This window comes from Ostrea edulis, chromosome 2, assembly GCF_947568905.1.
Source record: "Ostrea edulis chromosome 2, xbOstEdul1.1, whole genome shotgun sequence".
In the NCBI taxonomy this organism is placed as follows: Eukaryota; Metazoa; Mollusca; class Bivalvia; order Ostreida; family Ostreidae; genus Ostrea; species Ostrea edulis.
The window spans coordinates 105,998,688-106,142,866 of record NC_079165.1 but is presented as its reverse complement, the minus strand read 5'-3'; the positions used below and the strand labels follow the sequence as shown (position 1 = coordinate 106,142,866).

At 35.8% G+C, this 144,179-nt stretch overlaps 3 protein-coding genes and 1 long non-coding RNA gene across 20 annotated transcripts; 3 read left to right on the top strand and 1 right to left on the bottom strand.

Annotated features, from left to right (window-relative positions):
• Positions 1–3,379: 3,379 nt before the first annotated feature.
• Positions 3,380–17,231, top strand: LOC125680228 (sodium/mannose cotransporter SLC5A10-like). Its single transcript, XM_048919666.2, has 15 exons — positions 3,380–3,460; positions 3,556–3,627; positions 5,228–5,332; positions 5,470–5,529; positions 5,653–5,757; positions 7,823–7,928; positions 8,316–8,396; positions 9,084–9,364; positions 9,482–9,617; positions 9,709–9,816; positions 11,494–11,644; positions 11,855–12,023; positions 12,276–12,491; positions 16,705–16,780; positions 16,999–17,231. Exons 1-15 carry the CDS (start codon positions 3,380–3,382, stop codon positions 17,229–17,231), a joined length of 1,980 nt encoding a protein of 659 aa, XP_048775623.2.
• Positions 17,232–28,186: 10,955 nt separating this feature from the next.
• On the top strand, positions 28,187–87,550 carry LOC125682428 (nephrin-like). Its single transcript, XM_056155957.1, has 18 exons — positions 28,187–28,298; positions 38,687–38,779; positions 38,990–39,313; positions 45,668–45,973; positions 46,753–47,046; positions 51,066–51,380; positions 59,433–59,726; positions 69,506–69,778; positions 71,444–71,767; positions 71,934–72,224; positions 74,817–74,954; positions 77,701–77,719; positions 79,387–79,445; positions 80,181–80,202; positions 82,818–82,882; positions 84,195–84,213; positions 84,723–84,799; positions 86,902–87,550. The coding sequence occupies exons 1-18, from the start codon at positions 28,187–28,189 to the stop codon at positions 86,979–86,981; spliced, it is 3,105 nt and encodes a 1,034-aa protein (XP_056011932.1). The 3' UTR covers positions 86,982–87,550.
• A 6,824-nt stretch (positions 87,551–94,374) lies between these two features.
• On the bottom strand, positions 94,375–139,692 carry LOC125661423 (uncharacterized). 17 transcript variants are annotated; one of them, XM_056155950.1, is made up of 10 exons: positions 139,518–139,692; positions 138,785–138,925; positions 137,876–138,021; positions 128,096–128,227; positions 123,459–124,085; positions 117,440–117,481; positions 115,221–115,262; positions 113,662–113,703; positions 106,982–107,029; positions 94,375–100,883 (listed from the first exon to the last, which is right to left on the bottom strand). In XM_056155950.1, the coding sequence occupies exons 5-10, from the start codon at positions 124,072–124,074 to the stop codon at positions 94,693–94,695; spliced, it is 6,981 nt and encodes a 2,326-aa protein (XP_056011925.1). In that variant the 5' UTR covers positions 124,075–124,085; positions 128,096–128,227; positions 137,876–138,021; positions 138,785–138,925; positions 139,518–139,692; the 3' UTR covers positions 94,375–94,692. The 17 variants fall into 17 exon arrangements, with proteins under 17 accessions (XP_056011925.1, XP_056011917.1, XP_056011919.1 ...); XM_056155942.1 differs by lacking the exon at positions 137,876–138,021 and adding an exon at positions 124,281–124,416 and having other exon boundaries at positions 139,518–139,656; XM_056155944.1 differs by lacking the exon at positions 137,876–138,021 and adding an exon at positions 124,281–124,416 and having other exon boundaries at positions 128,096–128,195; positions 139,518–139,656.
• Positions 130,022–132,544, top strand: LOC125661460 (uncharacterized). Its single transcript, XR_008800388.1, has 4 exons — positions 130,022–130,218; positions 130,804–130,943; positions 131,123–131,233; positions 131,428–132,544. It is a non-coding gene; the product is annotated as an uncharacterized LOC125661460 (long non-coding RNA).
• Positions 139,693–144,179: the final 4,487 nt, after the last annotated feature.

The following is a 144,179-nucleotide window of genomic DNA, read 5'->3' as shown; positions in this document are numbered from 1 at the left end:
GAGGCTCCACTGTATACATGTCTGAAATACATGTATGAATGTGTTTAAAACTTAATTTTCGGCACTTTCTCTTACACGAGGCATCATTTACATTTGCATTGCTACGCGATTAAAATGACGATTTAAAGAGTGAAATGACGGAGAGAACAAAATAGTTCAGTATTATCAGTCAATAAAACCCATAGATCTATATGATTGAATGAATGAACAAACACAGACACTACACAGAGGAGCTCGCACCATTTCCCATTTCGGAGACCTACTTTTCATTAATAATAAAACGATTTCTGAATTCCTAACCATGCACTCAAGGTTTTCTTTTTACCAAACTTTACGCATGGATAATTAACAAAAATCAATTTAAACATAATGAAGCCGTTTTTGGACTTGGCAACATCAGCTGACATGGGCAATTAACAGAATAATGTCGTGCGTACCCGATATGCGCTCAATACAATAATTTTCCACATTTTTATGCACTTCAGAGATTTATCGTACACAAGGAAACAGCTTTGATAGCAAACTGACGCTTGAATTGTTTGCCTTCGCAGCTTAAATTCGCACTACACAACAGATGCGGATTCCGACGCCTACCGAACATTCTTATTGTGGTCCCCGTTATAGCTAAATATCGAACATGCTTATTGTGGTCCCTGTTATAACTAACTACCGAACATGCTTATTGCAGTCCCCGTTATAATTAACTACCGAACATGCTTATTGTGGTCCCTGTTATAACTAACTCTCGGACATGCTTATTGTGGTCCCCGTTATAACTAAGTAGGCTATTTATTTTGGAAGAGTTTTCCAAGACTCAGAGAAAACCGTGAGGTAAACAATTAAAGCTGTGGTCGGGAATCCAGCTGTTTATTCGGAAGAGGACGATTACATGTAGTCAAGGTGCTGGCTCCTAGAGTACCTAGTTCCGACTGGGGCCTCGGTCATTCGTTATGCAAACGACAGCGTCGGACCCCCACGATGTTTTTTGCCGTTAAAATAGACATACTATATTGATCAAGAGTCCCACGCACGTTTTCAGGTGCAGCGCATTCACAAGAAAATGGTTATCATAACAATCGGTAAAGAACAATTAAAAATGCAAATATTTGAGATAGGAATTTCATTTTTGAAATATACTTGAGAGTATGAGCTGCTATATGCCGACATGAAGTGTTGCCGTTGATAAGCTCCTGTATTTGGAATTTATTTCTTATTTTACTTCTGTCGGGGAATTCCCAGCCATTGTTAAGATTATCAAGATTCATACGCACTTCGTTCACATTCTTGACGAAATGGCCATTTCAATTGGTAAATTATATCGAAGGCAAAACACTGAAAATGTAGATACTGTAAAATGTCTTTGAAGTCACGAAAGATTGTTGGTGCAGGGGTTTGAACAGTCTCGTTTAAATTCAGCATTTCACAAATTCGACAGTCGATATAACAATATAGTTTGCCAATACAACCTATCGATGGGTCAAATGCTGTCTGACTTATTTCATACCAATTGTTAGGCTGTTATTGGCACACAGATTTTGACTACGGATAATTCCGTTTAACTGATCAAGATATAGGGCTCACGGCGGGTGTGACCGGTCGACAGGAGATGCTTACTCCTCCTAGGCACCTGATCCCACCTCTGGTGTGTCCAGGGGTCCGTGTTTGCTTTACTCTATTTTGTATTGCTTATAGGAGTTATGAGATTGATCACTGTTCGCTATCTTCACTTTTTATAGGAGTGATGAGATTGATCACTGTTCGCTATCTTCACTTTTTATACTCCTATATACATTATACATACATGGATCAAGCTTGCGAATGTTATATTTCGTTGAACATCTATTGAAGAATTTTTACTAATATGTTGACGGTGCTGCCATTAGAGCGAGCGCGAATCAGGATTTCTCCCATGGAAGTAATTAGGTTTTACCCCTTGAATTGTTTTTAGGAGTCCCGTCGAAACTAGGGACTCACATTTATCATTTTACAGGTACAACTGAATGTGCATGAAAATAAGCAAATCTTTTTATTTTCTATTAACCCCAGGGGTCGTGGGTTTGAACCCTTAAACCGCCTCGCTCTATTGACATTTGTGAGCGCCTGATGTACATGCACATACACCTAACTTTTACCGATGGAATTAAGATATCAGTTTAAAACATAACGGGGAAATCGCAGAATCAAGGCAGTGATTATTCTAATAATTTATTACTCGCTTTAAAACAGTAGCATTTATTATAAAATATAGATCAATGAAGCACGCTGTTTTTAAAGAAAATCCATGCATGAGCGATACCAAACTTCAGTTGCATTTGACTAGTTTATAAGGAATGATATAAATAAATAGTTTCTTTACCACGACATCTAATAAAATTTTACAGGAATTCCTACATACACACGTACAGCTGAAACACACAGCACTAATTATCAGTAACAAGCTATCGCATCCATAGATGTCGCTACCTTTCATGTCTATTTCTAATCTACTTCCTAAGATTAAATGTACACAAATTTCATGTAACATTTCATCAAAATATTCTAACAAAGAACTCGACAAATGGAATTGATTCCGGATGTGTGACATTGTAACTGTTGATTTGTGGGTTTTACCAGAAATTAATTTGTTAATTTTTTATTCACTCTCCTTGGAACTGCCGAGTGACAAAGTACTCGAAAAATAAAAACCTCGGAAACACGAATAAATAGGAAACGTACGTGTGATTTAGTATTAAAATCGCCGAGTAGTCGCCTGGGGAAAAACTGGAAACGTGTGTTACCCATCCAAGCTTACTCGCGTGATCAAGAAAGGTAACTCTACCACATCACTAGAAATTCTAGCTTTCTAGCGAGGCAGTATAAGTTCCCTATATATACCGATCGCTGAAGCGCGAGTTCTCTCTGAATGATTGACACCTCTTCCCAAACGGCATTCGCCGTGCCCGGACGAAACCATATCCATACAGAGCTCTGAAGGGACTCCACCTCAGCAGGCCCACCAAACATTAGAACTAATCCAGGTACTGATCACGATCGCCATTGCTTAACTTGCGTGATCAAGAAAGGAACTGTACCACATCACTAGAAGAGCTAGGTCACTAGCGAGACAGTTTAAGTTCCCTGCATTACGACCGCTACACGTGGAAAATACGAAACTGATTATACTATTTGTGAAACTTCTTGATACCAAAATAACGCAAACAAACTATTTATATACCCCGGTTTGATTTTTTTTAAAATAATGTAGAATAAATAAATAAATAAATATCATTACAATCCCGTAAACTAGTGTATTTTCCTCTTAGAATTTGCAGCAATATATGGTTTTTACTGGACTTCAAGGAACCTCCAACTGTAAGGAAATACAACCGAAGTTACCGCCATGAGAGCCGGTTTAGATAACTGGATCGACATCACCGTCTTGGTTTTGTACTTTGTGTTCGTCTTCGCTGTCGGGGTTCTGGTAATTCTATTATTTGAATATTTCATGAAATACAAATCCTGCATTGCGTATTAATTCAGAAAATTGCTTTAAATTTTGATTCTTCTATCTAAAAGTCCATCTGGAGAAGAGACCAGAAAACGACCAAAGGCTACTTTTTGGCGGGAAGATCCATGATTCCGTTCCCGGTAAGTTTTTGTTAACCTTTCACACAAAAAGCTAACCGATCGCAACATTCAGGTAGGGGTGTTGAGTACAAATGTATTTTGGATGAAGTCTATCACTATACCATTTGTTCCAGTATAACATTGTAAATAAAGAATTTACTCAAACTTAAGAGGTCCATGGACCACAATGCTTACCGACGTCGAACTGCCTTTACAGTTAAATAAAGAGTAATTGGTAATGCAACCCAGCATCACCATCAAATAACAAACTAGAATGTACACAGCAGGAAAAAAAATTCAGCATGTCAAATTAAAAGACTTTGAATTATTGTATAGCTACACGTAACTCGAAAGTAAATGAGAAAGTACACGTACAGTAAAGTACATATTTCATTTTCTTACCCGACCAAAAAGTGTATGAAATGTGAATATAACGAACAGTGATCAATCTCATAACTCCTATAAGCAATACAAAATAGAGAGTTGGGCAAACACGGACCCTTGGCTATACCAGAGGTGGGATCAGGTGCATAGAAGGAGTAAGCGTCTCCTGTCGACCGGTCATACCCGCCGTGAGCCGTATATCCTGATCAAGTAAACGGAGTTATCCGAAGTCAAAATCAGTGTGCCAAGAATGGCCTAACAATCGGTATGAAATAAATCAGACAGCATTTGACCCAATGATATGTTTTATTGGCAAACTATATTGTTATAACGACCATAGAATTTGCGAAATGTTGACTTTAAACGAGACTGTTGAAACATCTGCACCATCAACGTGTTTGTATGTGAAAAAGGGAATAAATCTAATTCACATTTTAAAGATGTTGTAGTTGTTTTGCAAAAAGTATGTACATGTAATTGAGTGACACCACGGTCAGTATATTCATTATCATCACTGGAATAAGATCTATACTTCATCTTTGTTCCAAAGTTTGAAATAGATCCAGTAGATCCGGGGGGGGGGGGGGGATGAAAACAATGTGATTACATGTACAGACAACAGACGGACGGGTTACAATCTTCAATCAGAAATGCTCACTTATGCCTTTGCTTAAGTTGAGCCAAAATGATAACGTAATTTGATAACGATGTTTTTTTGCCAGTGTAAAGAATTCCCTTTATCAGCAGTTCCGTCATTGCTGACTTCGCTGTGGCTGGAGCGGACTGTGAGCAGCAATGTATCAGGGAATTGCCATTCCTAAGGATGTGTTTAAAGTAGGGTCTACAGCTACCTTGCAAAATTCACGAAATGCTGGATACGTTTTGTCAAGATGTCTTAGCAAAATGGTTTTAACGGACGATTTTGTGCAAATATTTTTTTGTGAATTGTGCTTTTAGAAGCTTACTCTGGAAGAAAATCGGTTTGTTGAGTCATGTAAATGATCTGAGGAATTGTAATAATAATAATGATTATTATTATTATGAGATAATACGTTTGGTCAAGTCGCCTTTTCAACAAATTTTCTAATTCATATTATTAAGAAATATTTTGTCACACTATGCTTTATTTGTAAGAACAATGCAATGCATATCGGTTTTATTTTCTCATAACAAAGTAGTCCGTGCGCATTAAGACATGGTGAGATTAGGTGTGAGTGTTCGTTTTGTGTCTCTTTAGATTGGGGCATCTCTATTTGCCAGCAACATCGGGGCGGAACATTTTATTGGCCTGGCCGGAAGTGGGGCGTCAAGTGGGATCGCTGCAGTGACATTTGAATGGGGGGTATGTAAAGTTAAATATATACCAGCGTTTCAGAATGGCTAGCAAAGTACGAAAAGCAACGTTGTAAAATAATGAGAAGAAAACTGTCATTTTTTGAAATGTATTATTTCTAATGGCTTTGTTATGTTGTGATCCAGGCGGTATTTTGCTTGTTGATGCTGGGTTGGGCATTCCTTCCGGTTTACTTGACATCAGAGGTAAGCGATCTGCAAGATGAAGAAAACTCTATGGTAGTGTTAAAGCTATACTTATATTTCAAAATATCAATCTCCGCGTTTATCATGTTTCCATATAATGCTTCATATGTTGTAAAAATCCAGATTTACACGATCCCAGAATTTCTGAAGAGACGTTTTGGCGGGAAAAGATTAAGAATTTATCACAGCCTGATACTTCAACTGTCTTATGTTGTTACCAAGATATCGGTAAGTAAATAAGACTTCAACTGTCTTATATTGTTATCAAGATATCAGTAAGTAAATCGGACTTCAACTGTCTTATATTGTTACCAAGATATCAATAAGTAAATCAGACTTCAACTGTCTTATATTGTTATCAAGATATCAGTAAATCAGACTTCAACTGTCTTATATTGTTATCAAGATATAGGTAAGTAAATCAGACTTCAATTGTCTTATATTGTTATCAAGATATCGGTAAGTAAATAAGACTTCAACTGTCTTATATTGTTACCAAGATATCGGTAAGTAAATCAGACATCAACTGTTTTATATTGTTATCAAGATATCGGTAAGTAAATAAGACTTCAATTGTCTTATATTGTTATCAAGATATCGGTAAGTAAATAAGACTTCAACTGTCTTATATTGTTATCAAGATATCGGTAAGTAAATCAGACTTCAACTGTCTTATATTGTTATCAAGATATCAATAAGTAAATCAGACTTCAACTGTCTTATATTGTTATCAAGATATAGGTAAGTAAATCAGATTTCAACTGTCTTATATTGTTATCAAGATATCAGTAAATCAGACTTCAACTCTCTTATATTGTTATCAAGATATAGGTAAGTAAATCAGATTTCAACTGTCTTATATTGTTATCAAGATATCAGTAAATCAGAGTTCAACTGTCTTATATTGTTATCAAGATATCAGTAAATCAGAGTTCAACTGTCTTATATTGTTATCAAGATATCGGTAAATCAGAGTTCAACTGTCTTACATTGTTACTAAGATATCAGTAAATCATATTTCAACTGTCTTATATTGTTATCAAGATATCGGTAAAGAGATGCGCAATCTATTATCCTTTATCAAATAAGGGTTCATAATTCCAATGTTATTCATACAATTGTTCTGACTGGACAAAAATAAAGCTGAACAAGAGTTTATACATCAATAAACCCGAAAACGCGATGGATTCATACACGCCTGAAAACAAATAACATAGTGCGGGGAAACTATTCAAATTTTTGCAATTGTTAATAAAGTGAATGAATTGGAATTACAAGAATCAAACATTCTTTTTAAAGAATTTATCGATGTTTAAACTCCGGACATTTTACTCACAAACTTAACATAAAAGTGCTTCGCACTTTTATTCAGTTTGTGAGTAAAATGTCCGGAGTTTACACATCGATACATTCTTCAAAAAGAATGTTTAATCCTATATTATTAATATGCATGAACATTCTAGAAGGAGATATTCTGCAATTTAATCTTTTTCTTACATGTACACTTGACACATGCATCTTAAATTAGACACTTGGAAAAATACAACGTATAGGATATTTCAGTCTATAGACTCATTTATACAAAACACGAAAGTGGAATGTATTAAAATGAAGGTACCAATCCGACCTAGTTGATAATGCCAATCTGATCTTGTTGTTTAAGGAATTGACAGTACTGACGTTGTTATTATTGAATTGACAGTACCAATCTGACGTTGTACTGACAGTACTAATCTGACGTTGTTAATGAATTGACAGTACTAATCTGATGTTGTTAATGAATTGACAGTACTAATCTGACGTTGTTATTCAATTGACAGTACTAATCTGACGTTAATGAATTGACGTTGTACTGACAGTACTAATCTGACGTTGTTAATGAATTGACAGTACTAATCTGACGTTTTTATTGAATTGACAATACTAATCTGACGTCATTGAATTGACAGTACTAATCTGACGGTGTTGTTGAATTAACAATTCTAATCTGACGTTCTTAATGAATTGACAATACTAATCTGACGTTCTTAATGAATTGACAGTACTAATCTGACGTTGTTTATGAATTGACAGTACTAATCTGACGGTGTTGTTGAATTAACAATATTAATCTGACGTTGTTAATGAATTGACAGTACTAATCTGACGTTGTTAATGAATTGACAGTATTATTCTGACGTTGTCATTGAATTGACAGTACTAATCTGACGTTGTACTGACAGTACTATAATCTGACGTTGTACTGACAGTACTAATCTGACGTTGTATTGACAGTACTAATCTGACGTTGCAGGTTGACGTGTACGCTGGTGCTGTGTTTATACAACAGGCCGTGGGGTGGAACACCTATCTGTCTATCCTTATTTTACTGGCTGTTACTGCTCTTTACACTATCTTGGGTGAGATCGATAAGCTAAACAATTTGCCACATTTGAATTACTGTCATAATTCAATTGCAGAAGTTTTTTGTTTACACGATTATGATATCGCTTCTGCTTGTATTATCGTTTAAAAATCTTTTAGGCTTGCTTCGGATTTAAAAATCATTGCAATTTTGTATATAATGCACATTTGCGATGAGTGTTTAATTTCACTTGATATATATATATATATATATATATATATATATATGTGTGTGTGTGTGTGTGTGTGTGTGTGTGTGTGTGTGTGTAATTATTGCAAATATCACCCGAACTCAAAAGTATCTGTTAAAAGGAATTAGATAATATATTCGCTATGAGCATGGTTTACTGTATATATTTCTCTGACTATATGTTGCCTAACAGGCGGACTGGCTGCTGTGATATTTACAGACACATTGCAGACCATCATCATGGTTGTCGGAGCTACAGCTTTGTCCATAATGAGTAAGGCTAATTGTTTGATCAATATACCAAAGGACAATATACGACAATATACGAGAACAGTTATCTTTGGACCCCGTGAATTTTAAGTTTATCAATGCTTTAAAGAAAGGCAAAATTCTATTTCATTTCATAAACGACATCCGGCTTGAATGTTTCGGGGAAAATGTAAGTCGAAAGTCTAAGATTTTACTCAAATTTGACAGCTCAAATAAAGAAAATCTGAGTTTTTTTCCCGAGAAATCCAAGTCAAGTCCAGTATAGCTTCACATAGTGTTTCGCTAATATTGATAGTCACTGCGAATATCTAACAAAATTTGTTAATTTCAATTTGTCAATTTTACTCAAATCTTGTTGAGATAGTGCTTTTTGTAACAGATTTTATCTTAGAATATACAGAGTGAAACTTTGGACAAACAACCTTTTTCCTTTCACTTACGGATACTGGAAAGGTAAATCTATAGCATAAAGATCATCAAATCCAGCACTGATAGTTTATGGACGAAACACCGCGGGAAAATAGACATTTTATGTCAAAATACAGACAATTAGTAGAATTGACTTCATTATTCCGAATCCAGGTCATGTTCATAAAATTGGAATAAAAACTGAGTTACTGAAGCAAATTTGAGTGGTCAAAGAGAGTGTTTTTCGTATACTTCACTGAAAAAACAAGAATTTACTTTTTAGGTTTCATAAAAGTTGGTGGAATATCTGCATTATTTGAAAAGTATTTCGAGGCCATTCCTTCTACGGAGAGCAGCGTGTTGTTCATGCCTGTAAATCTGTCGTCATTAAACAACACGTATAACCTGACGGACGGTCTATTTTCTAACGTCAGTCAGCAGTGCGGATTGCCTCGTTCTGATGCATTCCACATATTCCGGGACCCAGTTAACTCAGATTTACCCTGGCCCGGCGTAATGATCCGGACTACTTTCATTGGCACTTGGTTTTGGTGCTGCGACCAGGTATTGCTGAAAAAAAAACTTTTGGTCATTTACTTTAATGTTATCTATTTCTATAGACTTACATATATTTGAAAATATTTCCTATACCCATGTTTTCTCTTATAATCATATTAACAGTTGATCGTTCAGAGAACCTTGGCTGCCAAAAATATAGCCCACGCCAGAGCATCCACCATATTTGCTTCATACCTGAAGTTTTTACCTATGTTTATTATCATTTTTCCGGGGATGATAAGCAGAGTATTATTTCCAGGTAGGGATAAATTACATTTTACCTACAGACCATTAAATGTATTTGGTAACAAGTTATCCTTATTGATATGTTGATCACGTATTTCATTCAGACGCCGTGGCATGCGTAGATCCTCAGATTTGCATGGAGGTGTGTGAAAACCCAGCTGGCTGTTCCAACATTGCCTATCCTAAGCTAATTCTAGACTTGGCTCCTACTGGTGAGTCCACTCGGTAGCTGAATGTTTGCTTGAGCTTTACTACATGGTAGGGATTTGTACATCGTCTGCGATTTCAAAGTCGGACTTTTAGGATTCCATATTGCTGTATTCTGTAATTGAAATTCCTCAGAGCCACTGGGTGAATTTCTATTAAGCATTCAAGTAATATTGGGTGATTTTCTTGGTAAGGTTCATGTCAATTCTCAAAGAGTAATAACATAGGATCAATTGGAAAAGGATGTTACAGGAGTTCAAAGTCAGCATTTTGCGAATTCTATTGTTGTTATAATGGTCTACCGTAGTTTGCAACAACAACCTGTTATTAGGTCGAATGTTGTTTAACGTATTTCATAGTAATTGTTAGGCCGTTCTTTTCATGTTGATTTTGACTAGGGATTACTCCTTTTACCTGATCAAAATGAATAAGTGAAAATAACGAACAACGATCAATGTCATTAATCTCACACCCACATCCCTCCACACACATATTAAGTGAAAGGTGAAGATAACGAACAGTGATCAATTTCATAACTCCTATAAACAATCCAAAATAGAGTTGGGCAAATACAGACCCCTTGACATACCAGCGGTGGGACCAAGTGCTTTGGAGGAATAAGCATCCCCTGTTGGCCAGTTACACTCGCCGTGAACCCTATATCTTAATTAGGTAAATGGTGTAATCCATAATCAAAATCAGTGTGCCAAGAACGACCTAACACGAGCCCTATATTTTGATCAGGTAAACGGTCATCCTGTAGTCAAAATAGGTATGTAATTGAAATTAAAACATCAGACAGCATTCGAGCCAGTGATAGCTTGTATTTGCAAATTTGACCATTGTAACGACAATAGAATTTGAGAAATGATGATATTAAACGAAACTGTTGAAAACCCTGTAACATCAACTTATTTGCCAGTAGTCTGCCTCGATTTAAAAATTCATCATACGTAGATAACGTTCTCGTGTATCGAATCAGTTCAGAAACATAAACACAATACAATGTATGCAGGTGTTAATGGAATGTTGTTATACAAATATGGAAAGTTGGCGATGGAGAAACTGAAGTAATCTCGTTTGTCATATATATCATATAGGAGTTATGAGATTGATCACTGTTCGTTATCTTCACCTTGCATATAGCTGTGTTGTTAGTTTACCGCTGGCATCTATGTTCAATGAAATACTAAAATATGAAGCAGATATTGAAGACTCTGTATTGTCTTATATTTCGAGTTCACTCGGATATATTGAATCCACATATGACTGAAAATAAGTATCCTTAATAGATAAAACGTCGTCGATATACCTAAATGTTGAAATGAAGGCAACAGCAAGATAGAAGCTTTTGAATAATTCTTCCTACTAAGAAATTAAAAATAGATCAGCTAATAATGGAACACAATTCGTGCCCATGGGTATTCCAACAGACCGTTTGTGAACATGAAATTTTATTAACCAATGCTTTATTTGTCAAATTATTCTTAAATACAAAATCACCATTATGTAATCAAGCCAAGTTTGATTTTCGATTCTGTTCACACCAAGAGCAGAGCGGCTCAGAAAAGTGTTGGGGTCTAAGGATATTTTGGTTCGAACTTGCAAAATATAACTGATCAAAAGCATGTATGTTGTCGTAGATAGAAAGAAAATATTAAAGGATGATATTGCGCTTTAAGGCATGCGCGGACTGATGATGGCAGTGATGATAGCTGCTTTGATGAGTTCTCTGACGTCGATCTTTAACAGCTCCGCCACTCTGTTTACTATGGATCTGTGGACACGCTTTAGAAATCAAGCCACAGAAAGGGAACTTCTCATTGTAGGAAAGTACGTCTGGTAAATTTTCTACAAGATGCATGTTCCTTGCATGTTCTTTGGTCATTTTCAAATCAAGTAAGCCAAAACATGTCAATGTATGTTGAATAAATTTGAAATAGGTAAGATACTTATATGGATCTTAAATCAATCTTTTTTTCACCCTCTTTTGTTACTAAAATAGAATCACGTGTTAACATGCTTGTTCCTTTTCGATTGTAGGATATTTGTTGTGGTCCTTGTGGGAGTCAGCGTTCTCTGGATTCCTTTAATTCAAGCAGCACAAGGGGGACAACTCTATTTTACAATACAAGCCCTAACAGGATACCTGGCCCCTCCGATTGGAGGGATTTTCCTGCTGTCTATATTTGTCCCTAGAGTCAACGAACAAGTATATACGATACAAACTAATGACACATACCTGTTATTTACGTCGAACCATGCGTGTTTTACTTATGAATATGTAGCTTAATCACAAGTGTTAAGTCCATTAAAATCATATCTCAATGTCGTAGAATAATGCGTTTTCCGAGATTAGATCATTGGTTGTTGGATGTACATATATTTAGAAAAATAGATGTATTCTTCTACAGAATTTGATAAACAAAAGTCCTACAAAACATGGGTAACATTTATCCTGCAGGGTGCGTTCTGGGGTATGCTGATTGGTCACGTGATAGGCGTTACACGGATGATCCTGGACTTTGTATACCCCTCACCTAGATGTGGAGAAGCAGACACTCGCCCTGGTGTGGTTGCCGATATCCATTTCACTTATTTCTCCGTCCTCCTGCTGGGTCTGTCCTGGGCAGTATGTCTCACCGTAAGTCTGCTAACCAAGGCGCCGCCAAGGAAAGCGGTAAGAGTACTTTTATAAACAGAAAGGCCTTCTCATTTTATCAATTTTGTTTTATATAACAATAGTAGAATAACCATTTTTGAGAATCAGCAATAGTATTTTACCGGAAGGCATAACCAACGCGCCTAAACAGAGAGCACTGATTTCAGTACGGTCAACAAAGGCATCACTAGATTGATGGAATGTACTAGTTAAGGCATCACTAGATTGATGGAGTGTACTAGTTAAGACATCACTAGATTGATGGAATGTACTAGTTAAGGCATCACTAGATTGATGGAGTTAAGAAATCACTAGATTGATGGAGTTAAGACATCACTAGATTGATGGAATGTACTAGTTAAGACATCACTAGATTGATGGAGTGTGCTAGTTAAGACATCACTAGATTGATGGAGTGTACTAGTTAAGACATCACTAGATTGATGGAGTTAAGGCATCACTAGATTGATGGAGTTAAGACATCACTAGATTGATGGAATGTACTAGTTAAGACATCACTAGATTGATGGAGTGTACTAGTTAAGGCATCACTAGATTGATGGAGTGCATTAGTTAAGACATCACTAGATTGATGGAATGTACTAGTTAAGACATCACTAGATTGATGTAGTGTACTAGTTAAGACATCACTAGATTGATGGAATGTAATAGTTAAGGCATCACTAGATTGATGGAATGTACTAGTTAAGATATCACTAGATTGATGGAATGTACTAGTTAAGACATCACTAGATTGATGGAATGTACTAGTTAAGACATCACTAGATTGATGGAGTGTACTAGTTAAGGCATCACTAGATTGATGGAGTGTACTAGTTAAGACATCACTAGATTGATGGAGTTAAGGCATCACTAGATTGATGTAGTGTACTAGTTAAGGCATCACTAGATTGATGGAGTGTACTAGTTAAGGCATCACTAGATTGATGGAATGTAATAGTTAAGGCATCACTAGATTGATGGAATGTAATAGTTAAGGCTTCACTAGATTGATGGAGTTAAGGCATCACTAGATTGATGGAGTTAAGGCATCACTAGATTGATGGAGTGTGCTAGTTAAGACATCACTAGATTGATGGAGTGTACTAGTTAAGGCATCACTAGATTGGTGGAGTTAAGGCATCACTAGATTGATGGAGTTAAGACATCACTACATTGATGGAGTGTGCTAGTTAAGACATCACTAGATTGATGGAGTTAAGGCATCACTAGATTGATGGAGTGTACTAGTTAAGCATCACTAGATTGATGGAGTTAAGACATCACTAGATTGATGGAGTGTACTAGTTAAGACATCACTAGATTGATGGAATGTAATAGTTAAGACATCACTAGATTGATGGAATGTAATAGTTAAGGCATCACTAGATTGATGGAGTTAAGGCATCACTAGATTGATGGAGTTAAGGCATCACTAGATTGATGGAGTGTGCTAGTTAAGACATCACTAGATTGATGGAGTGTACTAGTTAAGGCATCACTAGATTGGTGGAGTTAAGGCATCACTAGATTGATGGAGTTAAGACATCACTAGATTGATGGAGTGTGCTAGTTAAGGCATCACTAGATTGATGTAGTGTACTAGTTAAGGCATCACTAGATTGATGGAGTGTACTAGTTAAGACATCACTAGATTGATGGAGTTAAGACATCACTAGATTGATGGAATGTAATAGTTAAGACATCACTAGATTGATGGAATGTACTAGTTAAGACATCACTAGATTGATGGAGTGTACTAGTTAAGGCATCACTATATTGATGGAATGTAATAGTTAAGGCATCACTAGATTGATGGAATGTAATAGTTAAGACATCACTAGATTGATGGAGTTAAGGCATCACTAGATTGATGGAATGTACTAGTTAAGACATCACTAGATTGATGGAGTTAAGGCATCACTAGATTGATGGAGTGTACTAGTTAAGACATCACTAGATTGATGGAGTTAAGGCATCACTAGATTGATGGAATGTACTAGTTAAGACATCACTAGATTGATGGAGTTAAGGCATCACTAGATTGATGGAATGTACTAGTTAAGACATCACTAGATTGATGGAGTGTACTAGTTAAGACATCACTAGATTGATGGAGTTAAGGCATCACTAGATTGATGGAGTGTGCTAGTTAAGGCATCACTAGATTGATGGAGTTAAGACATCACTAGATTGATGGAGTTAAGACATCACTAGATTGATGGAGTTAAGGCATCACTAGATTGATGGAGTGTACTAGTTAAGACATCACTAGATTGATGGAGTGTACTAGTTAAGGCATCACTAGATTGATAAAGTGTACTAGTTAAGACATCACTAGATTGATGGAGTGTACTAGTAAAGACATCACTAGATTGATGGAGTTAAGGCATCATAAGATTGATGGAATGTACTAGTTAAGACATCACTAGATTGATGGAGTGTACTAGTTAAGACATCACTAGATTGATGGAGTTAAGGCATCACTAGATTGATGGAATGTACTAGTTAAGGCATCACTAGATTGATGGAGTGTACTAGTTAAGGCGTCACTAGATTGATGGAGTTAAGACATCACTAGATTGATGGAATGTACTAGTTAAGACATCACTAGATTGATGGAATTAAGACATCACTAGATCGATGGAGTGTACTAGTTAAGGCATCACTAGATTGATGTAGTGTACTAGTTAAGACATCACTAGATTGATGTAGTGTACTAGTTAAGACATCACTAGATTGATGTAGTGTACTAGTTAAGGCATCACTAGATTTATGTAGTGTACTAGTAAAGACATCACTAGATTGATGGAGTTAAGGCATCACTAGATTGATGGAGTGTACTAGTTAAGGCATCACTAGATTGATGGAGTTAAGGCATCACTAGATTGATGTAGTGTACTAGTTAAGGCATCACTAGATTTATGTAGTGTACTAGTAAAGACATCACTAGATTGATGGAGTTAAGGCATCACTAGATTTATGTAGTGTACTAGTAAAGACATCACTAGATTGATGGAGTTAAGGCATCACTAGATTGATGGAGTGTACTAGTTAAGGCATCACTAGATTGATGGAGTTAAGGCATCACTAGATTGATGTAGTGTACTAGTTAAGGCATCACTAGATTGATGGAGTTAAGGCATCACTAGATTGATGGAGTTAAGGCATCACTAGATTGATGGAGTGTGCTAGTTAAGACATCACTAGATTGATGGAGTGTACTAATTAAGGCATCACTAGATTGGTGGAGTTAAGGCATCACTAGATTGATGGAGTTAAGACATCACTAGATTGATGGGGTGTGCTAGTTAAGGCATCACTAGATTGATGTAGTGTACTAGTTAAGGCATCACTAGATTGATGTAGTGTACTAGTTAAGGCATCACTAGATTGATGGAGTGTACTAGTTAAGGCATCACTAGATTGGTGTAGTGTACTAGTTAAGACATCACTAGATTGATGTAGTGTACTAGTTAAGACATCACTAGATTGATGTAGTGTACTAGTTAAGGCATCACTAGATTGATGTAGTGTACTAGTTAAGGCATCACTAAATTGATGTAGTGTACTAGTTAAGATATCACTAGATTGATGGAGTGTACTAGTTAAGGCATCACTAGATTGGTGGAGTTAAGGCATCACTAGATTTATGGAGTTAAGGCATCACTAGATTGATGGAGTGTACTAGTTAAGACATCATTAGATTGATGGAATGTACTAGTTAAGACATCACTAGATTGATGGAGTGTACTAGTTAAGACATCACTAGATTGATGGAGTGTACTAGTAAAGAAAATAAATGATGAAACGGATCAAAATTAAGAGAAGGATGAATTGAAAAAGGCATTTAAACTTATCAACTGATTTGTTAGTGAGAAGATCTATATATAAGTTTTGAATTAAAATTTGAAAGAGTAATGATAGCATTGAAACAAGATCTCTTCAATAAATCATGATATCTGACGACTTTCGGATATGACCTTGAAAGTGGAGGTCACTTGTCATGGGAGACTTTGGCACAAGGAAGAACCTTACTGCTATGGCCGTATGGGTCATGAATAGGTCACAATTTGTGGCAATTCACATGATGGTGTCTCAACATAAGTGAAAAAATCTTGAATGGGACATTGAACATCTTACAAACAAAAACACATTTAGGATAAAAGCTCATAATTACAGAATGTGTTTCTTGTCCTGTCTATACATAATGCACCATGTTTATTTCTAGTTAAAAGGATTAACTGTTTGGACGACTGAAAAATTTGAAGCACCACCAAAGGAAGAGAGAAGCGTAATTACATCAGGTTTGTTTTACTTAAATGATACTCAAATTCGAAATTTAGAAGTTGAATTCAAATTCTCGAAAAACTATAAAGACACACATGCATATATATATATATAATATTTTATATATATATTGTATACTTAAAACCGAAGATAAATCTGGGTACTCATAACAGTCACAGAGTGAAATAATTCCTCTTCCAACATTGTTTTATCAGCATAAAATCATACTTTCTAGAAATGGTCAAACTCAACGACATTTCGGTAGAGGTAACATCCGAAGATGGTGAGAATGAATCCCTCAAAAACGAGAAATTTCGCACAAGTTGTTCCTCATTGGAGAATGAAGACGGACCCGGATTACGCTTCAGAAGAAAATTATATATGACAAGGAAGACAAATATCATCCTGAACATCAATGCCTTGATTCTGATTGCTGTTTTTGTGTTTCTTTACGTTTATTTTGCTTAGAATGATACCAGGGTTCCTAGTGTTAAGACAATTTACATTCATGTCTTATGACGTTGCATACTTTGACTGCGTTGTTCTTTTATTAAAATTTTCACGAAATTGATGAGCGCTGGTGTTGACAAAAAGTTGTAAACCTCAATCCGAGACATAATCATCAGTTCCAACTGCTGGACATGTGTGCTACATTTAAAAAATCAGTACGTTCTACTGTTTTCTCATTTTCTAATATTTGGCATAACATACCCGAAACGACTGAGTTAATTATGATACACAAAATACGTACAAAACAGATGCATTAGAGAGGTAAATGTCCAGAGTGGATCTCTAACAACACGATATAAATGTCCAATATTGGGAACTGATTACAGTATTTTTGATGGTTCATCTGAAACCTTCCTACAGTATTGTGATGTAGATATTCTATTGTATTATATAACGTGCAGATCTGGGATATTCTTGCTGGTTATGTCTTAGTAAAGTATGGAGATGTAGTCTATCTCCTAGAAAAGTGCTGCATAATATATATTAGGGTTGTTCTACATTATTTCATCTAAGAATGTCTTCAGCTGGGATCTCCCGGAGCATTGTCGAACAATCAATGCCGAGATTTCCCGCTGTTTTGTATGTAATATTACCTCTAGTGGGGTCTTCTAAAACAAATTCTAAACAGCTCTATTTTAGTATTTTGTTTAAGTTAACACAAATATTTACACCATTGTACTCCATGTGAACATTTAGCATTTATATTATTTTTTTCTAATAATTTACATTTTCATCAAATCACAAATCTTATTATTCTATCTAATTTTACGTTGAGTGAAAGACATTTATTGAATACAAAAACAGTTACACTTGTATGGGAATGGAAGTGTTTGTTCAGTATTTCGGTGCGAATATTACACAAATATGCCTCAGGTCATAAAAACTGTACCGTAGTTTATGGAAATGGAAATCCCGCCTAATAGACAACAACAGAGCAATGACAATGATGGAGTCTCAGTGCAGCGGTAAATAAACCAATCAACTCATTTACAAAGCGAAAGACAAGAACCCAGGATGTGAACGGATGCAAAAGTGACGTAATCTTTTATAATATGGCAGTTCTAGTAATCCGAAAGTACATAAAACTTAAACTTGGCATTTTTTCCAGCAATTAATGTCTCGCAATTCTATGCTTCCTGTATATTTGAAACCACACTATTTTCGTGTGGTGCACTCACAATGTGATATTATTCCAAATATACTGTGTGATTAGTTATGTATACTTTATATATTCATAAATTGTTTACATTATTTACAAAGAATTATTTGTGTGTATTTTAAAATCATATATTTCATTAAACTTTATTGCATTGTTTAGAAGTGTTATTGTCATTTGATCACCATGTACGGCATACCTAGACAATAATTATCGAACAAATTTATAATTTCATCAGATTGACTTTATCAGTAGTATAGCGTACATATGGGGGTGAATTACAATGGATCTATTGTGTGAAAGAACAATGGGGAGGACAATGGGGCATTATCCCCTAACAATAGAGGTGGGCAAGAATGGCCTCCTCATGACCTTGAGGAGAGAACGTCACCCTGACCTAGTTTAGAACCCCTCGTACAAAGGAAGAGGTGATGGTTGAGTTCAAGGACATCAATGGGCGGGTGGCAAAGAATGGGGGATTGAAAACTCAATACAAAAGACCGTTTTTATCGGGGGGGGGGGGGTATTCGTCTCCTTAGGGATTCCAGTGATGTGTATGTATAGATTACATTGTGAGGAATCCCAAAGGACCGTTTCGGATCCTTAATCGGCGTGTTTCCGTTCCCCGACCAGGTTTTTAGAGATAATTAGCGCACAGTACACCAAAGACGTGGGTCCCGATCTGGGACTTTCATAAAACCTTAACACAGGAGTGATCCCCTACATTGTCGGATCATACATATCGTAGTAAAATTCTTTATTTTTGTGTAAAAGTTTAATGAGTGAGATTATGGGTAACGGCGTATAGATTTAAATATCACCTGTAACATACAAAGAGATGTACACATCGACATTCAAAGAGCGGATAAAAATCTGTAGTAGTATACTAATGTGTTCATGGATCCCTGGGTATTAGCCATAGTGAACAAATCTTGACAATGAACTGACCTTCCAACAGCAGTGGTCTTCTCTACACAGGGATGGTAGAATTCACGTGTACATTTTATCAAATAGGAATTTAAAATCCGCTTCCAAATATATTGCTTGAATGTTTTGAATTTCACTTATATATATGTACATGCATATTAGTATCTCACAAGTAATCATGTCAAAAGCTTGTAAAAAGCAGAAACTAAACAGATTATGCAGAGATGACCTATGAGGATGATCAACTGGGGGTGGGTGTATATTTTGGATAAATAATTGGTTCTATACATGCATTTTATTTTTTCATTGGGTTGAAAGGGAGGGGGGTATGTACACAAGATTTATGTACACGTTATCCACACTAAATTAAGGTGATAGTGGTACTTACCAGTGCATTTGTGTATGCTAACTAGCTATATAGCCCTAATACGGGAACATGTCTACACTAGTACAGGTACACCGTATGGCCGTACACATGTGAATCCATGGGTATATGAAGGCCTACGAGTTGTGTTCACATTGTTTTCCTATTTAAGTAACAAGTTCATCTCTGATATTCAGAATATTGCGTAACTTGTGTATAAATGCAAACCATGAATTCTTCCGAGTAAAAAAAATAAATACTTTTGCTACATTTGTATGCATTCTTGAGTAAAGGAAATTCAGTAGACAAATTCTCTAATCTACACCAGCTTTTGATTAGCGACCTGATAATGTCGTAATGTAAGGGAAATCTTACCAACTTTGATAGTACTGATAGTACTGCAAAATTTGTACTTTTTTATGAACACCAAGTATTTACAAAATTTGAGGTGTATTCTCTCACATGGCAAGTTTTTAAAGTAGTCACCAATTTTTGAATTTTGAATTTTCACACTTAGAAAATCTTGTACTGAATATGTTACACCCCCCCCCCCCCAAATCTCTGCATTATACAAAATTGGTTTGATGGTGGAATCAAACACACGAATACTGGTTTTTATCCCTGTATTCAAACTAATAGTCAATTTTCAATTTGTAATAGGCTTTTAAAGTCTTTTTATACAGCTCTGATTTGGCTACATGGAAGCTTCCAGAGATGGCAAGGTGAACCCCAAGATAGTTGTAGCTAGATACACAATCAATGTTATTCTGAAATTAAAAAAATTAATATTGCGACCAGCTTTGTTAGTTTTTTTTTATATTGACTTTCAGACACCAATAATAACAATACTTTTCAAGATTAGTAAGTATTGCTTGTATACCCTTAGCTGACGATGATAAAATGACAATATCGTCCGCATACATTAAACAATTAACAGTTTGTGAGGCAACATCAATACATCTGTCTAAATATGTGGAAAATCATTTATGAATATATTAGATAGTGAGGGACTCAATTTATCCCCTTGACGAACACCTAAAGTAATTGGAAACGAATTTGTGAGATAATCTCCATTTTTCACACATGCTTGGCTATTCTTGTACATTTCACCTATGATACTGTAAAATCTGGAACCCACATCCATATGAAGTACATGTAATTTTAGCTTTAAAGTTGTGTGCATAACACTGTCGAAAGCTTTATGAAAATCAAATCAAATGTTTAGTGTTGCAATATTTGTCTATCAAACATTTTAACACAAATGAATGATCAGATGTTCGTGCAGCTTTAGTAAAACCCATTTGAGAATGATGAATTATCTTGGCACACTGATTTTGACTGCGGATAACTCCGTTTACCTGATCAGGATATGGGGCTCACGGCGGGTGTGACCGGTCAACAGGGGATGCTTACTCCTCCTAGGCACCTGATCCCACCTCTGGTGTGTCCAGGGGTCCGTGTTTGACCAACTATCTATTTTGTATTGCTTGTAAGAGTTATGAGATTGATCACTGTTCGTTATCTTCACCTTGCATTGTGATCATGGGGAAATTTGTCTAATCTACAATTCAAATGCTGATGATAGTTTACCAAGAGCACTAGTAATTATGATTCCTCTATAATTTGAAGGCTTGTTTGCATCATCAGTCTTAAAGATTGGAGCTATGTATCCATTGGTCCAGGTTCGAGGATAGATACCATGAGTGAAACACATATTAAAAAGTTTGTGTATACATGGAATCAAATATGATTGGCTATGTTTTAACATTTCGTTAGACATCAAGTACCTTTGCTTTTCCAGCTTTTAAACTAACTACTGCATCCACGATTTCTTTTTGGATTATATTGTAATCTAATTAATTAAAAATTACATCATTGTCCATGCCAGGCAAAATTCTCTCTATTTCTTGTACCCTAGATGTAAAGGAGTTCTCCCCAACAGAATGAAGATTACAAAAGTGATTAGCCAATGTTTCAGGATCTATGTTGACTAAAGGATTCTATTTTTTATCCTTCAGATCACTGAATAATTTCCAGTACTGTTTGGGCTGTTTACCTTCGAGTGCATCGATTTGATAAAGTGGAGTTTCGGAAATGTTTGCGTTTAATTTTTCTGAATTTATTGTATTCTCTAAGTAATCTGTAGTAACCACCCTTAACTATCGGATCCCTAGCAAATCTACTGTAAATATTGCCCTGCATAATCAATCGGTGTCGCATCTTATGTAGATTCGAGGCGAACCATTTTTTATTCACATTTTTTGCGCTTATGGCCTGGTTTATGTAGTGAGATGTTGGAAGCTGATATAATAATATCACTAAATTCTTCAGTTCTTTTTCTATGTCAACATATGTGAAGCCTAAATCATAATTATGAATAATATACTGTATTTTTTTTTAAACCTTGTCCGTATATCTTTTTTTAATTTTTGAACATCTCACGACCAAGCGGAGACTAGAACAACGTAGAACGACACCGACATTTATCCAATTATAAACAACAATGATATAAAAGTATACACAATATTTATTTACGAGTAAAACGCATGCATATAAAAACCACACAATCACCAGATATATACAACTGTATATAAACACAACTTTCTAGAAACAACTCTCTAGTCCCGTAGGGATCCGGGTTCAAATAAGTCGTCAGTACTCCTTGCTTGTCAGAAGAAACGACTAAATGGGACAGTCCTTCGATTGAGACTGCAAAAATGGAGGCCTCTGTCACAGCAGGTGTGGCACGATATCCCTTCCTGCTCAAAGGCCGAAATTGTCGAGCATATACCTAAATTTTGCAGCCATTCACCAGCAATGGTGATGTCTCCATAGGACTGAAATATTCTAGAGAGGGACATTAAACAATATAAAAATTAATCAATACATCTCTCTATAGAATATATACACTATCATCTTCCTCTTGTCAAACACGTTTACTCCAGACAAATATCCATATTTCATTGTCAACCAACAATCACCCTCCATGTCTCCTGATCCAGAAAAATATCCACAGTTTATTGTTTACTACCAAGTCATCTTACACGTAGTTCCACGTCTCCAGATCCAGACACATATCCATAGTTCATTGTCTACAACCAATTAGTTCCATGTCTTTTTATCAAGACAAATACCTATAGTTCATTGTCTTCCACCAAATCATATTCCACGTAGTTCCACGTCTGCTGATCCAGACAAGTCTCCATAGTTCCATGTCTACAATATCATTCTCTCACCAGAGGGCGCGTTACGCAAGCTTCTCATACACCTCTGTCAACGCTTGGAATCACGTGACAATAGAATCACATGATATAAACACATTCTCTCACCAGAGGGCGCGTTACGCAAGCTTCACACACACCTCTGTCAACGCTTGGAATCACGTGACAATATAATCACATGATATAAACAATCATTCTCGGTTTCCTTAGTTCAGGCAACAGGTGATACATCAGGCTCTTTTCATAGCCCACTGACACCTTAATAAGTACATATTTACCATTTAGCTGTTTGTCTCTTATTTTACAAGTTTTATCGTATTTTTACAGCCTTTCTTACTTTTGATTCCATGTTTACATTTAAATCTCCACCACGTGTATGTCCTACATTTATACGCATATTACAAAGTAGTTCCAAATTTATGATCAGAAAACGGCGAATTTAAACAATTTACAGTAAGCATCAATTTAATTGCACCTAAAACATATCATAATATGACTAAATAATTAGTCCAAAACATAAATGTTGGATAAATAGAAACTTTTACAAAATTTCTGTAAAAAGCCGTTGACAGAGTTGTAGTGCGAGGAGCGCACGGAACTCTGGGTAGAGAATGGACCAATATACTATGTTTGAGGCGTTATTTCTCTATTACGCAATTACCTCATTTGGACTCATGACGCGTGGCATATTCCACATTCTATGGTCGTTATAACGATCTAGTTAGTATATAGATATAGGTCCTAGAAGAAGTTGTTATTTTGTGCAATTTATTATTTTCCTTACACATCTATTTACAACGTACTTCGATCTTTGTTTCTATTTGTCGACGCTGGACCGTATTCATTCTGCGTGTTTACCTTGTGTATTTCTTTTATTGTTCCGACGACTGAGAAAAACCTTCAAATTAACATGGGACCTCCCATAAAAAACACGGACGGATTACGTGATGTACACAAATACTCTAGGCCTCTCTGGTGTATGCAATACACACGCCGCATTTCATTTCATGTCAGTTTTATTCAAATGATATAGTACAAAGTATTTAAGGTTTTTTCCTCTCACCTATATAAAAGACTTTTTTTTCATTCATATTCCATTCTTTATTGGGTATCATTATTAATCTAAAAATTTGAATTTTTTATTCAGTCTGAGGTTTCTTTCAACGTTGCGGAAACCATTAGGAATTATAGCCTACAGTTGCACAGAGTAAGACTTTCGCAAGGATTGAATTATGTATGGGTTAAGGTTTGCAGAAACTGGTTTTCATCTTTCTAATCGCAAGCTTCAACACTCTCGAATGAACTTCTAGAAACCTCCAGGAAGGAAACAAATTTTAAGTGGTTCAAAAATCTTACACAATCACGGTATCGGAGTGAGAAAACATCATCATATATTAGTTGTGACCATCACACATTAACAAATTAAACCGCATTACTAAATGAATTTGGTTAGAGATACTTGTTTAGATTTCACAGTAGTGTGTAAAATGTGCTTTAAATGTTTGTTTGTTTGTTGTTTTTTGTTGTTGTTTTTTTTTTTTTTTTTTTGTAATTCAGATTATATATGTTTACTAGCGGGAAAAAGAAACTGTACATTATTTAATATATGAAACAATAATGAAAAATAACAATGAACAAATTGTATTTTTTGTAATACTATTAACAAATGTATTCCTTACAACATTTCATAATCCATTAATGTTAACGTCGATTGATTGATTGATTGATTGTATCTTGCTTAACGTCTCGCTCGAGAATTTTTCACTCATATGGAGACGCATTTTGGCTATATTTAGTTCCAAAACTTCATAGTTATTTTGGATTTCAAACATTTCGGTTGAGCATCACTGAAGAGACATTATTTGTCGAAATGCGCATCTGGTGCATCAAAATTGGTACCGTATACGTTTTACATTATGACCCCTGGGTCGAGGCCTCTGCTGGTGGACTGTTAGTCTCCGAGGGTCTCTACAGCCCAGTAGCTTAGTACTAGCTTGAAAATACGGATGTATATTTAATTGCTGTTATAAAATTTAGAAATTCATTTCAAAATTAAGGATTATCTCCCTCGTGCATAGCTCTTATCCTTGGACGAATTTGGCTCCACTTTTTTGGCACGCTGTTTTTGGCTATATTTAGTTCCAAAACTTCATAGTTATTTCGGATTTCAAACATTTCGGTTGAGCATCACTGAAGAGACATTATTTGTCGAAATGCGCATCTTGTGCATCAAAATTGGTACCGTATACGTTTTACATCAAGACCGGTGAAGGGCTTCAAATTTAGGTCTATGCTCGGCGCTAATGGCCATTGAGCAGTGAGGGTTCTTTAGCGTGCTACACCTAATGTGACACGGGTCATCCGTTTTTAAGGTCATCTCCAAGGACCCGTGACATTCACACCTGATGCTGAGCGTCTGGCGATGGAACTGTCACTACCTGTTTTAACGACTTAGGTCTGTCGCGGCCGGGATTCGAACCCCGGCCTTCCGCATGCGGGGCGAACGCTCTAACCTCTCGGCCACCGCGGCGGTTTAATGTCAATTTCAGCACACTCGAAAGACACTGGTATTCGGACTTGAATTAACAAAGTTAATAACGCGTGTGACAATGTCATTGGCTGATTTGGTAAACGGCGTTGACGTCGTTCCATTTCATCCCAGACGTGCTCGATCGGCGATAAATCGGGAGAAACAGCTGGACAAGGCAAGACATCGACATTCTGTTGAACAACAAAGTCCCTGACTACATGTGCAACATGTGGCCTTGCGTTGTCTTGCTGCAGAGTGATGTGATTTTGCTGTCTCTGTATGAAGGGTATCACATGGCGCTGAATAATTTCGTCTCGATAGCGTACGCCGGTGAGATTTCCATTGACAATTTGTAGAATACGAGCGTCCTGGTACCGCTCCCCAACGCGACGATACACTCTACAACGGCCGTCACTGCTATCCAAATGAAATCTGGATTCAACAGTGAACAGAATATTGGCCCAGTCCTGTGTTCTGCATCGTAGATGTCGTCTGCACCACGCTAGTCTAGCGATACGATGACGTTGAAACAGTATTGGGCGCACCGCTGGACGTCTTGGTCTGATGTTGTGCTCGTGCAGACGATTACGCACAGTCCTTGGACTGTTTGGTCGAAGTCCAGGAATGCTACGAGCAGTCAAACTTGCTGTCTGGGAACGATTTATCAGGTGCACAAGTCTAATGTTGTTGTCCTGCCGACACGACGTCACACGAAGACGCCCAGAACGTGGTCGATCCCGAGTGTTACCAGATTGTTGGAAACGTCTCCATAATGACTGGATGGTGTTCCGATGAACTCCAAAGTGTCCTGCTACGATATTTTGTGCCATTCCAGCTTGAAGCATCCCAACAGCACGATTACGTTGGTTTTCGCTGAGTCGTGGCATGACAGAAGGGTAAATTTTGTCAAACCTAAAGTGCTTTCCTTAACGAATAGTGTCCAAACAAACCTTTTACACTTCTTACTCCAAACAGTATTGGCCAGTAAAACTCGTGCGTACGAACGCTTCAATAAACAATATGTGTTCACTAACCATGAAAAAGTCCGTGCATCTGAGTCGGGTACTATCCGATATTTTTAAAATAAAAAACATCACCTTTATCGATTGTTTAGATTTTATAAATATAAACAATAAATATAGAAAAAGTATACTAAATTTTATAATGCACAGTTTCTTTTTTCCGCTAGTATATATCATTTGATAACTTTTAAAGTGATGACTTAACGATGCTGATTGGATGAAAAATTCGTTTGATTTCGAAGTCAAAATAAAATTTCCTCCAGAGTTCATCTGTACTAAGCACACGGGGCTACTTTTCTCTGGAATGCGTCTTCCCAGTTCTAATTTTAGTGCTATTTATAGAACGGGAATTTCCACACAGCTTTGTAAACGAAATGTATTCGTTTGATGCTATCAAAAATATATGAATAAAATGCAAATTAATTTAAAGAAACAGCACACATAGGCCTAGTGATGACGTGGCAGAATAGTCAATTTAATGACATGGGACAATGACTGGTAGTAGGCGACATATTACACGAGTTCCCGGTATCATAGGCGTAGCTTGGGCTCGAATATTACCGAGGCAGGGGGTCTAGGGTGGGTGGGTGGGGTGTGGGGGGTGTGTGTCGGAGCCCCCCAGAAGCTATCGACATTTTAACAACGTAAAAGGTGTTGTTTTTTTTTTTTTTTTTACCGAGACAGCTGCCTCGGTTGCCTCAATGGAAGCTACGCCACTGGGTATGTATCGTCTGCTGTAAGTTCGATAACATGACGGAGCAAGCAGCGACTTTTGATCTGGGAGATATTATTGAAATTGAACTGCGTTATATGAGGCTCAGTCAACGAGTGCGTTTTAGATGAAGAGGTGTTGAGTGTTGTTTTTACTTGATATTGAAATGGAACCGAGTCGCATTCCACCGTTCCTACGATACAACCAATGTTCCTGGAATGCAATGCAGCATACATCCAGTCACCACTTGTTCTCTTCCTTTACATGTATATCTAAATCAGCTTTTAACCATTGTACCTTTAATTTAGCGTATAATACATTTAATTCTGCACAGTAACTCTACCTGACCTAAACGCAGAACCAGTTTTGGAGTGTCCGGGTAGAGCAGAGGTAGCGCTCTCGCTTCTCACCGCTGCGACCCAAGTTCGATTCCCGTAATCGGCAGTGGTTGTGAGAGAGTATGGCGGTCGCCCGCTTGAACACGTGGGTTTCCTCTGGGTACTCCGGTTTCCTCCCACATAAATGACCCCCTAGCGCAAACATCCGTTTATCAAAGGACCCCGTGGGAAATAAGCTTTTGAGTTTTCATGGGTTAGTCTTGGTATTTATGTATGTGTATGTATGTATGTACATAAGTATATACCGATTAAACATTTATTTGCTGTTGTTTTCATTGTTACATGTACGTATAGATATTCACACGTGCCATTTCAAAAACGTTTGATACATGCATGACGCGCATTAATAAAGTTTTCAGTCCAATTTTTCGTTTTATACATGCATCAAATAAGGAATTATAAATTTTATTTCTTAAATGCCAACCAGTGAATCTGCGATGTCTGCTGTAAGTAAGTTGTGTTTTATGTAATGTACAAAATCTATGAGGCTTGACGTCATGAATCGTTTTATTTCTCTGCGAATCGTCGTATGAACGAATGGCAAAAACGACTTTTAATGTCCATTGCATGTTACCGTATATGTATGAGAATACACCCGGAAGAAGATAAAAAAAGAATTTTTAAAAACAAAATGCACAGATTATCGTTGTGTAAATGTTTACTTTTACTTACTCCTGTTTTCTCGGGATGCTATGGTAAGTACAATGAATTATCATAGTCTGAAACCACGTTATATTTAACATACACATGTTCACGTGTATTGTGTGTTGTTTATGTGTTAAGACATGTAGTCTGACATTTAAATGATTGTTAGCCAGTTAGACTATTGGATTTAACTCATCTTACGTTTGTGAAAGTTTAAGATGTTCTCATTAGTTGAGAAGATTTGTATTTTTAAAAAAGCAAGATGAACAAATTGAAAGACTGAATACAAAATAGAAATAGATTTAAATTCCTGATCAAAAAAAGAAAAAAGAAAAAAAAAAGAACTTAAACATCAAATCAAGGGTTAAATAAGGCAAATATTTGCACCTTATGAATAGAACATTTCCACTAATAAAAGGGATCTTGTATTGAAGCCCGCTTTTCAAGAGTGAAATATAAAAGTGAGAGTGATTAAACACTGAAATTTATTCTCTACGAAATTTCAATAGAATATGTGTACGTATTTATTTCATTATTACAGTAAGGGGCCTCCGTGACCGAGTGGTTAGAGCATTGCGCTCAAAATCACACGGTCTTTCACCTCTGTCGGCGCGGGTTCGAATCCCGCTCGCGCCGGTAAGTGAGAAAGTTTCCCAGGTTGCTTTCGGAAGGTCGGTGGTCTCTTCCCAGGTACATTGTATCTGGGTTCTCTCTTCCACCAATAAAAACTGGGCGCCACCATATAACTGAAAAAATGTTGAGTGTGGCGGAAAACATTAAAACAATCCATCAATCATTATCACATTAAGTGACTGTTGGTTTGATATTGGTAGGTTGGTTAACTATCTACTCGCGTTTGACTGGATACAGAATTTTAATTGTCATAATATATGGTCCAAATTGAATAAATTTTATTGTATACATGTATTTGTTCTACAGGAGTAATTTCCTCCAGTGAATGTTCTATTCTTTTTTAAATCTTTAATCATAAATGTTCTATAATGTTTATATCTGGGCTTTGCGCTGGCCACTCCATCGTGTTGATACTTTGTACTATTGTCTTCCACGAATGATTTGGTAACCCTAGAACGATAAACAGGGGCATTATCGTCCTGGAAAATGTAGCTATTGTCAGGAAAGTCACTTTCTATTATGTTGTCTATAACTGCAGTGTACTCACATTTTCTGATGGTTAGCTGTTTCGCATAATTCGCTATATATACATCCTATTGATAATCAGGTAAGATATCTATTTTTTCTGACACATTGACAACTCAATGATGGTGATACGGTTGACTGTTATCATCATAATTAATTAGTATCATGCTCATTATGAAAATATGTTAATGAAATACAATACAAATGAAAAATCCCTTATGTTTTAATTATCTTTTTAAACAAGAGGCCCAGGGGCCTTATAGGTCACCTGAGTATCATGTAACAACCTTCCAATGTTTGAATTAGGTTTGTGTTTAAATATAAGAATTTTACTTTTGGATGGAAGAAACATTGAATAGCTATGTGGTCAGCCCCGCCTTTGCACCAGAACCCCTGACCCAGGGGCCATAAATTTCAGTTTTGAAAGAAGCATCCTTGATCATCATTATCATACTATTAGTTTGTCTACTTAATACCCAGCAGCAGAGGAGAAGATTTTCAAAGAAATAAAATGCATTTTCACTATATGATCAATAGGGCCCCACCCTAATACCAGAACCCCTGACCCAGGGGCCATGAATTTCACAATTTTGAAAGAGGCATCCTTGCTCATCATAACCATGCTATTGGTTTGTCTACTTAATACCCAAGGACAGAGAAGAAGATTTTCAAAGAAATAATGCATTTTCACTATATGACTTATAAAGCCCCACCCTAGCACCAGAACCCCTGATCCAGGGGCCATGAATTTCACAATTTTTAACAAGAGGTACTGTGAGCAATGATCACTAAGAATACCCCCCGCTTACCCCAATCTCCCAAAGGGTGTTGGTAATAGGTATAAACTACCTCTTTTCTGAGTGTTGCTACTTCGATGTCCAGTGCGCATGACCTTTGACCTTTTGACCCCAAATTCGATAGGGAACATCTTCATCCCATGGGTAGTCCATATGTATGATGTGGTGACTGTAGGTGGAAAGGATAACGCTTTAGAGCCCGGAAACCATATTGCTACTTCAATGTCCAGTGCGCATGACCTTTGACCTTTTGACCCCAAAATCGATAGGGATCATCTTCATCCCATGGGTAGTCCATATGTATGATATGGTGACTATAGGTGGAAAGGATAACGCTTTAGAGCCCGGAAACCATATTGCTACTTCAATGTCCAGTGCGCTTGACCTTTGACCTTTTGACCCCAAAATCGAAAGGGAACACCTTCATCCTATGGGTAGTCCATATAAATGATATGGTGACTGTAGGTGGAAAGGATAACACTTTAGAGCCCAGAAACCATATTGCTACTTCGATGTCCAGTGTGCTTGACCTTTGACCTTTTGACCCCAAAATTGATAGGGAACATCTTCATCCCATGGGTAGTCCATATATATGATATGGTGACGGTAGGTGGAAAGGATAATGCTTTAGAGCCCGGAAACCATTGCGTCTACAGACGGACGGACGGACAGACGGACAACCCGATTCCAGTATACCCCCCCCCCACAACTTGTTGCGGGGGGTATAAAGAGATAAAGAGGCATCCTTGCTCATCATTACCATGCTATTAGTTTGTCTACTTAATACCCAGAGACAGAGAAGAAAATTTTCAAAGAATTTCTACACTTTCACTATATGACCAATAGAGCCCCACCCTAACACAAGAACCCCTGCCCCAGGGGCCATGAATTTCACAATTTTGGTAGAGGGCTCAACACTCATTATAATTATGCCCACAGTTTGGCTTCTTGATGTCCAGGAGTAAAGAAGAAGATTTTTTAAAATTACACTCATTTTGATGGTTTTTGCCCCACCCCTCAGGCCCCAGGGGGGCAGGGTCCACGAATTTCACAATTTTTGTTCCCCTCCACCCACAGATGCTATATGCCAAAATTGGTTGAAATTAGTTCAGGGGTTTCAGAGAAGAAGCTGAAAATGTTCAAATGTTAACGCACGACGAACGACGACGGACAAAAACAGATAGCAATAGGTCACCTGAATGAATTCAGGTGACCTAAAAAAAATAGACATTAGATCCTAAGTCTCCATGATACATGTACCCCCCTCCCCCTCTTAATTTTCAGTCTTGCAGCACGTTAATTTAATTCACAAACCACTAAGCCTATTAAAATCATAATATATAATGCTATGAATTTCATAACATGTATATTGTGTTAGAACACATAAATCTAAAATGCTACTATGTAACGTGGATGTTAGTAAGAGAAATCAAGAAGTGTGTATTCTGAAAAGCAGCGTTTGCTGTCAATATCTTTTTCTCAATTAGTTCAGTTATTTCTTATAATATAAAAAGTAAGAAAGTTTTGTTGTTTGATAATTGCTTGGTTTGAAAGGAGAGAAAAAAATAAAGACGTTGCAGGTATCGACGTCACATTGCACAGTTTACATCGGATGGGTTATATTTCCCGCGTTTTTAACATACGCTTACAAAGCATGAATATACAAGTAATTTCAAATAGAAAGTAATAAAAACATCCCCAAAGCAACAGTACTATCATTCATGTAGAATAAATTCAATAATAAACATCAAAACATTTTCATAGTTTTAATATGAGTTGAAATAAATGCATGTAAGATGCATATCTATTGTAATTATCACCTGCAGCATTTATGTAAGGAGGGGGAGGGGGTAACTATAGTGATCATAACGCCATAGTAAACCTGAAAACCAATATTGATACTTTCAGGAAAAAACCATCCTAACATATGTCAAAACATATTTTAAAAAAAAATAATTGGTCATTTATTCCTCAGGGGGTGAAAATATATCTGCTTTGGTGAATAACTGCCTTCTAAAAATTGCGAAATTGCTCATAAGCAGCCCTGCTTCTACTTCATATGAAAACAAATGGACATATTAATACAAATTATATATCATTTAAGGCTTAACTTCAATTTGCTATCAAATTTGTATCCCTTACCCCTTTTGTATCATTTTTAAACATCACCTCAAATACCTGTACCATTTATTACGGAAAGTCAACAAGAGGGGTTACTATGACAACCGTAGCGTCAGAATTTCCTTGAAAACCATATATGATACTTTCATAATGAGTTACAGATACTGTCAACTACAAAATATGTAAAAATCAAAAAAATTCATAGATTCATTAATTTTCAATGACCCATGCAATCACTACCTTAATCACTTGTGATCTCTTTAATGATGTTAGTGATTGGTAGTGCTCATTCTGAAATGGAACTGAAGATTTGCTGATACAAATGTATTAATAAAAGAATTGGCTCCATGGCCTGACCTAGGTCGTGTTAAATCTAACTAGAGGAGGAGCTATTTTGCTAAAATTAAACTTAAATATACAGCACAACCAGCCGCGAGACATTTGACCTACTGTCTGAATTGAATTGTTGACCTTGACCTAGTGTCTGAATAAACCCAGTAGGTCTGTCGAAGTTTAGCTGGTTGCCCTGTAATCCTTCATAGACTGCTTAGCAGCTGGATTAACAAGAGTGATAAAGTTTGAATATTTATTAATTGTAATCAGAAACAGGATACATTTACATGTACGGTGGAAAGGGTCGAATGCAATTTTTGATGGGGAACTGGGGAGGCGGCCAGTGTGCCAGTTTGACTACCAAAGCAGGGGTAACACAGGGGACCCTATGCGGACATAGGTGCCCCAACCTGAACGGGTGACCACGTTCTAAGGGGGTAGAGATCTCTGCGCATCTCACCTGTCTCCTGTGTGCTACCTGGTTTAAAGAACAAGTGGACCCTCTTACATTTGTCCAACATGCACCAGCCTGTAGCATCCCCTCCCTTAGTACATGTAGGAGGTGGATGTGGCCCCAGCTATGAACTAGCTGAGAGCCCCACGAATTCAACTTTAGCAATCCATTCAAGAAATCACTATTTTCTATGAATATCCACTGACCCTTGATCTACTTAAGTGGTCATCTGGAGGGTACACTGTTTCAGTAGCAGGTGGGAGAAGAGCCGGTTTTGGCACAGAATTAGTGATCAACTACCCCAACGCACTTCCCAGTCCGCCAGAGACATTGGAACAATGTCCCCCACAACAAATTTGATAATTTGTTTCTTTTTAAAAATTTATTTATTTATCTATTTTTCCACCATGCATACTTGAGATTGGATGCACTTAATCTTGAAAACTTCATAAACCAGGGAGTAAAAGGAGAAATTTAAATGATGAAAGCCAGGAAGTGGAAACTATTGGGACTCTGAGGGAAATGTGTGGGGTTTTTTTCTTCATTTTTTCATTCATATTTTATTTCCCTCCGCAGAGGATCATGACATGACATATATAATTACAAAATTACTAATTGTGTAGAAGTACAATTAGGTACAAGAAAAATTATTAGGAAGTTATGAACATATATACATAGTGGAAAGGGAAAAAAGGTACATAAGAAAATCCCATTTATGTGTTCATGAAGAATAATGTTCTGTTGTACAGAGTTGTAGTGTTGTGCACAAGCCTATAATTCAGCATGCGGAAGAACACATTTGCTGAATTACATAGTTAAGTAAGAGTTTGCCGACCAAGTAGAATAAAAAAATAGATCGTCTTCTGTGAGAGCACATATCTCTGCTGTCAACCATATGTCGTAGAAATTCACGATGTTGTACCACCATTGATCTCGAATGCTGGCAGTGGCCAGGCAAGTGCAGGAGGCGTGAACAGATACATTCGTGAGGGTTTTTTGACACAATAAGCAAACTTGCATTACGTTGTGTTTCCGGATATTTGAGGTAAGTTTGCAAATAAATTTGCACAGGTTGATTTCGTAGCAATGTCTTAGCATTTTCCAAAGTGATAACGGTCTGTGATGTCGAAAATAAGTTGAAAGAGGGAGAAGTGAGGGTCACGGGATAAACGGATATGGCTTTGTAGTTTGTGCACTGGTGAGACAGAGTTCCTGACGATCTTCTTCCATACCGGTTTATCTTGTAACCAGCATTGCAAGTGTTCTGTAAGACCGTACGTTTCCATAATTTCTAGATTTTCAGGAATAAAACCAAATTGAGTCCGTGCTAAGTTATAGATGAATGAATAGAAGTGTGTCAAAGATATTTTGTAAGAGCAGCAGAATTCAAGCGACACAGTCTTCCGAAGAATAGTAGCTTTCTCACGTCGATCTCTGCTGCTATCGGTAGAACATCAAAAAACGATTCACAGATGTCAGATCTACATAATCTTGGAAGATTCAGTGCGTTCTTACAGACGAAGTGTTGAAAAGTATTTAGTTTCTGGAGATCAGAAGGGGATATGCAATTCCAGAGTTCACAGCCAAATAAAACGGAAGGCTGCATAACTGTTTTGTATAAGTGGGATATTGTATTTGGATTGAGAAACTGCGAGCCTAAGTCGGAAAGTGCAAAGTACGGTTTACGTCCCTTGTTGCATGCTTCTGTCATCCTTGTAGAAAGTCTACAATTATGATCATCAATTATGCCTAAATGACTATAATTTTCCTCATTAGGAATCAATAATTCGCCTAAAAACCATTGCTTCTTTCTATCTTTGCATTTTTTCGAACGAAATATTAACACACATGATTTGGCTGCATTAAATCTAAATCGCCATTTGTTTGAGTAAATAAAAGCAGTGTTCAAAAGAGACTGGAGACCTGCTGGAGATAAGCTGATACATGATATATCATCCGCCAAGGAGGGACAGTTACTGGGAACATTTAGTACACCAATCTTTCTACTACAACTCTCTAAATCATTTAAGAGATCATTCATCATTGATAAAAACAAGATACAAAAATGTAGATAATATACCTCCTTGTCGAACACCTTGATTGACAGGAAACCATTTTGACTGAGTTTGGTTAACCACAACAGAGTTTATTTACTTTGGTGGCAATTGTTAATTAATGTCCATATTTTGCCAGTAACACCAACATTATACAATTTAAACATAAGGCCTTGCCTCCAAACTGTGTCAAACGCTTACTAGAGTCTAAAAAACTTACATATACATTATTTCCTTGCTTTGTATAATGAAATATTGTTTCTTGGAAATTAAATGAGGCAGTAAGGCAGCTTAACGATTTTTGAAATCCTTGTTGTTGCTTGTTGGGGAAATATTCATTTGATATCAAAAATTCATATATGCGAGACAGAATAATTTTTTCAAAAATCAAAAAAAAGCAAGATAGTAACGCTACTGGTCTGTAACTGTCACACGTATTTTGGGGTTTTGAAAAACCTTTGTACAAGGACACTATCAATCCTTGTTTCCATTCTAGGGTATTTTACCACAAGACACAATTGTGTTATATATATTCTCGAGGCAGAGAACGAGAGAATTTCCTCCGTGTATGATGTGTTCATTAGTGATAGAGTCATGACCGGGAGCTTTGCGAAGCTTCAGACAGTTGATTATAGCATTTAGTTCTATTGTAGTAATGTCTCCTCCAGGGAAGTTTTGTATATCACTTTCACATGTTTCAGTTGTACGAATGATTTCAAATTCTATTTGAGATTTAAAGTCGTTCTTAAAGTTGTCATCTTCTAAAGGGATATATGTTTTCTCGTAATATTTCGCAAAAGTTTCTGCTACACTTTTGGGATTTGTGTGAATTGTCCCTTCATCATTGTGACAAGTTAGATAAATGAGGCATCCTGACGGAACAACTAAATCCTGAGAGCTTAAATTGTTACCTTCCCTACGCGGTGGGTGACGCGCACCCTCGTCCGTCACCCAGGCCCCCTGCAGACACGAGGAGAGAGCCTTTCTCTCTGTGTTCCCCCCTTCGTTCCCCCGCGCTCTCCTCGGGCGCGTTTCTCAACAACCAGGGAGATCGAACCCCCTTGCGCACTTTCAAGCAATGGTTACTATAACCAAGATTTAAATTGATACAATTCTGATAATCATTCTGAACTTGTAGATTACCCGAATTTCCTGCAATTTTCATGGGAATATCTAAAACTTTCAAGATTCCTGACTAAAAATTAGACTCGATTCTGAAGTTGACCATTTAAAATTGTGTAATCTCAAAGGTAATAATATTAACAACAAAGTAGTCTCAATTCAGGCGGACCGTAATCACTTGCCAGCCCTGTCAACAACTCCTATGTTGGAAAGCAAAAAATTGACAAATATCCCCAAACACCGATTTAGAAAGTATCTCCCAGTTCTCTTGGAGGGAAGTTAAATCCCATAACTAAAATCGATATACCCCTAAAGGATTCCTATTGATTCCGAAGATTTCCAGTATAAAATTGTAGAATAACTTTGATGTCTGAATTCCGTCAAAAAAAAAGATCTAATTACAAGCCCGAAAACTTCCTTAAAAATTAAGGTAATAAAAGCAGAATATGGCACAATTCTAAATTAATCAATTTCGACAATTCCTACGATTTAACAAAAAACTGTAAAGGATCAAACTATTTAGACCAGAAATTTCTAATAAATTCGCCAAACTAATCCAAACGTTCCAAAGCCATGCGAGAAATAATCCTAATTCAGCTAAGAATTAAAATTAAAAACTGGCTACTTGAGCCAAACTACAAAATTACCCAGCCCATCAACACTCCTAAGCCAAACCCCCCAAAGCACGCCTCCTCGAAGCAAGTCCTGAGCAGAAGAAAGCGAGCGTCTGAAGATCCCCCTGTTTTATACTGAAACATGACGTAAAGGTTAAATGTTGGAAAAGTTGGATAACAAAACATGACACTTTCTGACGTGGTTTCTTGACTTCTGGAAACATACAAACTCCAATAAAGCCTATTCAATGAATTGTGAAAAAAGTCAACGCCAAATACATTTGAGACAAAATCAGTCAATTATTTACATGGAAATAGAGTAGACAGTGATTGACTTAAAACTTAACCAAACAATAACTTTTTCTGATCAGGCTTGACATTCAGAATAAACACACGACGAACCGATTAACAGTCTACAAGTCCAAAATTAGTTTGAAATTGTCGGTGATTATCGGGGGAAAACTGCAACTAATGGAGAGTAATGATATGGATCTAGGGTCTTAAATCTGTTATGGAAGGTGCTAAAGATCCAAAGAACGACAAGCAAGGTGAAAAAATACTGCGACTCATATGCTGTGAGGCTGGTTCCAGCACAAACCTGAAACGTGTGAACGAAATAGCATATAGCGCTCCACGTCACGTACGTTATCGGAATCATCTGTAATCTACATAAAATGAAGGGAAAAAAGCAAATTGAAATAGCAAGTCAATAACACGTAATTACATAGGGACTGTCAATAATCGATAAGTACATGTATTGTGAAATTCAATAACTCTGCATACATTGACATACATTGTGAGGTCCTTGGTACATTGCAATTGTAATCATGATGTATGTAAAACCCATGAACCCCTGTGACCGTGAATTTAGCATTACACTGCATACCCTGGAACTTCAGAGCCCAACAATGCCTAGCAAGTAAACCTGACGAGATAACCATAGTGGTTGGCCACATTGCATCATATAAAGGCCGTTCTTGTCACACTGATTTTGACTACGGATGATCTTGTGAGCATTTCAAGAATTGAAAATTTTGTAGATCTATCCTTAATAATTCAGTTCAACTTAGATATCATAAAGAATTAATTAATCGACTAGCTAGAACAAATTAAATTCTTTTCCCAAAATTGTTCAAGAACATATTATAGAAATGTTGTGTTGGATATATTTAACATTCTGGTAGAATAGCTCTTTTATTTTAAATATTCAAGAAAAAGTCGTGAACTTTGGTGCCCTGGCTGTTTCAGTTCTAAAATTTTAAGAAAAAGTTGTGGTGCACTTCTGGCACACTGTGTGTCGCAAACGGCATTAGCTGCACACTTCTGGCAAACAACTCTGGCACACATTTTGGTAAGAGCGTTAGCCCTTTGAAATACATTAGTTACTGTTCATTAAAAACACACATCATAATTAACGAAGTTTAATTTTACTTCTTATAAAATGTAACTTGAAACAATAAACTAAAGCATACACATGTGCATTAAAGATGTTTATATGTACAGTGCATTGGCGGATCGTGCTGTTTCACGCGAGGGATGTAGATAATTTTGACTTTTTAAATCTCCAGAACTCAATTAATATCCTTCATGAGAAGCGAAGGTCGTAAAATTTGGAGCTAGTATCTGATTTGTAACAAATAAACAAATAAAGGGACTGTACAGAAAATGAAGATTAAATAAGCCTTAACTTTGATGAATTCACAACATGCACTAGTCTCGTTAGAGCATTGGTAGTTTCTTCTAGAGTACACTAATATTATATTGATTTTGTGTTCTATATCACAGCTATATCAGGAATGGATTACCAAAGATACAACTTCTCAAGTATCATATTAAATCTGATCTGGGTCTTGGTAACACAAAGCCAAAATATATATGGTAAGTGTAACGCAAGAACTTTGATGAAACTACAATCTTTGGTTGGAATGTTAAGGAATATGTAAATTTAATTCTATGTTTTATCTTTAGATTATAAAAATATCGAAGTGATATAATGTAGTCCTGTTATATCAGATCTAAAACAAACTTAAATCTCTTTTTCACTTCCTAACCTTAACTCGGCTTTCTCACGGTATGATTGTGTTGTAGGTTCCATAACTCTGACTGTCTCTCCGTCCAGTGATGTGGAATTGAATCAGACTGTGACATTACAGTGTTCCTTTGAGTCGAATCCAATCGCTGCATTATTTTACTCCAGTAGAAATCCAACATCCTCATTCTGTGCTCTGGAATCTTCAGGAGGAGTGTGTAAACAGTCTGTATGTTCCAGTAATTACATCACATCCTGTCCTGATGACACAACATACAGTGTCCAGTATCCCGTTCCTCAGAGCTGGAATGGAGCAACTGTTTTCTGTACAGGTTTATTAACAGGAAATGAAAGGAGTACTAACATCACTTTTTCTGTTACTGGTAAGTTTTATTTGATATCATAAAAACGGACGAAGAAAGATTGAAATCTTACCCTCCGGTAATGTAGAACAGATTATTTTCTTATCAAAACAATTATGTAAGTGAAAGTGTGATTGATCACTCGAGTTTCTTTGCATAAATACATTTAAAAGTGGCTTTCCTAATTGGCTTTTGTTCTCACAACCATTGGTTTATTTATTTTCTATTGAAGCTCATTTTATTTGTTCAAACCACATCAAATATGGTACACATGACACAATACATATTTTCATTAAATAAATCAAATAACATTAACAAAAATATAGATGTCGTATAAACAAAAACGTATGATGGTGAAAAGGAAAAAAAGGAGGTCAGACTATATCATAGATTTAAATAAATTTACAAAGTTTTGGTTTTAACATTGCTGGATGCCATACTTCATGGAATTTCATTACATTAGGTCTTATGCAGTATTCTCATGTACTATGTGGATGTATAATCTGTTCCTATGTAGGATAAAGCTCTGTACTACATGAGTTGCGTCAAGTGAAAAGGGACCTTCGGGACAATATTTTCAAAACTAGGTTTTTATTATTTTTTGAAAGCACACATCTTCCTGATTATTTTGATACCATATTATACATGTATGTAAAACGTATACGGTACCAATTTTGATGCACCAGATGCGCATTTCGACAAATTATGTCTCTTCAGCGATGCTCAACCGAAATGTTTGAAATCCGAAATAACAATGAAAATCGTCAACGATCTCTGATTAGTTACACTGTATATAGAACACAGAAGAGTGTACTATATGGTATACTAAACCACTCGCCAGTCTCTACTGATAGATGGTGATTTGTGGTAAAACATTTCAAAATGACACAGCTTAAGTTTTAGGTATTTTTCCCCATTATGCGTCTAGACCAATTTTGTTTTGAAAATTCATTGCACGTTTGGATAAACTGAAGTACCACTAAACAATATCTTGTTAAACTGATCCTTACAACTATATTCTGATGTATTTATTATACCACTTAAAAACAACGCTGGTACTTAATTTCTGCATTAAAACCAGGAAGTAAATAAAATAAGCTGAACCAAAAGTAAGCATGTCTTGAAAAATCCGCCAAATAACGCGACAGAGTATTCAAAAAAATATGTAAGAAATTGAAAAATTCGAAAATCTCCTATTAACTTCCACAGACCGTTTTCCCATACAGTTTCAAAAGCCTGCTTAAAATCTATAAATGCACAAACCAATTTGTTCTTTTTGTGACAGATATTGTAATACAAAAAATGATCTAATGTTAATTAATCTTTCCTGAACCCAGCTTGTTCTTCATAAATTCAGATAACTTTCTGATAGCAATTTTCAAAGTGACTATTCAAAATACATGTATAACTTTGCCCATGGAGCTTAGCAATGTAATTGGTTGGTAATTTACTTGTGATGTCGGAAATTTACAAGTTGTAGAGCGCATTCACTTAAAATTTCTGAAACACATTTTTCAGCTGAAAAGCTCTACGCCCTCATTTATGGTATATGGTGAAACAGGTCGTTTCCCAATCTATATTAATGTGTATAGCAGAATGATTTCACACTGGGCTACATTATTGCAAGGTTGTGACTTTAAAATTGTTAATGTACTTTATAAATTTTTGCATACACAATATCTTAACAGTACTGTTAAAAACCCCTGGTTTGAATGTATTCATCGAATTTTAAACATGTGTGGACTTTCAAATATATGGCACCAACAAGAGAACATAAATGGAAAATGGATAACAAATACTGTCAAATAAAGACTTAAGGATCAATTCATTCAAACATGGTCGAGCGATATGTTCAATTCATCTAAAGGTAAAATATACAGAACTTTTAAGTTAAGTAAAGCCGTTCTTGGCACACTGATTTGACTGCGGATAACTCCGTTTACCTGATCAGGATATGGGGCTCACGGCGGGTGTGACCGGTCAATAGGGAATGCTTACTCCTCCTAGGCACCTGATCCCACCTCTGGTGTGTCCAGGGGTCCGTGTTTGCCCAACTATCTATTTTGTATTGCTTGTAGGAGTTATGAGATTGATCACTGTTCGTTATCTTCACCTTTCACTTTGGACCAGAAAAATATTTAGAAAAATTGTCAAAAAAATCAGAACTATTTTTCTTAAATTTCGCACCACAAATCACCGCCTCCCTATAGAGACTGGTAGATGGATTGGTATTCCATATAATGAAAGATTTTGTGTTTTGTGTAACGAATCGAAAAATTGCAGACGAATTCCATTATATATTAGAATGCAATGCTTTGTCAAATATTAGAAAGGAATACCTACACAGTAGGTATTACACAAGACCTAATGTTAAAACATAAGAAACTCAACGAGTGTTGCGTGTTTTAAGAGAAATTATCTTAGAGATTATCACCATACTTTTTAAGCTTCATTTTGTATTCTATTTATCTTACATTCATAATTATTTCTTAAGTTTATATGTATTCTACTTCTTTTAATCTGTGTTTATTTTACTAATATCTGTCTGTATGTATGTTATATGCAGGACCATATTGAAAACTAGCGTTATCGCTAAATATGTAATCCTGGTTAAATAAAGGTCTTATTATTATTATTATTATAATGTTATAAATTTCATGAAATTATGTCAACCAGTAAGGTTAAAACACTTGAAAAACTCTGTATGTTTATCTAAAAAATCTATGAGTTAGTCTGTCATCCTTAATATATTTTGTAAATACTTTTTCAATACATGTATATATATTTGTACATACTCTGACCTTATTCTTACTCAAATGTATTTTTACTTAATGCACCTCATGTACCATGTATAATGTGGTTTGAGTGAATAAAATGAACTTGAACTTGAACTTGGATCACCCTTGTTATTGCGTAATCTGAGTCACTCGGGTGATCTGCTGCTTTGGTCTGCGTTTGGCATCAACATTTCAAACTTTTTGATAACTACCATGTTAAAGAGATAAGGGAGTATTTATGATTTGCAGGACTCTTACACCACGGGGTCCTTAGAGGTGAAGTAAAAACTGGCAACACTTGACCAATTTTCAAAAATCGTCTGCTTTACAACTGTAGAAGTGTAAGAAAATCTAAATGCAGTTATGTAGTGCGGGAAGGCCTCCACCAAAATTGTAAAATGTTTGATCACCTGTGTAGAGGTTCTGTATGCAGGGTGAGGTGAAATTTAACATGAAAGGTCAAAATAGCGAACAGTGATAAATCTCATAACTCCTATAAGCAATACAAAATAGAGAGTTGGTCAAACATGGACACCTGGATATACCAAACTAGTATCAGGTACCTAGGAGGAGTATGCATCCCCAGTCGACCAGTCACACCCGCCGTGAACCCTATATCTTGATCAGGTAACCGGAGTTATCCGTAGTCAAAATCAGAGTGCCAAGAACGGCCTAACAATTGGTATGACACGTCAGACAACATTTGACCCAATGCTAGGTTGTATTGGCACACTAGATCGTTATAACGACCGTATGATTTGCGACATGCTGACTTTAAACGAGACTGTTGGAATCCCTGCTCCATCAACTTGTTTGTTAGTAGCCTGCTCCGATCTAAAAACTGATCATAATAAACAGAACAATGTATTGCGTATTGAATTAGTTGAGAGATATACACACCATATGCAGGTGATAATGGAATATTGCTACATAAATATGGGAAGTTGACGATGGAGAAGCTGAAATCATCCCGTTTGTCATACAGTTGAGTTGTCAGTTTGCCGTTAATGTCTACTTTCAATAAAATATCTAAGTATGAAGCAAAAGTAAACGACCCTGTGGTGTCTTTTATTTCGAGCTCACAGGGATATATCGAATCGACATATCTATATGAATGAAAGTTATTATTGTTTGTAGAAAAAGCGTCGTCGATATATCTGAATGTCGAATTGAAGGCCACGGCAAGAAATTTTTCTTCTCACGTAGTTTCTTTTATGGAATGTGCATTCTTTTTCTCAGTGTCACTTTGTTATGATCGTACACTGACAAGATAGTCACAAAATTCAGTGTAAACATCTAAATAATGTTCAGATTGTTGCTTAAGGTCATTTATCACTGCAACAGGGGGATGGGATAATGCCGAGACAATGATAGAGTTCAATGTTTGTTGTATTTCATGTAATAAAAGTTTACATTTCTTAACATGACCTTCATTAACCTCAAGTCCTTTGTCTGTGAGCAACAATTTGTTCCATGTGCTTTTTTGGCGTAAATCCGAGTGAGTAAATTTCTCAAATACGAAACCAAAATGGTCAAAAGTACAAATCCGAATTTGCGTAACACTGCAAGTATACTGGTTTTAGGGTGTTTGTCATCTTCACAAGTCAAGGGTTATTGATTCGTTATATCGCACTAACGGCGTGCGAGGTATCAAATCAATGACCCCTGACTTGTGAAGATGTTAGTGCGAGGTAACGAATCAATACCCCTGACTTGTGAAGATGGGTGTTTATACAGTGTATTAAAACTGTAATATTTCTATAATTGTAGTTGAGCTCTCTCTGGGTATAGGACAGACGAGACCCGTACTTATACCCAATTAGATTTGTTTTATATTATCGGTATACATGTATATTGATTCATTCTTGTTCACATCATCATTTTTCGTAAATATTGCTTAATTGTCATTTTATACATCTTGCTTAATTCAACTAACAACTCAACTGTATGACAAACGGGATGATTTCAGCTTCTCCATCGTCAACTTCCCACATTTATGTAGCAATATTCCATTATCACCTGCATATGGTGTTTATATATTTCAACTGATTCGATATGCAAGAGTTTGTTCTGGGTATAGTCAGTTTTTAAATCGAGGTAAGCTACTGACAAACAAGTTGATGGTACAGGGATTTCAACAGTCTCGATTGAAGTCAGCATTTCGCAAATTCTATGGTCGTTATAACGATCTATTTCGTCAATACAACCTCGCATTGGGTTAAATGCTGTCCGACGTGTTTCATACCGATTGTTACCGTAAGCCGTTCTTGGTACACTGATTTGACTGCGGATAACTCCATTTACCTGATCAGGATATGGGGCTCACGGCGGGTGTGACCGGTCAACAGGGGATGCTTACTCCTCCTAGGCACCTGATCCCACCTCTGGTGTGTCCAGGGGTCCGTGTTTGCCCAACTATCTATTTTGTATTGCTTGTAGGAGTTATGAGATTGATCACTGTTCGTTATCTTCACTTTGCATACATGTACAGTCATTTTTAATCATTGTCTTGATTGCAGATCTATCCAATTGCACCGACCCAAACATGTTACAGAATATCAAGTAAAGAGTTACCCCGAAAGTAGACCGACCATATGAAATAGGACATGTGATATAGAGCTAAAGATGCCCAAACAATACATGCATCATGTTAACTGAAGTACATCGGTGTAAGAGGTCTATGATACGCTTGATTGATTGGATAATGATTGTATATTGTTTAACGTCCCTCTCGATGACCTTTCACTCATATGGAGACGTCATGCCGATGAAGGGCTGCAAAATTTAGGCCTATACTTGGCGCTTACAGACTTTGAGCAGGGAAGGATATATCGTGCTACACCTACTGTGACACGGGACCTCGGGTTTTGCGGCCTCATCCGAAGGACCGCCCTATTTAGTCGACTCTTACGACAAGTTAGGGGTTCTGAGGACCTATTCTAACCTGGATTCCCACGGGAAATTAAACGTTTGATATTTGTCTATGCCCATTTCGTAACCGGGAGGATGTGAGTTCGAGTTCCGCTCGTGTCATGGCCGCGTCAAACCCAATGCGTTCAAATAGGTAGTGATTGCTCCTTCACCACACGTTCGGCAGTTAGAAGTGATAATTCGAATCACCTGTCTTTAGGATATGACCTTTAAAACGGAGGTCCCGTATAACGGTAGGCGTTGATTCATTTAAAGAACCTTCATTACCACGAACTGAGTGCTAAACATAGGTTTAAATTTGTGGTACTTCACCTACAGCTGGTGACGTCTCAATATGAGTGAAAAATATTCTCGACGGGACGTAAAATCAATCAATCAATCAATTTATGATCACATACTAAAGGCATTGAAAAAGAATCAATTACATTTACTCAACCTAGGCGACAATCTAGAACAATCATGGGTTATAAAATCGTGAATATCAGATGTCCTTCATTATTTTTGAAATTCTACACTAGTAGAGCCAGTGACATCAGTGACCTTGACACCTTTATGCTTAATTCTGATCATGTTTCGTAACATTTTACATTTTAGCATGCCCATTACAGTTTCAGTAATTCTACTTTGACAAATACAACTATAGGATAATTTTTACATTCAATTTAAGTGCTGGTTACCTCAGTGACCTTGACTCCTTCCCAGATAACAGTGGATGTCAGTAAACAGACAACTCTGACATGTCAGACAGATTACTGTAACCCAGCAGCCATTATCACGTGGTACAAGTCATCCACCGTCATCAGCAGTCAGGTCACGTCTACAACAGACTCCAACAGTGACGGTTTCCACAGAACGACCTCCATACTGACCTATACAGGTGTGGCAGTGGACAACGGTCAACAGGTGTACTGTAGAGCCAGCAACAGACAAGGACAACAGGTGGAATCAAACAGAGGTCTACTGAATGTCAAACGTAAGTATTGTATTGCTTGTCGTAAACTACAATTTTAGGGGATGGGGCAGAATTTAAATAATATTGAAATGCACAATACTATAACACAATTAGTAGCCGATCAAACACTGTATATGAAATGTAAGTACAAATTACACATACAAATATTGCAAACACGGACCTCTGGATACACCAGAGGTGGGATCAGGTGCCTATGAATAAGCATACCGTGTTGATCGGTCACATCTCCGTAAGCACAAAGTAATCCGTAATCAAAATGAGTATGTGAAGAATGGCCTGACACTTTTTAATGAAACTCGTCAGGAAGATATCGACCTAATCACAGGTTGTACTTGCAAATAAGATCACTACAACTACTGTATAATTTGCGAAATGCTGACCCTAAACGAGATATCCCTGATATATCAATTTATTTGTGAAAGGCGAAGATAATGAACAGTGTTCAATCTCATAACTCCTATAAGCAATATAAAATAGATAGTTGGGCCAACACGGACCTCTGAATATACCGGAGGTGGGATCAGGTGCCTAGGAGGAGTAAGTATCCCCTGTCGACCGGTCACACCCGCCGTGAGCCCTATACCTCGATCAGGTAAACGGAGTTATCCGTAGTGAAAATCAGTGTGCCAAGGCAGCATTTGACCCAATGATTGGTTGTTTTGACAGACTAATATATTATAATGACCACATAATTTGCAAATTTCTAAATTTAAGCGAGACTGTTGAATCCCCTGTAACATGAACTTGTTTGCAAATCACCTTCTTATCTATATTTGTAGATCCCCCGTCCTCTGACCCCGTCATCACAGCCTCCCCTCCAGGATTACAGTACGACAGTGGAACACGTGTCAATCTGACTTGTCAACTGTCAGGAGGAAATCCTATAGCCACGTTGTCTTGGAGATGTAAAGGAGTGGACATGACAGGAATCAATCAGAGTAACTCTTACACAGCTGTTTCTGTGTTGTCATTGGTGATGGACAGTTCCTATAACAACAGACAGTGTACCTGTACAGCCAATCATCGACTCCTAAGTACCCCAAAGTCAACTAGTGTGACTTTAGTGGTTAATGGTAAGTGATGTACTACTATATAAGACCGGGGAACATTAAGTGGCAAGAAATGAAATATACAGCATTCATGATGTTCATCTGTTACAGTCATGTCACAATGCAATGGGTGGATGCTAACTCAACGTGGATTGAAAAGATCTAAGCTTATCGGAACATTTTTCAGCACAATGTCCCTTGAAAATGTCCAATTTCTAAATTGATTGTCAATCCCCTTAGTGTTACTCTTATAGTATTAATGAATTATGATGTTAAATATTTGGTAAAACGTATTCAAAACAAACGTATGAGGTCTATAAGGGGAACATAGTTCAATTTTGATAAACCATCTAGCCGATCGTAAAAGATTGAGCAGGTAATAGGCCCGCGGAAACTGCAGTTCCTGATTTAATCAACATTTAGCTTCCACTTCAGGCGCAAAATATTTATGCAAGATCAACTTTATAAAATCAAATTCAACCACGCATGATCCGTATACTCATTAAAGCATATTTTTATGGTTAACATTTCAAGAAAACGGTGTACATGTATGTGTATATGGAATTCGATTTACGAAGAAAACTGTTCTTATTTCTCATGTATATTTACGCATATTTCATTGCTATCGCCGAAAAGTTAATTACTAGCAGAGCGTTCATTATTATGAACAAGACTGCGTTAAATTATATGTGTATATTGTATATACATTAAATCAAAAGAAAACTATCCCACAAAATTAAATTTCAAAGCAAGCGCATTCATTTAAAAAAACAACAACCCCAGGTCGTGCTGAAAAATATTCCATCCTTGCGCGGCGATAAGCTTAAATCTTTTCTCCATCCGCCCATTGGATTGTGACGTAAAATGTTTTTACTGTAACAGATGACGAATGCTGTATATTTAATTTCTTGCCACTTCATGTTCACCGGTCTTTGTCACCGTATTCACAAACTTCCGCCAGAGTTCGTTTGCTCACAAACCAAACTCTTCCAGTTAGGCATTATGGGATAGCGATTTCTTAGGCCGCATATACTGTAGAATGATGAAAAAACATAACGTCAAACGTGAACAGCTTAAAACAAGAGCGTAAACATCAAGTTCTTTTATGTTAATGCTCTTAATGTCAATATTTACAAGTTTTAACTGCGAACTACTTCGTTAGTGTTATTTGCACGCGTGATAATCGCGGACTCACAATATACAAATCTGTATATTGCACTGCGTCACATAGGAGATGTCTATACGTAGGTGACGTAATGAGGCCTTGACGGGGAGTTTGACCGTATTCATTCTTTCAGTCTAACAATCATAAAATGAAGGTAGTAGCAGGTGTCGGGGTAAATTGTTATAACCGCGTACAAGCAGTCCGGTATCAGTGCCCCCTCCCCCCCCCTCAATGTCACCAATCCAAATCCCAAATAATAATAATCAGGGGCGGATCCAGGAATTGCGGTTACGGGGGCGCCACTTTATGAGGCAAGGGGTATGGGAGTGAAACCCTGGTGGGGGCCCAGGGGACGAAGCCCCCGGAAGCTCCTGAACTTTACAGATTTTATAGGGCTTGAAATATATCTCCTATTTAGTCTTTTGTACTATTTTCTATCATTTTTATGAGGTGAAATTAATAAAATGAAGCAAATTTTAAGCGCTTTTGGAAAAAATTAAGTTCTCCCAATAAAGTAATTGAAGAAATCAATAGATTTTGTCATTTATTTCTCCGAGAGTGGAAGAAATTATTGCTTCTTACATTGTTTTGTACATTTTTCTAAACAAGATACCACGATTTACGTCAAGTTTGAACATTTTAGGGGGAGGGGACGCCGGCTGCGCCCCCCCCCCCCTTAAATCCGCCACTGATAATACCAATAATATATAGTTACCGTCTTCAGTCATTCATTATAGGAGTTATGAGACTGATCACCGTTCGTTATTTTCACCTTTCATCAGTCATCTTCACAAGTCAAGGGTTATTGATTCGTTACCTCGCACTAACCGTTGTATATAAAAGTTGAGCTCATTAGACCATTACGCAATCCACTATAAATAAAACATCCAGTGAAATCACTGCATCTTGTTATGGTGTGAATGGATACAAATGACGCGATCTCATACTACTGTATTGATGAACACGCGTAATTGTAATGTTTACACCACTAATTACGTTTATTGATCGCCACTTACTAGATAAAGTTTGTTAGAAATAGAACCGCATTCTCATTGGTTCCCACTCTTTTGTGGAAACAATCAGAACGAGCCCAACTTTTTGATAGTCACTGATGTCAAGGGTTAGTGCGAGGTAACGAATCAATAACTCTTGACTTGTGAAGATGTCTATCACTATAACAATCACAAAATCAAAGTAGTAGCAGGCGTCAGGGTAAATTGTTTTAATAACAGTCCTACATTAGTATTCTCTTTTCAAAAAAAAAAATGTCTCTTTTCAAAAAAAAAAAAAAAAAAAAAAAAAAAAAAAATGGCATTCATCCAAATCTTTTTCTTGGATTGCAAGGCTTACTGTTTCAAGCTTCATTGGAATTCCCGTTGAAAAGTCACAAACTGAAAAATGAAAAGGTTAACAAGATACCTGTGGCACAGGCACCCAAAGTGTGGAAAGCTTGTATAGATCTGATATTATGCCCCCCCACCCTTTCTAGGATGAAATTATTTTAATACAGAACCAATGATTTATCCAAAATATGTCAAAAGTCGTTCTGAATAGTCAATTTCTACCTTCTGTAAGCCTTTGAGATGACCACTTGTGAGATACTAATATATGTACAAGTAAAATAAGAAACAAAGAATTAGAAACGAATAACATCTAGTTTGTGGATTTTATTTATTGCACCCATATTACATGTAGCTGAAGATATTGAGGGGGTTTCGAATATTTTTTGGATAAAATGATTCTCTTGAATTGATTGAGAGAGTTGTTTCTCTTGCTTTTGAATTCATTAAATCTAAATTACTATACATGTAACAAATATGTCATAAAATAACGTCAAGTCCGCATTTTGAAACCATATTATAAGGTGAGAAAAGAGCATTATATATCATTCTTTACCTTCCAAAAACATTTAGAAATATGTTTCACCCTTTCAAAAAATGGTGAGTCTATAATTACGGTGATAAGCATCAATTAAGTCTTATACATAAATTAATATTCTCAATGTTTTTCTTTGATCCCGATTTCTCAATCTTTAATCAGAAAATAATCAATAATTCATAACAAATGTCTTTAATTATAAAGAATCAGTAATGGAACAAACAATTACTTAGCTAGGTGTTAAGTGTTTCTTTTTCATGAATACCTTAAAGTTCACCGTTACTCTCCTAGCTTGCGATTTGTTAACAGTTCAATTACAGTGACACTCTTAGACGAAGATACGGAAAATTAGATGAGTTATCACATCTGATTAAGCATTCCAGTATTTGAAATAAATGTTGTAAACTAAAAGTTTTAACAAAAGTAATGCTAAAATGAGATCTACTTTATTATGATGTCCAATGTAGAACAAAATGCAGTCGTTTTTAACTTCGTATAGTTTAAATATACAGAAAATATTGCTCGACTCATAGGATACATGTAGCCAGAGGGGGCACCAGGGATTATTGTGCCACAAATATATATATAAAGCTAATTGTATACCCCACTAAAGAACTGTTTCATCGTTTTATTTTTCAAAATATAAAGCCACCAGATTATCTAACTCTGTAAATTGAATCTCAAATTCTGTTGAAGCTTTAGGAATGAAACTTTACATGAAAAGTATCAATGCAGAATGAAATTTTCACGCATGAAGGATAACTAAAAGATGATAACCACTTTCACTCATTCATAAAATCACCAGGACACATTAATGAAATTATATTGTACGATAAAAAATATTTTGAAGACATTAGAATTACATATTGCAATAATGTTTCTAATAATGCTTAAGTCTGATCTGTTTCGTAACATTTTGCATTTTAGCATGCCCATTACAGTTTTAGTAATTCTACTTTGACAAATATAACTATAAGATAAGATTTACATTCAATTCAAGTGTTGGTTACCTCAGTGACCTTGACCCCTGTCCATATAACAGTGGATGTCAGTAAACAATTAACTCTGACGTGTCGGACGGATTACTGTAACCCAGCAGCCAACATCACGTGGTACAAGTCATCAACCGTCATCAGTAGTCAGATCACGTCTAAAGCGACTATAACGGACTCCTACAGTAATGGCCTCCACAGAACGACTTCGGTACTGACCTGTATAGGTGTGGTAGGGGACAACGGTCAACAGGTGTACTGTAGAGCCAGCAACATACAAGGACAACAAGTGGAATCAAACCGAGGTCTACTGAATATCAGATGTAAGTAATGTATTACATGTACGTCACAGTACTTCAATACCAATATTAGAGAGTCGACGTGCATGACTGGATGCAGTTGCTCGAAGATTAGTTAACTTTTTTGACCACTAACTTGCTATTAACTATTACTTTACTACAACGTCGACTAAACATCACAGTCCCAGAAAAGTTCTTCTTTACCATTTTTAGCTCACCTGAGCTAAAAGCTCAAGTGAGCTTTTCTGATCACCCGTATTCCGGCGTCCGTCTGTCTGTCCGTCCGTCTGTTCGTCTGTAAACTTTTAACATTTTTGACTTCTTCTCAAAAACCACTGGGCCAATTTCAACCAAAGTTGGCTCAAAGCATCCTTAGGTAAAGGGAATTCTAAATTGTTAAAATAAAGGGCCAGGCCACCTTCCAAGGGGAGATAATCAAGAAAAGAGAACCACTAGGCCAGAAAAGATGAAATTTATAGATAAGCTTTATTAGGTAGTGCAGATTCTAAATTGTTAAAATCCTGGCCCCCGGGGGTCGGATGGGGCCACAATAGGGGATCAAAGTTTTACATACAAATATATAGGAAAAATCTTCAAAAATCTTCTTCTCAAGAACCACTGAGCCAGAAAAGCTGAGATTGATATGAAAGCTTTCTGATATAGTGTAGATTTTAAATTGTTAAAATCCTGGCCCCCGGGGGTCGGATGGAGCCACAATAGGGGATCAAAGTTTTACATACAAATATATAGGAAAAATCTTTAAAAATCTTCTCAAGAACCACTGAGCCAGAAAAGCTGATATTTACATGAAAGCTTTCTAACATAGTGCAGATTCAAGTTTGTTCAAATCATGGCCCCTGGGTAGGATGGGGCCACAAGGGGGGGGGGGTTCAAAGTTTTACATACAAATATATAGGAAAAATCTTTAAAAATCTTGTTCTCAAGAACCATTGGGCCAAAGAAGTTCACATTTACATGAAAGCTTTCTGACATAGTGTAGATTCAAGTTTGCAAAAACCATGGCCTCCAGGGGTAGGTTGGGGCCATAATAGGGACTACGATTTTACATGCAAATATATATGGAAAATCTTCTGATATGGACCAAGGTGACTCAGGTGAGCGATGTGGCCCATGGACCTCTTGTTCATTCGCTCATCGTGCGCTCTCCGTGCGTTCACAGTTTACAGTTTTGCGTTTACCGTTCACCAACCGCTCACGTTCACCGTGCACAAAGTGTTGATCGTTCGCTCGTCGTGCGTTCACCGTTCGTTCAGCATTCAGTCTTTTGTCGTTGCATTGTCATTTGGAACTCCAAAGTGAAAGGTGAAAGGACAAAAACTGAAAAAGAATCAGGATTAGTAACTGACAAATCAAAGAAAACTCCAGTCAACTCAGGGTCGAGAAGACTTGTTCCGTGTTTTTGTTTTATTGAAATAAACATGGAAATAATTTTCTATCTACATGTAACTTATCATTAATATTTGATTCCTTTTCCGTCAGTGAAATTCCTTAAAAATAGATAACGAGCTTAACCAGTGGTTTTCTTTATAGTATTTTACCGGGACACTCCTTTCAACTGTGTTCAGATCTACAAATCTTAAGTATCTGTGTAAAACAGACAGATACCGTATATATTTTGATGACAATCGCGGCGAGTCTACAATTTGTGATACAAATTCAACTAGTGGAACTAGTGGCGCGGGACATCTACAAGTATTTAAAATTGTGCAATTTATTCTTGCACCGTTGACATAGCAACAGAAGAGGGGGAGGGGGAGGCTGTTTAACAATGTGATTTTACCATTAATTTCATATGCAAATCGGCTAATCGCAGTAGTAGACGGTAGTGGAGTAGCAATATTTCTACTGAGTTCACCCCACTCCCACGTTAAAAAGCGATGCTACGCGTCTGTCCATATATCACCAGCATTTCACGAGAACAATAAATCAAATTCTTGTATATTGAACTATATTTAGACTGAATTTATTTGGAACTGTAGAACACGCTGTTTCCTGATTTGATTCCAGTGTATTTTGCCATTGTGTCAACAACTGAGGAATTTTTTAAAGGTTGGACCCAGAATTCAGTGTACATATTCTTGAGCAAGTCATTGAAATAAATTTCTTTCTAAAACATAATGAAAACAAATTGACACTCATAATCAAACTGCATGTGTGATTAGAACAGAAAATACATAAAAAAGTATCTAGGTAGTTTAACCGATTAAAATAAGTATGCTTTGATATGACAACTTATACATAGTTCATCTGTAAGCACATGCATACAGTCTCTGAAACGTTGTACTTCACGATTTTCCCGTTCGCTCACCGTTCGTTCACCGTGCGTTCACCGTGCACTCTCCGTTTACAGTTTTGCGCTCAAGTGCGTTCACCGTTCACTGTCAATTGAAAGGATCGATTTTCATAGCAAGGCAAAAATGAAAAAGAACGTGTGCGTAAGAGTGAAAGTAAACTTTCTAATTATATTAGAAATTTAATTTATAAAGTACAAAATATTGGGATGATCAACTGCGAAAATTCAAGGAAAACTGCATATCACTCATCAATATCAAAGAATATAACAAATCATTGTTATTATCATTACAAAACATAAGTATTGTTTGGTTAAAAAGTGGGAGATGTTCTGAATGAGAGAGAAAATGTAAGAGCCTGCAGTTATGATTGATTGATGTTTTCCGCTACACTCAACAATTTTTCAATTATCTGGTGTTATGAATTCAACAGTTGTACATGTGTTGCAGGGGTGGTGGTTTGTAATGTAGAAATAACCAACTCCTGGCTTAGGGTTCACAATGCAGTCATTTATTGTATGGTAAAACGAATAGAGATGATGACGATGATTACAAAATGTCCATTACAAAAATAAATGGCCCTAAAAGACAAAATAGTAACAATGAATATCACAGCGATTTACAATCAATAGAGAGTGCATTTCAACCTTAAGAGTTATCTCCCTTAATTCAAATCTAGTAAAATATACTTTACTCAAATATTTACAGTTGCATTACAAATAATGTAACACTATGAAATTACATGTTTTAAATATAATAAAAGGTAATATCTTATAATTACCTATCTATGGGACAAGGCCCAATGCATGCAAACATCAAAATGCTGCCTGGATGCTTCTAATTGTCAGGTCTGGATTTGAAGGTCTAATAATGTCTTTGTCAAAACCAAAATGCCAAATCAGCACAAAGATACAAAACTGCTTAAAAGCAAGCCACGACCAACCTGACCAAAAACTCTCTATATTCTAAATGAATAAAACTCAGTTCTATAGCCAATGAAATAACAAGACCTGTGAACCTTTTCACTCACCTATTACACTAAGTAAATAAAGGGGTGGATCTGGGAATTTGACTTAAATCATAAAATGTGCTTTTAATTCCATATGCACTATTCATGTTTATTAAAATACGGTATCATATAATATATACAAGTTAAAACACACTGCTACACATGTAGCAAAGAACGCGCAACGAGCGATGGTACGTGTACGAAAATGAGGCAGTTTCAGTTAATAAATACCTCATCCCCCCCAACCCGAATTATCATTCTAACATTTTCAAGTTTGGGGAAAACACAATTTATTATATCTTATTTTGTCTCACTTGACAAGAATCTTATATAAATCAATTATTTTCCTTAATACCCCCCCCCCTTTCTTACTAAAAAAGAAAACCCAACAAAAAAAAAAAAAAAACGATGCTACAATTCAATGCACATTCATGCCCGAATGTCAAATTGATTTGACAAGTATTTTTGATTATTTTACGCCTATATTTACATTTTACATGTATGAAAGACATTATCAATAAATGTATTTATTCCTTTTTCCAAACTTTTGTATCGTTTGTCTCTATATAAAGATGAAATTTGTCTCGTACATTTCTGCCCCACATGTGATATACGTATAGTTCAGTACAATAAACAGTTTTATCCGCATAAAAAATATACAAATATTGCACAATCTAAATGTAAAATCATGGTCACACTATTTTGTACGTACGTACATGAACATTAATTCTGGGATTATTTCTTCAGGTCGATATATTATACGTGTATTTGCAATAATTAAAAATCTATGTGGGAATAAACCTTTTATGTTATTTAGAAGCGTTCAGGTCAGGTGTCAACACGAGATACCTATACTATACCCGTGTTGTTTGTCCAGTGCATTTATCTTGACTCCTTTCGAGGATGTTTTTTAATTGCGTGTAATCCGAACGACCGCGCTCGTCAATGTTTAAGTCATGCAGGTACACCTGTAAATTCTTGGCGCTAATTACTAGGAGACCGGTCAATATTTATTGGGGAGTTGGGACCGGTGCAAAATGCAATAGAACACACGTTTATTTTGACTTACATACTGACAGGACTCTCACTTCTTTTTTTTCTTTTTTTTTTTCATTTTCAACACTGATAGGACAGCTATAGTTTTTTTGCAAATGTATCAATGTATTTAAAACTTTTAATTCAACTATCTTACAAAGAATAACTATACTGAATGGTAAGCATAATGTATTTCAAGTTGAATTTACTAGAGATAATGTGCAATAAAATACTGGAGCGTTTAAAAAAAATTAATATTAAACATGTAAAAATCACAAAAGAAGTATTCAGCTCTGAATAAAATTGCAAAAAGTACATGTACGCTTTGCATCGAGATTGGATTTAATCATAGAAAATGAAAATGGTATATCATGTTGGTCATAAGTTGAAGGATATAGACCAGAATTAAACTAAAGTTAAAATACATCTTTAATAATTCGATATTTTGACAATGCAAACTATCATTGGGTCAAATGCTGTCTGACTTGTTTCATACCGATTGTTGGGTCATTCTTGGCACACTGATTTTGACTACGGATAACTCTGTTTACCTGATCAGGGTATAGGGCTTACGGTGGGTGTGACCGGTCGACAGGGGATGTTTACTCCTCCAAGGCAACTGATCCCACCTCTGGTGTGACCAGGGGTCCGTGTTTGCCCAACTCTCTATTTTGTATAGGAGTTATGAGATTGATCACTGTTCGTTATCTTCACCTTTCATGGAGAATCCTGAGATGTGAAAAAATACTTGTGTGTACATGAGGCACCAATTCTGTAAAACAGTGATTTAAAAAAAATGCAAAATGTAGCAGTTTAAACAACAATTTGATAAAAAGAAAATATAATGGTATGAAAATAATGAGATTTGTAACGTTACTTCACTAAACAAATGACCGAACAAAGTAAACAATAGTTTCTCAGGAGCTTGAATCCCTCAGCTGATATAACAAAAAAGAGACACATTTTAAGTGATAATTATGAAGAACTCCAGAGATTTTTAAAAAAAATGTTGTTTAATCATACATGTATATTTATTTATTAAAAGGACACACACTTTTTTATTACACATCTGATATAGCACAGCAACTTTTTTTGTATTCTTAAAAGATAGGACAATGTTGTTTTTTTTTAAATGAAGATATGGAATGCACCGGTCCCAACCCCCAATAAATATTGACCAGTCCCTATACTACCTTTATTTCACATACATCGTTTATACTTATGCATTAAGAAATTAAATACCATGTATCTTAAGTCAAAATATGTAATGCAAGTAGTACACCGAGATAACACACCAATATTCATGATTCATGAAAACATCAAGAATTCTAAACATTATAGAATATGTGTTTCTATTTTTCATGTAAACATGTGTCTGTACATGTAATACTGTAAACAATGTACATATGAAATTTTCTTTTGTTTGTGCATGATTGCTGAATGCATTGATGTGAAATTCACGATCATTTCATGAGGAATGTACACCCACTGCTTGGACAAAAATGAACAAACAGATGGATTCATATTTAAAACATTTTTGTCACGCAATTCTTTGTCTTTTTTAGGCTTTTATATAGAAGAAAGTCCACTTGTAGTGAAAAGGTTAGCTGTAGGTGTCCAATAAGTTGACAATTGCTGTCCATTATTTTTAATAATAGATACTGTCCGTTCTTAAAAATAATGGACAGTAATTGTCAACTTATTGGACATCTACAGGTACATGTCAACCCAATAACTTATTAGACATCTACATGTAGGCTAAAAATAAGAGAAAGACAATACATTTGTCAAAGAGATACAAATTTAATTTTAAATTCCCTACAAGTAAGAATCAACACAGATATCAGAAAAATCACTCAAACACTTTAAAATGATATTTTCCTTTAGTAGAATTCTCTGCTTCAACTCGTAAGATTCACAATTTTTTAATTCCATTGGCCATTACTATATCGCATCAAAAACTTAAATTTGAAAGACATATTTCCATACTGTATTTGAATTTCGCTGGATTCAGAGGCACATTTCGAAACTTCTTCACAACGCTTTTTTATGTTTTCTTTATTAGCATATCCTAATTCTGAATTATTATTTTCGCTTTCATCAATAATTTCACTTCACGAGATAGGTGTATTGGGTTCTGTTGGCTGGCGTTAATTATTTCGTCATCCAAATATTCGAAAACACAATACTTTTCAGATCAAAATTTGGCTTCATAACTTTTTCACCCTCCATATCCAGAATATTTGCAATACTTTCACTAAAATCCTTAAATTTTGACTGCAATGAAAATGCTCTCCCCATCAGAGGAAGACATGTTGATATGGCTCAGAACTATAGAGTGAGTGAATATAAAACCTGCAGTAGAAGACTACTCACCTGGCACTGTCCAATAAGTGAACAAAAGAAACAGATTTCTACGCAAGACTGGTTATATTGTCAGACTATTCAAAATAGCTTTATTCATAATTATCATTCTCAATGGGTTTACCTGAGACTGTCCATTCTTAGAACAAAAGATGTAATGTTTTAAGTAGGATATAAGCCTCAAACTGTCCATTCTGTGAGAGAAAGAACTGATCTCGGACCTACGGGCCTCGATCAGTTCTTTCTCTCACAGAATGGACAGTTTTTGGCTTATATCCTTTACATAATATATTCTCTGATTATAAACTAAGTACAGTCTAAAGAAAAAATCCGAAATACCGAATTAATAGACAATTTTGCGTTCATGCACCTTGTGCTCACTGTTCACTTTGCGTTCACCGTTCGCTCTGCATGCATTTACTGTTCGCTCTGCGTGCGTTCACCGTTCGTTCACCATCTGTTCACCGTTCAAGTGGGAAAGTAGAACGTTTCAGGGACTGTAAATGTTATACTATCATTTAAGACAACAAGAACTTGCTAGACGCTTCATCTTGACATTTGATGCGATCAATTATGAATAATCGTTGTAAAAGATACTATACGACTTCTTGAATTCTCCATTGATTATTTTTCTTATTAACTGTTGTTTAATTTATCTCATATTCTATAAACTAAACAAATGCATATTCAATATGCTCTGAAACATACATGCACAGATGTATTATATTTCTCACGACATTTCATGCATTTTTAATTATTTATTTGTTAATTCTGTGAAGTGTTCAAAAAATCTTTATATCTTACACTGTAGTCTGTCACATCGGAACTACAAAATTTATTCATTTCTTAAATACAAAAATATCTTTTCTTAGTGACACTTACCTACATGTAATAACATATATGAAAGAGGTATGATGTAAGGAAAACATTTCAGATAATCCGATTAAATCGTTCATCTTGCGTGCACCGTTCACTTTGCGCTCCGTTCGCGTTATGCGTTCGTTCAGTTTGTTCACCGTTCAAAGTAGAACGTTTCAGGGACTGTAACTGTCAGTTAAATAATCTTCGTACAACTGAATCCCTATATACTGTATTACATATAGTACATTATATTGGCAGTACCATGGAGTAGAACTAAATGTCACAGATAATTTAAGTTGAAGTGTTAGTGAACGAGGACAAAAATAAATGCAAACATCATAAGATAATGACACATTTCTTACAGTTTTCATCAGCTGCCATTAATACTCATTGGAACGTTGTAAGTAACTTCTTAGGTGTTGTGTTGTGCATGTTGCATTAAACGTTGGTTTTGTGAATATTAGAAATTGATTCCTACTAATCACGTTGACTTAGATCCTCCATCCACTGACCCCGTCATCACAGTCTCCCCTCCAGGATTACAATACGACAATGGAACACGTGTCAGCCTGACCTGTCAACTGTCAGGAGGAAATCCTATAGTCACGTTATCATGGAGATGTAAAGGAGTGGGCATGACAGAAACCAATCAGAGTAACTCTACCACAGCTGTTTCTGTGTTGTCATTGGTGCTGGATAGTTCCTATAACAACAGACAGTGCACCTGTACAGCCAATCATCGACTCCTAACCAGCACCAAATCAGACAGTGTCTTATTGACTGTGTTCTGTAAGTTCACCATGTAAACTATCATCATTCAATCAAAACATCTGAAAGTCTCCTTTATTTATAGGAATATTGTCTGTATAACAAAGATAATGTAGGTCACACTATCAAATTCCTTATACCCAAAGAACTTTAGGTGCCTCACTAAACCCAGAAATAGTTTCTCAAATCAGTACGAATTGATTTAATTATAAAAGATATGATGATATACAATAAGTGTATATGCCAAAAAGGCAAAAAATATACAAATTTGGATAAAAGATGATTTTCTAAGAAATTATTTCAACACATATGAATAAAAGACTATGGGGGATTTGAACTCGACATTTGCGGTTCACCAGCCCATTGCTTTAACCACTGAGCTACAATGATAGACAAACAAATCGATCGATACAAATAATTTCACAAAACATTTAAATTGCCATCTCGTGACGTGGTGTTATACAGAGCATAAACTTTAGTGTACTGAGCTACCTTAAGGCTAAACAGTCATTCCAGCGAAATTACATTTTTTACTAGAAGCAAATGATAAAAAAATGAATCTTTAAATCCACTAATTATTTTACGTTTTCCTGATAGGAGACCATCACCTGAAACTAATTTCAAATTTTCACTCGTAAAAGTTTTCTCATCAAAACGATATGATCCCTTGATCATGGGTATGCATTTGGATGTAACGGAGGTTAAATTTGACGTGTAGAACACTGAATGTAGCATTTTCAGTCAGATAACCTTGTAATGGTAAAATTTGGAACCTTATTTTGGTTCAGCATCAAACTGAATCAAGGGGAAAATATATCTCAGAATGACAAAATATATATTGTACTTCAAACTTTAGGTCGTATCAAATTTATCTGAAAAAATGTTTTTCTCCACGGAACAATATTGGTATCAAATGCTTACACTTTGAAATGAACACATCAAAGTCACGGAAGTTAATATACAAATTAGGGGATAGTATTATCTCTTCAAGAAAAGTTCCTTTTACGTCTCGAGTCGATGAAATGGTTGATTTCCAACGTAGTTTAAACAAGTCCACAGGAAGAAATGTTATTTTCATAAATTTTCTACATTTAGATTTTGTAACGGAAGTTATCAAGAAAGCTTTTGTTTATCACATGTATTCTCTAAACAGTTTGAACAGAAGCAAAACAATAACATTATCTATGCCGTAACAAATGCAAATGAGGATTAACACAATAATTCATGTTAAGGCATGTTAAAGTCAGTTAAGTACTGAGTAAGTAAAGGATAACGGAAGTTAATTCATTTTGTTTGTATAATTGGGGTCCGTTTGTTTCTTCCGTTCTCTGTAACGCCTATGAATGTCTTGTCTTGAGAGAGCCATTTACCTGAAAATTAAAAGATCACAACTTTCTATCATATTCAGGGTTTGTATGTGCAATTTGTGTCAAATGTGTAACTTACAACTGTTTCTTTAATTAACTTCCGTTACTTATCAATTTGTCATGAATCAAATGTCTTAAAGGAGAGACTTCGTGATTTCCTTTCTCTGTTACAATGCTATTGACAAATTAATCATAAAACGATCACACTGTAAAGCTAAAATCCAAGGGAAAATATAATATCTTATATTTGTGGTAACTTTCTGTGGTAACTTCCGTTACCAAGCCTGGATAGTATCATTTGTAAAAAGATATATGTTGTATTCATTGGCTTTCGAATGGTTAATCATACATATGCTTTATTATCTTAATCATGTGACTTCATATTCTTGGCATAAATTTCCGTCTATGATCGCCAAAGTAATCAATTGTCTTTATATTAACTTTCGATACAATTTTCATAAATATACAGCTAGTCTGTTTCCATTTCAAATTTAGAATGAAATGAAAAGTATGTATGCTTTGTATCACATTATACGTGTTTTCTCGTTTAAATTCACATAAATCAGCAATCTACACCTATTCTATGTCATAGGATGGTTTGACTTTCAAAAATTGAAATACTTACCTTCCCTGGAAATAATGGAACTCTGGTATCTCGAAGGATTTATCTGTCCAGTATTTGTTTTTGCCGCGTGCACAAACTTTTGTAAGCGCAATATAGATATAACGCGTAACTGTAACCTTACAGTTTTCTGGAACCCAGACCAGAAAAAAGAAGGAGTCTCTGAGGAGTCTCTGTGGTATCGGAAGTTAATGATCTCGGAGGTTAAAAATTTCGAGACATTTGTGCAAAAATTCTCTTTTTGATTCGAGTCTATATGCAAACAATCATTTTGTTTTGCAGGTAAGATATACCTCTTACTAATTCTACAGCAAAATAAACTTTTCTTCAATGAATAAGGTACAAATTTATGGTCTTGGAAGTTATTTCCTTATCTGTCCCAGAACAATCAGCTGTCAACATAGGAACCTAAGTCTTCAAATAACAAAAGTTATTCAACTTTCCGTACATTTTCATATTTGAAGTAAGCATATCTTGAAAGTAAAGTGTTTTGGGGGTCGGTGACACATGCATTGCTCTATCTACAAGCCTTTGCATTTCGGCATCGGAGGTTATGTATTATCTGGCGACAACGTATTCAGTCAAAATGATTTTATTTCCAAGTGAAATTTCGCAAGAAATAACTACAAAGAAAGAAGCAATGGACATACAAAAAAAACAACTTTTCCGTGATTATGAGCACAAGCAAAATATAATTCAAACTGATGCAATGACAAGTTGTCTTGCGACATGCGCATTTTAGCATGTATGCATATACCATGTCATATGTAGCGGCGATTTAGCGAAACTAGACCTTTTAAATTGTATATAATTTTAAACTTTATTTAACTGCCTTGAAATAGAGACACAGTTTTTTTCTTTTTCATTGGTTCTTTTTTCTTCTGTATTAAGTTCTTATCCAGCGACACTGATTTTGTTCAAAATGCACTTTTTTCTGGAATGACTGTAAAGCGCGCGATAGAATTCCATAGGCCCGAAGAGAATCATGGTAGATCTTACCACATGTCGAAAAAGGAGAAGTTAACTAGATCGTTCATGTTGACGTATTGTGATCATGAATGCAATGTGCAGAGCACATGTCTTTTTAGAATTATCTAAATATTACGTGCATCCTCTATAATTGAGGGTTTCTGATACCTTAAAGGATCTTCTCACAAACCTTGCTCTATTATGATAGTAAAAAACCTGGGTTCTTAATGCCATGCGATGTTTTAATTCATTCCGATTTAGTCAACGAAAAGTTCCTATATTACGTCATGAGTTTACAAAATGATTCGCAGCCATAAGATTGATGATTATTGCAAGCAACTGCAGAACGTATGAGCAGAAGGTACATGTATTCATTTGTCTACATAAAATGAAAACTGAAAAGTGGAAATTTCTTGATTCACAATTTCAAGAGATGTGTCCCCCATGATTTATGGTTATGTTTTGAAACTGTTTATACCGCCTAGAAGCATCCCGAAAATAGACCTAGATCCCTCGTGACATCAATTTTAAACGATTGGTCAAAGGAAAAATATGAGTGCAATCGTAATATTATTGTACACAACAAATATAATTTTCCCTCCTATATTTGAAGATGGGTGACTTCATGGAGCCAAGAACCCAAAAAGGGACAAATATCAAAGTTGAATCTCTCCAGAAAAAGAAATATTTGCGTTCTAGTGAAAACAATCAATCCATAGTTTCCAAAAATGTCTTTTCGATGTGTCCATTTCAGAGGAACATTGAACAATTCCTATTTAGAATCACGTATACGCGAAAAACGCACAAAATAACAGTAAAGACCTTTCCAAGCAGAATTTCATATGAATTGGGAACTGGGGTAATATGTTAGTACATGTTCAGGTGTAATATGTTTTATAAATAAAAGTATGGAGACTTGACTCACTCTATAAAAAAAACTTACTTCTTGTGTATATCTTTTGACGTATTATCAATAAATTTCTATGTCCACGACGGGTGACTTTAGATAGCTTGAAATTCGAAAATTCTTCATGGGATGGATAGCCGAGGTGGTATAGCGGCAGTCTCAATGGACAGGCCCCGATTGCATATCTGTGGTTCGAATACCAATTTTTCCTACCTAATTGTTTTTCTTATGAAATATTAGACTTCCCATAATTATTTGTCTCTGGAATTTTGTGCTAAGTTTTACTCATAGACTCATAACATGCTATGTTTATGCAGTCTTAATGACGATCACAGGTAATTGATTCCAACATGCAGCTGGTATCTTGAATTAACAAGAGGCCCACAGGCATTGACGGTCACCTGGGACCATGAATAAACTTGTAGGAGAGACTCTTATTTGCATACCCCTCTTACAATTGTGAATATTTGGTAGACTGCATTATAACTTCTTAACAAAAGCATTCAGTGATCAATATATCAATACATTTTGGCAGACTGTTAGACGGAATTCGGAAAGAATTTCCCCAAAGCATTACTCTGGTAGACAGCATTTTGATCATCTCATCTTTTTATTAATTCAATTTTTATCTAACATAAAAAGAACTAAATGGAAGATTTTAAGCATCATAGACATTAACTCTCTCTGACCATTACCCCCCCCCCCCCCCCTAATCATGAATCCCTGCAACCAGTCATTACTACTCAGCCTCTACCTCAGCGATCATGAAATTTACCGATTCCTTGGTCATCATTATTATGTACTCAGTTTGTCTGTCATTTTCTAGGAATAGAGAAATATATTTTAAAAGGAATAATGTATTTTCACTTTATGACCAATATGGCCACGCATTAACACAGGGACCCCTGTCACAAGTGTCATGAAATTTACAATTTTGATAGAGGTATTGTCGCTCATCATTACTGTATATTCATTTAGTTTGCTATATGTTTAAGGTAATTCCCCATACCACATCTTAGTATTGAAAAACCTACAGATTTGTATCAAAATCTGCATGTATTTTGTCGAGGATGTATATTGACCAAATTCCCGAAGAAAAATGTGTTTAGCGGCCTTTCCCAGAGTACAGCCACTTCTAAAAATAGAACACATCACTTTAAAACAAGCAGTGTTAATATACATACATTTTAAGGCACTGTCTTTATTTAAACGATAGAAATATGTTTCCTTCATATGAATTGAAGAAAATGTATTGCATTTGACTGTTTTCAATAATTTTCCATCTACTGAACCATGTTCTTGGTTTCAAGGTGATGAAAATGCACGTATAGTAGTCATATTTTGACTAATCATAGCCTACCATGTCCGGAAAATTGTGTTTTCAAAAACCTTCAGATTTTTTTTTTTAAACATTTCAATACAATTTACCTTTACACCCCAGCTATCATTTGACATCATAAGTAGATAGGGTATCGGATAATTTGAGAACCCAATGACCCCCTCTAGGTTTAAAACCTTGAAAAAACGCATATTGGAAAATGGTGTCTAAAATTCCAATATCTGAAAATATGTTTCATTCATCATTTACATTACTAAATTACCATTTCAAGAAATATTATAGGGTGGTTTTTGAAAAACTGTTTAAAATATTAAAGCTTCAAATAGCTAAAAACCACTTTCAATGATTTCCGTACGCTTTAGGGATCGGGCTTGAAGTTAGAAAAATCCTAACTTTACTACATTCTCTCACCAGAGGGTGCGTTACGCAAGCTTCACATACACCTCTGTCAACGCTTGGAATCACGTGACAATATAATCACATGATATAAACAATCATTCTCGGTTTCCTTTCCCTTTAAAAGTTTTGGCAACAGATGATACATCAGGCTCTTTTCATAACCCACTGGCTGTTTCTTGAGTACATTTTTACGTTTTAGCTGTTTGTCTCTTATTTTACAAGTTTTATCGTATTTTTACAGCCTTTCTTACTTTTGATTCCATGTTTACATTTAAATCTCCACCACGTGTATGTCCTACATGCATACGCATATTACGAAGTAGTTCCTAATTTATGATCAGAAAACGGCGATTTTAAACAATTTACAGTAAGTATCAATTTAATTGCACCAAAAGCATGTCACAATATGACTAAATATTTAGTCCAAAACATAAATGTTGGATAATAGAAACTTTTACAAGATTTCTGTAAAAAGCCGTTGACAGAGGTGTAGTGAGAGGAGCGCATGGAACTCTGGGTAGAGAATGACTTTACTATGGATCTCTTGCGGAAGTTTGCCTAAATCCATAGCCTACGTCACATGAACACTGACACGACGTCACAATAGATGAAAAAATAAAATCAAGTCGCCATAAGTGATGTAGATCAGAATTATTTTTACATTTTTAACGCTCATTTCGAGAATGCTAACCTATACTCAAGTTACAAATTTTGGAAAATTTGAATATTTTAAAACACCCGAATTCTGTATTCCTCGCCTCCTTGGTAATTTTTAGTTCCTGCTAGTTTTTAACAATACGATACAGCCATGTGATGTGAATATTAATAACATGTGACTACCGCGTACATTCCGAGTCGTTTTAATCAAAACATCAGTAAAGGTCATGTCCGGCCAGAAAAGTGTTTTAGATAAAAGAAAATTACATTACAACACCCATGATCCATACTGTACGTATAAGAACACAAACGTACGACACCTAGGCCTAGAGATAGGGCCTAAATATGTGACAAATCTGTCAGCGTATGATCTAAATTGAATACCCTGAAATCATTAGACACAACAGAGATATACACATACATTGTATATGCACATTTATCATGGATTCGGAGGGCCTCGAAAGCGATTTTTGTCGTGTTAATAAATATAAAAATATTGCAGGGGGGGGGGGGGGGGGGCTTACAATGTCAGTATAGCTTTAGAGTATGCATATAAATTATTTAGATTATGACAACATCGATCGTATTCTTTCAGGTTTAAATAAATTATAGGGAAAACAAGAACATATGACTGTCAGTACATGTAGCATACAAAAATTTGCATTTTGTTGAATAGGAGATTCGATATTTCTACCTATCATTAATGATTAGAAATCGCACAAAAGAAATGGCCTACAGTAGATACATTGAAAGTTGGCAACACGATTTAACATCATAATCTGTAATATTTGCAGAAATCTCACGGGAATTACTGAACGAATGTGTGTCATAACGCAATGTGTATGGAGAGTTTACGACTTCGCGATGTATATAACTATAAGCATTTTCTCTCCCGGGCGTTGTCTTGTATAAAACCGACTTGTTTGTATTATTGCGATTCGTATCGGTTTTTTTTAATTCAAAATTTTTGTTGTTTGCTTTCAAACAATTAGTCCTAATACGGTCTACAAAATTCACCAAAATGCCATCGGGTTCGTTGCATGTGTGATAACGTTCGTTACTCGTGAATAACGTTTTTAACGTTATTTGACGTGGTCTGGGGAAGTATAGAAAAAATTCATTTTTTAAAGAAATGCATCAATTTTGCAGTTTTTACTCAATCATTAAGGCAACTTAGGGTGGGGTCATGAAGTTTAAAATTTCTGGTCCTCTTCTCCTACAAATGATGCAAATCAAATTTTGTAAACGTTGGCCTAATAGTTTTTGAGAGAAAGTTGTTAACGCATGATGGACGACGGACGATGACAGATGGAGATCGATAACTGACCCAGGTGACCTAAAAATGGTATAACAATTACCTACTTTGTATTACGAAAAAAGCTCCTCAAGTGGCATGGTGTTGATATTTTACAAGGGGACAAATTAGAGAAAACAAATAGTGCTTCTCTAATATTGACCTATCGATGAATATGTTTAGGACTTCCATTTGCATTCTAGAAATGAGTTTGAAACATTCAAGAATAGTTGCTTTTTCATTTTTGTAAAAGAATATTATCAAAATAAAATTCACCAATCAGAGAAATGAACAAATTGCAGATTTGACACTTGAATGATTTTCTCACACAATTTTGGAAAATGTTTATTTGAAACTTAATGATTGATTGATATATGAAGACGTCACCATTGCCAGTGAAGGACTACACAATTTAGGCCTATGCTCAGCGCTTACGGCCTTTGAGCAGGAAGGGATTTTATCGTGCCACACCTGCTGTGACATGGGACCTTGGTTTTTGCGGTCTCATTAGAGTAACAATAGGCCTATGGGCCACAACGCTCACCCGAGCAACAGTTCCTCTCTATAAACAAACTTGATCAAAACTATAATTATACCAGCACTTTAATTCAGAACAAAAATCAAAGGTAAATAAAACTGCATTATGCAATTATTATCTCCTCTTGTAGAGGCCGTATGCTCCTTCATTTAAACAAATTTAAACTAAGAATTATGTGTGCCAAGTGTAGTTGAAATTGGCTCAGTGACTTTGGAGAAGAATATTTTTTAAAAGTCGTCAATGCATGTTCTCTATTTCGCTATTATCTAGATACTTGTAGAAGGGCATGACCTTTCATTTAAAAAAAACCCCGTAAATCTCCTTTACCAAAGTTTACTTTGTGACAAGTTTGGTTTAAATTGGCCCAGTGGTACTTAAGAATAAGTCGAAAATGTTGACATGTTACAGACGAACGGACGATGGACAACGGGTAATCAGAAAAGCTTACTTTAGCTTTCAGCTAAGGTGAGGTTATAATAGTTTTAGAAGTGCATGATAAAACTCAAAACTTTTCCAGATATTCTTCGTATGGGAATAAAATATGATGACGTTGTCCATCTGTCAGGTTAAAAAAAAATTCATCTATGGAGAAGTATTGTAAACGAAAATGTATAAATCAAACTACTGAAAGTACATCTGGGAGTTCTACCGCTTGGAATAAGTACTATCATATCGATGATATGTTCACGTCTGTTAATCCACCAATGGCAGGAAAAAGTTTCCTCTCAAGAATTCCCTGTGGATCCGAGTTAGAATAGGTCCCCAGTACCCCTTGCTTGTCGTAGAAGGCAGGTAAATGGGGCGGTCCTTCGGATGCGACCGCAAAAACCGAGGTCCCTTGTCACAGTAGGTGTGGCACGATAAAGATCCCCCTGCTCAAAGACCATAAGCACCGAGCATAGGCCAAAATTTGCAGCCCTTCACCGGCAGTGGTGACGTCTCCATATGAGTGAAATAGTCCCGAGAGGGACGTTAAACAATATTTAATCAATCAATCAATCCTCTCATAAACTTCTAATTCAATCGAAAAACTCACATTTTCTGCTAATGAGTTTTAAGAATCAGAGAGAGAGAGAGAGAGAGAGAGAGAGAGAGAGAGAATTTGGGGTAGGCAATCACTGGTACCATAAATACTTAACCTGTTTAACTAACATATTCTGAGTTGCCTAAATAGGCGTTGTTTTACAAGGTAGGTGACGATAACAGTGATCAATCTCATAACTCCTATAAGGTATACAACAGGAAGATTTGGGCTTTTCATGAGACCTTTTCTGGCTTTTCATTTATTTCATATCTTAAATGGAGAGTTAATTTTCGAATTCTGTTGATGGGGATTATTATTGTTTGCTTTTACCTCATGTTATCTCTCAAAACACATCCATGAGTCTACTCTGCTATGCGTTTTGATAAGTTTTACTAAATAAGCACTAAGTCAGGTTGTATTGAAATTTGCATTTGTTACTAGATTATATTTTTGTGCAACATAGAGTAATTTATACCATCTCGATCAATTCTTGTGCAGTTACCCGGTATTCTGTTAATATTTTCCCGGAATTCTTCAGAACAGCTTTCTTTTCCCGGGAAGAAGTCACTTTGGTAAAAATACTTTTTAAAGTTCTTTCACCTCCCAAAACCTTCACGTTCATGAATGGGGTACATGCACCTTTGTTCCATGTTCAGCTATTTCTACATGTTTACTTCTTTTCAGATAACAATGTCATAACATCAAACTTGAATGCAGAATATGTCATCAGTGAACATGGACGACTTCAGATACATTGTGATGTGGTTGGAAATCCGTTATCTACCATCACGTGGTTGTTTGTTCAAAACAACACTGTTGTAAAGAATGAATCTAATGTAAGCAGTAGCTCACTGGACATTACATCAGCAAACTGCCTAGATCACGGGAGTTACAAAGTTACAGCTGAAAATGGAAAGGGCCCGGCTGCTGTCAGAACATATCGTGTGGCGGTTAGATGTAAGTTTTCGTATTTACTATATGGAGAGTGTAAATCGGGAATTTGAAGTACAGAAGTTAACGGGGGAAAATATTTGAAGTGTATATTTAGCATTTCTATTCGACAAATCACTTTTGATCATGCAGGCATGAAGTTCCTTTTTGGGGTGTGTCTTTTACATTTATGATTTAAACATTATATCTTCGACGTTAATCTATCAACAATAATCATTGTCATTCATATGTCGATTAGATATAAGTTGATGGTGCAAGGGTTTCAACAGTTTCGTTTAAAGCAAGCATCTCGCAAATTCTATGGTTGTTATAACGATCTAATTTGCCAATACAATCGATCATTGGGTCAAATGCTGTCTGACTTGTTTCATACTGATTGTTGGGTCGTTCTTGGCACACCGATTTTGACTACGGATAACTCTGTTAACCTGATCAAGATGTAGGACTCACGGCGGATGTGACCTGTCGACAGGGGATGCTTACTCCTCCAAGGCACATTATCCCACTTCTGGTATATCCAGGGATCCGTGTTTGTCCAACTTTTTATTTTATGAAAGGTGAAGATACTGAACAGTGATCGATTTCATAAATCCCACAAGCAATACAAAATAAAGAGTTAGGTAAACACGGATCCCTAGACACACCAGAGGTAGGATCAGGTGTCTAGGAGGAGTAAGCATCCCCTGTCGACCGGTCACACCCGCCGTGAACCCTATATCTTAATCAGGTAAACGGAGTTATCCGTAGTCAAAATCAGTGTGCCATGAACGGTCTAACAATCGGTATGAAACACGTCAGACAGCATTTGACCCAGTGACAGGTAGTATTTGTAAACAAGATCGTTATAACGACCATAAAAGCTTTGAAATGCTGACTTTAAACGAGACTGTTGAAAACCTGTACCATCGACTTGTTTTTCAATAGCTTGCCTCAATTTATGGCCGTTTATATTGCCTGTACGAGTTACGAAATTTATCACGGTCCGTTATCTTCACCTTTCATTCCAGTGAATTTGAAAAAAAAGGCACCACAGGGTCCTCCACATTTGTTTCGTACTTAGATATTTTATTGAAAATAGATATTAACGACAAACTAAGAACTCAACTTTATGACAAACGGGATGATTTCAGCTTCTGCATCGTCAACTTTCTATATTCATGTAGCAGTATTCCGCTATCACCTGCATATGATGTATATTTCTAAACTGAATCGATACGTAAGAGCACAGGGGTTTCAACAGTCTCGTTTAGTCAGCATTTGGCAAAATCTTTGATCGTTAAACCGATATAATTTGCCAATACAACCTGTCATTGGTTTAAATGCTGTCTGACGTGTTTCATACCGATTGTTAGACCGTTCATGGCACATTGATTTTGACTACGGATAATTCTGTTTACCTGATCAAGATATAGGGCTCACAGCGGGTGTGACCGATCGACAGAGGATGCAAGGTCTTTCTTTACACACTGAATTTGACTACATGTTAGTCCGTTTATTCGATCAAGATATAAGGATCACAGAATATGGAACCGGTCAGGAGGGTATGCTTATTCCTCCTAGGCATCTGATCCCACATCTGGTATATTCAGGGACCCATGTTTGCTATTTTGTATTGCTTATAAGGGTTAAATATTGATCACTGTTCGTTATCTTCTCCTTTCTATTTGGCAGGTAAACCCCGACTTTATGAAATAGATTCCCAAACTTCAGAGAAATTAGGCATAGGAAATAATGAGTCTCTTCAAATTTTCGTGAAATTTTTGTTGTATCCACCAGGAACTCAGACACAATGGAAATTCACAGGAAAAAACAATCAGAGTAATGTCATTGAGAATAATAAAGATGGCTACAGAGTAACAGATACCAAGGGAGAAATTAAACAAAACGTCACTCTCTACAAAAGTAGTGTTAATGTAGAGGAATTTGGAAGTTACACCATAACGGTTCAGAATGATGTTGGTACCTTCTCTAGGATTTATCATGTGGATTCAGCAAGTGAGGCCCTAGTTATGTTTCATTCATGCAATCAATCTGAACTCTCTTTTTTTCCTAATGATTTTTGTAATTTGTTGTTAAATCCTAGATAAAAGGAACAAAGGACATTATACTAACGATTCTATCTTTTAATAGTATTGCTATTGAATAATTAAATCATTTTCAGGACGACCCTCATTACCTGCTAATGTTACGCTGATCTGTGACAATCCATCACACGTGGAATTATCGTGGATTTCTAACTTTAATGGTGGAGATAGTCAGACTTTTAAGATTTCCTATTCCACTGCTGGGGAATCATCCTATAAAGATCTAGAGATCATCAGTGACAAGGGATATGGTATACTCCACAGTTACACTCCCAGCATTGAGCTACAGGGGGCAGTGTGGTTTACTGTTACTGCCTCCAACTTGTTTGGAAAATCCACATCAGATGCTGTCAATTGTATCATTATAAGTATGTTTAACTCTATAACCATTGTATGCTGTTATACCCCTATAAAACAGTTCCTATATAACTCCTTACAAAAAGTGCAACATTTCAACTGTTCTGGCGACTGTTGGACCGGTAGCTGTTAAAATCGAATGTTGACCGATGACGTCATATGGCGCTAACTCGATTTATCTTTTCGTGCCGTTTGCATAAAGAGATATGGCGGATGCACATTTTGCGACAGCAACGGAAGATGAAATTCGTTTAATTCTTCAAAGTAGGGACAGCAAGAACATAGACAAATTATTTGTTCATTTTCTAGAATCAATTGTAGAAGATGAAGTTTACTTATTTTTATTTTATTCGTGTTAAAGCTATACGCAAGTCACGTGATTCTTGGGTCTGCTGATTTGTTTACGTAATGGCGAGGTTCACTGATTTGACTGATGATGAAATATAGAATTTAATTGATGAAAAGCAGAGCAGATACACTAAAAATATAATGATCAATTAGGATGTTAGGTATGTTTTCTATTAAACTAGTGGAATCGGTGATAAATGTGGGAAAGCACACTGTCCCGTTTAAAGTCAACAAACCAGACTGTGCACCTAGTAAAAACAACCTTAAAAATGAGGATGTATAACAAAACAGTTATTTACTGGGTCCTCGGACAACAGCTGTTTTGTTTGACCCTCGAACGGATCGGTTGCCATCAGCCTACGACTTCGGGCAACAGATCCGTTTTCGGGTCAAACAAGACAGCTGTCGTCCTCCAACCCAGTCAATAACTGTATAATATCCCATAAATAGTTACAGTGTAAAAGCTGCTGATCGCTGTACTGTTTTCAATTTAGGCAATCAGTGTATTGTTGTAGGCTGTTTTCACTATGGACAATCATTGTACTGTTGTGGGCTGTTTTCACTAAGGGCAATCATTGTACTGTTGTGGGATGTTTTCACTATGGGCAGTCAGTGTACTGTTGTAGTGTACTGTTGTGGGCTGTTTTCACTATGGACAATCAGTGCACTGTTGTGGGTTGTTTTCATTATGGGCAATCACTGTACTGTTGTGGGCTGTTTCACTATGGGCAATCATTGTACTGTGTAAAACACTGTACTGTGATAAGCAAGTTTGACTAGGCAATCAATGTTAGTTTGAATAAGTATATACAACCAATGCAATGTTCTAGGTAAAGTTGATTAGGTGATCATTGGAATGTCATAGGAAATTTGAATAGATAATCGTCGTACGGATATAGGCAAGTTTGAATAGGTCAATATCTATTTCAGTGTTATATGAAAGGTGAAATGTTATATGTAACTATATATGTATATGTAAGTATATATGTATATGTAAGTATATATGTAAGTATATATGTATATGTAAGTATATATGTAAGTATATATGTATATGTAAGTATATATGTATATGTACGTATATATGTATATGAAGTGTTATATGTAAGTTCGAATATGCACGTTATCAAACACTACGGATACACTTTAGTTCAGCAATATTAGATATTAGTTTCCTGTATAGATTCATTTACATTGTAAACCATTTACCTCACGGGAATGTAGTTCTCTATGACTCCTCTTTTATAATTCTAATCGGGCTTGGTTCAAATCGAAAAATCGTAATATTTCTAAATTTTGACCGTTTCATTTTAAAATGTATTTCTCCTATGTGTCTTTTTTCTAATTGAGTAATTAAAGAAAAAAGTTCTTTTAACATTAACACGCTCTATGCGTTATGAGTTATGAGATTGATCACTGTTCGTTATCTTTGTCTTTCATGTAGAGAAACGATATCGTCATGTATTTTACATGCTATTTATATGAAGTGCCGCATGGAGTTTCCTAATGTAAAATGCAGAAATTCATTTGAAGTATATTGATACATGCATATGATGTTTATATATCTCAACTGTTCTGCGTAGAGTAAGTTTTTAAATCGAGGTAAGCTACTGACAAACAAGTTGATGGTACAGGGATTTCAACAGTCTCGAGTGAAGTCAGCATTTCGCAAATTCTATGGTCGTTATAACGATCTAGTTCGTCAGTACAACCTCGCATTGGGTCAAATGCTGTCTGACGTGTTTCATACCGATTGTTAAACCGTTCTTGGCACACTGATTTTGACTGCGGATAACTCCGTTTGCCTGATCAGGATATAGGGCTCACGGCGGGTGTGACCGGTCAACAGGGGATGCTTACTCCTCCTAGGCACCTGATCCTACCTCTGGTGTGTCCAGGGGTCCGTGTTTGCCCAACTATCTATTTTGTATTGCTTATAGGAGTTGTGAGATTGATCACTGTTCGTTATCTTCATCTTACATGCAACAGAATGAAATACAGTCATGCATGTATATGCATTTATCTGAATTGCTAGAATCCTCATATCTCATTATTAAAGCATTTTTCCTTGTCAGGAGCAAGGTGAAGATAATTGTACTAAAACCGATATAAGACATACAATTTTGCGGCTATGCAAAATTTACACAATTTCTTCATGTACATGCGTGATTGAGCGTATTGATTGTGATGTACACTTCAGAATGTCTTATAATGTGGTTGTCCATTGGTGTTGTTTCTCAATTTACTGTAATTTTTAGAAATAGAAGAGAAGGCCAGCCATCAGACAGAGACGGTTGTCGGCAGTGTTGTCAGCAGTGTGGCGTTCATCGTCGCTGTTACAGTCCTTGTGATTTTCCTCCGAAGGCGTTATACCTGTAGCTGCACCTGTAAAATAAGTAATGTATACATGTTTCATTAGTATATTGATACGAGTATATCCATGCATATTTTGACTTCGAACCTTTAACGTAATACGACCTCTTTATTGATATGTAAGGTTTGTCCAGGGACATAGTGCTAGTCAGTATGTCTTCTTCTGTCCCTCAGTCTGAATTGTGTTTAGCTCATTTCTAAATATACCACTGAACATCATACTTCATTCACAGGTATATTGAAGCAAAAACAATGATTTTAAAATGATTCATTTGAACCTACCATCCATTATCAATTTAAGGAATAAAGTTTGCGGGGGTTTTTGGTGGTGCAGGAAAACTTCCGAGGTTGAGAAATGTTGTCTGAAACATAAGACGAGGGAAGAATATTTCAAATAATACCTTGAGAACAAGGAGGTTATTCTGCACTATCCACGAAAACATGAACTTTGTTTCTATTCTACTATGCATGTAAAACTCAGAGTTATACAGCCCACCGTTGCTGATGAAAAATGTGAGAAGGTAGGGCAAACTAGATCTGTTTTGAAAATATTTGAAGTATTTCATTTGATGCTGACGGATTATATCAACCTGTTTTGAATACACATTTGAAGAAATCTGCACATATATAATAAATATGCATCGGAATTCAGACGATTTATTTATATTGAATGACAAATATTCTTTTGTCTTTTATAAATGTAATTTACAGAATTGAATGACCAATTATCAACTTTATTGTTGAAAGATGAAGATAATGAACAGTGATCAATCTTTTAACTCCTGTAAACAATCCAAAATAGATAGTTGGGCCAACAAAGATCAGGTTTCTAGGAGGAGTGAGCATTCTCTGTCGACCGGTCACACCCACCGTGAGCCCCATATCCTGATCAGGTAAACGGAGTTATCCGTACTCAAAATCAGTGTGACAAGAACGGTAAAACAATCGGTATGAATCACGTCAGACAACATTTCACCCAATGATAGGTTGTATTTGCAAACTAGATCGTCCATAGTATTTGAAAAATGCTTACTCTAAACGAGACTGTTGAAATCCCTGTACCATCAACTTGTTTGCCAGTAGCTTACTTCGATTTAAAAACTGACCATAAGCAGAACAAACTCTTGTGTATCGAATCAGTTGAGAGATACCATTTGCAGGTGATAATGGAATATTGCTATACACTGGAATTCTTCCGGTTAAAAAACTCTTGTTAGACCCTTTCTACATATTTGGATTTATTTCACTCGGAACTACGATTTTGGAATTATTTTTTGTGTGTGTGTAGATTCTGTTTGGATTTATTATTCAACAACCGTAAGTTAGTATTTTGCTATAATTGTTACAATTATTTTCAATTATTAATTGTAAATAAATCTTACTAATTGTTTAATTGTCGTTGATAAGTAAATTCTGCTGCGCTATATTAAGGGTTTGTTGTGAGACATTTTAGAAAATATATTTTGATTTACTGTGCATTGTAGGTTAGTAGCAATACAATGTAAGCATGTTGGGTACATCGATCATAAAAGAAACTGTGAATACGAAAAAGGTTTACACATCTTTATACTGGGAATATTTTGTTTAAAGAGTATATAATGCTTAAGTGTCTAAGAAATCTTATTTTGGCCTTCTGATGTTCAATGAAAGATGAGCACACAACATTTAAAGGAGAGGATGCAGCTGATATAATTCAGGGGGGGGGGGGTGAGTGAAGACTGATTTAGATGCTTCAAACTTCATCTTTCCTTCTGTTGTAATTGAATGGAAATTGTATGCATATATAAAAAAAAAATCATAACAACCCCCAAAAAACCCCCCAGAGTGAGGTTTAGATGCAAATATGAGACTCCCTGACAGATCTATGTATGGGCTCTGGTACTCGGGTGACTGTTCAGGTCTACAGGTCTCATGTTTCTAACAAAATATTTAGAAATTAAATAGCAGAAATATTTCATAATATTCTTTGGTTTAAATGCTCTCTGACGTGTTTTATAGCGATTGTCATATGCCGTTCTTGGTGCACTGATTTTGACCACGATTACTGCGTTTACCTGATCAAAACTTAGGGCTCACGATGGATGTGACCAGTCGACAGGTGATGTTTACTCCTCCTATGCACCTGATCTCACCAGGGGTCCGTGTTTGCTTAATTCGTTATGTTGTATTCCTTATAGGAGTTATGAGATTGATCACTGCTCGCTATCTTCACCTTTGTAAGAGTTATGAGATTGATCACTGTTCGTTATCTTCACCTTTATAGGAGTTATGAGATTGATCATTGTTCGTTATCTTCACCTTTATAGGAGTTATGAGATTGATCACTGTTTGTTATCTTCACCTTTATAGGAGTTATGAGATTGGTCACTGTTCGTTATCTTCGCCTTGATAGGAGTTATGAGATTGGCCACTGTTCGTTATCTTCACCTTTTCTTATTACTGAGTCTTTTCGTGTTATAGACACGTTCTGTATCGTTAGTTATGTTAGTTTTACAGAGGTGACTATATTTAAGAATGACGTGTTACGCACATGCTCAGAATGAATCAACGGCCACAGTTGCTCGAAAAATTTCTCTTGGTCACTATTTTTGCATGTGATTGTAATCTATCTTCAGTTTACATTAAAATTGTAAATATACGTATTTTTTAATTATTCTAATTATCTTAATTTCCTTTTTATTCATATATGTGAATCAGTAGGGGACAGATTCGGTATTTCATTCGTAGGGCATGTGAATATATCTAACCTTTTTATTTTTTATTTTGTAGAAATGAAGATAGAGCGCATGTAAGTTTGACTTTAGTTACCTATTACGGTGATTTTCTATCTCTTATATGAGAAAAATAGTTTCAGAGTTGGTTTTTTCTAATAAGTATAGCTCCTAATTTCCCTAATTATGTATGTAGAATTTAGTAGAAAAGAAGGAAGGAATTATTCCTTGCATATTGAACCTGACACAGGGGATGATTACTCGTCGTAGACACTTGATCCTACCTGCGGTATGTCCAGAGGTCCATGTTAAGGTGACAAAGACACACTAACGACTCAATTGTATGACAACCGGGATGATTTCAGCTTCTCCATCGTCAACGTCGTCGTCCCATATTTGTGTAGCAATGTTCCATTATCACCTGCATATGGTGTTTATATATCTCAATTGATTCCATATGCAAGAGCTTGCTCTACGTATGGTCAGTTTTTAAATGGAGGCAGGCTACCGACAAACAAGTTGATGGTGCAAGGGTTTCAACAGTCTCGTTTAAAGTCAGCATTTCTCAAATTATATGGTCATGATAACAATCTAGTTTGTCGATACAACCTATCATTGGGTCGAATGCTGTCTGACGTGTTTCATACCGATTGTTAGGCCGTTCTTGGTACACCGATTTTGACTACGGATAACTCCGTCTACCTGATCAAGATAGAGGGCTTACAGCGGGTGTGACCGGTCGACAGGGGATAGCTACTCCTCCGAGGCACCTGATCCCACCTCTGGTATAGTCAGGGTCCCAATTCTCTATTTTGTATTCCTTATTCTGCTGGTGGACTGTTAGTCCCCAAGGGTCTCTACAGCCCAGTAGCTAAGTACTTCGTTACTAGCTTGAAAATACGAATGTATATTTAATTGCTGTTATAAAATTTAGAAATTCATTTCAAAATTAAGGATTATCTCCCTCATGCATAGCTCTTATCCTTGGACGAATTTGACTCCACTTGTTTGGCACGCTGTTTTTGGCTATATTTAGATCTAAAACTTCATAGTTATTTCGGATTTCAAACAATTCGGTTGAGCATCACTGAAGAGACATTAGTTGTCGAAATGCGCATCTGGTGCATCAAAATTGGTACCGTATAAGTTTTACATTATAGGAGTTGAAATTGCGCACTGTTCGTTAAATATGAAAGAAAATACGACCTTGACTTAAGTTTGATACATGCATTTTTGTCTAACAAATGTTTTTCGTTGCTGTCGTCTTACTATAAAATTCTATAAAATATATGGAATAAATAGAGTATTAGAAATATATGGATGACATTCTGAGCGATATATGCAGCATGTAAAACTTATACGGTGCCAATTTTGATGCACCAGATGCACATTTCGACAAATAATGTCTCTTCAGTGATGCTCAACCGAAATGTTTGAAATCCAAATTAACGATAAACTTGCTAGAGCTATGCATGAGGGAGATGATCCTTAATTTTGAAATGAATTTCTAAATTCTCTCACAGCAATTAAATATACATCCATATTTTCAAGCTAGTAACGAAGCATGCAATACGTCTTCATATCCTTACAAAATAACAGAGGATACTGTAGCTGTAGTTCCATTTCTTAAACTATTCATGTATAATAGTAAAGGACTGTCAGAGCCGAAAAATTGATTATATCTACTCAATTAGATAGTATAAACATGATAACTTAATAATTAATGTTACAGTTTCTTTTATAGACACGAAAATGTAAAAGCGACTGACCTATCTAAAGATGAATCTCAAAACTCTTTGGCAGGTAAGTGTATGGACTAAGCATAAATTTATATCTACCTTTAATATCCGCATCAACCTGTCTAGTACAATAACTAATGCTAGTATTGTAAATGATACATTGTTTAAGTTTCCTGTCCAATCACTAGGAATAACAATTCGACACTGATATAGCAAACATGTAGAAAGACGTCGTTGTGGATATTTTGTGGGTTTGGTTTGTTTTGTTTTACTTTGTTCGCGTGGAATTGTATCTGCAAGTGAGGAAATAATTCATTTAAGTTGGGGTAGACTTTAGACTTTTGCACTCATTGAAGACATTTCAACGTTTACCTAACAAGAAAAGCAAAAGTTAAGTATAGTACTCAGCACTACATCTAATCTGCTCAATAGCTTTTTTGTGTAAGTAAACACAGAAAGGTAGATTATTTCTCCGGACAGAGCTGACTGGGTCAGAGATGTGCTGTTTATTTACCAAAACTATCTCAGACGATCAACGAGATGAGACTGTGATTTTGGTCCCACTTTCTCTCCATATGTTTTCCACATGTTTTACCAGATATTTAACTTTTGAACTATATATGATAGACGTTATGGTTGATGAATGGAATTTTCATTCATTTTCAAAATGAAGTCCATCTGCGAATGTGTCGAAATGCTACTGCCGAACTCGCCACAATAGGACACATCCACATTCAGGAACAATTTGTTTTACAAATACTTGCTGTTTGGTCAGGTAATTCTTGTTTCTATTTTTCAGAGCAAAATGTACTGGGAGAAAGGTAATGGAAATTATTGGAGGAATTGAGGAATTAATAATTTGATAATGTACACTTCATGTTTATAAATTTAAGGTGGCTTATTACATTAACATTTCATTTAATGGCTCGTTTCGGTACATCGTATAAAAAATGATTTTACGATCGAAAGATTGATACAAGCTATCAATTATTTTGTATGATTTTTAATGATTTTTCGGGAACGAGAAAGGGGGTGTTTTGATGCAAATTAGAGATTGAAATACAAACTTGGCTTTGATTTGATGCATGATATAGATATCTCATAAAACCGTCGAAGAAGATTCTCTACGGCTAAAATAATTGAGAAACATTTCATTTGTGAAAATGATATGTTATACCATTATAAATTTTCAAAAATGAAATGAAAGGACCAAATTTCGGAAATGTCGCTTCTTTTTTAAGATCAAAAGGTACCGAGCCCGATCAAAATTGATAAAAATTACTAAAATAATCATATTCCTGCTAATTGTATGCTAGTTTCATCGAGATATTAATTTCCTTTATATATTCATTTAATTTGTAAATCAGTTTACGTCAAAGTTTTCTGATCATGATATTCTCTATGACCACCATTTTATAATTGAGTTCGGGCTTGGTTTAGATTTGAACAAAAAAGCAATATGTCTGAATGTGACCATTTCATTTCAATTTTTTTAAAATTCAGTTTTCTGATACATCCTATATCTAAGTTTTAAGTGGCATGTTTCTTCGTCGTAGATTAAAATAATCTTAACAAATACCGTTTTTAATGTTCATTTTATATTTTTTTTTTATCTAAACCCTTTGAACGTCTGTCTGTGTTTTAAGCATATTTTATTAGATATTCATGCAAGGTGAAGATAACGAACAGTGATCAATCTCATAACTCCTACTCATATCATGCATTAAATCGCGGCGAACTTTCGTCTCTAATGCTCTTTTATTTGCAAAGAAAACACCGTTTTTATTATTCCATTCAATTATTAATCATAAATATGCACATAAAATACTTGAGAGCTTGTATCACTCGTTTGATTGTGAAATCATACTGCATACAAGGTGTTTTAATGAACCGTCAATTAAAATTTTGATGTAATTGACTATCTTAGATATTAGCACTGTCATTTTGTGTCTCTAATAGATTAATTCGAATTTGTTCCAATAAACCAGTGTTAGTTTTGAACTGATTGGGTGCAGTTTCCATTTGTTCCTCGAACTGGTTTTGAACTACAACTGGTATAAACCAGTGCTAATCGTAGCGGGACTGTTACATATGTTTCCCAAAACGTCAGGCGTGAGCATCATCACTAACCTACGGGTATACGTAAAAAATCCAACTATATATCTACAGTACGATTTTAAATCAATTAATCGAAAAACAAGAACGTTCTAAACGTTTCAATATTATCCAATGAAAATTCAGCACACGTGTACATGTATGCACGTGATGGTGAGTAATTGTGACCATGCCGACTAGTAACAAGTCTTGACGTATATCTTCATTTCAATGAAAAACCAAACAGTAACTGTGAAACAAAAAAACAAGCAAGTTCAAAATCAATGCATGTGAATGCGCACGTCTTTCAGTACTTTTAATGATATTATTTTGCAGGTACTTATAGTTTGTATCTTTGTTGTGAATGTAAATCTTATACGGTACCAATTTTGATGCACAAGATGTGCATTTCGACAAATAATGTCTCTTCAGTGATGCTCAAGCCGAAATATTGGAAATCTGAAATAACAATCAACTTGTAAGAACTAAAACAAAACAGTGCCAAAGATTGGAGCCAAATTCGTTTAAGGATCAGAGCTATGCATGAGGGATATGATCCTTAATTTTGAAATAAATTTATAAATTTTATGACTGCAATTAAATATTCATCCGTATTTTCAAGCTAGTAACGAAGTACTTGGCTAGTTGGCTGTAGAGACCCTCGGGGACTAACAGTCCACCAGCAGAGGCCTCGACACAGGGGTCATAATGTAAAACTTGTACGGTACCAATTTTGATGTAACAGATGCACATTTCGACAAACAATGTCTCTTCAGTGATGCCTAAGCCGAAATATTGAAAATCCGAAATAACAATCAACTTGTAAGAACTAAAACAAAACAGTGCCAAAGATTGGAGTCAAATTCGTTTAAGGATCAGAGCTATGCATGAGGGAGATCATCCTTAATTTTGAAATTGATTTCTAAATTTTATCACAGCAATAAAATAACTTCCATTTATGAGAGAGTTAGATGTGTTTTTGTATCAATCAAGGAAAATTCAGTGCACGTGCTTGAGCGTGCTGGTCATTATTGAAAAACATGATTTAATTTATCACCCCGAGTTACATAGATGAAATAAATGTTTATTCGAATGTGAAATGATAAAATTGTTCTAACTTTTAATATTAGGTGTTCAATCTTGACTGCAAAAAGCCTTTGTTACACTTTTATCATTCTTAGTTTATACGTAAAATCACTTTACACTGCAGTGCTAATGAAATATTTTACTAAGACATAATCATATCACTTGTGTATTGTAATTTAAAGAGACCAAATTTTAGTCTTTGAGATTTTAGTATTTTGTTTGAATCATAAACACGATCTTTATCTATGTCATTCAGAAGTGTGTATGAAGAATTAAAAGAGCGGGAAACTGGAAACCAGTACCAGGAACTCTCCACTAAAGGTTGTGTATTGTTGTAATCTGTAAAGGTTACTAGTACTATTGTAATCTGTAAAAGTTACTAGTACTATTGTAATCTGTAAAGGTTACTAGTACTATTGTAATCTGTAAAAGTTACTAGTACTATTGTAATCTGTAAAAGTTACTAATACTATTGTAATCTGTAAAGGTTACTAGTACTGTTGTAATCTGTAAAGGTTACTAGTACTATTGTAATCTGTAAAAGTTACTGGTACTATTGTAATCTGTAAAGGTTACTAGTACTATTGTAATCTGTAAAAGTTACTAGTACTATTGTAATCTGTAAAGGTTACTAGTACTATTGTAATCTGTAAAAGTTACTAGTACTATTGTAATCTGTAAAGGTTACTAGTACTATTGTAATCTGTAAAAGTTACTAGTACTATTGTAATCTGTAAAAGTTACTAGTACTATTGTAATCTGTAAAGGTTGTGTGTTGTTGTAATCTGTAAAAGTTACTAGTACTATTGTAATCTGTAAAAGTTACTAGTAGTATTGTAATCTGTAAAGGTTTTGTGTTGTTGTAATCTGTAAAAGTTACTAGTACTATTGTAATCTGTAAAAGTTACTAGTACTATTGTAATCTGTAAAGGTTGTGTGTTGTTGTAATCTGTAAAGGTTGTGTGTTGTTGTAATCTGTAAAGGTTGTGTGTTGTTGTAATCTGTAAAGGTTGTGCATTGTTGTAATCTGTAAAGGTTGTGTATTGTTGTAATCTGTAAAAGTTACTAGTACCATTGTAATCTGTAACGGTTGTGTATTGTTGTAATCTGTAAAGGTTGTGTGTTGTTGTAATCTGTAAAGGTTGTGTGTTGTTGTAATCTGTAAAGGTTGTGTGTTGTTGTAATCTGTAAAGATTGTGTGTTGTTGTAATCTGTAAAGGTTGTGTATTGTAATATGTAAAGATGGTGTATTGTTGTAATCTGTAAATGTTGTGTATTGTTGTACTCTGTAAAGGTTGTGTATTGTTGTAATCTGTAAAAGTTACTAGTACTATTGTAATCTGTAAAAGTTACTAATACTATTGTAATCTGTAAAAGTTACTAGTACTATTGTAATCTATAAAAGTTACTAGTACTATTGTAATCTGTAAAAGTTACTAGTACTATTGTAATCTGTAAAAGTTACTAATACTATTGTAATCTGTAAAGGTTACTAGTACTATTGTAATCTGTAAAAGTTACTAGTACTATTGTAATCTGTAAAGGTTGTGTATTGTTGTAATCTGTTTTTGTTTTATTCATTTCCATATAACAAATTCTAAGATTTTAAAATTATCTTGTTTGTTTTTCACAGAAAAAGAAGAAAGTAAAACGTAAGATAACTAGACATTCTCTCTCTCTCTCTCTCTCTCTCTCTCTCTCTCTCTCTCTCTCTCTCTCTTATTTATGACCAACAAACGCTTTAATGTTATGAATCAAAGTAATGTAGTAACGGAAAATACTTTCCATTGGGCTATAAGTTTCAAGATACATTAGATGCTTATATTTAACACATATGTTGCTATGTGCGGACAATATGCAACTATCTAAATGGGCAAAGCATTTGGTTAAGATCATGTTCAAAGGAACATTGTACCTGTAATAATAGAAAGAAATACCTTACTTAGGTCATAAGTAATGGAGAGACATTGAATTATCACATGAAACACACCCGTTGCTTATAACCAGGCAGCAAGTCTTGACTCTGAAGAAAAAATATTTGACCAAATGAAGGGCCTCGTTCAAATAATAGAAATATCTGTCAAACCTGTTAGCAAAGAAAATTAGTACTTATTCTTACGTTTGCCGTTTTGTCGCTTGAAACGCTTAAATAATTTTCTAGGGAAACATACGAGAGCATACAACGAGTCAGTGGTGACAGTAAATACGAAGAACTTTCAACGGTTTCTAAGAAACAAGGTAAGTTTGAATATATTCGGTTAGTTTTGTGTTAATTTCTCAACTCAGTGTTGTTGGGGAATTAAAGACAACTACAAATTAATACCATAAACATAAGGTGTATTATAAACGAATGTGGTATTAATTCCACATTTGGTAATCGTACTTGTACTCCAACTGCCTTTCAAAAGATGTAATTCTTCAAATCATGCTTCAGTTTTAGACACATTTAATATTCCAGTCATTGAGATGGATTAATATGAATTACTGTACCTATACTTGATAATAATAATAATATATTTATATAGCGTCTTATAGAAAACAAAATACTCGAAGGCGCTTTACAAATGTAAGAAAAGGAATGCAAGAATAAAACACAATTAAATGACAATATGACATAAGATCTTCTATCTGTAAAATTATCAAAATAAAACATTTTTAAGATCGATTGCTATATGTTTTGGTGTTTGATAATTAAAAACAGGCCCAGTTTTATAAAAAGCTAATTCATAAAAATTAGTTTTAAGATTTGTTTTGAAAATAATTTCGTAAGGAGCAAAGATAGGGACTTTGTATAACATTTACTCGATCCAGCAATATGTATTTATTTGTAAGGGTTTTTGTGAAGCATGGGAATTAAGTTACGAGGTCACCGAAATGGGAATACATATTTCCGATTCTTGCGAAACTCCATTGGCTTCCCATTCATTGCGGACCCTAATTCAAGATTTTGACCTATATATATTGTTCCTTCCACGGATCTGCGCCGTCATACATCGCAAGTCTTAAATGAATACAAACCAAGTCGACAATTACGGTTAGAATCGAAGTCGCGACTTGTGGTGTCGAAAATAAAAAAACAAAAATACGGACAACGCTAACTCAGCTGATATTGATTTTATTAGGAGGTAGTATGATATATAACTCAACTGTTATTATTACAAAGTCACCGGTTCCTGTGGACCGAGATGCTAGATGCAGACGACATACTCGACAGTATTCATACAGCTCACATATTTATAGTGATTCGGCTTTTGCATTTATAAGCAAATGTCCTTCAAAACTCTCTAATGCATTTTATCACAGGATTAAAATGTAAATGTGAATCTAACCCTTTAAAAGCGTCGTGCATAAATCGAAATTGATGGCGCTTGACAAACAGTTGTTGATATCTCCATATCAATGAAAACGTTTGTAGGGACGTAAAACAGACTAGCATATTAGTGTTCATAGGGGATTTCTGCGTCAGCAAGTGGCTCAGGATTTGGTGATAGATCTTTTCTGTAACTAAGATTCTCCAACAAAACATGGATGGGAATTACAATCTTTTAGACTAGATCGTCTCTAACATTGTACTGTCTACAATTATTGAACACTTCAAAAGACAGAGAAAATGTTAATTAAAGGAAAAAATTACGTCCTCGCCTTATCAATTTAAAATACCGACCACTTATCACTTACATCATAACATGGAATAGTGGAGACCACTGAATGATAAAAAAAATTCTGGTTGTACGAGTATATAGTCTGTGGATGGGGAACATATGTCTAAAACGGTGTCTATGTTTTCTACCTAAAAGGTATGGTCACGTTTAGGTAAAAAAAATTGTAATTGTTGTTATACATATGTAGACATCTACAATGTTCATGTGAGGTATCTATAATGCTCAAACAAGCTCTGAATGCCAGTTTCTCAGTTACAAGTTATGTAAACAAAACTTGTGTCTTGGTTTTTGGTTACTCAAGTCATAACTATAATTATTTATATGTTTGTTATGACCACAATTAAAATTCTTTTTGTTGTGTTGAAAACATGAAATGCGCTTACAACTATTTATTTGTAAACTAACCATTGTTTACATAACAAAGAATTGTGATGAATGTACATGTAGAGCGTATGTGAATTAACAGCTGTCATATTCTAAATTTTGAATTTACTGGGTGAATGTAAATACAGACATATCAGTCGTCATTTTACAAGTAATTTTTGTCTTTACACCCACATATCAAATTGAAAATGAAAATATTAAAAGTCCGTATCAAATCGTGGCTATTTTTGACGATTCCTTTGCTATGTACTCTGGGAATAAATAATATCAATGAAATGAAAATTGTTTTTACAGATCAGGGAGACCAGACTTACTACAACTCACAGACGGTAACGCCCACTGATGTGTACGTCAACACCTCATTTCAGAACTAGTCAAATGAGGTAACGCCTACTGATGTGTACGTCAACACCTCATTTCAGAACTAGTCAAAGGAAGCCCAAGCTACTTTTCCATATAAAATATTAGACAAGATGATTTCAAAACTGAGAGAAGCGGTGTGTTTTGTTTTACAATGCTTGATAAACCTAAGAGATAGAACTAAACTTGTGACCATGTATGAAATATACAATAATTTAGTTTCCATGTATCTACAGAATATTGTACCTGATATTAGAAGTACTGGATATTGCACCTGAAAATCTTCAAATTATTCATTACCAAAATGTTGTGTGGAATTATTCAGCACACTCTTTTATTCCAGATGCTGTCAGAATTTGGAATACTCTTAGTGTTAATACAAGGGAAAGAACTTCTATTAAAACTCTTTAAAGATGATAGATAAAGTTGGAAAACTACCGACATACTTTTCTTATGGGAAAAGATTTTCGAATGGAATTCACACAGGGTGAAGGCATATTTATATTTTAATCTGATTTATTACTTTGAAACCCAATATACTATCTAAATTGTTCGTGTGGATTATTAGAACATGTTTACCATTTGTTTTGATTTTTTTGGGTGTGGGTGTGTTTCCTATCCAATTTATGTTTTGTCAATAAAATATTTTAAATTTAAACAGGACACCCAAGGGCCACAATTTTCATCTGGATTACCCTTAGACCTGCAGTTCTTCGGAAGAAGATTTGTGAATGATCTTTACCCTCTTTAATGAAAGGTGAAGATAACGAACAGTGATCAATCCCATAACTCCTATAATGAAAGGTGAAGATAACGAACAGTGATCAATCTCATAACTCCTACAAGCAATACAAAATAGATAGTTGGGCAAACACGGACCCCTGGACACACCAGAGGTGGGATCAGGTGCCTAGGAGGAGTAAGCATCCCCTGTTAACCGGTCACACCCGCCGTGAGCCCCATATCCTGATCAGGTAAACGGAGTTATCCGCAGTCAAAATCAGTGTGCCAAGAACAGCTTAAGAATCGGTATGAAACACGTCAGACAGCATTTGACCCAATGCGAGGTTGTGTTTGATATTGCTATTTCTCTGTATTTTGACTTTCCCACCAAAACACTCATCAAATTACGATTAAAACCTGTTTGTGAACGGAATACGTTTTATTTTCTATGATAATCAGAGACGATATATCCCAGTGAACTCGAAATAAAAGACACCACAGAGTCCTCCACTTCTGCTTCATACTTAGATATTTTATTGAAAGTAGATATTAACGGCAAACTAACAACTCAACTTATGAGAAACTGGATTATTTCAGCTTCTCCATCGTCAACTTCCCATATTTATGTACTAATATTCCATTATCACCTGCATATTGTGTTTACATCTCTCAACTGATTCGATACGCAAGAGCTTGTTCTGCTTATTGTCAGTTTTTAAATCGAAGCAGGGTACCGACAAACAAGTTGATGGTGCAGGGGTTGCAACAGTCTCGTTTAAAGTCAGCATTTCGCAAATTCTATGGTCGTTATAATGATCTAATTTGCCAATACAACCTATATGTTGGGTCCAATGCTAGCAGTCTGACATGTTTCATACCGATTGTTAGACTGTTCTTGGCACACTGATTTTGAATACGGATAACTCCGTTTACCTGATCAATAAATCGGGCACACGGTGGGTGTGATCGGTGAACAGGGAATGCTTACTCCTCCTTGGCACCTGATCCCACCTCTGGTGTGTCCAAGGTCCGTGTTTGCCCAACTCTCTGTTTTGTATTCCTTATAGGAGTTATGAGATTGATCACTGTTCGTTATCTTCACCTTTCATTATAGGAGTTATGGGATTGATCACTGTTCGTTATCTTCACATTTCATTAAAGAGGGTAAATATCATTCACAAATCTTCTTCCGAAGAACTGCAGGTCTAAGGGTAATCCAGATGAAAATTGTGGCCCTTGGGTGTCCTGTTTAAATTTAAAATATTTTATTGACAAAACATAAATTGGATAGGAAACACACCCACACCCACACCCACACGGTCCTGTTACAATGAATCCCAGAGGGATACCAAATGAAATATTTATATTGCAGCATATTGAGAACATGCTCAATTGAAGTCAGCATTTCGCTAATTCTATGGTCGTTATAACGATCTAGTTCGTCAATACAACCTATCATTGGGTTAAATGCTGTCTGACGTGTTTCATACCGAATGTTAAGCCGTTCTTGGCACACTGATTTTGACTACGGATAACTCCGTTTACCTGATCAGGATATAGAGCTCACGGTGGGTGTGACCGGTCGACAGGGAATGCTTACTCCTCCTAGCCACCTGATCCCACCTCTAGCGTGTCCAGGGGTCCGTGTTTGCCCAACTGTCGATTTTGTATTGCTTGTAGGAGTTATGAGACTGATCACTGTTCGTTTAATTTCACCTTTCATGCTTACAAATCTACAATCACTGAACAAAAATAATAGAGGTTGAAATACACTTTTATCCATCGCATAGATAATACAATGGCTCAAGTTTGAGCAGTATTGATATCACATTTGTATAGGTACAACAGGTAAATAAAACAGAATTAAATTTATCTTAGGATGAACTATCTAATGACAAAAAACAACATATTATATCTCTAGCTGTTAATCATTTCTACATTAGTTTACTCATCACAATGGAAATTAATTTAGTTTCACTTTCAAGTTTCGATTACAGTTTTAAAAATTCTGTAAATCTGAAATTGATTAAATGGTTGCCTTCTTCGGCTAATATTATGAAAAATCTAATAAATTGACAATTTACGACTGTGTAAAATTTATTCATACATTTTTAACAAGTATCATGTTGGAAGCGTTTTAAAGCAACATACTCAATAACTACTACTCTTAAATTTGCAGACACCATAAATAATGAATGGTAAAAATATGAGACAGTACCAATATACATATTTTGAAAATACTGTAAGAGCCAATTCGTTTTTTTTTTGGTAACTTTACACAAGTTTGTGACATTATCAGTTATCGTGCGCAATATTTTGTTTTTATGTGTAGCCCGTGAATTAATGGCAGCCACAGGGAGTTGTTAGCTGCAGATGGGCAGCTGTTCTTTCTTTTCAGCTTTGTACTGAAATATTCAATGAAGAAAACTTCTAAATTGGTGAGTGTACCTCTGTGTGTTATTATTGTGATGTTTATCAATGCAGTGACAGTGCAGTAGGTGGATACTTATTTATTTGACGATATGCATACTTAGTAATTTCAGTATAAATTTATCATTTAAGTATACATGCATTTATATTTACACTCATATTATACAATGCTTCTAATGAAGTTAAGTGTAGGTATTCTTCATGTATGCCGCTCGGTTGAGAAGTTTCATGATTGTGTAACTACGGAAAATAACTACGTCTGCAGTATGTATGTTTTTTTTCCCTCTGGTTGAAAGATTTATGGCTCTTTACACAATGAGGTATTGTACATCTATACATGTAAGTATAGTCGGTAGAAACAACAGTCGGTAGAATTGAAGCAGATTCTATTGATAATATACATTTTTCTAGTAGGTGTACTACATCATAATTAACATTGCTATGATGCATTTCATGTCTGCTTGAAGTAACTTGTATTTACAATGTTAATTTTTACATTGTTGTAGTATATCGTACTCATCCCACTCATTGTATCCAACAAATTCAACGTATTCAGCATGTTCATCGTAATCATTGCTGTGACTGTTATCATGGACATCTTCATAAATAAAATATACGTATTTACAAAGAAATTTTTTCTCATCTCTGGCCAGTACAATTATTTATAAATAATTCCGGAGTTCAAGAGTAAGCATCCCCTGTATATTCAGACGTCTTTGTGAATGGTGTCTCGCAACTGTAACATGATTTGCATCGGCATACTGATTAAGCAAATAGTCAGAAGATGAAAGATTATAACTCAGTAATGTAGACGAGTCATTCCAAGGAAACTGAAATGGTTCTGTAAGTCCTGCAAGAGTAATTTCCAAGGAACCTATGTTTGGAAAAATATTACTGATATTAAATATAGATATATTAAGCTGAACATTATGAATAGTTAAATCTCTCATGTCTGGGAAATCATGATCGCACTGAAACTTGTTAACAAGATCATCGAAGTTAAGTGTTCCTTCTGATTTACCAGGTGCGTTATGGATCCAGAGAGTTGTCAATTGATTCAACATGTTGCACACCGTATCACTGATGACAGTATTATTGAGAAGGGTATACTCTGTTGGCATCTTGGTATCCTTCATCACTAAAGACAAAGGAAGAACCATTCTCCCGATGATCTCAAAAATATAATGAATAGGACAGTCTTCAGAGGGATATCGTTCTGGCTTATATGAACATCTGTAATTTTTCGCCCGTTGGATTAAACACTTTGGTACACATAGATCCTCCAATGAGCTCAACACTGAGGGGTAATAGGTCAACAAAATAAAAATCATAAACAGGAAGTACACATTCACCGTAGTGTTTTTGATCATGGATGTCAGCTTATGTATAATGATTTATGTGGGGACTATGTTTATACTATATTCAGATGACTAGAACACATGTTCTGGTTAGTCTCGAGGACTGTAGAGTGGTAGCTTCTTTTGTCTATTCTTTGCCAGTTAATCATTGGGGACAACCAAAGTATCTGTAGAAGTGATAGAGACTGAAATAAAGATATTGCAAAGACTAATTTCAATACTTTTATTGATTTGTATATCACCTGTTTAGCATTACTATAGATGAAGAAGAATTTTGAATATAACGTTTCCATGCAAAATGAAGTAAGTAGTCACAAATAATGTACATCAAAACATAATTTAAATGATATATTTGATATGAAGTAATGAAATATCTGTTTGGTTTTATCGAAAAGACACATGGTACATACGAGAGGTTCTTATACATGTATGTGTTATGATCCACTGTTCAAAAGAATTGTTAGTAATTTTACGTTCTATATCAGTTTAAGCTTTACAAAGGATATAGCTATATGCTAATAAGGAATATCACCGGGTGTTAAACGTTTGTGTTGTCCACCACAAGTTCACAGAGCAAAGTGAGATTGCAGGCAAATATTGTACACGCTCAACAACACACACTATATATAATTTCATTTCCCCATATGGTTAAGATTGGTTTTAGTGATTAAATCACCACAATTCGATATATTCACGTCTAAACCAATATTCATCATTCAAAGTGTCTTAGATAGATAGGTAGTGGAATTCTTCAATTCCTCAATTCAGAACACGTGGTAAAACACATATCTATATATAACAGGTACATGTAACATGATTATGTCTTAGCATGGGAAAACATCTCAATCCATTAAACTGATAATACCTACCTACGCTGCGTACATGTGTAGCTAACAACCAAATATGTAGCATATTTCAGGGAGAGGTGATCAACGATTAAGTAATATCATGGTCCATGTACTTTTCACTTATCGCGAATGGATACATAACTATTACTTCTTATTGTAATCATTTCAAATTAATTTACAATTATTGCATGACAAATGTCTGAAAATCACAAGATGAGCGAAACCATTATGAAGGACTTTTCTTTTAAAATACTGTGATAATACATCCATGTTGGTTTATAACAGAAAAAGTTAAGGAGGCATGCTACACCAGAAAAATTTGATGTAGATGAAAAGTGGAGGAAATGTACAACAATATTTTGAAGTTGAAAATTTTCAAATTTATTTTATTTTGTCAAAAAACACAGTTTTAGTAGAAGATAATCTGAAAAAAAAAAAAAAAAACCCTGTTGGACTCGAACCTGCGAACTACAGTTCACCAATCGGTATTCTAACCAACTGAGCTACTAGGCTATATGTAGGTATTAAAATTGAAAGGGAAAGGTCAAATATTGCTGATATTGATTTTTTCCTCCATGTTTTTTAAAGAAAGTCAGCCATTATGACGATGTAGAGTACCTTCTTAATGAAGATCACGGAGGAAATATAGACTACTTCGAATAAGTCGCAAGTTTAGTGTAGCCATTAACTAGATACAATTCTCAGGAAGACTGTCTAATTAGTTTTATGCTGCGTTAGCCTCAACTGTCATACCCCTTTTATAATTTTATATTTTTCTTTCATCAAAATTTATTTTTACGTAAGGTATATGATATCGATGTTCTGACGTTGCGTTTTTAACGTCATTTTGACGTTACCAAAATTGACACCAATAGCGTGCATGACGTCAATACATTTTACTGTATAAATACCATAAGGTTTGAACACAAGTTCTAACAACTAACAAGGTTCTCGCCTCTCTTTCAGTTCATGACTGATTTTTGGCCCAATATTTGTCTTGTAAATGTTTGTCTCAGTTTATAAGGTGAATTTGATCCTTCGGTCAATTTAAAGGTGCGTTCTTCTGAGCCCATCACTGAGGTTTTTTTCTTTAGGGAGGGGGGGGGGTGGTGGATTCCAGCAATCCGTCGATTAACTTTAATTTACAATTTTGAATGTCTGAGTTACTAGTACTTTGTCAGCATTTATCAATTTGCAATTATTAATGAATTGAATAGCATTCATTATTTATAAACCACTACACCATTTTCTATCCGAAAACAATCCTTAGGCTAGTTATACAGAGTGTGGTATGAATATCGGATAAATAATGCCGAGAATACTACCGACGCTAGGCAAAAATGGACAGGGGGGTGTTCCTTCAAATCAAAGAATGGGTTTTGCAGTATAGACCCCCCCCCTCCCCAGAACACAACTCACAGTAGACATAAAAGGGAGGTTTTCCTTCGAATCAAGGAATGGATATTGCAGCATAGAAACACGCCACCCACCCACCACCCACCCCCACCCCGAATACAACTGACGCTAAACATAAAGGGAAGGGAGTTCCTTCAAATCAAGGAATGACTATTGTAACATAGAATTTCACACACATCCCCCGAAATTGGGCTCATTTTAGAGCTGTTCTAATCAACCCTGACTCAATTTCCACCTGTTAAAACAACCCAGCCACAATCTAGAATATACCCATGTATGTGTAATTAGTACAAACCCCATCTGTAGCAATTTCCAGGTTTTAGTTTGATAATTAGAATGAATGTGTAGGTACAGTTTGTATATATACCGACAAATAGACCGTTTCTCATCACATATCTGTAATGAACAGGTTAACTGGTGCATTGTTTGACGCCATACATGAATTTAAAAAAATACTGCAATACTGACTTTTTATGCACTGCTAGCAACCCCCCTCCCTTCACCCGCCCCCGCAGAACAAGGAATCTTACTAGGACTCTAGTTTTCTTTTGGAGGGGCTGATCTTCATTCATTTAAAAAAAAATCCATGTGAACGAGACATGAAGAACAAAAGAAAATCTTTAACAAATACACAGGTGTAAAGTTTTTAATTGTTTAGTTTAATCGTCCAATATATTGTACCAGAAGTACTAGATAATAATAAGAATGTATGGTACATATACAGAGACATTTTAAAAGCAATATACAGAAGTACACCTAATTGTAATCAATTATGTATACAATGACTTCACAGTAAATAACTGCATTCTACGAATTTTGAATGTTAAACAATGGAGATGTGCGGGCCTGTCATTAAATAGTATAATGTACAAATATGCTAGTAACCTATTGGATTTTATACTCGGTAATTTTATAAAAGAAACAACATCAATCTACAATTCTATCAGGGACTATACAGAGTGTCTTCTGACATGTTTCTTTATCTCACACATCACTCTCCCGTACTCTGTCATTCTGTCAATTTTCCACGACACTCTGTCTCTGAGAATCCAATATTTGCTATCACTGTGCTTACACAGCAGTCGTCTCGTTCTCTCTAGAACAGACACACCCTCCCTGTCTAACACAGAACCATACTTTTTATACCTTACCCTGACATTGACGTCCGCCCCCGCCTGCAGCAGGATCCTCGCCTTCCCCGCTCTATAGCTAACACCATACCGCTCATCAATAAGTGTATACAACAGAGGTATCACATCAGACTTATTGTACTTACCATAAAACTGTATCGACTGATCGACATCCAGACCCACACACAACAGACGTCTCAGTACATCACAGTCTCCTTTACTGATTGTTTTACACAAATCTCCCCCTCTATCCATAGACCACACTGATCTGTCTGTCACCACCACTTCATCCCTACTGTCTGTTTTAACTCCAGCATGTCTGATATCTACCAGACAGTTAAGTAGGTGTACATTTCCATTAAATTTACCAGGAATGATTCTATTTTGTTCCTGTATGATATATTTCACTATATCTGATTTGTTCAGTATTAATGCTTTATATACTGCTGACACATTGATATCAACATCCTGAATAACCAAGCCAGCTCCATGTTCCACTAGACATTTCACTGTTGATAAATGACACTTTCTTACTGCACCTATCAGTGGTGTATTCGTGTAATCACCCTGTAGATTGACATCAGCCCCCGCCTTCACCAGCTCCTTCACTACACTTACATGTCCTCCCTTACATGCAGCTAGCAGTGGTGTATTCCCGTCATCATCCTGTAGATTGACATCAGTCCCAGCATTCACCAGTCCCTCCACTATGCTCACATGTCCTCCCTTACCTGCAGCTAGCAGTGGTGTATTCCCTTCATCATCCTGTAGATTTACATCAGCCCCGGCCTTCACCACTCCCTCCACTATACTCACATGTCCTCCCTTACATGCAGCTAGCAGTGGTGTATTCCTCATACTATCTTGTAGATTGACATCAACCCCCGCCTTCACCAGCTCCTCCACTATACTCACATGTCCTCCCTTACATGCAGCTAGCAGTGGTGTATTCCCGTCATCATCCTGTAGATTGACATCAGCCCCCGCCTTTACCAGTCCCTCAACTACACTCACATGTCCTCCCTTACATGCAGCTATCAGTGGTGTATTCCTCATATTATCCTGTAGATTGAAATCAGCCCCCGCCTTCACCAGCTTCTCTATTACACTCACATGTCCTCTATAACATGCAGCTATCAGTGGTGTATTCCTCAGTCTACCCTGTAGATTGACATCAGCCCCCGCCTTTACCAGCTCCTCCACTACACTCGCATGTCCTCCCTCACATGCAGCTATCAGTGGTGTATACCCCATATTATCTTGTTTATTGACATCAGCTCCCGCCTTCATCAGTCTCTCCACTACACTCACATGTCCTCCCTTACATGCAGCTATCAGTGGTGTATTCCCTTTCTTATCCTGTAGATTGACATCAGCCCTCGACTTCACCAGCTCCTCCACTAATCTCACATGTCCTTTATAACAAACAGCTATCAGTGGTGTATATCTCTCTCCAACCTGTAGATTGACATCAGCACCCGCCGTCACCAGCTCCTTCACTACATTCACATGTCCTCTCTTACATGCAGCTAGCAGTAGTGTAATCCAGTGATCATCCCGTAGATTGACATTGACCCCCGCCTTCATAAGCTCTTTCACTATACACACATGTCCTCTCTTACATGCACCTAGCAGTGGTTTATTAATCCTTCGTCTATCCTGTAGATTGACATCGGCCCCCGCCTTCACCAGAACCTTCACTACACTCCCATGTCCTCCCTTACATGCAGACATCAGTGGTGGATACCCTTCACTATCCTGTAGATTGACATCAGCCCCTGCCGCCACCAACTCCTTCACTACACTCGCATGTCCTTTATTACATGCAGTTATCAGTGGTGTTTTCCCCATATTATCCTGTACATTGGCATCAGCCCCCGCCTTCATCAGCCCCTCCACTATACTCACATGTCCTCCCTTACATGCAGCTAAGAGTGGTGTATTCCTGTCATCATCCTGTAGATTGACATCAGCACCCGCCTTCACCAGCTCCTCCACTACACTCACATGTCCTCCTTCACATGCAGCTAGCAGTGGTGTATTCCTCATATCAACCTGTACATTGACATCACCCCCCGCCTTCACCAGCTCCTTCACTATACTCACATGTCCTCCCTTACATGCAGCTAGCAGTGGTGTATTCCCGTCACCATCCTGTAGATTAACATCAGCCCCCGCCTTCACCAGCTCCTCCACTACACTCTTATGTCCTCCCTCACATGCAGCTAGCAGTGGTGTATTCCCCATATTATCCTGTAGATTGACATCAGCCCTCGCCTTAACCAGCCCCTCCACTACACTCACATGTCCTCCCTTACATGCAGCTATCAGCGGTGTATTCCCCATATTATCCTGTAGGTTGATATCAGCCCCCGCCTTCACCAGCTCCTTAACTACACTCACATGTCCCCCCTCACATGCAACTATCAGTGGTGTATTATACCCCTTTCTATCCTGTAAATTAACATCAGCCCCCGCCTTCACCAGCTCCTCCACTACACTCACATGGCCTTTCTCACATGCAGCTATCAGTGGTGTATTCCCCATATTATCCTGTAGATTGACATCTGACCCCGCCTTCAGCAACCCCTCCACTACACTCACATGTCCTCCCTTACATGCAGCAAGCAGTAGTGTTTTCTTGTCATCATCCTGTCCATTGACATCAGCACCCGCCCTCACCAGGCCCTCCACTACACTCACATGTCTCCCCTCATATACAGCTATCAGTGGTGTATTAGACCTTTGTCTATCCTGTAGATTAACATCAACCCCCGCCTTCATCAGCTCTTCCACTACACTCACATGTCCTCTATTACATGCAGCTAGCAGTGGTGTATTCCTCATATTATCCTGTAGATTGACATCAGCCCCCGCCTTCATCAGTTCTTCCACTACACTCGCATGTCCTCCCTTACATGCAGCTAGCAGTGGTGTATTCCCGTCATCATCCTTTAGATTGACATCAGTTCCCGCCTTCACCAGCTCCTTCACTATACTCACATGTCCCCTATTACATGCAGTTATCAGTGGTGTATTCCTCATATTATCCTGTAGCCCCGCCTTCACCAGCTCCTTCACTACACTCACATATCCTCCCTTGCATGCAGCTAGCAGTGGTGTATTCCCCATATCACCCTGTAAATTGTCATCAGCCCCTGCCTTCACCAGCTCTTTCACTACACTCACATGTCCTCTCATACATGCAAGTATCAGTGGTGTATTCCCCATATTATCATGTAGATTGACATCAGCTCCCGCCTCCACCAGCTCCTCCACTACACTCACATGTCCTCCATTACATGCAGCTATCAGTGGTGTATTCACCCATATACCGGTAATCTGTAGATTGACATCAGCCCCCGCCTTCACCAGCTCCTTCACTACACTCACATGTCCTCTCTTACATGCAGCTAGCAGTGGTGTACGATACTCCTGTGTAATCTGTATATTGACGTCAACCCCAGCCTTCACCAGCTCCTCCACTACACTCACATGTCCTCTCTTACATGCAGCTAGCAGTGGTGTATTCTTGTCCTCATCCTGTAGATTGACATCAGCACCCGCCTTCACTAGCTCCTCCACTACACTCACATGTCCTCTCTTACATGCAGCTAGCAGTGGTGTAATCTTCAGTCTACCCTGTAAATTGACATCAGCCCCCACTTTCACCAGCTCCTTCACTACACTCACATGTCCTCTCTTACATGCAGCTAGCAGTCGTGTATTCCCATCATCATCCTGTAGATTGACATCAGCCCCCGCCTTCACCAGTCCCTCCACTACACTCACATGTCCTCCCTTACATGCAGCATGCAGTGGTGTATTCCCGTCATCATCCTTTAGATTGACATCAGCCCCCGCCTTCACCAGCTCTTCCACTACACTCACATGTCCTCTCTTACATGCAGCTAACAGTGGTGTATTCCCCCATCTATCCTGTAAATTGACAGCCCCCGCCTTCACCAGCTCCTCCACTACACTCACATGTCCTCCCTTACATGCAGCTAGCAGTGATGTATTCCTGTTATCATCCTGTAGATTGACATCAGCCCCCGCCTTCACCAGCTCCTTCACTACACTCACATGTCCTCCCTTACATGCAGCTAGCAGTGGTGTATTCCCCCATCTATCCTGTAGATTGACATCAGCCCCCGCCTTCATCAGCTCCTTCACTATACTTACATGTCCTCCATTACATGCAGCAGTAAGAGGTAAATGAGACCAATAATTATCTTCTCTGATCCGACCTATCCCATTTATTGCTTTCTTACAGACAGGAAGCAGAAATCTGACAATCTGTACATCACCACTATAACAACTCAATAAAAGTAATCTACACTCTTCTACAAGCCTATTGATATCACTTTCCTGTTTATTACATGCATCTATCCCAGATTTAGATTGATGTGGAGAATTTCCCGTTACCCAAAACAATTCACTTATTTCATTGGGTTGTTCAGTCTGTTGTACTATGTACTCTATTATCTGATAATGTCCATAGTAAATCACCCAGCTGATCACTCTCACATTGTACGTGTATTCCAACCATAATCTTTCTCCCTCATCATCTCGTTTCTCCCTCTGACCCACCAGCACCGTCTGTCTCCCCAACTCCAGCCTCTCCTCACTCTCCTTCTCCACACGCTTTCGTGTACTCACTATCTTATCTACCTCTCCCCGACTGGACAGAAACACAGATTTTAATTCTGTGTTTGACTTTGTTTCTAGCTCACGAATAAAAGCCTTACACACCTGGGGGTGTTTTAAAACCTGATTCCTGAAAACATCATATAGCTCCATGTTCTGTATGTCTCTGTACAATCTCTCTGCTAACAGTGGGTACTGATCCTCAGGTAACCTTATACACAGATCAAACGATTCCCCTCTCAGACTGTTTTTATCATCGCTCTCCTTCTCTTTTCCTTCACTATCATTGCTACCCTCACACCGTTCAATAGATTGAGAATCACTCTGTTTCTCTCTCAGTTTGTTAACAATACCTGGTTCACTTGTCTGCGGTTTAACAGAATTAGCAATATAACTACTACTCATATACAGCAACATTTGGTCAGGAAACTGTTTGCCATAGTGATAAGCACAGATTTCAAACATGGAGTCATGTATAAATGTGTATTGTACACCACACTGTTTTGTGTAGGTCCCCTCCAATGCTGACAAGGCATCCATAAACTTAGTATCAGTGTAGTGCTCTAATCTGCAGTTTTCCGAAACATTCATTTTCTTATCAATACAATGTTTATCCTTTAAAATGTCTCTTGAGAGACTGTTTTCATTCAGCATACACAAAACAAGTACCGCATAATTCAGTTTGCTATGTCTTTGCATATCATCAAGTTCATCAATGATACATTGGACTGGATTCAGGAAAAACGTTGAACCAAGAGCTTGGAATTTTGTTTCCTTAGAAAACAATTTACAGAGAAGAGGAAACATGCGAGATGTTGATGTCAGCAATGCAGGTGAAATCAGATTTACATTTAAACCATATTTCTTGAGAATTTGTTTTTTGTCTTTGTCATTTAATGCATTATCAGAACTGTGTAACTTAATCACCGTTTCTTCTTTGGTAAGGAAGGGTTTGTAGGGTAGCGTCTCATTGAACACAGCCTCTCTACATGTCATCAAAGTTCTAGACTTAACCATGCAAGAATCTGTTATATTCTCTTTATAATCAGTCAACACATCTAATTTAGTTTTCTGGAGTCCAAAGACACCCATCACATCATCAATAACAAAAACTTGCGGATTACTGGGATCACCATAGTCCTCCATCTTCCTGACGTCTATGGTTGGTACAACTTCGTAACCTTCGTCCTGGAGCTTGAGGGAAATGTGGTGAGCCGTGGCAGACTTCCCAGACCCAGGCACACCAACAAACGTTACGTAACGTTGGTTTTTCACCTTCTCCATCACTGACGGAAAGTTGTGGGTTTCATAGTAAAGCTTGTCTTCCTCTCTCCATTTCCGAATTTTCTTATTGTATTGCTCTGAAATTACATATTAACGAAACAGTTGAATACCAACTATGATGTTTTATTTCATAATGGACACTAGACGTGTTAGAATGAATGACATAAAAATAACATAATAGGACTAATACCCAATCTGATACCGTGACATTGTACCTCTGTTATTAAGGTGGAATCCACGAGATCTGTAACTTTCAATTCAAATATCGAGATCTTGGAAATTGACACAGTAGAATTAAAAGTAGTTAAAATTGGATAGCTTCTTTACCCAATCCTAAGGACCCCCACACTACCACTTAGGACTTACTCAGTGCAATTATCTTACATCAACCATCACAAAAAACTTGTTGAAAGGGACTTGAGAAAGGCATGCTAATCAATATACTTTTAGAAACCGTTGTAACACAGGTGGACTAATGTAATCCTTGCCAGCTAATGTAATCCAATAATGTTACCTGTGTGAATCGCATAGCTATTACAATCTCTGTTACATTAATGGTTGCTAATCCATCCGCTAATGAAATTGCTTTCCAATGGATTGCACAAGTGGTTAACGATGTAGATCTATATCACTTGCAATGTCAACCACTAATGTAATACCTGTCTTCTTTTTTTTAATTTTAATACCAAACCGAGTTTGGGAGATGTTGCATGTGTACCAATTTCTTTCCGATGACAATTTGTATTGTGATGTTTCCAATGAAAGACCTTATAGTGTTTCTCAGTCATCTCTTATTAACGTTTTCTGTTCGCAGTGATTCTATTATTCTTATTAAGGTCGTCTGTTTGTAGTGATTGTATTATTTCTTTTTAATGTCTTCTGTGTGCAGTTATTCTATTATTTCTGATTAACGTCTTCTGTTTGTAGTGATTCCATTATTTCTTATTAACGTTGTCTGTGTGTAGTGATTCTATTATTTCATTAAGGTCTTCTGTGTGTAGTGATTCTTGTCGTTCTAATTTTCCTGTCATCGATATCTCAGTAATTTGTCATTGATTACAAAAGTTTACGATGATACTTAATAGATCAATTATTTGCCCACAAACACTTTTGTTTTTTGTTTGTTTGTTGTTGTTTTTTTTTTTAACAAATTTACTTACAGTTCAGAGTTATTGACCCCCCTCGGAATTTTTTGTCATTGAATGTTCTCGGTTCAATTGATTGAACATCCCGCTCGAGAATTCTCAGTTCAAGATATCAAATTGAAACTTGCAGAACAAATAGAAACTACACAGATTTATCATGGGTGAACGTCTGTGTCACTACCTCCAGTCCAAATAGGAAGTTACCAAGAAATTGAAAATGACCATATGTTATCAATAAATGGATAACCAATAACAACAGTTTATTTTCAGTCAGCTTGTTATGTCCTTACAGACTTTGATATGATTTTTTTCAAAAATCGGACGATACATAATCTGTTGACAAATAAGATGGCTAACAAATCACAACATACTATAATATTCCTGTATTCCAATTTGAGTAAATTTAGCCAATATCTAAATTCTGTTTTCTCTTCAATTAAGCTTTCCTATATTTCCTTTTAAATCAAGCTTTTGTGGATAGATAATGCAGACATTCAGCCACTTTAAATTCCTAATCACGAAAGTTAAATAAGGTTAAAAAGATACAAACAAAAATGTGTGGAAATTTAAGAAATGTTAACGATGCCATTTTGAGCTCCAACGCAATCTGACAGTTAGCAATTTAGGTCTACTGAAAAGGAATAAGGCACAAGTGTAAACATTGAACTGTTTACCATAGACGTTACAGTTCCTATATCTGTTACGTTTGGAGGAGATACAATGTATGTGCACAAAATGGTACTTAACGTAGTTCCACACTCCTGTGACGTCATAAGATTTTGCAAAGTCAATGATTTAATGATTGGAACATAAATTTTGTTGGAGTCTTTTTCAATAGTTATTGTTAAGATATTGTTACCCATAAAATATTTCAAAAGTCATAGTTATATTTGAATAATCAATGATATGTTTCAAAATATTGAATTCAAGGGCAATAACTCTGTTTTCATTAAATTTTTTATCAAGTCTATTATGCGATAGATTTCCTTTATTTTTCACAAACATTTTACCAAGTTGATAAAGAATCATTATCTGTGTCTTTTCATGAAATTACATAATATCTTAATCCACGAATGATTTTGAATAGCTCAACTGTATGGTGCAAGACTTCGGGGTTTTTTTTTCCAAGGGGGGTATACATACTCTGGAAGCTATAGATTTGAAATTATTAAGGAAAGGTATTGATTTTTTTTCATAAATAACTATAACAGATGTACATCTACTAATATAAACAGAAAAAATGATAGGTAAACCATGATATAAGGAAAATATGTCCACATTTGTTTGTTTTTTAACATTTTGGAGAATAATGCTAATTCAATAATTTTGCACATATCATTCTAAAACTTGATGAACATATTAAAAATGACCTGTATTTTAGTTATTGACATGTTTCCTGATAAATAAATGCAATTAAAATATATATTTTGTTGTTTTTATTCTAAAATAACAATAAAAAACGGTTTCCAATAAATTTCATAAAAATCTACACAGGGGTACATGACTTCAGTAGTGTCTGTAATGAAAATTAATATGGAAACCCTTTACTATTTTGCCTTTTTACATTACTCTGATTGTTAATTTATTGATTCCAAACAAAAAAATGCTACCTAAACCCCAAAAATCCAGGACTAAGGACCCACCTTAACAAGAGTACCGCAAACAGTACAATATACGCCCGTTGGACCTGTAAGCACAGTATGCACTCTAAATTGATATAATACACATGCTGAATAGAAAAGCCTTAAAGTAGGTCATGGTGCACCAATCTATCTAACATGTGAACTAATTATGTATTTCTTTGAGAGGGAAGTTGTGACAAAATGTCCATCCAATACTTGTATCCATGATCAGAAAAAGAAAAACTGTATTACCTACTTTTAGACGAAAAGTAGGTCACAATGCACCAATCAAGTTGAAATTTGAAGTGATTAAATATTTCTCTGAGTGGAAAGTTGTGGCAAATATTCAGGTCACTACCTGTATTCATAACCAAAAAAATCTGGAAAACTGTTGACCTACTTTTATCCCTAAAGTAGGTCATGGTGCACCAATCCAACTGAAATGCTAACTGAATTCATATTCCTCCAAGATGAAGCTTAATTGTGACTATAATTTCAGGGCAATATCTGTATATGTAATGAAAACAATCTTTTTCTACTAATTGATACTATGACCTTGACCTTTGACCTTGAGAGACAATAGGCATCCTCCTCTTGGGATAAAGTGTATAAGTACCAGGTTTGACGGCCCTAGCCCCTACAGTTCGCTCTATATCCTACCTACAAGGTTTTCCTACTCAGTGATACTATGACCTTGACATTTGAGAACAAAAGACTTGACCTATCAACCTTGATTTTCAAGAATAAAAGACTTGATCTATGACCTCGGACCCTAAAAACAACTGAAACTTTCTTCTTATCATGGTGATCAAATGTACCTAGTTGTAAGATCTTGGAGCTTACAGTTGATTTTGCGTTTTATCTACAAAGTTCGGGCAGGTGCATGATGGTACTTTGATGGGCGAATGAAAACAAGAGGCCCACGGGCCATACTGTTTACATAAATCACCTTGGCTCTGCTGCTGTTGTTCAGTTACTGTGATTTTCAAAAGATTTTTTAAATCTTTATTTCCATGAACAAGAGGCCCACAGGCCTTATTGGTCAACCAAGTACTAGTGAAAAAGTATCATTACTCCCAAGGGCGATGGAATCTGGAAAAAAATTCCTGTTCTGAATATTTAAGCTAAATTCTAATGTTCAGCAGCAGTATAAAACAAGATGTGTTCTTAAAACGTCAATGCCCTCAAAAAAAGCATACACTGATGAAAGGCTTTAAATAATATAATAGGTGTATTAACATTAAAAGATATGACTAATTTGGATTCATCCTAGAATCAAATCCTTGGGTTGTAAACTTATCTTCTTCTTTTTTGTACATCATTTTCTGCTATTCCTAAGAATGCATTTAGATTTTATACAGTATCAGCAAACATACAGATAAATACTGTATACTAAGTTTGGCCCCACCCTGGAGTCAGAACCCCTATCCGGGGATCGTCAAATTTACAATTTTGGTAAAGGCTCTTTCTAAATATCCATTTACTTTCAATTTAATATCAATAACACTAAAGAAGATTTTATTTAAGTGTTTTACACATAAACACTATGTAGTAAGTTTGGCCCCGCCCTGGGGTCAGAACCCCTACTCCGGGGATCATGAAATTTACAATTTTGGTAGAAACCTTCCTGCTCTACATCACTATGCATTTAGTTTTTCTTAAACATGTGCAGCTCTAGAGAAATTTTTGAAAATTGGTCGATTTTGGGCAGTTTTTGCCCCGCCCCATAAGGTGGAGGAGTCCTGAAATTCACAATTTATTTCCCTCTTGTCCCAAAGATGCTTCATACCAAATTTGAAAAGAATTGGAATGATAGTTATCAAGAAGAAGTTAAAAATGTCTATTGTTCACACATTTAATAACTGACCATTTTGGCCCCACCCTGATACCAAAACCTCTACACCTGGGATCATCAAATTTACAATTTTGGTAAAGGACTACCTGTTCTTTCTAAATATCTATTTAGTTTCAATTTAGTATCAATAGCACTAAAGAAGATGTTATTTAAGTGTTTTTACACATAAACACTATATACCAAGTTTGGCCCCGCCCTGGGGTCAGAACCCCAACTCTGGGGATCATGAAAATTACAATTGTGGTAGAGGTCTTCCTGCTCTACATCACTATGCATTTAGTTTTTCTTACACGTGTGCGGTTCTTGAGAAGAAGATTTTTGAAAAATTGTCAATTTTGGGCAGTTTTTGCACCGCCCCTATGGCCCCAAGGGTGCTGGAGTCCTGAAATTTATAATTTATGTCCCCCTTGACCCAAAGATGCTCCATGCCAAACATGAAAAGAATTAGACAGGTAGTTATCAAGAAGTTAAAAATGTTCAATTGTTAACACACGACAACCAATTGCAAAAGGTAACCTCAGTAAACTCAGGTGACCTAAAAAGTTTAACCATGATTTGAACAAACTTGAATCAAAATGTAAAACTTTGATCCCCTATTTGCGGTGGCCCCATCCTACCCCCAGGGGCCATGACTTTAACAAACTTGAATCTGCACTAAGTAAGGATTCTTTCATGTAAATTTCTTCTTTCCTGACCCAACGGTTCTCGAGGAGAAGATTTTAAAGATTTTCCCTATATATTTGCATATAAAACTCTGATCCCATATTGTGGCCCCATCCAACCCCCAGGGGCCATGATTTTTACAAACTTGAATCTGCACTATGTCAGGATGCCAGTTTCTTTGTCTCAATGGTTCTTGAGAAGATTTTTAAATATTTTTTTCTGTATACTAGTATGTAAACTTTGATCCCCTATTGTGGCCTCATCCTACTCCTGGAGGCCATGATTTTACCAATTTTGAATCTGCACTATGCCAGGAAGCTTTAATGTAAATCTCAGCTTTTCTGGCCGAGAGTTTCTTGAGAAGAAGATTTTTAAAGATATTCCTATATATTTATATGTAAAACTTTGATTCCCTATTATGGCCCCAAACTACTCCCAGGGGTTATGATTTTAAAAAACTTCTTTGGCCCAATGGTTCTTGAGAAGAAGAATTTTACAGATTTTCCCTATACAATGTATATTTGTATGTAAAATTTTTATCCCCTATTGTGACCCCATCCAACCCGAGGGGCCATGATTTTAACAAACTTCAATTTGCATTATGCCAGGAAGCTGTCACACACCAATAACGATGATTCTTTATTTCAATATCAAAACCAGTAAGTAAAATAAATGAAAGAAATCGTCTGATTGTTAGCTAAACCGAAAGTAAGCATGCCTAAAAAAAAAATAGCCAAATCAGGCGACTTAGGTATATTCTAAAACACAAAATATGCATAGAATGGAAGAACTTGAAAATCCCCTATTGCAAAAGGTCACCTGAGCGACTCAGGTGACCAAGTTGTAACACAAATGCTCTGTATAAATGATTGCTTTTCTTATTGACATACCTCTCACATTTGGGGGAATGGGGGACTTTGTTAGTTTCTCCACTTTATCTACAACAAAGAAAACATACTGATTGACTTCAGTCATAATATATCCTATCAAAAATATTTATCTCATGTTTTAATAAACACCTTAAATTAAGGCTTCTTCAACAGCCATCTAAATGCAATAGTACATTGATGGGAATTATATCAGATAAGAGTTTACATAGATATAAAGTGTAGTACTTTTGCATTATATGTTTTTACTCTTAAGTAGGTTCCAATGCCAAGTTTCTGTATCTCAGACAGGGAAAATGTTATATTTCATTTAGTGCTGATCTAAAGCTTTAAGCTACATGATCGAAAGTCATTCAAAAAATACATAGACAATGTCTCTCTCATATACATTGTATACATATATTTTTAACAAGAGGTACTGTGAGCAATGCTCACTAAGAATACCCCCCGCTTACCCCAATCTCCCAAAGGGTGTTGGTAATAAGTATAAACTACCTCTTTTCTGAGTGTAAAAAACAAATGGCATGACAAACCGAACCATAATGCTACTTCGATGTCCAGTGCACGTGACCTTTGACCTTTTGACCCCAAAATCGATAGGGAACATCTTCATCCCATGGGTAGTCCATATGTATGATATGGTGACGGTAGGTGGAAAGGATAACGTTTTAGCGCCCGGAAACCATATTGCTACTTCGATGTCCAGTGCATGTGACCTTTGACCTTTTGACCCCAAAATCGATAGGGAACATCTTCATCCCATGGGTAGTCCATACATATGATATGGTGACGGTAGGTGGAAAGGATAATGCTTTAGAGCCCGGAAACCATTGCGTCTACAGACGGACGGACAGACAGACGGACAACCCGATTCCAGTATACCCCCCCCCCCCCCACAACTTGTTGCGGGGGGTATAAAAATAAAACTTAACACATTATCGGATTTTAAATCATTTATTTTAACGACCAGGGATGTTTCATTCTATTTGATCATAAAGTATCGATCATATGTAATTTTAAAAACTGTATTCTTTCGCCACGGAGCATCGTTACGTCAAAAACACACCGTCACAGTGTTGCGTTTCTCATTTTTTCAACACATTCTCTACATTTCACACACTGCCCGAGGTGCCTTCTAGCTTTATCGCCTAGGTATCTAGCAGGATGCAACTCTTCACATTTCCAAATGTTCAGTAAGAATAGTGAAGAAAGTGCCGGAGCCAGCATCAAAGATACATCTGATAATATTCTGCGACAGTGACGTGATCATCATTTTCCATAGCGTTTCTAATTCTTTTGCCAAGTTTTTCACAAATGATTCCTTTCCTACCAGGACATTCGTTATCCGATATAGTCTTTACCACAAGAAAATCAACTAAAGCATGACTCACGTTTGACATATTCTTCGCTTCTTCCAGCATTAAAACAATTTATATTGGAGATTTCCGGGGTGTAACACAAAATTTTATGGCCATTTGCTGCTCTGTGATTTCCACAACGATATTATGTTTTTTACCTTCACGAAAGAGAACTAACTGCCTTCTGTAATCGATTTTCATCTAACACTCTGAAATATTACAGCAAAATTTTCGCTTATAAAATGATGTAATAATTCTCTACTGGAACATACAAATTTAATTCTGTTTTAGTGCCATTTTTAAGAGATTTGACAAATAACATTATATGATGCATTTTTGTAATAAACAAAATTTTACCATGTGACGTGAACTAATTTTTTGATTTTAATTTTTGAAACATTTCCTGATATATTGTAACATATCTGAATTTTCTTCTGTACAGTTAAAATAAATTATTGACTGATTACATGTATGTCTACCAATTTTGGATGTAATATGACGTTCAGAAAAAAGTTATGGCAGAAGTCTACTACATTTTTAATTACCCTTACATGTACATTAACAAGGCATCAGATGTTCATTTATATGTATTTTATCATAATATTAGTACTGCTATGAAGCTTTAAGCTATATATATGAACTTGAACATGGCTGTCAGATGTTCATTTACATGTATTTTGATATTTTCTAGATCTCCAGCTTTTTAATTCATGATTTGCTCAACAGTAATTGTGATACTATTCTGTGACCTTGAAATCACCCCTTATATACATACAAGAGGCTCATGGGCCTTAAAGGACACATCGCATGTTTTTAAACTTTTTAATTTTTTCAGCAAAATTAATTCATTTCATGCCTAAAACTACTTAACATGTGTTTTAAATAAAACAGTTTGCATAGTTTTCTAGTTTGAAAGCGATGAAATTCTAATCTTGCGATATGCATATTTTCTTCGATATTTTACGCGCCATTATCTGTGACGTCATATGCGACCTCGAGCAAGAAGATTTGAAAACAGTTGTTAGCCATTTCATAAACAGATTAGATTTAATTGACCAAAAAAAACCAATTATCACATTAACGGCTTGTAAATAACACTGCGTTATGGTGTTTTGTGCCGTTTAAGGGTGTACTTGCTGTCAGTAGAGAGGATTTGGACTGTGTTTTTTCAATTTTTGAAGGACGGTATGAGGGACAAGACGTGAATATTTTTTTGTCGGCACAACACCTTTGCCATAAAAAAACCCAGTAGAATTTGTCCCTGTTTTTTTTTTTCAAACAAGCACTTGGACAAAGACGTTAAGATAAACTGCGAGAAAATGGTTCTATCGAAGCTACGCACTGTTACATATAGGGCTACGGCATATGCTTTCCATTCTGCTCTCAAATTCAATACACACTCGCACCAACTGACCTTCACCGTGTAACAACATATAGGCAGAACTTTGTTAGCAGTGTCTACCAACTGGTAGTTTAAAAAAAGGAAATTTAAAGATAAAAGATAATTGAACTTTCAATTATAAATAATAAAATATGATATTTCCCAACGTTGAATTGAATTATAATGCTTTCATTTTTTTTAAGGAACGCGTGTACGTAACAACAACAGCACGCCGCGCTCCCACCTCCTAAGTAACAACGTGTAGATAAAAAATAATAATGATTAATAAAATTGCTTGAATAAAATAATTCAAAATTATTATGATTTTCACAATTAGTTTGATCATTTTAATAAATAAAAAAATTTCGAAATGCACCCGTAGGCCTAGTTGTTAATGATACGTAATCGTATCATAATTCAGGCCTATCTAACTCCTCAAAAAATAAATTTAATAATAATTGCACTGTTTATTTTAGAAAAGCAACAACGCTAATTACAGTTGTTTACAGAAATGGCATTACCAAATAGTGTTTAGACAGTGATCCCATGTAAACATCATTTACTCGCAAATTTATGCAGATTTCATACTCGCTTTCCTCGCTACATTTGGGTCGCTATTTGTATGCACTGGTGGCTAAAAGATATAAGACTCGGGGAATTTGTCAACATCGAAATAAATGTTATCCATGGTAAATAAATTAGGCCCCTAAATCCCGAGTTTTTTAACATATCTAACACTACTTTTACAACAAGTTGATCGACGAAGGTCGCATATGACGTCACTGTATCACGTGACTACCTATCTAATTAACTAGGCTTTTTGAAACCAGGGCTTAGATTTAAGTCCGTATTCTGACTAATTATCGCAATACTTCAGCGAACGAACTATTACAATTATTTTCTATAGCCATAAGGAAGACAAAATGCATATAATTCTGTATATTTTGAAAACACGAGATGTGTCCTTTAACGGTCACCTGAGTACCATAGCCCATATTTGCATTCAAGCCTCAATATGGAGTCTTATATGATCTTTCAAAATATGCATACAATTTCTATTCAATTACAGAAGAAGGAAAAATGAAAGTTTGAAGCATATAAATCATTTTGACATACCCCGAAAGTCTAAACCAGACTTATGGGCCGTGAGTTTCACAATTTGAGAAAAGGACATCACAGACATCAGAACCATGCATTTAATTTATCTCTGAAACTGTGAAAGTAGATAAGAAAAAAATAAGATTTTTATACATTTTCATATTTTGCCATATACACATATAGCTACATGTAGGCCCTGTCCAAGGGCTTCAACACCTAACCCAGGAACCATGAATTTCTCAATCTATGTACATCTAGCATATCATGGACATCATAATCATGTATTTAGTTCTTTTCAAATATATATCAGATTGGAGAAGATTTTCTAAGATTTAATACATTTTCAAGACTGATGGAGATAGACAATATACAAAGCGAGACACAGAGTGATTAAATTTACATGATAAAAGGGCATCTACGGTTTCATTGTTTAGCTCAGATCTGAATTCAGTGTGTATTTTCTCTACATGACAGTGATTACATGACTAGGGTATTTTTTTTTTACATGATTTTGCATTTTGACATGTTTTGTCAGATCATTTTTAGCTCCAGACCCAATAGACAAGTGCGAGTTAAATAATGTACAATGAAGCTTCATGCTGTCCTCAATTTTTTTTTACCCATGAAATGTCGTTTTCCCAGATTTGTTGGTAGGAACATAAGTATCGATCTTTTTGTTTTTGTCGGCGTGTCTGCTGGCCCCGATAAGGATCTCTTCCTGAAGAGCCATTCTACATAATGACTTCAATCCCCGATTTGTCAAATCAACTCACAGATAATTGCTAACACTTGCTTTGATAACTTATCTGTAATGTACATGCCCATCGGCATAGTTTACGTAAATTCAAGCTTGTGTTGCGAACTGGAAATTACACACGCGAACTAATTTACAAAACCAAACCAGGAAATCGGGTGAAAATTATGACCTGCCAGGTCATAAAAAATAATCGGGTTACAGGTCGAAAAATCGGTTGTAACCCGACAAAATCGGGTTAGTTGGAAACTATGGCCTCAACCCCTGACCCAGGGGCCATGGATTTCACAATTTTGATAGTGGGCTTCATGGACACCATAACCATGAATTTAGTTTTTCTCCCCAACCTGTGGGAGTAGTGAAGAGAATTTTTGAAAATATGGCCCTTCTTTTAGCTATTTGGCCCTGCCCGTTAGGCCCCGGGGCTGGTAAGGTCATACATTCAAAATCTATATTCCTATTATCCTAGAGTGTGGCGGAAAACATCAATCAATCAATCAGTTAAAATTTTAAACACCTGTAAGATGTTCACTACTACTGAACTGAAACTCATAATTTGTGGACACTAGAAGGATTGAGCAATAAAACAGCTTAAATGGACATGGACACGATTTGAGCCGAAAATTTAGAAATTTAATTTTTCGATTTTTAAAGTTTAGAATGTTTAACTATGGTATTTCTAATTTGAATATCAGTTGTCAAGGTACATGGGAGATACAGAGCTCACAATTCTTTATAATGTAAACAAGGCTCGTGCCATGTTTTTGTTTACATAGGTTGAATATAATAGTAAAGGTTTCATTTAAATCATATTTTTTCGGTCAATCAGAAATGAGATAGGCTGGTTACTTATTATTATCCTAGAGAAGCTTCACACCAAAAATGGTCAAAATTAGCCTTGAAGTTTTCAAGAAGTTAAAAATGTAAAATTGTTAAAGGACAATGGATGAAGACCGGAAACAGGTCTCCTGAGTGACTCAGGTGACCTAAACAATAAAAATAAGAGAATGTATTGTGTGTAAACAATGACTTTAAAAACGTGGAAAATGTGAATTCTTCACCAATTGAATTCATCTACACAAAAACAAGATGAGGATTATCCACAGATAGTTCACTGGGGATGGGGTTATTGTTGTACTTTTGATCGTTAACGTAGTCCCCCCTCCTGCGACATCATAAGATTTCACAAAGTCAATGATTTAATAAGATTTATGCATGACAGGAACATAAATATTGTTGGAGTCTTTTTCAATGGTTATTGTAAAAAATCTTGTTGACCATAAAATATTTCAAAAGTCTAAGTTATACATGTTATATATGAATAATCAATTATGTTTCAAAATATTGGATCCAGGGGCAATAACTCTTATTTATTAAATTATTTATCAAGTCCATTATGCGATAGATTTTCTTCATTTTTCAGAAACATTTTGTATATTTTTTAAAGAAACATGCAGTTTCATGAAATTGTTATGAATATTATCATATGGTTTTAACCAGTTTTTGTGAAATTTTGATAATGCTGTTTATGGAAAATTACAATTTTTTGACGTTGATAACAGGTATATGTGTGCTAATTGATAAAAAATTTATTAATATCGCAACAAACTTATTTCATCATTTTTATTTGTTACTAAAATATATTATTTGATGAATCAGCAATCAAATAAAAAGATTGATCCTATAATGCTAGAAGAAAGGCATTACCTTAATTACAATGAATTAGTCCAAACATGATGACATTTGATACATTGGGTCAATGGGGATTTATCTATGTTCTTTTTGCTACCAGTAAAGGTACCATTTCCTTGACAACAAATGAATATATCTCAATCTATTTATTCTTATATATTATAAGTCATTTTATATAATTATCGGTCTTACACCATTCATCTATACAACTCAGTAATCAATCAATTTATATGCCTGTTTTGATTTATAAATTGAGGGTGCCTCCAACCCACCCCCTCCCCAGGGAGCTCTGGATAAAACCCTGGTCAAATAATAATGTTGTCATGAAGTTTAGTGTATGATGATGTGTATTTTCAGTGTTCATTTTATCAAGATACAAACATCAATTTATATACTGTACCATCTAACTTCTCCACTCTCTCTGATGTGTCTTCAATCCGCCCTGTAAAGACATAATGACAAATGATGACTAAGAAATAAGTATTCTCAGATTGATGGGCCATATTTAATATGAGGCCCATAGGCCACATCGCTCACATTTGCATGTAAAACCTTAGTCCCTAATGTGGCCCCAACCTACCGCTGGAGGCCATGATTCTTACAAACTTGAATTTGCACAATTTCAGAAAGCTTTTATGTAAATGTCAACTTCTTTGGCCCAATGGTTCTTGAGAAGATTTTTCCCTATATATATTTCTATGTAAAACTTTCATCCCCTATTGTAGCCCCAACCTACCCCCGGAGGCCATGATTTGAACAAACTTGAATCTGCACTATGTCATTCATGTAAATTTTAGCTTTTCTGTCTCAGTGGTTCTTGAGAAGTAGATTTTTAAAGATTTTTCCCGTATATTTCTAAGTATAACTTTGATCCCCTATTGTGGCCCCAACCTACCTCTGGGGACCATGATTTGAACAACCTTGAATCTGCAATACGTTAGGAAGTTTTCATGTAAATGTCAATTTCTTTTGCCCAATGGTTCTTGAGAAGATTTTTAAAGATTTTCCTTGTATATTTCTATGTAAAACTTTGATCCCTTATTGTGGCCCCAACCTACCCCGGGAACCAAGCTTTGAACAAACTTGAATCTGCACTATGTCAGGAAGCTTTCATGTAAATGTCAGTTCTTTTTTACCATTGGTTCTCGAGAAAAATATTTTTAAAGATTTTCCTTGTATATTTCTATGAACTAATTTGATCCCCTATTGTGGCCCCAATCCACCCTGGGGGCCATGATTTGATCAAACTTGAATCTGCCTTATGTCAAGAAGCTGTCAGGTACATCTTCGCTCTTCTGGCTCATTGGTTCTTGAGAAGAAGATTTTGCATATATAATTCTCTGTAAAACTTTGATCCCCTGTTGTGGCCCCAACCTACCTCTGGGGGGCATGATTTGAACAAACTTGAATCTGCACTATGTCAGGAAGCTTTCATGTACATTTCAGGTCCTCTGGCCTGGTGGTTCTTAAGAAGAAGATTTTTAAATGACCCTACCCTAATTTTGCATTTTTGTGATTATCTCCTCTTTGAAGAAGGCATGGCCCTTCATCTGAACAAACTTGAAAGCCCTTCATTCAAAGATATTTTTAGCCAAGTTTGGTTGAAATTGACCCAGTGGTTCTGGAGAAGAAGATCAAAATGTGAAAAGTTTACAACGACCACGACACCAACGACGAAAGACAAAATCAATATATCCCAATCCATTTATTCTTATATATTATAAGTCATTTTATATAATTATCGGTCTTACACCATACATCTATACAACTCAGTAATCAATCAATTTATATGCCTGTTTTGATTTATAAATTGAGGGTGCCTCCAACCCACCCCCTCCCCAGGGAGCTCTGGATAAAACCCTGGTCAAATAATAATGTTGTCATGAAGTTTAGTGTATGATGATGTGTATTTTCAGTGTTCATTTTATCAAGATACAAACATCAATTTATATACTGTACCATCTAACTTCTCCACTCTCTCTGATGTGTCTTCAATCCGCCCTGTAAAAACATGATCACAAATAATGACTAAGAAATAAGTACATGTATTCTCAGATTGCTGATCCATACTGAACAAGAGGCCCATGGGCCACATCACTCACCGAATCACTATGGTCCATATCTGAAGACTTTCCATATATATTTGCATGTAAAACCTTAGTCCCTATTGTGGCCCCAACCTACCCCTGGGGCCATGATTTTTACAAACTTGTATTTGCACTATGTCAGAAAGCTTTTATGTTGATGTCAACTTCTTTGGCTCAATGGTTCTTGAGAAAAAGATTTTCCCTATACATTCCTATGTAAAACTTTCATCCCCTATTGTGGCCCCAACCTACCCCCGGAGGCCATGGTTTGAACAAACTTGAATCTGCACTATGTCAGGAAGTTTCCATATAGATCTTAGCTCTTCTGGCTCAGTGATTCTTGAGAAGATTTTTAAAGATTTTCGCCATATATTTCTATCTATAACATTGATCCCCTATTGTGGCCCCAACCTACCTCTGGGGACCATGATTTGAACAACCTTGAATCTGCAATACGTTAGGAAGCTTTCATGTAAATGTCAACCTCTTTTGCCCAATGGTTCTTGAGAATTTTAAAGATTGTCCCAGTATATTTCTATGTAAAACTTTGATCCCTTATGGTGGCCCCAACCTACCCTGGGAACCATGATTTGAACAAACTTGAATCTGCACTATGTCAGGAAGCTTTCATGTAAATCTCAGCTCTTCTTGACCATTGGTTCTTGAGAAGAATATTTTTAAAGATTTTCCTTGTACATGTATATTTCTATGTAACATTTTGATCCCCTATTGTGGCCCCAACCTACCTATGGGGGCCATGATTTGAACAAACTTGAATCTGCAATACATTTGGAAGCTTTCATTTAAATCTTAGCCGTTTTGGCTAAGTGGATCTTGAGAAGATTTTTAAAGTTTTTCCCTATATATTTCTATGTAAAACTTTCATCCCCTATTGTGGCCCCAATCCACCCCTGGGGGCCATGATTTGAACAAACTTGAATCTGCACTATGTCAGGAAGCTTTCAGGTACATGTACATCTCAGCTCTTTTGGCTCAATGGTTCTTGAGAAGAAGATTTTTAAAGATTTTCCATATATCATTCTATGTAAACTTTGATCCCCTATTGTGACCCTAACCTACCTATGGGGGCCATGATTTGAACAAACTTGAATCTGCACTATGTCAGGAAGCTTTCATATAAATTTCAGCTCCTCTGGCCCAGTGGTTCTTAAGAAGATTTTTTAATGACTCAGCTACCATAATTTTGCATTTTTGTGATTATCTCCCCTTTGAAGAAGGCATGGCCCCTCTTTTGAACAAACTTGAAAGCCCTTCACTCAAGGATGCTTTTGGCCATGCTGCTGGTGAACTGTTAGTCCCCGATGGTCTCTACAGCCCAGTAGCTAAGTACTTCGTTACTAGCTTGAAAATATGGATGTATATTTAATTGCCGTGATAAAATATAGAAATTCATTTCAAAATTAAGGATTATCTCCCTCATGCATAGCTCTTATCCTTGGACAAATTTGGCTCCACTTTTTGGCACTCTGTTTTTTCCTAATATAGCTCTTACAAGTTTGTTGTTATTTTGGATTTCAAAAAATTTCAGTTCAGCATCACTGAAGATATTATTTGTTGAAATGTGCATCTGGTGCATCAAATTTGGTACCATACAAGTTATACATTATGACCCGAGTCGAGGCCTCTGCTGGTGGACTGTTAGTCCCCGAGGGTCTCTACAGCCCAGTAGGCAAGTACTTCGTTACTAGCTTGAAAATATGGATGTATATTTAATTGCTGTGATAAAATATAGAAATTCATTTCAAAATTAAGGATTATCTCCCTCATGCATAGCTCTTATCCTTAGACGAATTTGACTCCACGTTTTGGCACTCTGTTTTCCCCTACAATAGTTCTTACAAGTTTGTTGTTATTTTGGATTTCAAAAATTTCAGTTCAGCATCACTGAAGAGACATTATTTGTCGAAATATGCATCTGGTGCATCAAAATTGGTACTGTACAAGTTTTACATTGATCTTTCTAAATTCACTAAAAAATATAAACATTCTAAATGTTTTAAAAATATGTAAAATGGTATATGTAGTACTTTTCCCATTCCAAATATCATATATAATAAGTATATACTGTACCATCCAATCTCCTGGTTTCCTCGGACGTTTCTTTTATCCTACCTGTAAAGAGATGATGAAAAACACGTCTTAAGAAACAAGCATTCTGAGATTGATCAACAAATATGTCACCAAATTCATATTGTGGAAAATTTACCAATGCAAAAGTTCATAATTTTTAAAAACATGGTGCAATAGCATCTGTAGTGAAACAAAAACATGAGACCCATGGGTCACATTGCTCACCTAAGTCACCTTGGCTTATATTTAAAGATTTTTCCAATATATTCGCATGTAAAACTTTGATCTCTATAGTGGCCCCAATCCCAGGGGCCATGATGTTTTCAAAATTCAATCTGCACTATGTCAGAAAGCTTTCATGTAAATTTCCACTTTCCTGGCCCAGTACTTTTTGAGAAGATTTTTAATGATTTTTTTTATATATTTGTATGTAAAACTTTGATCCCCTACTACCGCCTCATCTTACCCCCTGGGCCCATGATTTTAACAGACTTGAATCTGCAATATGTCAGGAAGCTTTCAGGTAAATTTCAGCTCTTCTGGCCCAGTGGTTCTTGGGAGAAGATTTTTAAATGACCCAACCCTACTTTTGCATTTTTGTGATTATCTCCCCTTTGAAGGGGGCATGGCCCTTCATTTGAATAAACTTGAAAGCTTTTTCAAAGCAAAATAAAGTGGAACCCCGTTATTACGTTTTCCATTTTGTCACGATAAAATAACGTAATACCGGGGGCAACGTAATAAACGTTCCCAGTGAAATCCGTTAAAAATATCGTTTGGAAATTGTATATCGTCCGTTGGTACTCCGTTAAGGGGTGTGTGAATATATCTTTACTGTTTCTTTGTTTAAAAGACTATGATACTTTGTTTTATTTACATCTTATCTTTAATGTCCGTAATTCTTCATGTTCTTATCCCTTTTCTTTATTTCTGGTGTAGGATTCATAAGGATGTTTTGATAAACGTTGCTTTTCTGCATTCGTTTGGACCGCCATTTTGTTCAACTTTAAAACAATGCGTTCATGTAAATTTCTCTCAATAACTCGTTCCGGTTCATATTCAACATTCGTATTAAAAAAATAACAAAACATCGTTTTTATTAAGTTCGCTGATTACACAATACACAATGCAATAAAAAAATCCCCATCCAAAAAACAACAAAACTATAGACACAAAACGCACACGATACCCAACACTTACACACTTTTCTCACCAACGATAAACACGGAGAACAATTTAAGCGCAATCCACATAAAACAAGAGGCCCAAGGGCCTAGAATCGCTCTTCTGATAAATTGTACAACCCCACCATTTCTATTCTTAGCCTCTTAGTATTCTAAATCTTTAGTTAAATCCTAAGAATTCAAAAAAAGTAGGTCAATGTGACCTACTTTTTGGTTTACAAATTTTGAGAACCCAAGAAATATCAACTGACAAAGTTTGATGATTTTAAGCCAATTAGTATCTGAATATTGAAATATAGCTGTCAAATTCCAATCGTAGGTCATGGTGACCTACTTTTTGGTCAGCGAACTCCGAACATGCAAGACCCATCAACTGACAAAGTTTGATGACTGTAGGTCAAATATAGCTGCAATAATGTAGCCCTATCCAATTTTTTTTTATTCTGACGTTTTCGGGATAGGGCTACAATTCCATAGGATCTCCGTAATGGTGCAAAATAATTTTATGAATAACCGATAATAAACTCTGTGTATTAGTCCCAAATGTTGTTTACACCAAAAGGAGTACCAACTTTGTGCTCGAGCATGTCTAATAAAGGTGTTTTTCATTAAATATAATGTACAGCATGCAAAATTCTTCGTCTGCTCTGCCATGCTTGTTATCGCGAAATCTCGTAGGTGGATCTAATGAAAAACCTAAATTGACAATCAGCACGAAAATGTAGTTACTCGAGCCACTTCGACAAAGAAAGGAAAATCATATTGTTGCAGAAAGAATTTACACTCTGCTGTTCGGTTTTTAACTTGATATTAAATTCAAACCCTTTCAATACCGACGAAATAGCTTTCGCCTCCATACTTGTCCATTGATGTAAATTCTACCTTATATGGCATATGCAAATGACTTGACAATCGGAAGTTGAAACTTCAGTACATCAAACATGGCGCACAAATATGAATCGAGAAATTGGAATTTATCGAAATTGTTGAAAACGGTAGAATAGAGCCTCACAAATCTTAAGTTGCAGGTTGTAAATTTATATATTGACTAAGAAACATAGAATATCATTTTATTTACGTAAAGAAAGTCAGGAAATGTTTAGAATGAGTGCAAATGTTGCGGGAGTGAATCACTCCCGCATTTGCACCATTACGGAGATCCTAAGGAGTTGTAGCTCTCTCCCTAAAAAAAAAAAAATCAGAGAGGGCTACATTATTGCAGCTAGGTCAAATAGTATCTGAAATATATAAATATAGCCGTCCAATTCCAAAAGTAGGTCAAGGTGACCTACTTTTTCGTCAACACCCTTCAAACATGCAAGACCCAACAACTGACAAAGTTTGATGACTGTAGGTCAAATAGTATCTGAATTATATAAATATAGCCGTCCAATTCCAAAAGTAGGTCAAGGTGACCTACTTTTTGTAATTCAAATTGTAGTCAAGGTGACCTACTTTTTGGTTGAAACCCTTCGAACATGCAAGACCCATCAACTGACAAAGTTTGATGACTGTAGGTCAAATAGTATCTGAAATATATAAATATAGCCGTCAAATTCCAAAAGTAGGTCAATGTGACCTACTTTTTGGTCGACACACTCCGTAGACTCAAGATGCATCAACTGTCAAAATTTGATGATTGTAGGTCAATTAGTGACTGAAATATATAAATATAACTGTCAAATGCCAAAAGTAGGTCACAGTGACCTACTTTTTGGTCGATACACTCCGAAGACTCAAGATGCATCAACTGACAAAGTTTGATGATTGTAGGTCAAATAGTGTCTGAAATATAGTAATTTAGCTGTCAAATACCAAACGTAGGTCACGGTGACCTACTTTTTGGTCGACACAAACCAAAGACTGAAGACGCATCAACTGACAAAGTTTGATGATCCTAGGTTTTACAGTGCCCAAAATATGCATCTAAAATTGAAAATGTGAAATTTGAATATCTGCAAAATTCAAAAAGTAGGTCACTGTGACCTACTTTTTTATAAATATGTTTCAAGGCCTCAAGATGCATCAACTTACAAGATTTGATGATTCTAAACCTCTCGGTATTTGAAATAACTTAAAATATATCTATAAATGATAAGCCATAAAATTCAGAAAGTAGGTCACGGTGACCTATTTTTCAGTTGACGCATTTCAAGGTCCCATGATCCACCAACTGACAAGTTTTGATGATCATAGGCTTCAAAGTGTCCAAGATATGCATCAAAATTAATTTTAAAATAAATACCTGCAAAATTCAAAAAGTAGGTCACCGTGACCTACTTTTGAGACAACTTAACACAAGGTCCTAAGATGCATCAACTGTCAAAATTTGATGATCCTAGTCCTTATAATGACTAAAATATCAAAGATTTAAGAAAATATAAATTTAGGTCAACTTTGAAGTGACCTTGAGACCACGTCCTTTGCCCCAGGGTAATGCCTTGAACAATTTTTAATCTACAACATATCCTCATCCTTATGTGTAAGTTTAGTGATAATCTTCCCAGTGGTTCTTGAGAAGAAGATTTTTTAGCAACCACTACTTTTGTTTGTATTTTCCTGATTATCTCCCCTTGTTAAAGGGTCACATCCCTCTATTTAGTATGTATGAAAGCCCTTGGGCCAATGATACCCTGTAACAAATTTGAAAAAAATTGGTCAAGAGGTTCTTGAGTTATAGCCCTTTTTCTAAAAAGTTTACGCACACCGCACAAATGGCCATAGCATTAGCTCTTTGAGCCTTCGGCTCAGAAGAGCTAAAAATATAATGATGCACGAAGATTTCATTTACAACGCTAAATGATGGCACTAAAATCACGTGCGCATCAAGGGATTTTAGAATATTCACAGAGGTAAATGCCGTGCACGAATCGGCCGATAACACAGGACAGTTTGATTTGTGTATGTATGGACGAGATTTACGAACACCCAAGCTGCATGTCCAAACAACGGACAATTTTTTAATTGAACACCTTTAGTCACCTATGTCCAAGAAGTTACTCAAGCGGTTTTAACATTGCTACCATAAATCTTGTCTTTCATGTTTGGTACCAAAGCTGTCCGTAAATAGAGTTTTAATAGCAAAGGTAATCACACTATGCTGAACACGCAGGTAGTTGAGAAATTATTTCTTTCAAAATATGAAAAATGAAGTAAATTTCATAGAGTACAATTTTTAAATAAACATTATTTAATTGTTTATCACTGGCTTCGATACGGGGTATTCACCTGTATTGATGTCGCTAGATCTATCGAAGCGTGATCAGTCAAGCGTCTCTAATCCCCAAACAGACCAGGAAATTTACGTGGTGACTGCCTCAGGCAGTCAAGGTGTGAATGGCTTATTATTTTGAGAATCACTATTGAATAATTAGGGGTTTATTACGTTTTTGTCGGAATTTTTACAATGTAATACCGAGTCCCAGCATCTTAGGACAACGTAATAACGAGGTCTATTTTATATAGGTTTGTTAAGAAATGGTTTTGTGCTTTGAAATTCCAACATAATATGCGGACTAACGTATTAAAGAGGGAACGTAATAATGGGGTTCCACTGTATATGCATAAATTTTAGAAAATCCCATTTTCTTTTGCTGACATCAGTGACAATCCAATGACTTTAGAGACTTTCATTCATCATGCTTATCTGTTTATACTGAGATGTCGTCTTGGATCATACATGTATGATTCTAAAACAAGTTTTACTAGGTTTCATTGTTTTGAGTTTAATTTGAACTTCAAGTAATAGAGGGTCATAATGGGGCCCCTTATCCTACCTTGCACCTTGACAACGCTGTTCTGTGACCATACATGTTATTCAATTACATATTCATAAAGATTATAATACTGTATAAGGGGTACTTTCTGAAGTTGTCTAATTTAAGTGGAAATTTGTGGATCCGCAAAAATTCCATAATAATCGCAAAATAAATATATATAGATAGGACTGAAGTGATTCAATGAAATATCGATACTGTTCAATATAAACGCTCAATTCAATATTCGATTCATTGCCTCGATTTTCGGTTCGATACGTTTATTACAAACTGGTCAGCAAAATACATCAGGTTCAGCTTGTAATGATTACGCTTACCAGAAAGTAACAACAATAGCATCCAATAACGTTCAGACTGTTATTTGCCTCGAGTCTTACGAAAATAATAATGAACTTTATCAGTTTAAACTACAGAGCCAACATGCATCTTACCGTTTGGGAATTTGGAAACATTTTGATTTTAAAATGATCAACGTGAATATTGGTAATTAAATTTTTCTTCAATGTTACTATTGGTTTCTTCTGTAAATTGCATCTTATTGAAAGTATTGAATCGTGGCGTGAATATTGCAATATGTATCATATCGCGAAGGGGGCATAGGTATAATGCAAACGCAGAAATTGGCAATACAGAATACAATTTGCTAGCTTCCTTTTAAAGATCAAATCACAAAATTGTCCACCATTATACAGAAAATAACTTACCCCAAAAGTACAGTTATATAATGTCAATCAAACATGACTCATCAATGTACATATATGTACATGTACAATATGATACAGTAATATTCTGATGATTCAAAACTGATCAGGCCAAAAAAATTATTGCATTTAAATAAGAGTATGCATTCATTGATTATTTGATAAAAAATGCCTATAATTTTATTAAAACCTTCTGAAAGTTTTACATAAATATCTATAACAGAAGAGGTACCTCATTTACATAAAAGAACAAATATAAATTTTTAAAAAATCCTTTTGAGGTACCTTTTCAATGGATGCAGCAGGGCCTGAGAAATTACTGATTATTATTTTGGCTCTACTGAGAATCTTGACTTACTCTCAAGGTTGACCACCATTTCCCTAGTCTTTGTATCTTCCTCCACCTGCTTCCTCAGTTTTTTTTCGTATTGTAAGTCATGTTCAGGGTCCATTGACTCATGACGTAGGAAATCCACCGCCTTTTCAAATTTGTTTCCATTCATAAGGAAGGTATCCAGCTCTACCATTGTCGATCTAATGGTGGACCAGATAGAGTTAAAGTCCGAGTTGGACATGAATGGGACAGAACTGTGAACACAACGATTCCGGACGAATCGAATTCTCTCAACATTAGCCGAGAGACTCAGGTCACGGGGGTCAGGATCATTGCCCCAGCCCTTGGAGTGAGGAGTTATGCCAGATATATTCCTCAATAAGATATACAATAAGGATATGTCTATATCACCATAGTTCCCAGTATAACTTCCATGCCGAGGTAATATTAGGTCACGCTGATCTATAGTCAGTCGAGGAAGATTGAGAATCTTTAGTTTGATAACGCGAGGAAATGTTAGAGGCGGGACATAGTGACGCAGTATGTCACGCAGCCCATCTGTACAGGGCCCGAGTACAGCACGGCAAGCTCTGTTAGCGTTCGTAGTCTCCGGTGTCGATGCATAAATGGAGCTTGCCATAATCTTCTAAGCTATGAGGGAAATGAAAACATAAATTAGTGTGTGATTTCTATTTATTAACAGATCTTTATTTTGGATTTCACTCTTTAATGGATCAGTGGCTCATCTGCGGATCACATACATGTAAACCAGGTTTATGTGCTGGCTGAATCGGGTTTACCTGACAAGGTATTCTGTTCCACGTTATAAAACTGAGTAAGACTTACCTAATCTAGACTTGCACAAAGATGTCGAGAACTAGTAAGTCGCCACATTCCACAGCACTTGAAAAGTCAGTTTTATTTAATGTATCTTGACAGGATATTCCTTTAATATTTAAAACAGAGTGGTGGAAAATGGCACCTACGAAGTGCAAAAAGGAAAAGATGCAGCAAAATCAAATTCAAACAACGAAGTTTATTAATCATGTTAATTAATCTGAAACCTTACTGAAATATCTGTCCAACTATAACTATGATAACGTTATTGCACGAGATACTTTTTAACAATTCCTAAACAATCCATCATTACAGTCTACAAAATTCAGGTAGCTAGTAATTACTCAGTTGTATAACAGGCACCTGGGTCAAAGATAATGCCCGGTGACCTATGTGTAAACAATGGAGGAAATTCACAGTAGTAGTGAATGATTATGGTATAAGAAAAAATACAATCACCACCGAACGCCCATAAAACTTTTAAATTACTGCCGATCACCCAAAAATTGTTGTTGTTATTTTGTTGTTTTTGTTTGTCAAGAAATTTTGGGAGCCTACAACTCACTTTGGTCATAATCAAGTACGCTAATCACATTTAAATATACATGCTTTGAGATTTCAGAAGCTCCCAGGATTCTGATATAATGTAGAAATTTACTTTCATATTGAATGCATACCAGTCTTCCAGATTGAAGTGTTATATACACACAAATAAAAGTTATTAACATGTCAACTCTTGACCATTCAGTGATCCTGAGTTAATGCAGAAAATAGTACTCTACTAATTTTAGTTTTCAACAAAACTTCCAAACTCTGATCTCTCTGGACAGCCTTTCCATCTTTATGACTTACTAGATTAAAACAGATCCTTATATGCAAATTATGATTGCTTAGAATTATATTTGAAGCGTGCTGTATATGTATTTCGGCCATGATAGATAACACCCAATGAAAGTCCATGTATTGCTTATCTGCTATCTGCTCTGTAGTAATTAAGAGTTACCAATCTTCGCCAAATGACAGTGTATCTTGATTGCTAAATGAAAACAATTCTATTTACGGCTTTCGTTTGGATTCTAGTAGTACATGTGTTCTTGAATTCTGCTTGAATATTTTTTAAAAATTATATAAGATTGTTACTTTAAATATCTAGAAGACATAATGTTTTAGCCTGTAAAATATTCCCAATTGTGTACATAAGAGTCAGTGATGTTTTAGCCTGTAAAATATTCCCACTGTGTACAAGAGAGTCACTGATGTTTTAGCCTGTAAAATATTCCCACTGTGTACAAGAGAGTCACTGATGTTTTAGCCTGTAAAATATTCCCATTGTGTACAAGAGAGTCACTGATGTTTTAGCCTGTAAAGTATTCCCATGTGTACAAGAGAGTCACTGATGTTTTAGCCTGTAAAATATTCCCATTGTGTACAAGAGAGTCACTGATGTTTTACCCTGTAAAATATTCCCATTGTGTACAAGAGAGTCACTGATGTTTTAGCCTGTAAAATATTCCCATTGTGTACAAGAGAGTCACTGATGCTTTAGCCTGTAAAATATTCCCATTGTGTACAAGAGAGTCACTGATGTTTTAACCTGTAAAATATTCCCAATTGTGTACAAGAGAGTCACTGATGTTTTAGCCTGTAAAATATTCCCATTGTGTACAAGAGAGTCACTGATGTTTTAGCCTGTAAAATATTCCCATTGTGTACAAGAGTCACTGATGTTTTAGCCTGTAAAATATTCCCATTGTGTACAAGAGAGTCACTGATGTTTTAGCCTGTAAAATATTCCCATTGTGTACAAGAGAGTCACTGATGTTTTAGCCTGTAAAATATTCCCATTGTGTACAAGAGAGTCACTGATGTTTTAGCCTGTAAAATATTCCCATTGTGTACAAGAGAGTCACTGATGTTTTAGCCTGTAAAATATTCCCATTGTGTACAAGAGAGTCACTGATGTTTTAGCCTGTAAAGTATTCCCATTGTGTACAAGAGAGTCACTGGTTTTCATGGGGACCCCATTTTCATGGAATGGATAAAGGAAAGTCGAGAATAAATATTTCATCAATCACAATTTATCTTAATCCAAAGAGATTCAACATCAAATCTCAAGGCACAAGCTAGTCAAACCTTGTTACCTTGAACTTGATGGGACCAAGAAAAAACTTCGAGATATCTGAGGATTCGAGATATTGAGGGTAAAATACTTGAATAAGTGGTTTGGACTTTTGAACAAATTCAACATACCCATGGTATTTGAGATATTGGTGTTCGAAATACCAAAGTTCAACTGTATTTTATCTTAATCCAAAGAAATGCAAAAATTTGACCCGGGACCATGAAAGTCAGGGGCTTTACTTTTATCCTGCGCTGTATGCAGTAAAATGTTTGCCCTGTGTTATTCTCATCCTTACACATTGGAAAATGTTTCTGCCCAAGTTTAAATTCACCCAGAGCTGAATATTAAAGTAATGATTGAGTTATATTTAACCAGGTTTAAATCTTCTTTTTTTTAAAGTAATGATTGAATTTATTCTTAAACTTTAAGTTTAAATTTGTCCAGATTCGGTCTTTGCTACTTTTTAAGAATAATTGAATTCAAATTTGCCCAGGTTTAAATTTGCCTGATTTAGGATTGCTCAAAGTAATAAAGAAACAAGGCATATAAAAAAGGATAAGACAGGAGCAAAGCTTTTCCTGTCTGCAGTGTCTCTGTTCCTGTGTTTGGACTTAATTGGTGTGCATTTATAGCCAGTTGTAGTTCTATTGATATCCATTTACATGTTTAATATTCTCTTTTTTTTCTAATTCCCACTTTAAAGAAAGGGGTGAAGAAGGTAAAATAAACTGTTGTATCAGCACATAACTTAACATGGTGGTAGTTAAGGAGCAATTTAAATCACTGCAATATCAACACAGCAGACGTTATGTAGATTTATGTATAAGTGATCTTAAATGGAGGAATTTTTTTTTTCAAACACAAATGAAACATTGCAACAGAATTATGATTGAATTTACCTGTATCTTGTGCTTAAAGCAAATTGTCAAGAGGACAAAGGTATATTGTTTTGTTTCTAAATATATCTATAACTTGCTTGTATCCTTTAATTATTATTCATTTTTTAAAAGTACTTTTTCTTAATTCTCAAAAATAAGAATTTCTAAACTTCTCTTCTCTTGCTGCCATACTACTGTAACAGAGACATGTTTATGCCTCTGATGGGATTTGAACCCGGGTCTCTGGCACTCAAGTCCAGCACTCTACCAATCGAGCTAAAGGGTTAACCCACTAGACAGAGCTAGTAGGAATGCCATATCACTCACACTACCACACTACCACCTGTATCACCACTGTGTGTCAACTAGGGTCAGCTGAAAGCTTGTCATGTGACCAGTCTAAAAGCATGTCATGTGACTGTCTTAAACATATTGTGTGATCATCCAAATTAAATGCATGTCATTTGTTGGACTTGAGTCTGTATCAAAACAAACTAAAAGCATGTTATATATTTGTGTATGTTAAATGAATTTCACTATAGACGACATGTTCAGCATGATGCATGGCATGCCAGTGTTGTAGGATGCCATGTGATCATACTACTTAAATTTGTACTTTGAAATTTTTAAAACTCCTGCAAAGTTTAGTTTGTTTGGTTGTCAAAGGAGTGTCACACATCAATGGCAGCAGTACAGTTGTAGACATTACTGCTACAATTTAAACTTATTACTTATAGATGCCTGAAATGAACCACTTTTGATTGTCAATACATAATTCAATATATACCTATGGCCTCAATTGACTTAAATTGAATTCGAATTACCTCTTCCTGTCACCTGGTAGATCAGATCTTAGATATGCCACTATTCCCCTTCATGTGCATTTCGATCCCTTCTCCATAGGATATAGTTGTCCACCTGAAACTGGGCATCCACAAAAGTCTCAAGTTTTGTTTCTGATAAAAAGAGTAGATCAACTATATTTTGAGTTAATAAATCATGTATGCGCTCAATTTTGCTCTCCAGACTGTTTATATTTAGGTATGCAACTATAAATTTCTTTGGATTAGCGTTACTAGTAGAAAAAAGTTCAACAAATATATCGTCTTTCTCATTATCTTGTACTTTCGATTTCCCATTTGGCATAGCCAAAAGGGAATAACTCTGATTTGTTGATGTATTGTACATTTTTGTGCATCCCATCACCACTTGGCTGCTCCCTCGTCATTGAAAAATGAATCTGCAAAGTTTGGTAATAAGTCAGAACTTACACAGATTGCAGTAGACTCATGTTAGCAGCATGATCCAAGTTTGTACATTTTAAAATGAAACCATATAGCTCACAGAAGTCGCATGGTATCGCTTTCTGATTAGACTTTACCGGTTTTTTAAATGTACTGAAAGGAAATCTAACTGGCCCTGGGTTAGGCGACACATCACTGCAAAGGAGTATGCATTTAAGAAGGGCGTAATAAAAGCGATTGTTTGTATGTAGTATATTGTACAAGTACATTAAGTACAACTTCCGGTCACACATCTGATATACAAAATAAGAAGTCTCTGTAAAATCTACCTGATTGTATACGATTATCATGTATCAGATGTAGAATATCCCTTTCTAAATAATATTTGCATTTGCCTCTGGTGGTGACATAAATAAGTTGATAAAACTGCATTAAAAATATAAAAGTTAGGGACAGTTGGAATCCACGTATTCCCGCCATATTGTCAGCAAAATATGTCTCTCTAAAATCGGTTACAAAGGTGCGAGAGACATATGCCTCTATTTTGACGTCGCATCGAAAAATGGAACTATAAGAAGATGGGTGAACATGGAGAACAATAGGCCTATTCCTGATTGGGCACCAGTCGCGAATCGGGATTTAAAATCCGCATTGATGGTATCTGTATTTACAATAGAAATATTATTATATTATATTATTAATTAACAAGAGGCCCAAGGGTCACATCGCTCACCTGAGTCAGAGTTACCTTGGCTCATATTTAAAAATTTCCTTATATATTGGTATGCAAAATTTTGATCCCCCCTTGTGACCCCATCCTACCCACTGGGGGCCATGATTTTAACAAACTGAAATATGTCAGAAAGTTTTCATGTAAATATCAGCTTCTCTGGCTCAGTGGTTCTTGAGAGGAAGATTTTTAAAGATTTTCCTTATATATTTGTATGTAAAACTTTGATCTCCTATTGTGGCCCCATCCAACACCCGGGGCCCATGATTTGTATACAAACTTGAATATGCACTATGTCAGGAAGCTTTCATGTAAATTTCAGCTTTTCTGGCCCAGTAGTTCTTGAGAAGAAGATTTTTAAATGACCCCACCCTATATTTGCATTTTTGTGATTATCTCCCCTTTGAAAGGGACATGGCCCTTCATTTGAATAAACAAGAAAGCCCTTCACCAAAGAATGCTTTGTGATAAGTTTGGGTGAAATTGGCCCAGCGGTTCTTGAGAAGAAGTTGAAAATGTGAAAAGTTTACGACACCGACGACAGACAACAGACAAATTTTGATCAGAAAAGCTCACTTGAACCTTTGGCTCAGGTGAGCTAAAACCAAATATATAGATCATACTTCAAAGAAGGATATTTAATCAAAATCATCATCAAAATTTGTTTCACAGGCAGCATCATGTATATTAGACTTTAAGCGGTTTTGAACACACACATAATTACACTAATGCCTGGAGCAGGATCGAAATAGGGTCTGTAAGTCTCGTTTGGTTTCACTTTCGGTTTTACTACTTCCGGGTACAACAACGTGTGGAATATATACAGTCGTAATAGAGAGTCGGTGCTAATATGTGATTTGGTGTATTGTTAAGCGATCGGGTGCATACATGAGACTGGGAAAACTCTGCCATGTAGTTTATTTAAGTTCCTAGTCGATGCTACAGTAAGGAAGCGGTGGATACAAAGATGTAGGTACGTAATATTATCATAATTCAACGAATAATCATGTCAAATTAACAAACGTGTGCATAAACTGACAGAATATACTGGACGTGTTGTTTAGATATTTCAGAGGGGGAGTAGGCCTATAAAAGATTTTGACAGACGAACTGATAAAAATAAAATAATGGGAAAAGAAATTACATGTACTAAAATTTCATAAGGGGGGGGGGTAAAGTTTTTCTTCGTTATTGATTTCAACAGTTATTAACATCTTTTACTACACAATTCCCTTCTGCCTGAAAAGGGGAAGGGACACTAATTTATTGTATCAATATAGAAAAAATAACCTTGCTAGGAAAAGGCTGACAGGACACCCTTGATACTACTTACCTTTATATAGGCTCCTGCATGCTTAAATATTGTATTGTGTTTCAAGAGAACTGGCATATATCTTTATTGTATAATTATATAAAAGTGACACATGGCCTTGATAAGAATGATTGTAACACTCATACCCTGTGCTTATTTCAGAAACTACAACTTAAATTTGTTGTGTAGTGAGCCATTTTAAGTCAATAAAAACAGCAATTTATGGTATATTACTTTTTTTCATAGATACAAAGTTACGAAACCTGCTGAAGCAGAAGCATTTGCTTCAAACGTACATATAGGAACCGAAGTTGATACTGATACCAATATATTATATCTGTACCAGACAACAATGATACAGCATCAAACCCTCAACATTTAAAAAGGTACAGTGTACGATACAAGTATTGTCAATACCAGATATTAGTACATCAAACCAGGAAGTTACAGTGGTTGTTAAGTTTAGTGTCAGGTGGTTTTCTGTATTTTCTTCATTCTCATTTCAGTGTTATCTAAATTTATATGCACACCAAATTTTATAATGGTATTGTTTTTGTTCTTACAGCTTCCCTTGAAGACTAGGATGTTGTAAACTTGCAGTGAGAAATGTACCTGCTTAATTAAAGGAAACCATCCATGACAATTGGGAACATCATAATTGAAAGACCCTGGAAAGGTATGTTTTAGCGGTTCTTTAAGGAAAAATGAACAATGCACTTTCTATACACTGACTAGTTATCAATTTCACAGGTTAGCGCAGATTTCACAATATTCAATTACCTAGTAATTTTTGGGGGGTATAAATGTTGCTGTATACACCATTTTCTGTGGATATTTTTTATATATATATTCATGAAATTTTGTTTGAAGGGATCATGAACACTGTTGGGAGTGTCCATTCAACTGAAATATCAAAGCCAGAAGAATTGAAGATTGCAATGGATGCAACAGAAGAGACCTAATATGACCAAATTGATATGAATAGTCAGTCTTTCGCTTACAGTAATTACAAGAGTCGCCACAAAGGAAAGACTTTAATGTGCATTACACCTAATGCAGCTCATTTCCAATCTGTATGCTGGATATACAAATCTGATTTGGCAATTGTGAACCATTGTGGCATTTGAGAGAAGTTGCAAGTTGGTGATATATTCCTGGCAGACAAAGGATTTTGTATATTTGACAAACTTCCAAATGACATGACACTTGATATCCCATTCTTTCTTACAAATAAATCCCACTTCTCAAAAGAGGATCACAACTTTGCTATAAAATTTCCAGATGCAGAATCCATGTTGAATGGGAAAATGAGAGAATAATTTTTTTTAAAAATTCCTCAGACATATTCTATCATAGTATAGATATTGATCTGACAAAACATTTCAGCTTTGTGTGGCCCATGTGGTTTTGTAGGTTCCCCTTTTGAAGGAGATTGCAGATAAATCCTACAAATTTATTAGATTAATTGCATGTATATATATGCTCATACCTGCCACATTGAATTTTTAAATTTAAAAGTAATGAATACCATATATATATGCAATATAACTTTTCTACATATTTATATAAATATAAAGCCTTTTATATTCATATGAAGCCTTTTGGAACGTGTCCATCAGAATGAAATATTCTCGAGAGGGACGTTAAACAATATACATGTACAATCAAACATAAAGCCTTTTGCTCTCCTTCTGAAGGTTTTCAAATCTGCATTATTAAAAAAGAAGTAAAATCCATTGTTTTTAGTAAATGCATGTAATTCAATGATTTTTGTAAAGCTGGACACTGTGTCTATACAAATTTTGGTTCATCTAAAATAAGAAAAACTGTCTATAATGTTTATTCAATAAATATACATGTAATTACATAACTTTGACAGATGCACCACTGATATCATAATAAAGTATATGTACATGTGGTTATGTGTGTGTGATTCAGACTGCAAAAATACTTTATTATTATAATTAAACTCTATCACGCTTAAAAAGTTGACCATAATACATCTTTGTCAATGTATTTGAGTGTCACTAGGAATCCACACTAGCAAATCACAGCATTGGGTGTCTTTCAGGTGTTGTTGTCCTTGAATCTGATGCCAATATTCATATTTTGTTTTAATGTGCAGCGAACCATCTCTTGCATCACATTCTAAAATGGCAATTGTCATTACATGTATTGATAAAATATACATGATTTACAAGTGCTTGGATTAGTGGTGAAAGTATTATACTGCAATATGCATACTTCTTTTGACATAGATGTACTGCAGTATTCAAAACTTGATGCAAGTAAAGTTTATAAAGAACATTAGCAGTTCAATATCACAATGAAGCCTAAGTAGTATTTGTATTTCATTCATAAAATGTTACTTTAAAGTTATAATAAACTTGGATACATCCATAATAATATATATGAATACATATATGTACAGCTAATGTACATGTATTAGGTACACATAATTGTTCAATCTATAATGCTGACTTACCAAGAGGGAAATCCCAACATTTGCACAGGCCTCTTTAATTGTCATTGTTCGAGCTGAAAATGGGCACTTAGCCTCAATTAAGAATTTCAGGGGTTGCTGAAAATGGCCTGCTGCCCTTCGGAATGAGGATGCAGTTAATTCCTCCATTGTTGTTGTGACCTTTGACTGTGCCGACTTTGGATGTTTTATCCAACTACTGGCATATTTTACATTGAACAGTTTTATTTGCCTTCTTATATCTGAAAATTTCCAATATATCTACATGTAAACATTTTATCTTCACAGTTCGAACCCATTTATTACTTACTTTGGGTATAGATAAGTTTATTCCAATTTGGGCCCTGAGGGCATAACAGCAAGACAGTTTATAAAGAAAGAAATTTCTAAAAAGAAAGAAAGTTTACAACATATAATCTTATAATTATTATAATCATAATAGATATAGATCCAAACATGTATTGACATTATTTTTATCTTTAAATTGTGTACCTGCCTTTGAAAATTTGCTGCCTTATGAAGATCGACACTTATACTGCCCCACTATGGGCATACTGGCATAAGACATCCACATTAATGATGACTGCACAATACACAACACCTTTATCCTCAGATTCAAGGCATATCTATAAAATAATTTTCAAATATTAAACAATCGACCCATCTGTGATGTAACTGATATAGATATTTACATTTAATGCGCTTTGTTTATTGAATATGTATACAACTGTACACTGCAGGTACGTACATGTAGTATCGTTGCCCCCCCCCCCTTCCGATCGTACATTCGTATAAACACAAAGCAAGTTTTATGCATAATCCATTTCTATTTTCAAGTAGTGATATATTTTCAATTGGAATGATTTGAGAATATAAAAACGTATCGTACATCTCATTACGCTTTTACCAACCTGCTCTTTATCTGCAAGACGTACCCTCGTCGATGCTTGTACACTGGCAGTTATTACATGTAATTCGTCAAACACGAAGCGAAGAATCCTCGACCACTCCACTAATGCTTCAATTCCCATGTTTATCTCGTTAAACTTCCACATAATCGATTGATAACGCTATATCTATGTATACCACTCTCTACACAGTGCAATTTGAGATGTTGATGTACCCGGAAGTTAATAATCTCGCTAATTCTCGGCAATCACATGACGAGACTTACAGACCCTATTAACTTTTTTCATTACTAGCAAATTTTAGCTAATGGATTATTTTTCAACAAGCAAAATTGAGCTTTTACTAGCATTTTTCAATCGATTGCTGTTTTACAGGAATTTAAGAAAACAAGCATGTCTCTATATTAAAATATAGGGGAAATCTTTTAAAATCTTCTTTAAAGTGCAAAAATAAAAACAAGATTGAGAATTCTTTCATTTAAAATTTAATGAATTATCAGACATATATGGTGCATGGTGAGGGTCATAGGGTACACTTGTGCGGTGTACTCGCTGTCCAGAGATCTACTACCTATTTACAACATCATGTGGTTTGAAATCTTCAAGACTGTTTGCGCCAATTCAAACTATCTGTTCAAAACTTTCGGAAATTTCATCTAAAAAATTCTAGTGGGAAAAAAAAACGCGAACTCGAAGTGTTTGACTATAGAGTACAGAAGGACACCACGTGAAACGGTGACACTAACACTGTCATGTGTTGTTTCATGTAAACATGGACGAAATCAACATGCTTGCTATTTAAATCAGACGTCTCTGAGACGCCCGAAGTGTGCTTGAAGTAGGACTGACTGAGATGACCTTTTTCAATACTTGTACATTCATTCTGTAAAGCGTTTCTATGCACAAGACAAAATTATTGTTAACTTCAAAGTACAGCCAATAAACCGAGGAAATCCGGAAAAAAGATCTTTTTTTTTCACTCGCAAAAAGCTGCGATCACTTGTGATTTTTTACTCGCAATTTCAATTTTAAACTCGCATTTAGGGAGTATTTCCCCTTAATTTCATTGCCTGTCAGTGGAGTACCTAAGGTACCAAATGACACTGCACATATGCTCACAACATCCAACAGTACGTGCTCCGCATTTCCAATGACATATTAAGTTAACTGATGTGAATGAGAAACCTCAGATGTTTTTTGGCCAGCGTAAATCAAATGTGGAATAGCGTTTTCTGTATAGTGCAGTATTAACTGAACTGTAGTTCACTGTGCCTTTAAGACAGTCTGCACTGGTTGAATATTTGGCTTTTATCATGATTTCCTCAAGTACCTTCTTAAGCAATTTTAGGTGATAAGGAATCATTATCTGTGTCTTTTCATGAAATTACATACAATTTTAATCCCGAGTGATTTAAATAGCTCAGCTGTATGGTGCCAGACTTAGGTTTTTTATGGGGGTATACATAATCTGGAAACTATAGATTTGACATTATTAAGGAAAGGTATGGATTTTTTCCCATGAATAACTATAACAGATGTAACTCTACTAATATAAACAGAAAAAATTATATGTAAACCATGCTATAAGGAAAATGCGTCCACATTTGTTTGTTTTTTAACATTTTGGGGAATAACGCTAATTCAATAATTTTCCACATATTATTCTAAAACTTGATGAACATATTGAAAATGACATGTGTTTTAGTTATTGACATGTTTCCCGATAAATAAATGGAATTCAAAAAATATTTTGTTGTTTTTATATTAAAATAACAACAAATAACTGTTTCCAATGAATTTCATAAAAATCTACATCGGGGTATATGACTTAAGTGGTGTATGTAATGAAAATTAATATGGAAACCCTTAAAGGACACATCGCATGTTTTTAAACTTTTTAATTTTTTCAGCAAAATTAATTCATTGCATGCCTAAAATTACTTTACATGTGTTTTAAATTAAACAGTTTGCGTAGTTTTCGAGTTTGAAAGCGATGAAATTCAAATCTTGCGATATGCATATTTTCTTCGATAGTTTAGGCGCCATTATCTGTGACGTCATATGCGACCTCGAGCGAGAAGATTTGAAAACAGTTGATAGCCATTTCATAAACAGATTCGATTTAATTGACAAACAAACAATTTTCACATTAACAGCTTGTAAATAACACTGCATTAGGGTGTTTTGTGCCGTTTAAGGGTGTACTTGCTGTCAGTAGAGAGGATATGGACTGTGTTTTTTTCAATTTTCGAAGGAAGGTATGAGGAACGAGACGTGAATATTTTTTGTCGGCACAACGACTTTGCCATAAAACCCCCCAGTAGAATTTGTCCCAGTACTTTTTCAAACAAGCACTTGGACAAAGAAGTAGATAAACTGCGAGAAAATGGTTCTATCGAAGCTACGCACTGTTACATGTAGGCCTACGGCATATGCTTTCCGTTCTGCTCTCGAATTGAATACACACTCGCACCAACTGACCTTCACCTTGTAACAACATATAGGCAGAACTTTGCTAGCAGTGTCTACCAACTGGTAGTTTTAAAAAAGAACTTTAAAGATAAAAGATAATTGAACTTTCAATTATAAATAATGAAATATAATATTTCCTGACTTTGAATTGAATTATAATGCTTTCATTTTTTTTAAAGAACGCGTACGTGTTAACAACAACAGCACGCCGCGCTCCCACTTCCTAAGTAACAACGTGTTGATAACAAAAAATAATGATTAGGCCTAATAAAATTGCTGTAATAAAATAATTTAAAAGTATTGTGATTTTCACAATAAGTTTGATCATTATTTTTTTTCCCCGAAATGCACCTGTGACAGTAGGCCTAGTTGTCAATGATACATAATCATGATAATCGTATCATAATTTAGGCCTATCTAATTTCTCCAAAAATCAATTTAATAATAATTCCACTGTTTATTTTAGAAAAGCAACAACGCTAATTACAGTTGTTTACAGAAATGGCATTACCAAATTGTGTTTAGACAGTGATCCCATGTAAACATTATTTACTCGCAAATTTATGCAGATTTCATACTCGCTTTTCTCGCTACATTTGGGTCGCTATTTGTATGCACTGGTGGCTAAAAGATATAAGACTCGGGAAATTTGTCAACATCGAAATAAATGTTATCCATGGTAAATAAATTAGGCCCCTAAAACCCGAGCTTTTAAAAATATCTAACACTACTTTTACAACAAGTTCATCGACGAAGGTCGCATATGACGTCACTGTACCACGTGACTACCTATCTAATTAACTAGGCTTTTTGAAATCGGGGCTTAGATTTAAGTCCGTATTGTGGCTAATTATCGCAATACTTCAGCGAACGAACTATTACAATTAATTTCTATAAGCATAAGGAAGACAAAATGCACATAATTCTGTATACTTTGAAAACACGAGATGTGTCCTTTAACTGTTTTGCCTTTTTTCATTAATCTGAATGTTAATTTATTGATTCCAAATAAAAAAAAAAATGCTACCTAAACCCCAAAAATCCAGGACTAAGGACCCACCTTAAGCAGAAAAATTAAATAAAAACGTTTTCAAAAACAGCGCTAAATTGTAGCGAGTATCTAAGCAAAGGGGGGTAACCCAAGTAACAATTATTTATTTAGAACAATAACACGTTTAACTTCATTTAAAAACAATCAACGTTCTAGGCGACAGAAAACAGTAGGAGGATTATGGAGGGTGATACTAAAGCATTATTAGAAATTCCCGGTCCTAATGGAGATCAAAATGTTAATTTACGGTAATTTTGATGTAGCAAACTGCTTTAAAACGATTTCTGAAATCTAAAATCCCGAGGACTTGGTAATAAAACGAGAAAAGCAGAACCAATATCTTCCGACGTTTTTCAACGACTAATAGATGCTAAACAGATGGGAAACGGTAAAAAAAAAACTTACTTCAGTATAAGGTAACATTTCCTAAGCAAATAAATAGCAGCATCAGATCTGTAAACATTCCCGTTCATACGATGACGCCACGTAAACAAAGTTCTACAACTCTTACAAATTATATGAAATAATGAAAACGGGCGAGTTTGGTAAATCTGAAAAAAGAAATAAAAATAATTCACTTATTTCCAATTTTAGTATTCATTAGCAAGCCCCTAGGAGCTGCTTAATAGTATATACATGTACATGAACAGCACAGCGATAGATATGACGAGTTTCTCAGCCAAGCAGTTCAGTTAATTGAAACGTCCAGATTCTAGACCACATGAGGAGATGTCCATGATGTTAAAATCATCCAATTATTGTGACCAGCAGTGGAATAAAGCTACAAAACCCAGACTTTAGCATGTTTCACAATGCCAATAGTACTGGAAACATAACCATTAAAGTAAACTCACTGAAGGAATAAAATAGTCAAATATCGTTGTACAGTATACCATGTATTTATGTTTGGGTCAATACCTCCGACGGACCTTCGGAATCACTGATTGAGTCAATGCATTTTTTGACCATTTCAATGCCATTTATTTTACATATCAATGATTTTTCCAAACCCGGGCCAAGAGGAAACCGGGTGCGGTTAACCCCGGCCGGCGGTATTTATTCCGATTTAGTTGCTAATATTTTTAATTAATTAACCGTAATTGTGAGAAGAAAGTGATATCCATTCATAATTAGTAATTGTCTACTACTAATTGATGGGAAGCTGAATTAAGCTCAGGATGCGTTGAAGATGAAAGTGACAGCTAACAGCCTTATTTTATTCGGAATTTGAATATTCAGCCATGGTTACCCGTATCTGGTTTCCTTTTGACCCGAGTTTAAATGAATCATAAATATCAAATACATAAAACTCACATAACAGGTACTGCAGCATTTTGGTGATAATTAATTATCATAATATTTATCTAAATCATGTGTAGTTTCATTGTTGTGTCACATACATCAGTCCTTATCACAGAAAAATGAGTATTTTTTCTCACTATCCATTCTACCAACCTGAAATACACAATCATTAATATTTTCACAGCAATGCAAAATTATGCCATAAATTTTGTAGTGAAGATCCATATGTATCATCCAGATTGGAATTAAGAAGTTAATTCACATCAAACAAAAATAAAGTAACGAAGAAAACTAAAAAATTCGGAGTATGAAGGTGACCCGGCCAAATTTTTACAACCCATTTCACCAACTATCAACAAAACATTTTACATCTGAATTTTACTCAGTTCACAATGAAAACTTGGCTGGATTACTCCTAATGAAAATCTGCTTGGAAAAGTCGAATTTGCTGTTATGTTGTGCGTTTTTATCGTATACGTGATTTTAAATAGGATTTTTTAAATGTTGCTGCGAAATGGGCATCCACATTGAAAAAAACTAGCATGCAAATTTTCTTTTTCTGGAGAGTTTCAATTTTAATTTTGATAATTGTCCTTCTGTGGGTTCTCGGCTCGATAAAGTCACCCATCTTCCTTGACTCAAGGCTTGAGAATAGATGACGAAGATATGAAACCGAAAGTAGAATTTCTAAACTAGCCTAGAAATTGTATTTCGTTCTTTTTATTCAATTCATTGATATATTTACCTGTTTGAATCGTCGTTGATAAATGTATATTGTTTGTCATAAAAGCCAGTTCCCTGTGTTTGTCACAAAGTTCTGTGGATTCCAAAAAAGATATTTTAGCTTCCTCATCTCATCACGTCCACGGCAATCGTCAATCGGAACTACTCGGCCTTTCTAGCTTCGCGAAAAACTTTTTAGTGTAGCGGAAATGGCCGAGTAGTTACGATGATTTCTGGTCGTGTCGGCCTTTTTTTTTCAGGGAAAGTGTAAACGCCGGAATGGGTCCGGAATAAGAGTAGTGACATGAATTAAAATCACAATATCTCCGCTAATACTTGATATATTTTCATTCGGTAAAGTTTCCGCACATCTGTGACACCAGGGCTATTAGAATATATAAAAATATTTCAAATAAATTAATGACGTATATTGAAAAACCTTGCCGGAATGGACAGAGCTCGAAAAAAATACTAATCTAAACTGATGGAATAGACTCGTTTAACTGCCAATATCTCCTAAAATACTTTGAGTATTTTCATTCGGTAAAGTTTCCGCACATCTGTGTAACCAGGGCTATTAAAATATATAAAAATATTTGAAATAAATTATTGACGTATATTGAAAAACCTTGCCGGAATGAACCGAGCTCGAAAAAAAATACTAATCTAAACTGATGGAATAGACTCGTTTAACTGCCAATATCTCCTTAAAATACTTTGAGTATTTTCATTCGGTAAAGTTTCCGCACATCTACAGATCCATACCGTTTAGAAAATATAAAACTATTGGAGATATCTTATAGATAAATATCAGAAAATCCTGCCGGAATGAAGAAAGGTGTGCAATTTTTAATAAGAAATCTGAGCAGTCCCTCTTGTGTAAACTACAATATCTTTTTGTATTTGAATATTTTTTCATTCGGGAAATTTTCCATTCATCTATGATACTACAGCTATCAGAATATATATAGTTTGATAAGATTTTTCATTAATCTATGGATGAAAACCCTGCCGGAATGGGGAAATATGGGCCAATTTTTCGATAGGCCAGGATAACAAAACTCAAAAGGTGTGAAAAACAAGGTGTACAGGGACTGAGATAATTACCATATAAAAACAACACAAAATCAACAGAAACATTTTTTATTCACGATCATGCTCCAAACAAATCCAGTCTTTACAATCATCAGGCACCTTTGCACATTTACAATGTTTCCATATATTGCATTGCTTTTTACCTACTTTAAAATCACAGCCCATCATTTCATCAATCCAGTCTGGAAAGTTACAAGAACAATTACAACCAATTTTCATTGTTTTGTATTTTAAAGTTGAAGTATTCTTTATGGTTTCTTGTGGAAATTTAGTAAATTGACCATGTTCTAAACAACTGATTAAATGTTCCCGCATTTTATTTACAACAAACTCGGTTTTAAATTCAAATGTCGCATCGTTAAAACAAAACTCTACTAAGTTGGTGATAGTGAACAAACCACAATCATAACCATTATTTTGTTGTTGGTTTTCTAAAATTTTCAACTGCACAGACAGTTTATTGTTTCCATAAATTAAAGACAATTGGATTTCGAGAGACGGTGTGTTAATGGTATGGTTTTTAGTGCTACTTAAACTATCCGAAATACAAATTTCGTTTTCTTTATTTTGAAATGACATAACCCAGTGATCACGACCTGTGTGGTGAATTTGTACAGATGGTAAATTTGAAGGTTGGAATTCCTTTTTGCATTTCCACGAGTTTAAATCTTTATCAAATACTGGAGCAAGATTTGTTAGTTGGAAACCGTTTATATTTTTGAATTGTTTTGAAATTATTTCTAAAGACTTATTTATTATATCTGAACATAACCAACCACGGGGATCCAATATATTAGATTTATGACTTAGATTTAACCCCGAGATCCATCTATCACTTTCTATCGGGGGCGAATTTTTTTCTTCCAGATTTACCTTTTTCGATGGACATAAATCGTCTTGCTCGTCTAAAACAATGGCAGAATCGGGCGCGGGTATTACCTCCTTATCATAATCGTTAGGTCGCGGTTTTTTCCTACCAGATTTTTTTTCGTTACGTTTCAAATTATTTTTAGATCCAAATTAACAACTTTTTTAGTATCGGAAATATTATCCCCCATTTTTAACCGCGCGGCTAAAATATGATAACAAGTACCGGCAACTGGGCATTGACAAGTTTCTTTAGGAAATAAAGTAACTGAGTATTTTTTATTGTTACTACCGTTTATTATAAATGCTTTCTGGTCGTCAACAAATGTAACACCATTATTTTCAACAGTTAATTTAGCTAAACACGCCTGTGACATATTCTGTTTTGTTTCGTCTCGAAGTAGTTCCTAAATTGGGTTTTTATTATATACTAAATTCCCGGAAGAACGATTTGAATTTGTATAATTACTAGTAATAGAATCTTCGGCAGTGCAAACAGGGTCTAATTTTTCTAAAGTACCTTTAACATATCCTATAATTTTACTTGGTTCTATCAATTTGTTTGGAATTATGATTTCGTCTTTTGTAATTTTTAGGCCAGAAAACATGTCTAATAATTTATAAGGCCCGATACCCGCCAAACCACACTGAATATTGTAAAAATACCGATATTGTAGTAACTGTAAACTTAAAGCTAATGCATCTACAGGAAGTTCCTTGCCGCTAACATGTTATTTTAAAATGTTATTTATACTTTCTGACGCGTTGTTTGTTATCCCGGAAAACGGATTGTACAGACCAGGAAATTGCTGGATGACCCATTTTGCGGCATGATCTAATATATCTTATTTCAAATGTATATCGAAATATTGAACTGCTGCCTGTGACCATTTCGATGTAACTTCGGTAATAATATTTTCGACATTTTTCATTTTTTGGTTTTGATTTTTGGAATTTTCTCTGCAATGTAATCAAATAACCTTTCGTGACATTTTTGATACTTACTTTCGTGGATTAGAAATGCTAAAGGGATTGTTGGTTTGCTCTCGAACAATATGTGCCTGAAAATTAAAGGCGTTACATAAAAATCACCCAAATTAAATGTGGTATCGTACCCTAAACATATAGAAGTACTAGCATCATCAACATCCAGTAACTGATTGAAAATCTCAAACATTTCTGGTAAACCCAGAATAGTAACAAGATCAGGAAACATTTTGATTTCGTGTATGAAACTCTCCAAATGATAACGTAATAACACCAAATTATAAATTTCGTCTTTAGTCAGTTTTTTAGTAGCACGCACATTTTTAGAAATGTTCTTTACTTGGTTCACATCACGTGCATTCATAACACCGATGTATTCGCCACTTGGAACATTATTGGCCGCGTTCAATTCATCGAAAATTTGCATGGGAGACATACCACTTTCGGAATCTTCTTTAATTTGTTCTATGACGGATGGACATGTACGCACAAATTCACATTTTTCTTCATTTTTTTTTTTTTTTTTTACCATGAGTTAACGGAATGTAGACGGAATCGTCACCGATATGAAACGCACTAGTACTAGATTTTTGTTGGACTCCATAAAATAGGCGCTACGGGTGAAACGCGTCGAGCCCACGGCTTTTCTGTTTCGCGAAGACTTGGGGCAGGCTATTTTAATCTTGAAATATTTACGGTATAGAATATCTCCCTCGGATGACACACAAGAACTGCCATTGTTTATCCATTGATACTGGTCGCATCTCCAGGTATCACACCGGTAATTATTTTCACTATATATTACTATAGAGGGGGAAAAATCATTAAAAATCAGTTTACAAAATTGATGCCGAATAACGCAGTCAGACACGTTCTATGTTACCTATCTCGTCTGCCGACACCAGAAAAACAACACCCTACGCGGCATTTTCGAAAAAAAAAATACCCGCAAACAAGACTACCCTCAAATCCACGTGTTTTTCACATGTGTGTAAACAGCCGGAGTGCACCTCAGGAAGTAGCCTCAGCTACCAACAGCAAATAGTTCCTTTGTATACACTTGATTATTTCTACAAATTACACAAAATTTCCTAATCAGGGGTACAAAAATTAAGAGAAAAGAAGAAGAGGAAATGAGAAAAATCGCGCAAGGAAAAAAAAATATTTCTTTAAATATATGGAACTACAATTGACTAAGTTCATTTTGATTGGACAATTACCGGTGTGATACCTCCAGTCGTCGGCGTTTTTACTGAGTATCATATAGGTTTCTCCTCCCTTCGGTTTCACTAGAGCCGAACTGTAAAAAGGCCGAAACAACTTGCATCGGTAGTTACGATTGCGGCAATCGTAACTACTCGTAGTCTGAATCATCCCGACGTATGTGTATATGGCGACTCCCAACCTCGGGATGATCCAGACTATTTCCGCAAGCGGAAATGGCCGAGTGGTTACGATTGTTTCCACAGGTGGGTGCAAAAGTAATTCCGGAGTAGCCGGTGTAGACAGACCCGAGTGCTTCTTGCATCTGTTTGTAAAGAAGCAGCAAATGGTTCAAAAACCGTTTACGTATTACACATTTAAATGCATAATTTCTGTAAAACTGACTTTTCTACCGTCGGTTAATTAAGAAATGAACATCACTTTTGAGCTGTTCATGGTCAGTATGAATTAACGAATTTGGATTTGAGGCAAATTCTGTGAATCACGCTAGCGATTCACAGAGAATTTGCCT

Coding starts and splice junctions, on each gene's coding strand:
- LOC125680228 (XM_048919666.2), top strand. CDS start 3,380: ATGAGAGCCGGTTTAGATAACTGGATCGACATCACCGTCTTGGTTTTG. Junction 3,461..3,555: donor TCTTCGCTGTCGGGGTTCTG/GTAATTCTATTA, acceptor TCTATCTAAAAG/TCCATCTGGAGAAGAGACCA. Junction 9,817..11,493: donor TCTAGACTTGGCTCCTACTG/GTGAGTCCACTC, acceptor TTGCGCTTTAAG/GCATGCGCGGACTGATGATG.
- LOC125682428 (XM_056155957.1), top strand. CDS start 28,187: ATGAGAATACACCCGGAAGAAGATAAAAAAAGAATTTTTAAAAACAAA. Junction 51,381..59,432: donor AGGTCTACTGAATATCAGAT/GTAAGTAATGTA, acceptor ACGTTGACTTAG/ATCCTCCATCCACTGACCCC. Junction 72,225..74,816: donor TGTCAATTGTATCATTATAA/GTATGTTTAACT, acceptor TGTAATTTTTAG/AAATAGAAGAGAAGGCCAGC.
- LOC125661423 (XM_056155950.1), bottom strand. CDS start 124,074: ATGGCAAGCTCCATTTATGCATCGACACCGGAGACTACGAACGCTAAC. Junction 113,704..115,220: donor GAGAGTGGAGAAGTTAGATG/GTACAGTATATA, acceptor ATGTCTTTACAG/GGCGGATTGAAGACACATCA. Junction 107,030..113,661: donor GAGAGTGGAGAAGTTAGATG/GTACAGTATATA, acceptor TCTTTGTTGTAG/ATAAAGTGGAGAAACTAACA.